Source organism: Nomascus leucogenys, chromosome 14, assembly GCF_006542625.1.
Source record: "Nomascus leucogenys isolate Asia chromosome 14, Asia_NLE_v1, whole genome shotgun sequence".
NCBI classification, from domain to species: domain Eukaryota; kingdom Metazoa; phylum Chordata; class Mammalia; order Primates; family Hylobatidae; genus Nomascus; species Nomascus leucogenys.
The window spans coordinates 79705662-79849840 of record NC_044394.1 but is presented as its reverse complement, the minus strand read 5'-3'; positions in this window follow the sequence as shown (position 1 = coordinate 79849840).

Genomic DNA, 144179 nt, shown 5'->3' with positions numbered 1-144179 from the left:
CTATTTGTAAAGAAAGTTTTGTGAAAGATACACGAGACACTTTACAACAAAAACAAAAAAACCTTCTTTCTTAGTAGCATAATTTGAATTATTGTTATAAGTAGTAAATAACAATTTAAGAAATCATAAAATCAGATTATGGAAACGACTTGTATGCAAGTCGCTAGGCAGCATGCAGGAAAAAAATATATAGATAAAGATCATTCAAAACAAGATGAACAAAATGGAAGACAAGGTACAAAGATTAACTTTCTGAAACAGAGGAGGCAATAAACAAAGTTTAAAAATACTAAGAGGCCAGGCATGGTGGCTCTCGCCTGTAATCCCAGGCCTTTGGGAGCCGAGGTGAGCCGATTGCTTGAGCTCACGAATTCGAGACCAGCCTGGGTAACATGGGAAACCCCGTCTCTACAAAAAATACAAAAATTAGCCAGGCGTGGTGCTGTGAACCTGTAGTCTCAGCTACACTCTAGCCTGGGTAGACGCAGCTTTGGTCTCAGAAAAAAAAAAAAAAAAAAAAAAAAACTAAGAAAGTACATAATTGAAAATCAAAATAATTTCAAATTTAACCATTCTACAAGCATTTACACTTTTAACTGTATACCAAAGAAAAGCTTTTCACGAAGTGAGGAAGGAGTTAAAGCAGTTAGGTTGTGATCTATTCATTCCTTTTACTGAAGAAATTTCCTACGGGTGAGGGAGTGAGGGCAGAGGGCAAGTGAACTGCTCTGATGTTGCCAGTTGGAATAATTACATTTGCTAGTACAAAAAGATCTTATACTGAGAATAACCATGGCAAGACATCCATAGCTAAAGAAAAACTATGGCAAATAAACTCAGAATCCATGGTTTTCTGAGGCAAGTTTCCCCACAAAATGTCACATTTCTTTAAAGCTAAAGTATGTCTCGTATACAGCGTATATGTGTACTTCAGTTTGTGTCCAGTTTTAACTCTGTCTCTTGATCAAAGCATTTATTTCACTTAAATTTAACGTTAAGTATTGATATGATTGGATTTACTTCTGGTTTGTTTTTGCTGTTTTCTATTAGTCTCATTAACGTTTTTGTTCTTCTGTTTATCTTTTACTGCCTTGTTTTGTGTTAGAGAGAGATTTCAATGCAATTTTAAATTACTTTTTAAACCATTTTTAAAATGTATTTTCTTAGTCGTATATGGGTACAGTTAGTGGCTCCCCAAAACAACTACAGACATACCTTGTTTGATTGTGTCTGGCTTTATTGCACCTCACAGATGTTACATTTCTTACATACTGGAGGTTTGTGGCAGCCCCTGCATCCAGCAAGCCTATCAGCGCCACTTGTTTCAATAGAATCTATTCACTTTGTGTCTCCGTGGCACCAGTCTTTAACAATAAAATGTTTTTAATTATTAAGGTATATACATTGTTTTTAAGACACAATACTGTTGCACACTTAGTAGACTATAGTTTAGTGCAAACATAACTTTTATATGAACTGAAAAACTAAAAAAGTTTACTTTGCTCTGGTGGTCTGGAACTAAATCTGCAATATCTCCCAGGTATGCCTGTATACACACACACACATATGTGCAATTTTATATTCATCCACATATTGCCACTTCTGATCATATTCATTTATTTCTTGTATATTTGAGTTAACATCTGACATCATTTTCTTTAAGGCAGCAGAACCTCCTTTAGTATTTTTCGTAGCGCAGGTTAGCTAGCAATAGATTTTCTCAACTTTTGTCTATCTAGGAATGCATTTAAATTCTTTTTCACTTTTTTATTGTTGCAAAACATACATTAAAATGTACCATTTTAACCATAAAGATGTACAGTTCAGGGGCACTAAATACATTCATGATGCTTGGCAACCATCACTAGTATTTCCAGAACTTTTTCATCATCCCAAACAGAAACTCTATAGCCATTAAATAACTCCCCTTTAAGTCTCTTCCACGCCCTTGGTAATCTCTATTCAATTACTTTCTATCTCAATGAATTTGCAAATTCTAGGTACTTTGGCTTTGAAGATAAGTCTAATTTAAGTCTATGCTTTAGTTGAGTTGTCTCTTACTGACAAGTTTTAAGAGTTCTTTATATATTCTGGATATTAATCCCTTATCATATGTATGATCAGCAAATATTTGCTCCCATTCTGTGGGTTGTATTTTTACTCACTTGACAATGTCCTTGAATACTCAAATATTTTAAACTCAATTAAATCCAGTTTATCTATCTGATCTCTTGTTGATCTTTTCTGCCTATGTTTTTGGTGTCATATCTAAAAATCATTGCCAAATTCAGTGTCATATTTTCTTTCCTATATTTCTTTCTAAAAGTTGTTGAGTTTTAAGTTTTATGTTTAGGTTTTGGATCCATTGTGAGTTAATCTTTGTACATGATGTAAGGTACAGGTCCAACTGCATTCTTTTGAATGTAGTTATCCAGTTTTCCCAGCATCACCTGCTGAAGAGACTGCCCTTTCCCACATTGAATGCTCTTGGCACTCTCGTCAAGTAGCAATTGAATTTGTATGTAAAGGTTGATTCTATTCTATTCTATTATTCTATTCTATTCTATTCTATTCTATTCTATTCTATTCTATTCTATTCTATTCTATTCGTCTGTATGTCTGTCCTTGTACCAGTATCACAAAGTATTGATTCCTGCAGCTTTATAATAAGTTTTGAAATTGGTACCTTGTGAATCCTCCAACTTCATTCCTTTTCAAGATCGTGTTGGCTATTTTGAGTCCCCAGAGTTTTCATCTGTATTTAGGATGGGTTTTTCTCTTTCCAAAGAAAACACAATTTTGATTTTTAAAGAGATTGCATTGAATCTGTAAATCTCTTTAATTAACACTGTCACCAAAAAATATTGTCTTCCTCTCCATGAATATGGAGTGTCTTTCCATTTCTTTACGTTCTCTTAATAACTATTAACAATGTTTTGTAGTTTCCATTGTGCAAGTATTTGCCTCCTTGATTAAATTTATTTCATATTATTATTTCTGATGCTATTGTAAATTGAATTGTTTTTTTAATTTTCTATTCAGGTTTTTCATTGTTAGTGCATAGAAAAGCAACTAACTTTTGTGAGTTGATTTTTTTGCTTCCTGTAATTAATCCTGCTGAATTCATTTAGTAGCATCAACTTGTGTGTGTGTGTGTGTGTGTGTGTCTGTGTGGTGTAATATTTAGGGTTTTCTATATATAAGATCATAGCATCTGAGAACAGAGATAATTTTACTTCTTTTCCAACCTGGGTGCCTTTTTCTTTTTTTTTTTTTTTTGCCTAATCTCTCTGAATAGATCTTTCAATACTATGTCAAATAAAAGTGTTAAAAGTGGGGATTCTTGTCTTTTCTTAATCTTAGTGGAAATACTTTCAGTTTGTCACTATGGAGTATAATACTGGCCATGAGACTTACATATGTGGTCTTTATCATGATGGAGAATTTTATTCTATCCCTGATTGTTGGATGTTTTATGATAAAAGGATGTTAAATTTTGTCAGATGCTTTTTCTACTTTGAGATAATCACGTGAGGTTTTCCCCTCTTTATTCTATTAATGTGGTGAATTACATTAATTGATTTTCATATTTCAAAATATCCTTGATAATTGATCATGGTGTGAAATTCTCTTAATGTTATTTTATTCACTAATGTTTTGTTGAGGATTTTTACATCAATATTCATAAGAATATTGGTTTGTAGTTTTCTTTTCTTGTATTTTCTATGTCTGACTTTAGTATCTGAGAATTTTGCCTCATAAAATGAGTTGTGAATGTCTCTCCTTAACTATTTTTTAATGTTTATGTAACATTGGTATTAATTTTTCCTCAAATATTCAATGTACTCCAACAGTGAGGCCAACTGTGCCTGCAATATTCTTTGTCAAAGGTTTTTGATGAGTAATTAGAATTATATAACCAGAAAAGTTGTATTAACAGGTTTCTCCGTCTTGGTACAATTGATGCTTGGGGCTGAATAATTCTTTCTTGTGTAGAGCTGTCCTATTTATTACAGGATCGAATGGTGTTTAGGAGCATCCTTGGCCTCTACTCACCAGATGCCAATAGCACCCTTTTCCCCTGAGTTGCGACACAAAAAGGCCTCTAGACATTGTCAGTGGATCCCAGAGAAAACTAACATATCTGATTGAGATTGACTGATGTATTAGGAATTTCTCCTATTCCCTGTGACAGATATGGAAATTTGTATCTTTCAAGAAATTCAAATACTGCATGTTCTCACTTATAAGTGGGAGTTAAATGATGAAAACACATGAACACTGGTGGGGAACAACACTCTCTGGGGCCTGTTGGAGGACAGGGGTGGGAGAAGGGACAGGATCAGGAATAATAGCCAATGTATGACGGGCTTCATACCTGAGTGATAAGATGGTCTGTGCAGCCAACCACTATGGCACATGTCTACCTGTCTAACAAACCTGCAGATCCTGCACATGTACCCCTGAACTTAAAAGTCAAAACTTTTTAAAAAAATTGTTAATTTCTTCAAACTGTCAAATGTATTTGCTTATAACATTCAGCTATCTGTTTTTATGGCTGTAGAGTCTATAATAATGTTAACTGATGATATTTATTGTGATTTTGCATGCACTCTCTCTCTAATTAATCTATGTAGTCTAACTGGAAATCTATCAATTTTATTAGTTGTTTCAAAAAATCAAATTTGTATTTTGGTGATTTTTCTCTACTGCTTGTCAATTTTCTACTTCAGTGATTTCTGCTCATATCTTTACTATTCTCTTTCTGTTAACTTTGGTTTTAATTTTCTTTTCCTTTTCTAAATTCTCAAAGTGGAATCTTATATTCTTAATTTTTTAATATAAGCATACATTTTCTTTCAATTACTGCTTTAGTTGCATCCCTCAAATTTTAATATATTATGTTTTCGTGGCTTCTCCATTAAAATATTTGCTATTTTCTCTTCTGATTTCTTTCTCTTGTGAGGTATTTAGAAGTGCTTAATTTTAAGTATTTTAGCATTCTTCAGGTATCTTTTTATTTCTTTATATTTTAATTACATTGTAGCCAGATAATATGTGTGTATAATATCAGTTCTTGGAATTTATTGGTACACATTATATGGCCCAGCATATGTTCTATCGTGATTTAATGGATCCAAGTACACTTGAATATAGTGTGTCATGTGCAATATTAGGTATATTGTTCCTTAAGGGCTAAATTAAGTGATTGGCAATAACATATAAATATTATATACCTTTATTACTATGAGAGTGAGTATTAACATCTCCATCTATAACTATGGATTTGTCTTGTTCTCACTTTAGAATTGTTTTTGTTTGATGTATCTTGAAACTTTGTATGTACATGGAATATTATATTGTCATTTGTTCTTAAAATATTTCCTCTCAATTTCTTTATCCTCTTAAACTGAGAGCCAATTGGACACAGGTTAGACCATGCTGAATGTACACTGATTTCCACATGTGCCTTGAAAACTTTGTGCTTCGGTATAATTTTTTATCATTGTATGTGTATTTCCAACTTTTTCCCTTTTGAAAGAAAACATTAAAAATAAATACTGTGGGCTAGAAGTGGTGGCTCACACCTGTAATCTCAGCACTTTGAGAGGCCAAGGCAGGTGGATTGCTTTAGCTCAAGAGTTTAAGACCGGCCTGGGCAACATGGTGAAACCTCGTCTCTACTAAAAATATGAAAAATAGCCAAGTGTGGTGGCACACGCCTGTAGTTCCAGCTACTCAGGAGGCTGAGGGAGGAGGATTGCTTGAGACCAGGAGGTGGAGGTTGCAGTGAGCCAAGATCATGACACTGTACTCCAGACTGGGTGACAGAATGAGACCCTGTATCAAAAATAAATAAATAAATGCTGTGTATTATTACATATATATATATATATATATATATATATATATATATGCTATTGATCTGACATGGGTACTCACTAGGTTTTGGTTAGTGGAAGAATACTTGCACTTACAGTTTTGCTAGTGGAATCTGTTTGCAGTTTTAAAAACTCTTCACCATGTTAAATTCCCAAAAAGTGTATATGAAGGTATCCATTGTCTCACACGAACAACAGTACTTGATAATATCAATCTAATTTGTTAGCTGTCGGGTGAAAAAACACAGGATCTCATCATTATTTAAATTTGTATTCCCTAGCTACAAACACTCTTGAAATTGTATTTATATTAACTCTCTAAATTGTATGCTTATATTTCTTGCCTATTTTTCAAGATTTTTTCTTTTAGATTTGAAGTTTCCCTATGCATATCATAATTATTTTTATTGTTTAACTTTTTATACCTTGCAAATACTGTTTCCAATACTGTTTCCAAGATTTATGGGATTATTCCCAATCCAATAATCTTGGATTATTATATCATTTCCTATATAGAAGTTGTTTTTGCTTTACTATTTACGTGGTCCACCTAGGGAGGTAGTGCAGATGAATGGCTAAGGAAAAGGCTCTAGAGTCAGATTATGTGTCTCCAAATCTCAATATCCTTATCTAAGTTGAGGAAACGTTAAGATAACATATCAGAGAAAATTCTGCTGTTAGTATGAGAGTAGGTATTCTTAAGCAAGACACAAAACCTAGATTCTATTAAAAAACAAAAAGTAGTGAAAAGAATAGAAATCATTTTACCGTAAAGACACATGCATGTGTATTTTCACTGCAGCCCTATTTACAATAGCATAGACATGGAATCAACCTCAATGCCCACCAACAGTAGACAGGATAAAGAAAGTGTGGCACATATACACCATGGAATACTACTCAGCCATAAAAAAAGAATGAAATTCTAAAAAGAATGAGATTCTATCTATTGTGGCAACATGGATGGAGCTGGAGGCCACTATCCTAAGCAAACTAAAACAGGAACAGAAAACCAAATATCACATGTTCTCATTCATAAGTGGGAGCTAAACACTGAGTACTTATGAACACAAAGAAGAGAACAGCAGACACCAGGACCTACTCGAGTGTGGAGGAAGGGAGAAGAGGGAGGATCAAAAAACTACCTATTGAGTACTATGTTTATTACCTGAGTGACAAAATAATCTGTATACCAGACCCCATAACATGCAATTTACCTACATAACAGATCAGCAAATGTACCCTGAGCCTAAAATAAAAGTTAAAAATTTTAAATTTAAAAAAAAGAATAGTGAAATCTTACTATATTTTGGATGCACTACAAGGCTCAAACCATTTAACCCTCCTAAAACCCTGAGGTATAGAATGATCTCTGTTTCACAGATCAATGTTTTTCTAATGCATTTTTACATTTTTACAAATTAATTTTATGTGGCTTGGTCTAAATTATTTTAATCCAAAAGATAGCCTATATTCCCAACAACATTTATTACAGTTCTTCCTTTTCCCCACTAATTTAAGTGACCCTTTGTCATACTTCGATCAATTTTAGTACTATCTACAATTTCTATTGACCTTTCTATTTATTCTTGTGCTAATATCTTACTCATTTAATTGCTCTAGCTTTAGAGTATATTTTTAATCTTTTGGAACATGTCCAAAGTTTTTATTTTTCCCTCTTTTTTAAAACAATTGTCATTTTTTTTTCCAAATGAAAGTTGGAATTTGTTCTGTTACATTAAAATATTTCTGTTGGAATTTCCATTGGGATTGGCTATATTTATAGAATATCTGTAGAATCAAAATTTATAATTTTTCTATTTTGTAAGAAGCATGTCTCCAAATTAATTTATTTAAATGATGCCCTTCAAAGTAATGCATGGATTTCATTATACCTCCTTTGAGCATTTCTTATCAAGTTTATTAACAGATATTTTGTAGCTTGTTTTGCTCTAGTTATTCAGATCCTTCCTACCCAAATTTTCTACTTAGTTAAGAAATCGACTTTTAAATTTTGAATTCTATTGGGACTCTTCACTGATATCTCTTATTCAATAGGTTTTTAGTAGTTTCTTTGAGGATTTCTAGGTAGCTTGTCATATGGTCCAAAATAATGACAGTGTGTCTTTTTTACTTTAATTTTTATATCATAGTTTTTCTTTTTCTTTTATCATACTACATTGGTCAGGATACCTACTACAATGTTGAATAGCATTAGTGACAATAATATCTTTATCTTTCACCTTTTTTATTTGAAGAATATCTTAAAATTTCACTTTACATATGATTCTGATGCAAATTTTTAATGGCAATTTTATTCAAGATGTTTAGTTCTATTTTCACCATGTTAAGAACATTCAACTTGGAGGCAAATTAAATTTATCAAATGGTGTTTATGTATCTGTTAATGTTGATTTATCTTTTAACTTGTACTTTAAAAATTCTGTAACTTGAATTGCTTTTGTATTTCTAGCATAAAATTGTAAATTCTTAATAAAAGCATACTTTTAATATTTGTAACTTTTTATTATATCACTTCTATTCAGTGTTCATGGTTAGAGAAAATAGTAGCCATATCCCAGAAACGCGCACACACACACACAGCCAAAATAATTTTTAAATTTATCTTTTTCATCAATTTACTCTTTGTTACTTTCTTCCTGTTTCTTATTTTATTTTTGCATAAATAGAAAACTAAGCAAATTTGCTGAGTTTTGTAACATAAACTTTTAAAGGCTATCTTCAGATACCTCTGGATACTATTTTTGGTTCTCTGGTGTTGCTATTTTTCACTACATGAAATAATTTTGTTTTTTGAAAGTGATATTTCAAGGCATTTCAGATTGTATTTAGGAATAAACAATTTTTACTGAAAAATGTATGGGTTTGTTTATTCCTTTTGTTATTTCCTCTCTTCCTTCTTCCTTTCCTTCCCCCTCATTTCTTCTTTTTTTCTCTGCTTCCCTCTATTATTTATTTTCCTACAGTAATGGTGAATTTGACTTGAACTGACCACATTGTATTCTCTAGTCCCTATTATAGCTAGTAGAATGCATTCTCATGATGGATAGACAGGAAAATGCCCAGTCTGTGACAATGGAAGATAGTACAACCAAGGGGCTCATGGGGATCAATGGAACAAAAGCAGTTTATAAGCATCTAAGCTAAGCAGCCAAGAAAAGGCATATTGTTCTGAACACGAGCTATATCTTCACTAAACAAAATGTAATGACATGCTACTATGCATCAGGCTCTACAAGACTCAGACCATGCGCCTCCTCAGAGAACTAACAGTTTTTTAGGAGGACACACATGAAATCAGAGATTTATTACAATGGAGAAAGCATTAGATGTATGTAGAAAATGACTGGTAGATAATGAAAGATGACACTAATGCAACCTATGGAGTTTAGGACACGGTCCACAGTGTGCTGGATATTTACACCAAGTCAGATATAATTCTGTTTACTACAGTTGTGTGAAAGCAATTATGTCTATTTCACATTTTATTCCTATTAAATTACTAAGTGCATTGCTTAGCCACTTAATTATTTAAGTTAGGACATTTGCACTTACATGCTCAGGTATTCATTTCTTTACTATTCATCTTCTGATAACTCACTCATTAAGGCAGGCCACTCACTCAATCAAAATATACTGCCCACCTACTATGTGTCATTATTGGACTCAATTAGAATCCAATCTGACTGAGTCCCTGACCTAGTGAAATTTACTCTCTGGTGGGACAGACAAAGATTAATCAAAATCTCTCAAATAAGTGTATAATCAAAGGACAGAAGGACAGATTTATGTGCAACCTAAACATTTAGTGATTAATTATACAGTGCTGGGTATAAGCACGGGAGCATTAAGGGCCCAAGGGAAGGAAGAAGCCCAGAAAGTGATAATTGAGTTGAGAACTCAGGAATATTTGGGTCAAGAGACAGAGGTAAAGGGCTCCAGACAGAGGGCTCGGTGTGAGTGCAGGCCCTGTGGGAGGGAGCATGGTGCTTCTGAGGCTAAGAAAAAGGTAGAGAGTTTAAGGGAGGCGTGTGCACAATTAATGAGAACTGTTGCTCTCTGGGTCTTGTAGGCCCTTTTAAGGATTTCCTTCCTTAGAAAAATGGGGAACTCTGAAGGGCATTAAATGTGGGAGAAAATAATTGATTTCCAGGTGGCTGTAATGTAGCAAATGGACTCAATGTTTTCAGCTCTTCCAACATCTCTATAGCAATTTCCCTATATTCCATTCCCTCCTTTAACCTTCATAGGATGAATACTGACTCTGACAGTACATACAGTATACAACATTTATTCAGTATTTTCTATCTGCCAGGCATTTTCTTAAGGGCTTTACATATATTATTTCATTTTTTCCAACAATCTTTTAAATTTGTATCTATTTATGTCCTCATAGCACAGACATGGGACCTCAGGTATAAAAAAATTAAGTAATTTGCCTAAGGTCACAGAACTGTAAGATCTGTATACCAATTTGGATTTCTGGCACTATTATCTTTGTTTCCAATATGTTGTTTTGATCTTTTTCTAATATTTCAATAGTTCTGCTGCTTGTTTTCTCAAATTCTATCATAAGTAAATGGAGTTAAAATATGAAATATGTAAACATTTCAAATTCAATGAGGTTGATATTTCAGACATTCTACGTTGTATGTGATTTCTGAATTTTCCTAATTGGTTTAGAATAAAATTATGATAGAAAGGCAATGATGTTGTGAGGAATACAATTTTATTTGCATATTTATTTAAATGAGATATTTGAATATTTTACATGCATTTAAGCTTAAAATAAAGCACCTTTGGTGAATCATTTTTCTCTCAGAAATAACTTGATAGGTTTCTGAATCTCAAAACGGTGAGATGTTCACATGTTTATTACTTTTAATTTCATATGTATTTAGAGTGTCAGTAGGTAAGATAGGTTTGTGTCAGATTCAGTGTTACCATAATAAGGGGATTCTATTTAAAATGTTGCATATGCATGCACAATATTACTGGCTATATATAACAGATATATGTGTAACAGTTACATGCTTGTAAATGTTATTTAAATGAAGACTTTGAATCTACACTATTTAAATAAAGTTTATTTCTATTAACCTTATATAGAGAAAAAAATTCAAAACACTAAACAATATGGTATTCAAAATATAGAACTACTAGTTAAATGCAGATTAATTTTTTAACAAGAATTCCTATGCAGTAGGCAGATAGTTCCCACATCCCATTGTGATTGACAAGCCTGACATATGGAATAGTTCACAAATTCCCAGGTGACTGACAGATGGAGAATAGAAAGGCGGATAAAGTTGCCTAGAGAGCTGAGGATGATTTCATATTCAGCGGTTTTGATCAAAAGGATTCCAGATCTCACACTAAATTTAGCACCGCTGGCAATTAGTGCATGATTTATTCAGTCCTTTCATTTGCTGGTTGACAAATGGAAAACAAGCACAAAATTAAAAATAAGTTTATTTCCAGCATTTCGGATATTTAAAATGTGTGTGTCTTTGTTTGCACATAAATTAACATGAGATGAATTTATAGTGAGATTAAATCTGAAATGGAGATGCAAGCAATAAATAAGAGCTTTTTTATGTATCGTATGGGCAGAACAGGTGTTTGAATTAGGAAATACTAATATGTTTAGCAGCATGGCTCCACCTTTAGCATTAGGGAGTTGATGCTTTCCTAAATTTAGAATAATCTTTTCGCAATTTAGAATTCTTTCGTAAGCTTCCAACATAGGTGACCATCTGTATGACAATATTAATGCTTTTCAGTCTAGTAATAGTATAAAAATAAAAACAACTCCCTGTCACCAGGCTTTTCTGCATTACAATGAGTCACAGAAAAGCTACAGGCTTCTTTCCCTGTTTCTGCCTCTTGGGTGTCCATGGTGAACAGGCAGCAGAAGCCCAAATCTGTCCCCTCTCATGCATTTATAAATGGGGTTACAAGTTTCAACCTTTTCTGTACTATCCTTCCAGCCACACCATGTGTAAAGCTCTGTTTCCAGTTTCTCTCCCTTTTTCATGGAACAACAATGAGAGGAGCAAGATATGCTGATGTCAACCTTCTGTCATGTTATTTAGAATCAGAACACAACAATATCACATCCACAATCGCAGGAAAGCATAACTGTAAATTGTCCCTCCTAGAGATCCAGAGAGGCAGGGACATTTTTAAGCACATTGACTGAAAGTGTAGAAAATGAATTGAGCAAAAGACCCATTCTTTCAGTGGTGGAAAAAAAAAACAATTATCATATCTGAAAGACCTTGCGATTTCTGAGTAGGTGTGTCTGTCTATCTCCTTTTAGAAATCTTCTTGGCACTGTCTAATGTAGCTGCTTAGAAAGATGAATGAATTTCTCGAAAGACGGTGGAAGCTGGAAGGATGTCTCAGAGTGTGAGGTGCCTTATCATTGTTAATGGAACAGAAGTGGCCCGTTGAGGTAGCTTGACATCAAAAGCAAACCAGGTCAACCATTTATGAAATGTTGGGCTGGCAGCAAAGCACCTGAGACTTAGGGATTGTGGGGGCAGATGTTTGGGATACTTACAGGTTTTCTTATTTGATTTGTATTCCAGGTCTGACATTCAACTTTATTTGTATTCATTATTCACAGTGGGAACTAGAAAGGTTTTTAAAATAGCATAAAATCCACTTAAATTATAATAGAAAGAATTGTGTGCAATGTGATGCTTTAATTACTGTTAGGCTAACCTTGGGATATGGGAAATGTCAAATTTCATTGGCCACATGAAGACTGAGCCCAGGTTTTAGCCCGCAGATACGTGCAGGCGGTAGGGGAGCAGCTCATGGGCACAGCCTGCCTGAGGAGTCCCCACAGTGCTTCAAATCCGCTTTGCCTCCATCCCACACACCCTGGGGCACCATCACCGTTTCATTAGTATTTTCTTCCTCTTCTGCAATACCCTCACTGGTTCTCAGCAGCAGCCCAAAGACATTTCCCAGGCAAATGGCTTCAGGTCGGTTATGTTACTTCTTTTTTTTTTAATAGACTCTCCCTGGGTGGGTATGTCCTGGGTTTTCCACCCATCAAGACTGGGAACAGGAAGCTGTGATGAGCTGGTACAGATCTTAAGACCCCTCTCTCTATCAATCTATTCTTCTATCACTACTTGAAACCAGTAGCCCAAATACCATGCTATCTCCCCTGTGTCTTCTGCTTGCATAAATTATTTCATCTGTAAACAAGCATTATCAATTTTGAGCTTCTGCTTCCCTAAGAGCATGAGAACACCTTCCAAAGTAAGAGGCCATCATTCTGATTACCCTACTCTACTGAAGAGTCCGTCTCTGTTCTTTCAAGACCTGCCGTGGTGGTTAGGTACATGGTATGAAATCAACTGGACCTGAAATTCTTCTCAATTAAAAGGAGATTTTTAATTTCAATTTACCCAACTATGTGCAAATGGTAAGCCATATATGAACTGAAACAGAGACTAAATTTTTTTCTTAAGTCATGTTCCTATGGAGTATACAGACTAAGCCTCTACATTATAGCCTGGAGGCAAGTTATGGCATATATACATGCACACACAGATAAACATATTTATATAGACACTTCCATTTTTATTTATTTTACCCAAAAATATACTCTCTGAAAATAATGTGTTTAATAATTTGGGGAATAACTACCTTCTAAAATACATGTCGCCTTTCCTTCAGTGTGCCATTTATTTTTCCTAATTAATCTGTTGAGCTGAATGAAACTGTTCATAGTTGATCATGTTTAAGCTATAAAATTTACAATGTCATATGGTTCAATTTAGTAAAATCACAGCATTAGATGGGAGAAAGGTGGCTACATCCCGATTCCACTATTGCAGAGAAAAGAAAGAAGGCAATACTTTCTAATACCTTATTAGTTATGCATAGAACTATAAAAAGAATCTATTTCAACTGACATACAAGATTTTTTCCTGTTGCATACTTTCTCATCATGCTAAAAACCTGTAACAAATATAAATGTCTTTATTTATTTATTTATTTATTTATCTGTCTATTTTTGAGACAGGGTCTCACTATGTCACCCAGGCTGGAGTGCAGTGGCAGGATTTCGGCTCACTGCAGCTTCCACCTCCCAGGTTCAAGTGATCCTCTTGCCTCAGCCCTCCAAGTAGCTGGGACCACAGGCCCACACCACCATGCCCAGCTAATTTTTCTGTATTTTTAGTAAAGACGGGGTTTCACCATGTTGCCCAGGCTGGTCTCAAACTCTTGAGCTCATGCAAGCCGTCTCAGCCTCCCAAAGAGCTAGGTTACAGGCGTAAGTCACCTCGCCTGGCCTAAATGTTTAATGTTTTAATTTGCTATATATTACCTGTATGCACTGTGATACTGTAACATCGTAAGAAGAAGGAAAGGGAAAAATGTAACACTCTCTGAATGACTCCTATGTGCCAGACACTCAGCTTGGGGTTTTACCAAAACGTTAACTATTCTTCTCAGTTTTCCATAGTTCTCTGAGTGAAATTTTTAACAAAATCTGAAGTATATGTTTAATCTCAGCGTTTGTCTAAATATGTCAACCCAACATGGTCATCTCTTGCCACATGTGTCTATTTATGTTTATACTTAAATTTATCAAACTCAAATAACTTAAAATGTTAGTTACTTCTGTAATAAAAGAAACATTTCAAGCACTCAACAGCCATATGTGGCTAGGGGTTACACCATCAGTCACAGCAGATATAGAAAGTTTTCCTAATCTCAGAGAGTTTTACTAGACAGTGGTGGTCTAAGTCAATCTTTCAAAGGGTATATTGGTCAACAAAGTTTTCATAACTTCATTAAACCTCTGGCAAGCTGGTGGCCTAGGTCTATTTTTAATTATTTATCATTTCTAGAGACCAAACACTAAAATGACACATTTCTTAAAACATTATTTACAAAAGAATAAGTGGTAATTTCCTTAAAAGTATGTAACATGAGATACTTAATAAACAAATAACACCCCCAAAACTCTCCCTGCTGTTGAACATGATATAGACAGAGTGCATACATGACAGTTTATGTGACACACTCTCTGCTCTTGCTCTTAAACAGTTCTTTCATTCGACTAGTTTCTAAATAACACATCTAGTGAAATCAAAAGTCATCTTTTCCGGGAGGAAAAGAAAAACAAATGTTTCCACAGTGATACAGAAATGCAGAAAACTGTTTGGAAGCAAACATTAAAACAGTATGTGATCTAACATAGGTGATAATTCAAAAATCAGAAAACCTTGGAAGATTTTAATAATAGCTTTATTCTTTCGAATGAATACTTTGCAAATGTCACTGGGTGCGGTGGCTCACACCTGTAATCCCAGCACTGAGGTCGGGAGTTCGAGACCAGCCTGATCAACATGGAGAAACCCCGTCTCTACTAAAAATACAAAAAAATTAGCCAGGCATAGTGGCACATGCCTGTAATCCCAGCTACTCGGGAGGCTGAGGCAGGAGAATGGCTTGAACCTGGGAGGCGGAGGTTGTGGTGAGCTGAGATCGTGCCATGGCACTCCAGCCTGGGCAACAAGAGCGAAACTCCGTCTCAAAAAAAAAAAAAAAAAGCTTTGCAAATGTCTCTTTGAAATGCAAAGGTTAATAATCTAATCTGAAACACATCAAAGAGATAGATAAGGGAAAGCATCTTTTTTATTTTAAGATGAAACTTTGTTTACCTGGTATATGTGCTGGGTAGTTCTGCTGACTAAGCACCTCATATAAAATTAGGGCACCAAAATTACTGTTGAATGAATGAAATGAGTATCAGGCTGAGGAGTTTTACAGAGTAGGTGTCTTACTGTTTGTTTCAGTTCATGAAGAGTTGAGAATTGTGACCAGTTTTCTGCACACTGAAAACCTTAACAAAAGTTATCTAATCACTATTTACCATTCATAAGCATACATTTGTTGCTACTAATCCTATTTTTACTCAGATATTTTAATGATATTCCCACAAAATTCTTTGCCTATTCGCCTTGCCATACTCTAAGCAAATATACATACCTCTGTTGCAACAGCCACCAAACATTAACCATATTCCTTGTTCTCTCTTTTCTGAGGAACTTCTTTCTGCCAGTCTGGGTTTTTTTTTTTTTTTTCATCTCAATCTACCATCCATCATCTGTCTTTCACCTCCCACTGTCTGAAATAAAGCTGAGAATAGACATACATAATGCTTCAACAATTACAGCTGGAAAAACCTTACCAGCATGGCTCTCAACAGAAGGGGTGACAAGCCCTGATTTCTCATTTGTCCCCATACGTTTTGATCCAGAAACTAAGAAAAACTTTTCAATCCCCAATCATATTGATCATGGAGGAAAGTCATCTGGTAAATCAATGGTAAATACTGCTAAATTAAATGAAAACATGACAGATATTTTTCCTCGCTTTTCCTCTTGTTTGAAGATTATTTTATTTCCTTTTGCAATAGATTAGCTTTGCTGGAAATCCCATGCCATGTTAGAACTCTTCATAAATCAGGAGAAAACATACCAAAAAATAAATAAAATAAATAAAATAAAAAATAAAAATAAAAAATAAAATAAAATAAAATAAGTTTATCATTCGGTTAGTACTGGCAAATCACATAGTTTCCTTTTAGTTTATTCTAAATATCACTGTTGCTATCCTTATCCCCTACTTTGGTGAAATTAACAAAAGACAATTCAAGTAAGTTATTATATGCCTGTCACAAACTGTATCAGAGTTTCATTTTGTGCTCTCCCTAAGCACAAACAAATATCATCATTAAGGAGCATTTATCAGTGATCTAATTTGTAGGGTAATGTGCTAGGAGATAAAGACAAAAAGTTGTGTTAAGGTCAGCCTTACAATGAAAACAGGCGAGCGAGTGAGAGAGAGAGAGAGAGAGCAAAAGTGCCAGGAAGAGATGGCCAGATATCAAAGTTTTAAACAATTAGTTCATTCAGAGGGCAAAACCTTTTTTAGAATTAAAAATTAAAGGGTTAAAATATGTAAGCAATACCATCAGGGTGGTTTATGTGAAAGCTACTCACTGTGTTCTTAGAGTAAGATATCTTCTAGCAACAGACTTGAATTTTCAGAGTTGTCTGAATTCTGGAGAAAGACCTTGGCAAAATGGAGAAAAGAAAAAGAGAATTTGGAGAAAGAGGAAGAGATTACACGTCTCTTGTTAGTTGAGATAAGGTTCAGACAGAAAAAAATGATTAATTACTATTATTAATCTCTAAGACCATCCTCTCCATCTCATTTTATTCCTATTTGGTACTTGTTATTCATACACATCTTTAGAAGGTATATGTCACAAGTCTATACAAAAGCCTCCTTTTTTTTTTATTATACTTTAGGTTTTAGGGTACATGAGTGCAATGTGCAGGTTTGTTACATATGTATCCATGTGCCATGTTGGTTTGCTGCACCCATTAACTAGACATTTAGCATTAGGTATATCTCCTAATGCTGTCCCTCCCCCCTCCCCCCACCCCACAACAGTCCCTGGAGTGTGATGTTCCCCTTCCTGTGTCCATGAGTTCTCAAAAGCCTCTACTAAATAAACAGATGAGTGGTCAGGGAAGAAATAATATTAGTTGGGGAAACAGACATCACAGCTTTCCCACCTTTTGAGACAACTCAAAGGACTAAAATCAAAAATAAAATCTGACAAGAGAAAATATACCCAGAGGGTAGAAGTTATAAAGGAAAGCATTAAGGAATATAAGCAAATAAAGGAAATATAAAATAATGTGGACATATGTACTATTTGGCATTTAAAAACTGAGTGTTTCTAGGATGTAGAAAATGAAACTAAAGCAATGACAAGATTAACTAAGCATTGTGTACTATAATATTTAAAATGAGTGAAAATAAAATATGTTTAGGTGATACCTGTATCCAAATATTTTCAAGGGAGCCAAGGTGAGAAATTCCAAAAATGTCATATATTATTATATTGGCCAACTTCCATTGTCCCATTAAATAAAAAATCAATGAAACACTTGATGTTATAAGAAATACATAATTGCTGCAGAACTGTAAATTAAGTCCAACAGAAATCTTTAAAAATAATTACTCTTGCAGAAACTTGGAGTGCATGTAGCTTTCACTATTCCTCCCACTAAGTGTGACTATAAACCTTGAATATCAAAAGGTGGAGAGAGGAAGGAAGAATGGCTAGGGACTCTGCTATCCGAGAACTGGCAAAGTGGAGAGTTACTTGGGCTTTCATTTTGCTTTGTATATCTCTAAATACATATTAGAGAAATCAGCAGCCAGGAAATGCCTAAGAATACAGACAACAAGAGCACCAAGAAAAGCTTGATCACTCTAACAAAAGGACACAGAGAGGGGCAGCCTAGCAAGACAAAAGAAAACTTTCATTAGACAATAACTGCTCTACTTTTCCAAAAATAAAGAAAAGGCTAGGACCCAGCCACCATGCCTGTGAGCCTGGTGGAGTATCTGAACTTCTACCTTGAGAGGTTGTAATAAGGTGACCCAACCACACTGTTTGAGTGGCATCTGAAAATGCTGAGTAGGGAGCTGAGACTTTCATTCTTGCAAGGTAGTAACAAATCTTCCAACACTCCCCTCACGCACCACTCTATGTCAATAGAAACCACATGGACAGTCTAGACTTTTATCTACACACTACTGAAATGTGGTAGGAGGCCTGGTGAAGAGTCAGGATGTCTAAAGCAGTAAAGTGGTAATGAGCCACCCCACACCCCTTAGAAAAACACTGCCATTGTATTAGTTGAGGCCACTACCATCAACACTAATGAGATGCCCCTCACCACAAATCAACAAGAGTTAGTACAGAACCTGGGCTTCCTCTGAACTTCCAACCCAACCTTTCAGTAAAGAGGCTATGGCCTTTCTCTGGCCCTTCATCCCCTGACATTGAGCAGTGTAACAAGAGAGTTGCTGAAACATGAGATTTAAACAAGGTTCCGAGTCTCTCAATGTAATACCTAACCTGAATAGGTTTCATCAAAAAATAATCCTCATATCAAAAACCAGGAAGATCTCAACTTTCAATAAGAAAAGAAAATTGACAGATGCCAACATCAAGATGACACAGGTGTTAAAATTATCTGATAAGGGCTTTACAAAGCCATCACAAAAATGAAATGAGTAATTACAAACACACTTAAATGAAAATAGAAAGTCTTGGAAATGAAACAGAAAGTCTAAGCAAATAAATAAAAGATATAAAGAATCAAATAAAAATGTTAGAACTGAAAAATATAATTAACAACAAATCCTCAATGGATAGGCTCAATAAGAGAATTGGGAGCAATCAGGCACTTATGAGACTATAAAAAAAGTTCTAACATTAATGTCAATGGAGTCCAAAAATGAGGAGCAAAGAGTGTAGAGCTGAAACGGTTTTTGAAGTATGACCGAAAATTTGCCAAAATTAATAAGTCTACAGATTCAAAAAGCAGAGTAAACCCCGAAGAAGTTAAACCCAAATAATTCCATGTCTAAGACACACCCTACTGAAACTTTTAAAATTAAATGGGAGGAGAATAAAGGGACACAAAAAGAGGTAAGATTTTTACACTTCACTTAAAGTGATAAAAAAATTGACACTAGTAGATCGGGGTAAAAATATAATATTAATAGCAATCACTAAAAGAGATATATAGAAATATACTTTAAAATTTATACTATATATAAATGAAAATGACATTCCAAAAATGCTCAACCTATAGGAAGAAACAAAAAAGAAAGCTAGGGGATTTAAAAAAAACAGAGAAGAAACAGAACAAAAAATATATAATGACCAGTTTACACTCTAATCCCTAATTATATTAAATGTGAATGATCTAAATACACCAATTAAAATACAAAGATTGGTAGCATGGATTTAAATAAACAACCCAATTATATACTGTCTACAAGAAGTTCATTTCCACAATTGTACTTGGATATTTCAACAAACTTCTCACAACAAGTAATAGACAACTGTCCAGATAATCAGCAAAAATACAGTACTCAAAATCACCATCCATCAACAGGATCATACTTATATCAAGTGCCCACAGAATATATCCCAATGAAGACCACATCCTGGGCCATAAAACAAACTTTAACAAATTCAAAGAAATTGAAATCATAAACAGTTTGGTTTTTGACTACAGCAGAATCAAACTAGAAATCAATAACAAAAAAACAAAAAAGAAAAAGTACCAAACAATTGGAACTGAAAAAACACACTGCTAAATATTCATGAGTGGAAGAAAAAATTTAAAGGAAAATCTAAAAGCACATCGAATGCAAGAAAATGAAAATACAACATATTAAAATTTGTAGATGACAGCTCAAGCAGTATTAAAAAAGGAAACTTACAGTACTAAACATTCATATTAGAAAAGAAGAAAAGCTGGGCATGGTGGCTCAGCCTGTCATCCCAGCACTTTGGGAGTCAGAGGCAGGCGGATCATCTGAGGTCAGGAGTTCCAGACCAGCCTGTCCAATGTGGCAAAATCCTGTCTCTACTAAAAATGCAAAAATTAGCTAGGCATGGTGGCACACGCCTGCAGTTCCAGCTACTCGGGAGGATGAGGCAAGAGAATTGCTTGAACCCAGGAGGAAGAGCTTACAGTGAACTGAGATGACACCACTGCACTCCAGCCTGGGCAACAGAGAGAGACTGTCCCCCCCCACCCCCCAAAAAAAGGAGAAGTTTTATATCGGTAATCTAAGCTCCCACTTCAAGAAAATAGAACAGAAAAACATATACCTAGCAGAATAAAAGATATAACAACAGAAATAAATGAAATTGAAAACAAAAAAGAGAAAAAACAATGAAAAAATGTCTTATTTTAACAAAAATCAACAAAGCTGACTAACCTTTAGCTAGCCTGACAAAGAAAAAAAAGAGAGAAGCCACAAATTACTAATATTAGGAATGAAACATAGGATATTATTACAGACTCCGCAGACTTCCAAAGGATAATATGAAAATGTTAGAAATAACGCTACAAACATAAATTTGACAGCTTAGATGAAATTGATCAATTTCCTGAAAATCAAAAATGATGCAAACTCACCCAATATAAAATATACAACTTTAATAGCTTTATTAGTGTTTGAAATTTTAATTCATAATTAAATTCCCCACCTTCCCCCACCTGGCAAAATCTTCATATCAAAATGTTTTCATTGGAGAATTCCGTCAAACATTTAAGTAAGAATCAGCATCAATTCTACACAATCTCTTCCAGTGAATGGAGTAAGAAAAGACACTTTCCAATACGCTATGTGAAGCCAGTAATATTCTTATATAAGAATCATGTGGACAATACCACAAAAGAAAATTACAAAACCCTCATAAATATAGAGGCAGAAATTTTCAACAACATATTAGCATATAGAACTCAACAATATATAAAAATAATTATACAATATGATTGAGAGAGATTTCTTCTACAGATACAAGGCTGGAACAACAGTCAAAAGTTAATTAACCCATATTAACAAGCTAAAGAAGATAAATAATAATATTTGATGCAAAAGAAAGCATTTGACAAAATTCAATATCCGGTCATGATAAAAAAATCTCAGAAAACTAGAACTAAAGGGGACTTTTTCAACTTAATTGAAAAAATTTACCAAAATATTATAGCTAACCACATACCTAATGGTGAAATATTGAACACTTTCTCTCTAATATCAGGAACAAAGTAAGGATGTTCTTTCTTACCAACTTATTCAATATAGTGCCTTAAATTTTAGCTGGCATGATAAAGCAAAAGAAAAAATGGCATATAGATGAGAAAAGAAGAAATAAAACTATCTCTATTTACAGATGACATGAAGGTTTCCATAGAAAATCTAAAGGAGTAAAAAAACCCTAGAACTAATAATTGAATTCAGCATAGTTGCAGGATAAATGATCAAGACACCGAATCAATTGCATTTTTATACTAGCAGTGAAAACATGGAAACAAATTAAAATTACAATACCATTTACAATTAACCAAAAAATTGAAATATGCAGGTGTAAATCTAATGTATAGGAGGTGAATGTTAAAAAGTGAAAAACACTAATTAAAGGGACCAAAGAAAAGTAAATAAATGGAAAAACTTAATGTTTTCATGGATTGGAAGACAGCATGGTAAAGTTGTCAATTCTTCTCAAACTGATGTACAGGCTTACGCAATTCTGATCAAAATCCCAGGAAGATATTTTTATAGATATAGAAAAGATCTAAACTCTCGTGGAAATACAAAATAGTTAGAATAGCTAAAGCAACTTTAAATAATAAATATAAAATAAAGGCATTATTGTACTTGTTGTCAAGACTTACTATATAATTACAGTCATCAAGATCGTGTTGTATTGGCAATCTACACGTAGATCTATGTAACAGAATAGAAAATCCAGAAATTGTCAAAAAATAATATTGTACTATTATAAATCATATTGATCATATTGTATTGGTCTAAGATACAAAAGCAATTCAATGCAAAGAAAATAGTTTATTCAACAAATAGTGCTAGAGCAGTTAGATACACATAAGCAAAAAAGAAAAAAGAAACAAGATTTTACATCTAAAACTCACACTTTATCCAAAGCTAACTCAAAATGGATCATATACTTAAATGTAAAACATGAAACTAAATAAGGGGATGGAAGAGATAGTGTGAAGTTGATTAATAGATGGAAAATTATAGCTAGATCGAAAGAGTAAGCTCTAATGTTCTATAGTACTATAGGGTGACTAAAATTAACAATAATTTATTGTATATTTTCAAACAGAAGAACATTTTGAATGTCCCAACACAAAGAAATGAGAAATGTGTGAGGTGATGGATATGTTAATTACTCTGATGTGATCATTATACATTGTATACATGTATGAAAATATCACACCGTGTCCCATAATACATAAAATTAGTATATGCCAATTAAAAATAGTAATAAAAAAATGTTTAGGAAAAAACAATAGGTAAAATCTTCAGGTTCTAAGTTTTGGTAAAGAGTTCTTAGATATGCCACCAAAAGCACAAAAGAACAATTGATAAATTAGAACTTCATTAAAATTAAAACCATTTGCTCTTTGGAAGACCTTGTCAAGAGAAATAGAAGAAGAGCTACAATCTTGGAGAAAATATTTGCAAACCACATTTCTGACAGAGAACTCATATCGAAAATATATAAAGAACTCTCAAAACTCAGTGGCTAAGAAACAACCAGTAAGAAAATGGGCAAAAGACATGAAGAAATGTTTCATGAAAGTGGAGCTATGAATGGCAAATAAGCACATGAAAAGATGTGTAAATCACTAGCTATAAGAGATAGGCAAATTAAGACCACAATTAGATATCACTACACATCTCTCAGAATAGCTAACATAAAAGTAGTGACAACACCAAATGCTAGACAAGATGCTGAGAAACTAAATCTCTCCAGCACTATTGATGGAAATTTCCAGTGACCCCTTGGGAAATTAGTTTGGAACTTGCTTTAACAAGTAAATATATGTTTACCATGCAATCTGGCTTTTGTACCCTTGGGCATCTGTCCCAGAGAAATGAAAATATATTTACACAAAAATCCTGCACATCATTGCTCATAACAACTTTGTTCATAATAGACGAAAAGTGGGCAAAACCAAATGTCTCTCAATGGGTGATCAATGATTAAACTAACTGGGACACCCACACTAGACAATACCACTCAATAATGAAAAGGAGTGAATTATTGACACACTCAACAAATAGTTGAACTCCCTTTTGCTGATAATTCCATTTATGTAACATTTTCAGATGACAAAACTACAAAGTTGAAAAACAGATTAGTGTTTGCCTTTGGTTTGGAATGGTGGGGGAGGTGTAAAGGGGTCAGTGCAACTATAAAAAGGGAACAGGAGAAAGATCTTTGAGATGAAGGAATGCTTCTCTGTTTTGATCAGGATGGTGACTACGCATGTGATTAAAATGACATAGAAGCAACACACGCTTTACTGCGGTGTGAACTTCTTGATTTTCATAATTGTGCTATAATTATCTAAGTTCTAACCGTGAGGGCAAACTGGGTGAAGAAGACACAGGAACTCTCTGTGCAATCTTTGCAACTTCCCATGAATCCATAATTATTTCAAAATAAAATGTTTAAGAAATAATAACTAGTCTTCAACCTTCAGTATCTTTCTAACAGAATTGCCTTTTTATTGATGAAAAGAAATGATGGGAACATTCTAGTCCAGTGATTATAAAGATGGTCCTAGGACCAGCATGAGCAGCATCAGCACCACCTGGCAACTCACGAAAAATGCAAATACTCAGCCTTACTTCAGACCCACTCATTCAGAAACTCTCAGAGTGGGCCTGGAAGTTTGTGTGTTTTTGTTTTGTTTTGTTTTTTTCCTGGTGAATCTGATGCATGTTGAAGTTTGAAAACCACTGGCCCAGGGGCAAGGAGTCCTAGTCTTGAGCAAGATCACGACTATAGCCTGAAGAAAAGCCATATTCCCTCTGGCGTGGCTGTATCCACACTCTCTCCATATCATGTGAAAATTAACAAAGTGCTGTACGTTGTACTCCACAGACTCCTCCATATGATCATATACTTGAAATCATTAAACATGAATACTGAGCATTTCAAAGTAAACATATTCAAAGTCATTACAATTAACTCAACTTTACACTGTTATGATTATACTCTTCATTCACTCTAGTCCCAGATTTATTTGAAACTCTAAAATGTTAAATTCAAGGTCATATCTAGACACAGGTGCCTTTCAATAATGTAAAATCATAATTATAATACTTTCCTGCTCACCTCACAGGAATTTTGTTTAATCATATGAGATAATTTATTTGAAGGATCTGTGAAATACTTCCACAACCTACACAGTTTTTATCACAATCAATTACAATATATATTTCAATACTTAATAATAAATATTTTGTCAATATTCTCAATATGCACTTATCACTTCTTAGCCAATTCTCACATGGCCAGTGGCTTACATATGCAATCTCTAGCCTTCATAGGAGATGTTCATTACAGATAATTGTATCTACATACGACTCTGAGAGGAAGGATAGATGCCCGTGGACTCATCATTGCTGGTCAAACTCAGATTTGAAGCAGACTAGCAGATTCCAAATATGGCACTGTTCTTTCTCACTACATCTCTGGCCTTCTCAGTCACAAAGACACTTTCCAGACACCAAAAAAAAAAAAAAAAAAAACATTAAGCAGTCAGCTGATTTTCTTACTTTTCGATCTAAAACATATTCAAGTTATCAACTGTGAATAACCATTGTCAATTGCCAATGAACGTAGTAAAAAGAAAAATGATTGTGTGTATGATCGCACACAAGTAACTATAGAGCTATCTCATGTTAGAAAGTGGGTTTGCATCTGGAGTTAAAACTGAAAAAAAAAGTTAACAGCACTTTTTGTGGAAGACTCCTTGACAAAAACTGAATTTTATGAGTTTTCTTTGTGAAGAATAGAAGGAAGTTTATTGTAACAGGAACAGTGGAAAGGAGTAAGGGGGAAGAAAAAAGATAAGCCAGTAAATAGTTAAGCTGACTTTCTAGGAAACACTCCCAAATGATGAGCAAATTCTTATTTATTTAAATAAAGTGATAAACCTATGGAAATAGGATGCAAGTATTTTGTATTATAATCACATTCTCGTGTCCATGGCTTTGAAAATTACTAATCTATTCATCTGACAAAAGGCTAATACCCAGAATCTACAAAGAGCTCAAACAAATTTACAAGAAAAAAACAAACAACCCCTTCGAAAAGTGGGCAAAGGATATGAGCAGACACTTCTCAAAAGAAGACACTTATGCAGCCAAAAGACACATGAAAAAATGCTCATCATCACTGGCCATCAGAGAAATGCAAATCAAAACCACAATGAGATACCATCTCACACCAGTTAGAATGGCCATCATTAAAATGTCAGGAAACAACAGGTGCTAGAGAGGATGTGGAGAAATAGGAGCACTCTTACACTATTGGTGGGACTGTAAACTAGTTCAACCATTGTGGAAGACAGTGTGGCGATTCCTCAGTGATCTAGAACTAGAAATACCATTTGACCCAGCCATCCCATTACTGGGTATATACCCTAAGGAATATAAATCATGCTGCTATAAAGACACATGCACACGTATGTTTATTGTGGCACTATTCACAATAACAATGACTTGGAACCAACCCAAATGCCCAACAATGTTAGACTGGATTAAGAAAATATGGCACCTATACACCATGGAATACTATGCAGCCATAAAAAATGATGAGTTCATGTCCTTTGTAGGGACATGGATGAAGCTGGAAACCATCATTCTCAGCAAACTGTCGCAAGGACAAAAAACCAAACACCGCATGTTCTCGCCCATAGGTGGGAGTTGAACAATGAGAACACTTGGACACAGGAAGGGGGACATCACACACCAGGGCCTGCTGTGGGGTGGGGGGAAGGGGGAGGGATAGCATTAGGAGATATACCTAATGTTAAATGATGAGTTAATGGGTGCAGCACACCAACATGGCACATGTATACATATGTAACAAACCTGCATGTTGTGCCCATGTACCCTAGAACTTAAAGTATTATATATATATATAATTACTAATAGTCCCCAAATGTACATAAGTTCAGGGACTCAAAGTAAATTTAGGGAAGATGGTCAAGTAATGCAGTAGCTGATGATGAGCAGGAAGCCACTGCCAGGAAAGAGAGAAGGCAGCAGGCTTCGTGTGGACTTGGTAATAGACCTGCTGTTTATTCACACAGGTCAAACTGAAAGCATGTTCTATTACCTAAGGGTGATGAAACTGCTCAACACATTTCCTCTATTGGCAGGTGAAACTAAATTTTTTTAAATGGCATAACCTAAATTTCTGTCTGAAGAGAATTCACTGAAAAAAGAAGGCACTCCATGCCAAGTTTAGTGCCCTCCACAGAGGCAGCTCACTGCAAAATAGTCACTCCAACGATAAAAATGATCCTGGTTTGGATCCAAATACTGAATAATAAAAATGCTAGATTTGGGGAGAGTACATTCTTTGCAAAAGTGTGATAAGAGATGGGAACAATCCAGGGGGGATAAAGTAACGGAATTCTACAAAGGCCAGCAAGGGGAAATGGAAAATATTTAATGACAAATTAATGTATGCCCAAGGGTTAGGAATGTCACATACCAATAAGTATAGCCGGAGTGAACAAAAGTCAATGTGGATAAATCAGGAGGTGCAGAAAGCACTCAAGGTATGAGAGAGAAATATGTGAAATACAAAACACTACATCCAGATGTAACAGAGGAGATTATAGAATGAATTCAAGTGTAAAAAATATATAAGAAAAGCAAAGATGAAAAATGAAAGGAAGATTGCAGGAAAGTTTAGATAAATATCAGAACATTTTTCAAAGCACTAAGGGTAAAAAGGTCAGCATAAGAGACAGTCAATGTTGAAAGACAGAGACAGGTAATTTATTGACCATATAGTGGAGTCTAAAGAATTAAATGTATCCTTTCATTTATTTTTCACAAAAAAATAAAGGAGTGAGTGCGTGGAGGCATGAGACAGATTCAGCGAGTGCTTGGTGAAATGATGTGGTGGCTGAAATGAGTGATCAAGGAATTAGGATATATGAGATTAAATAAGTTTCTCATTCTTTTTTCCTTTTACTCAAAAGACATTAGTAAATGTTAAACTTGGGTATCAGAGAAAACATCACAGAATAAATCTAAGCCTAAAAAGAAAACTAAATTCTCTATATCCTAACCATTACAGTATATCTTGTTTATATTCTGTTTAAACTGCTTGAGTTGAAAGTGTCCTGTTTTGAGAAAAAAATTCCCTCCTGTATGTGTATAAATGTGTGTGTGTGTTAAGCTGACTTTCTAGGAAACATTTCCAAATGACGAACAAATTCTTATTTATTTAAATAAAGTGATAAATCTATGGAAATAGGATGCAAGTATTTTATATTACAATCACATTCTCGTGTCAATGGCTTTGAAAATTACTAATAGCCCCAAATGTTCATAAGTTCAGGGACTCAAAGTAAGTTTAGGAAAGATGGTCAAGTAATGTAATAGCTGATCATAAGCAGGAAACCACTGCCAGGAAAGAGAGAAGACAGCAGGCTTTGGGTGGATTTGGTAATAGGTAATTTGATATACACACACACATTTATACACTTATATATGGTACATGGGAGGGAATTTTTTTCTCAAAACACATATATATATAATACACATATGCGTCCTTCTGTACATGGGTATATACATATTAATTTCTCATACACATACTAATTTCTGTCTATATACATACATATAAAACATATATCAATACACCTATATCTATATCTATATACTTACATACATATGCAGAGATACAAAATCTCTATTTGGAAATAAAAACGTACATGAATTCAACTGACTAGAAACTCCTCTTCTTGACCGCAACGTATTGTGACATTTGAACAGTTTAAATAACTTTAATAGTGTCTTTTGTTCTTTTCTCACTGAAATGCTCTGGATGGCTTATTTTGGGAACACATTTTATCCGAAAAATAATTAGTTGTAAAGATTATCCTTTGAGGCTTCCAAGAGAGTTATTTGCCTGATTTGTTTTTGGCCTCAGTACCTGACTGAGCATGTACATACTTGAATGTGAATTTTAAATGGCAGACCCCATGAAAACCCCATTTCTGAAACAATTCCCTAGTGACAAAATGCCCCCACTCTCCACTGTACCAGAAAGTCTTCCTCCCCATGCAACCCCTTGACTACCGCCAGCTGCATGTGGCCTTCTCCTCTCATTCTCTCTGGAGCCTGGAGGTTCATCCTTTGTACTCTCTCTGGAGGAAAGCCTGCCTATTGGCTGACTTCTCCATCCATCAGTCATATTCCCCTCTGACCTTCTCCCACACTTGTATCTTAAAATTTAAGTATATTTTTGCATTATTCAATTAGAATAGAAGTTAATTGATGACAGACTGTGTGCCTAGGTCATCTCTGCACCCACCATAGTTCCCAGCTTAACACTTTAAAAAACTATGTTTAACAAATTACAGAAAAAACGAATGGCCCTGTCTAGGCAGAACCTAAGTGATATAGTTTGGATATTTGTCCCCTCCCAAATCTCATGTTGAATAGTAATCCCCATTGGTGGAGGTGGGGTCTGGTGGGAGGTGTTTGAATCGTAGGGGCAAATCCTTCATGAATGGCTTGGGCCATCCCCTTGGTGATAAGTGAGCTCTTGCTCTGAGTTCACATGAGATCTGGTGGTTTAAAAGTGTGTGCCCCTCACACCCATGCTCTCTTTCTCTCTCTCTTGCTCCTGCTTTCACCATGTGGAATGCCTGCTCCTGCTTCACCTTCCACCATGAATAAAAGCTTCCTGAGGCCTCTCCGAAAGCAGATGCAATTATTTTTTGGATAAAATTTGTTCCCAAAATAAGCTATCCAAAGCATTTCAGTGAGAAAATAACAAAAGACACTATTAAAGTTTCTATCAACAGAAGCAGATGCTGTTGCCATGCTTCCTGTACAGCCTGCAGAACTATGAGCCATTAAACCTCTTTTCTTATAAATTACCCATTCTCACGTATTTCTTTATAGCAATGCAAGAACAGTCTAATACATATTTCACATTGCATGCCTGTATCAAAGCATCTCATGTAAGCCATAAAGATATACACTATGTACCCACAAGTTTTCTTAAAAGAATGGTCTAATACACTGAACATGCATGGCAGCTATGTATTATCTTCAGTCAGGAGCTAAAAGCCATCTGTCACAGTGTCTTCAAATACATGATGAATCTATAATGTGAACATACAGAGCCCTTGTTATCTGCATGGTTATATAGGTGTGATAGAGTATTAGTGTTTCAATATATAGGCATGATTTTAAAGTAAATAAAATTGAATTGTAGGTGTTTATTCTCTTCAGCATCATACGTTAGTCCTTAAGGAAAGCTCATGGAAACCAATCTTCAGTCCCCTCTGTCCATCTACAGCCCCCATATTCATACCAAGATGATGGGTGTGTCAAGACTCAAGGGCAAGGACATTATTGGATTATTGACTGGAAAATGCATCTTTTGTTGCACCTGATAAAAATGTTAGACTCTTGAGTCTGCAGGCTATAGCTTCTCTGGATTGCTTTAATCACATTTTACTGTCACAGTAAGAGAGATCTGGCGTGGCCTCCTGCCTGGAGGAACTTAAGGCCTCGGGTAGGTTGCTTCATAAAGGTTTTTTTTCTGAGAACCAAAACATTTCTTTAGATTCTAAAAGACTTAGTTACAGGAAAGTTTCTTAGAATTTCTTCACACCCACATAGCATGTATCTAATACACATTGTTAGACTTTTACATTTTGACTAATAGCTTGAAATTTTTAAAAAGTTAAACATTCATTAGCTCACGATAGCAAGATTATAGGGAAGAAAACATTTACTTATAACAATGAATATTATAAATTTGGGGATTTCTTTGGAGTTCATATTTACCTAATAGTTCATACAATTAGTTGGGTAAAGGAGTAACTAACTTTTCAATAGACTCATATCGAGTTCTATCACTGTGTATGGAAGAGAATTCAGGTCATGAAATGCTACTGTGTTCTTTGATAAATTCATTCCTTGAAAAAAACTTCTTATAAAGTCGTATGCAAGGAAATCTCTGAAGCTGCTGGCAGCCCACCATTTCTATCTATGGCAACAAAAGACCACAAACCTCTGGAGTTGGAGAGGGATTCGAGTAATCAGGAACAAAACGACAAGACATCTAGAAACTTACAAGTTAATTCAAGTGAGTCACCATGAGACACACACACGTACAAGATTTAGTTTAACACATTTGATGACTTGATTGAATATTTAAAGGAAATTATGAAACAAAATTACAAAGGGAATTTATGGACACAATTTCTTTCTCAATTTCTCTTGAATTGAGAAAGGCTTTTTATACATGGTGCTATATAAATGAAGACAAACCCAGAGGGTCAATAATTATACCATGAAGCATGATCCAGAATGATAGAAAAAGAGCAATGTTTTACAAATCAAAAGAAATAAGGAAAAAATAAAACATTATTCCAGTCTGTTCCATGCTCAAATATAATTTCATAGCTTCATCATAGGAAGTCAATAAAATGGCATCAGGGAAGGTTGATTCAGGTGTTTGAGATGATTATGAAATAGTCTTATTATTATTTAGAAACAAATAACTTTGTGTTCACAAGAAAATAGAAGGAAGATAGCTAGCTGCTTCCAGCTCCACTGTATTTTCAAGATTTCCTAAACATTGCTGGGTCCCCAGGAAATGGAATTGATTCTTGCAAACTGGGGTTACGTACTACCATTAAGCATCACACTATCTTGTATTGCACTGTCAAATCTCAGCCCCCACACATTGCCAGGACCAGCTTCACAAAAGTATGGTTTGATGGTGCTTCATCCCCAAATCGTGCTGTTCCCTGCCCTACCTCCCTGATGCTCAGGCTTAGCAGAATGCAGAGCTGGGGAGAGCCAGGAGGTTGGTACTCCTGGGGCCACCCTTGACTGACAGAAGACAAGGGCCAATGGATGAATTCTTCACCTGTCATCTGCCACAAGCTGATTCTAAGACACATTTTTCAAAACTCCCTGGAAGGTTAAACAATGAGTCACCCTTAGTGGTGGCCAATAACATCACGTTTCACATAAACTTCCTTCTCACAACACAAGCCAGTTGGATCAAGTTTTTCATGCAGGAGGACACAGATTAGATACATCACAGTTAGAATTTCTTTTGAAATTCTAACCCTCCAGCCACAAACTCTAAGAGAGAGAGGTTTCTTTTGTTCTTTAACAGTAGACATAGGTGGTACACTTGAGCCTTTCTACTTCTTCTCCTTAAGGCCACACTTTGACTTGGACAGACTCCTGAGTATGTTACATATACATGGAGCAATAGTGATGGACGAGGACTCTGCATATGTCCTGTTATCCAAAAGGGTTGCCATAAAATACAACCATCTCGGTGATATCTACGTATTTTTGTTCATTTCTGTCAGCCCTTTACTTTTGTTCCAGGAAGCTAAATGTTTAGTTATTATTCAGTAAAACTCAGAAGTCATATGTTTTCAGAATGGTTATACAAGTAGTTTTTGTTTTGTGTTGTATTGTTTTGTTTTTAGCATAGTTTTGATTCCTGGTACATTTGTATTTCTTACTGTTCTTCGCATTCAAAATGTTTCCATGATTCCTGCTACATTTTCAACTTCAGGATTAAAGGATTTATAAAAAGGAGCAAACGTATCAAAATGATGTTCTTATTGTGCACCATGCCAAATACTAGACATTTTATACGAATGTATAAAAATACACTGGCACTAGCTTACAGAGCTAGGAGCCTGCCCTTGAGTTTTGTTTTCTGAACCAATAATTAAAGAGTTTGGCGCCCCGTCTGGGAAGTGAGGAGCACCTCTGCCCGGCCGCCACCCCGTCTAGGAAGTGAGGAGCGTCCCTGCCTGGCCGCCCCGTCTAGGAAGTGAGGAGCGCCTCTGCCCGGCCACCCCATCTGGGAAGTGAGGAGCGCCTCTGCCTGGCCACCCCGTCTAGGAAGTGAGGAGCACCTCTGCCTGGCGCCCTGTCTGGGAAGTGAGGAGCGCCTCTGCCCGGCCGCCCATCATCTGGATTGTGAGGAGCGCCTCTGCCTGGCCGCCCCGTCTGGGACATGAGGAGCGCCTCTGCCTGGCCACTGTGCAACCTTCCAAGTGTGAATTGACAGCCTTCATTGAAAGAATGAATGAAGACACTGGCACTGATTATATAACACCTTCGCAGCTATCTCAAGTCGTTGATGGTGGAGGTATTGGAATTATAGAAGAAAGCAAACACACAAATTTGACTAAAGGCGATTTTGTGACTTCTTTCTATTGGCCCTGGCAAACCAAGGTTATTTTGGACGGAAATAGCCTTGAAAAGGTGATATATATATGAACGTATCTGATTTTTTTTCCCCGTATAATTCTTACTTTGTGCATTTGATATTCAGTTGTGTTTGTAATCACGGAAAAATAAAAGCATATAAAAAAAGAGTTTGGATGTTATTTCCATCCCTACAGTATGACAAAAAGGCTAACAAAATAAAAAGCGACTCCCCTTAGATCCACTGGTGAACTGAAATCATAGGACAAATTGCCATCTTGAATGTTGAAGAGACAGGTGGATCATAGCTTACTGGCAGAGAAATCAATAGCAGGGCCAGAAACTGGTAGGAACACTTGTAGAGGATTTGACTAACTGTTGGGAATGGTGTGCAGACTAGCTTGAGAGATAAAAATGCTGGGGGGTGGAGGGGGGTGTCACACGCTCAGCAAGGACCCCAAAACAGGATGAGTTTTACCTCAAGAAGTCCACCCAGGTTTTTACTGTGAAGAATAGAAAAAGATCCCCACTGACAGGGAGAGGGGAAAGGTAACCAGTTGACATGTACCTAGAGTGTTCTCTTCTCCTTAACAAAGGCCTTCCCTCAAGAAAATCTATTTCACCAGAGTCTAACCAACATGCAGTTACCCAATGTTGGTACTCAATACCAAATACCTGACTCTAGGCCACTCTAACCCATGATTTGAAGAAGGGAAGTGCCCAACTCCGGCTTCTTCTAGCCTTGGACATGGAGGAAGGGACATATCCAACTCAGAATAAAAGACTGAGAACCAATTAAAGGATTATAAAACACTTCCCCTCTCTTCCCACCTTCTGACCCTTCTACAGGCTCCTGTATAATGCCAAGGAGTTTCATTAAAAGAACTGTACATCTCAGACTTGATTTCATATGGAGTCTCTAATAAACCCAAAGATCAAAACAAGGACATTAGAAGAAATGTTAGTCTCTGACATTATAGGAATAGCAAACAGCCAACACAGACTAAATCCTAGCCAGACAAACATAAAACCTCACACTAAAGACCTGTTTACCCCAGTTCCTTATACCCAATACGTCCTGTTGGCTTTTAACAAAAGCATGACAAGTCATGGTAAAAAGCTGACAACATAGTCTGAAGACACAAAACAAGCACAAGAACCAGACTCAGATATAGCAGAGATTTTTGGAAGTATCAGACCCGGAATTTTAAATGATTAATTTGCTAAGGTTTCTAATGGAAAAAGTGGAAAACATGAAAGAACAGATGGATACTATAAGCAGAGAGATGGAAACTCTAAGAAAGCAAGTCATTTACAACATAACAATACTTTTCTGAGACTTAGCAAGAAGTAAAAGAATCATTGTTGCTGCCCGCATGGTAGCCACCAGTGACCTTTGCTGACCCAGTGGAGTTATGGAGTTGTGGGAACAGTGTTTTTATGGTAGGTGGACTCCCACCCACCCCACTCCAGCCACATGAGGGAATGTTCCAAGATATTTTCTTATCAAGAGTTGAGATACCTGACCAGGTGTGGTGGCTCATGCCTGTAATCCTAACACTTTGGGAGGCTGAGGTGGATCACTTGAGGCCAGGAGTTCAAGACTTGCCTGGGCAACATAGGAGCCCCATTTCCAAAAAAAAAGAAGAAGAAGAAAAGAAAAAAAATAATAATAATAAATTGCAAAAAGAAATACCTGCAAGAAAAAGAGATTAACTTCTTGTTTCCCATTTGGAGTTATTTTATGGACACTGCAGCTCGTGGGGTTGACCCATCACTGATGGTAGATAGGTGTCATGCCAGACCCCTATTAACTTCAGGAGGAATGGCACCAGGTTCAAGAGGCAGAAGAGACCCAGGGCCAGCAAAGGAGACGAAGGATTTTTTAAGCAAGAACCTTACATACAGGGATGGTCCAATGAAAGCGGGCTGGACAGGAGAACTATAAACTCTTGCAAAAAGAATGCAGTTTATATAGCATTTTCACTTAGAACTCTCTCCCTAAATCTTGCAACTGGAAACATTCATTTAACCTGAAGCAAAGGACCTCAATCTCCTGTATGGCCCATGTTCCATAAGACTGGCAGAAGGTTTAGATGTTCCTCACGGATAAGGAATGGATCTCTGGGTTGGCCATTCCCATATTCTTTAGCTTGGAATTCTGAACACATATTCAGGTGTGTCTGCCATACAGGATCATTGTCAAGGTATGCTTAAGTTATTGCTGCCAGGTGCCTCTGCCAAATGATAGGCATGAACCATCATTTTAGTACTCCACCTAAGAGACTTTGGGACATGCGGCCAGTAGCAGGAACAGGGAAGGGATAGGAGATGCCCGACAGAGCTTCGTCTCCCACATCAGGTACCTTGAAGTGCAATAGCTCCTCTGAAGAACTTACACATGAACCCTCCTTAAATGTCTGGCACAGAGGACATCAATAGTCTATCAGTGGGAATCAGAGACCACCACCAAAAAAAAAGTCAACTAATTATAGAGACTTGTTCTTTTCTCTCTTTTTTCATCCCTTCCCAACACACAGGAATAACTTGTCCTTGGAGAGGGGTTATAGGGAAGGAGAGGTCTTCCAGAGGGAGATCATACCATTCTCTGAACACTCAGGATTTCCTCTCAGCTTGATCTTGGCATTTTGGTTGAGAAACAAAATTAAGCCCTGTGAGCTGTAGGGTCCATGAAAATGTCTTGCTTTGTTGATCTGTGGAGTGCAATCTATTCCAGCATCCCAGCTCTCCAGTTCTCGTCTCTCCTCTCCATATTTGGCATAGGGGCACACAAACTCACTAGACATCCTGCCAGAATTCCAAATGGGAAATGAGAACTTAGTCTTTCCTTTTAGACTAATGTTTTAAGTCAAAAAGTGATTTGATACTCAAAGTAATCTGAAAGTTGAGAGACCCACCCCAAATTTCATTAAGAGACTAACAGCAGAGATCTAAGAGCAATGTTACAAATACTGATTGGAGAAAGGTCAACTCTCTTAACCTTGATGCTTCTCCAAGCAGAGATGGGACTATTCACCAGTTGTAAATATTATGGAATTTAATCCTTCTAACATCTTTGTGATGCCTGCATTCTTATCTTTACTTTTTAAAGAACATGTGACTGAAGTTTAGGTTAGTTTAAATCACATCCCCAAGGTCCCACAGCTAGAGCAGATGGAATGTGAAACTCAGGTACTTAGGTTTCAGACCCCCTATTCCTTCTACCATATTCCATTGCCTTCATAGAGAGTAGAATTTGGTAACCTTCTAAACTGCTAACATTCCAGTTGAAATTTAGCATGCTTTGTGTGAAGCCCTAAACAAAGAATACTACAATGCTTTATGAACTTACACCACAAATTGATAATTATATTATTTCCAAGGTTCACAAATCCCTTAGATTTTTTCGAGGAGAAATCAATTTTACTTTACACTATCTCTAATTGTATTTGTATAAATAATGTTATCAATTACAATCCATATTTTAACATTTTTTTTAAGGATCCATTCTAATTTGGGGTCATTTTAGCTACTGCCCCTTAATCTTTCTCACTGAAGAGCACTAAACCACAAAGTGGTAGTTTGGAGGATCCTGCTATTTCAGATCCCCTTTCCTTTAATTTGCATGATCTTGCACATAGAACATTGTAGCATCTATTGTTATTACTACTAAATATCAGTAATTTTGCTCTTTCTATTCTTCCTCAATGTTGTACCATTAATTTCCCACTTATTCTTAAGCTTTCGAATTGCATCTCACAAATGCTCACACACTCTTCCCAAATACCAGGAAGTCAGGCTGCCACTGCCTCCCCCATGCCTACATTTTCTACCACCACCAACCCCCCCACCCCCCGACCAGTATGTCTTTCTTTCATTGGAATTATTTCAGATGCTACTTTGTGGCCAGGAAATGTAATCCCAGAATGTCACGTAAGTGGGAAGAGGCTGAGGATTTTGCCTTTGAGAGGCTGAGTTAGCCCCTGAGGAACACATGAGCATAGTGTAATTCTTTATTTTTATTTTGCTCAGAGAAGGTTAGTGTGTCTCTTCCATCCAGCTAAAGTTCGTTTAACTGCATGTGAGGCTGTGGAAATGTTGGTAGTGACTGACCATTGTATCCATTCTTTGCCCTTGACTTCCTGACACACATCACTCAGGCTGCGGTTTTAAACATTCACATAAAACTGCTCTTGCTTTACAAAGCAGCAGCCTGTTTTCTTTTGTATTACCCTGTTTGTATAAGGATCATAATCTCAGCCCCCTGAAAAATACTGAATATTCCCCTTTTGATTTTACTGCCAGGGCAAGAATGATAGTACCTGATTTTGCAAATTTCCTAATTCATGCAACCATCCAGGATGGACTAGTCATTAGTCTGATGTTTTCAACGAACTGGTCTAAAGAGAAGGAGAAGCCTGTGTCTTGAATGAGGGGCCACGTGGGGAGAGAGAAGGAACTTTGAACCTGCATTGAGCACAAACAGATTTCCCAGAACCCTAATTTATTTGTATTTATTTATTTATTTATATTTGAGACGGGGTCTCACTCTATCTTCCAGGTTGGAGTGCAGTGGCACGATCTCAGCTCAAAACAACCTCCGACTTATGGGCTCAAGCAATCCTCCTGCCTCAGCACCCCCAGTAGCTGGAACTACAGGCGTGCACCACCACACCTGACTAATTTGTGTATGTGTGTGTATGCGTGTATTTTTTGTAAGGAAACTGGGTTTTGCCATGTTACCCAGGCTCCAGAACACAAATTTAATAAGCTTTGATCAAAACCAAAGTTTACATCTATACCAAAAGTCAAGGGAGGAACTAACTCGTCCTCTTTGCTGTTCTAAATTCAGGAAATCAGCTTATAAATTGTCAATATTAAGCCAATTAAAAAAATTCACCTTACTTATATCCCTTCTTACTTGCATTTTACTTGTCCATAGGGACAAGCCAAATTTTGTTAGCATATTCCAGTCTTTAAAGGAGCATCCTCAGGATACTGATGAATAGATTTTTTTTGGCCATATATTTGTCATGAAAATTGCTGAGACTGAACTGACACAAGATTGGTAAACACCTCCATAATAATGGGAAGGTGAAATGGGGAGAAAAACTATAGCTTTGCTATTACTTTGATGGAAAGCCAGCCTCCACCCCCACCCCCAAGATCAACTAATACAGGCAAATGAAAGTGCTTAGCATATGCTATGAAAAAAATGAGTATGGTTTTCAATTCCCACCGATGTCATTTCTGAAACACTTGGCATAAGACCTATGAGACTGGGAGGCTGTTATTTGGGTTTACCCATTCTGAAAATTACAGGGAGAAAATCATAGGCTGGTATCAGGTGTCCAAATCTTCATCTCAAAGGGTGAATCATAAAACTATTATAAAAAATGTATCCTGCTGCAGTGACAGCTGTCATCCCAAATCTACCCAGTGCAGAGAGCTGTGGTGACAGTCATTAATGCTTTAAATGTGAGATTAGGTCGCGGTGTTTAATGGTGTGGACAAGAAACTTTTTAAAAAAGTTATTGGAAGTAAAACATCACCCCGTTGATAATGGAAAAAACAGCCTAAGGATATGAGATCACTTATGTAATTATGCAAAGTATTGTATATTGATATTATTGTGTGGTTTTTGTGTGTCTTTCTTACTTGTGAGTAGGTGAAGTTTAAATTAAAGAGACGACTCATTTTGTTACTGTTGCTTTTGATGTTGGCAAATCTGTCCTTAACTACTATGTTAGAAAATGTGCAAAGTATCATTATGAAAAACACAAAGGATCATAGAATTTTGAAGAACCTGTTTCATACAAAAGGAAACTGAGGTTGGAGAGGAAGTAAATCTCAAGCTTACATTTCTATAATCAGTTAGCTGCAGAAGAAAGACTAGTACTTAAGTTTTCAATGTTTTGTTTGGTAATGAGTCAAATATTACTTTGATAACTGGAGCAAGGCCTAAAATATTTTTATACTCAGGCTTTGCTGTTGTAATTTCTACTATGTTAGGACTTTGCCTGCAAACATTTGGTGCCCCTTGAATTATGACAGAAAACTCAGAATGCTGATGGTATGCATTCTGATTCTTTAAGCCAAAAAGTTCAGAAACTGCAAAACTGAATCTCTAAGTCAACTCCCATAAAATGAATCACAAAGACAAATCAAACAGGAGTTAGGGGAAGCCTCTTCTATTGAAGTGAACCACATCAGAATGCCATGGAATTAAAAAAAGTCATATAGAATACCACGGAGTTAAATAAAACAGCACTGTACTTTCTCACTCCCATCCCCTCCTGAAAATGCTTTCTTACGTTCCCAGTGCTTAGAAAGATCATTCCAAACTTGACAGGTCATTGACTGCAGGGGTCTGAATGTTTGTATCTCCCCAAAATGTGTATGTTGAAATCCTAACCCCCAAGAAGATAGTACTAAAAGGTGAGGTCTTTGGGAGACAATTATGTCCTGGGGCCACAGCCTTCATGAATGGGATTCGTGTTTTTAGAAAAGAGGCTCCAGAAAGCTCCCCAACCCCTTCCACCATGTGAGGGCATCTATGAACCAGGAAATAGGCCCTCACTTGATGCTTAATTGGGTTGTGTCTTGATCTTGGACTTCCCAGCCTTTAGAACAGTGAGAAAGATTTGTTTTTGTTGTTTCTAAGTTGTTCATAAGGATTCTGTTACAGCAGTCCGAACCAACTAAGTCACTGACATTCTGAGATAATTTACCTTTCCTGAACACTCCTTTGCATCCTTCTTGGAAGCATTTCTGGAGCAGAGCACCTACTCTCACCTCTTTGGTCAGGCTGTTTATCCAGCAGCTTCTAGAAAGTAGAAGAGCTGTAATAAATCACAGACTTTTGATGATAAAAGAAAGAAAGAAAAAGAAGCACCTCGGAGCTGGATAGATTGAGTATTCCTACACAGAACCAGACGTTCTCATTATCTCATCTTTCCCACCTTCCAAAAACCTAGCACTCATTCCATCTCTAGTGGGTTTCCTGAGATCACATGCTGTCAATGCATTAAAACAAGACAAAACAAAACCCAAGAAACCATTTTTCTTATCTACACTGTGATCTTTGGATTAAACCATTTGAACATGAGTTATGTAAGGTCTGATTCCATAGGGTTTATTAAAGTAAATTGTCTTAGCAAATCTGTCTGTTCCATTTGATTCTGAATAATAATTGGTTAATGACAGAATGATTGCTTTGTTCAGACATGATTACTGAAAAAATCTTTTATCCATATGTTGCTGAATAATAGGAAATTCTCCAGTAAAGGGGGTACAATGATTAGAAGAAACAAGATAGCTCAAGAAAATATTCCCCAATGCGTTACTGCATTTTTTTTAAAACAGGACAACTCTAAGTAAGTATAGAGTTTCTTTGTACAAGCCTGGAAATGCCTAATAGGATTAAACTGTTTGCTGAAAAAGCACTAGGTGGTTTCTTTGTCTTTCAAATCAAAGAACTATGACTTTTAATACTTTATGTGACCATATTAGCTGTTTTCTATGCTAGTATCCTTTTTGTGATCTAATGTTATTGAGGTTGTGGTCTTAAAAGAGCTAAGCTGAACGTCGATACTTCTCCAAATATTCATCAATATGTTTAGTTAAGATTCCTGCACAGGAATTGACCACAGGACAACCTGATAGGTTAGACCTTTGAGCAGAGGATAAAGGACACTTGATATGCATCAGTTTTACTTAAATTTTAAATGGCCTGCAGTGGCAAAGTGACCACTTGCTATATTTCAAATTTCTCAAAAATCAGCTACAATCAAATGGGAAAACAGTTTGTTTCAATAGAGTTGTTTTGGTTATCTTAGTTATTAAATGCAAAGATACATTAAGACACTCTAAAGAATAAAGTTTGCCTTTTATCCTGAGGGTTCACTCATTCCTACTCCCCACCCAAATAAAACAAAAACAGAATTTCAGTTTTAGTTTCACATTACAAGTAAAAAAATGCCAAGCCAATTCATTGCCTTAAATTCATATATGGACTTTTCTGCAAATGACTAATACACTATTTTTTAGGGTAGAGCTATATTTTACTTCTTTAGTTATGCTGTACAAGTAAAAACTGACTTCGGCTAAGCACCTATGAATAGAGCTGAAGGTTGTAGTAAAATAAAAATTACAATTAAGATTATTTGTTTGAAGAACAATGCATTATGGACACCACTCAGAGCAATTCACTCTAACTGGGAATCAGGGAGTTTTCACAGAATACAAGCTATTTCAGCTATGTTTTGATGAATAAGTAGCAGTTCCTCCAAGTGAAAACGAGGCAAGTCCAGTGTTGATAATAGCCTGTGCAAAGGTGTAGAGTCATTCAAGGATGCAGCAGGTTCAAGAAGCAGAGTTTGATATAGCCACAGTGTAGCTCTGTGGAATTTTCATATTTAATATGATTATTTGAGGCACACAGGACAAATAGAAAAAGTGTTCTTGAGCTCAGCAACATGGGTGGAGTTTAAAACATAAACTGGGTGTAATCAGTGTGTAGATATTAATTGTTACCACAAGACTCAGTGAGAACATCTAGAGGCCAAGCACAGTGGCTTATGCCTGTAATCCCAGAACTTTGAGAGGCCAAAGCAGGAGGATCACTTGAGGCCAGGAGTTCAACACTAACATGGACAATACAGAAAGACTCTATTTCTATAAGATAAAAAAGAGCACATAGAAAGAAAAGAAGATGGAAGATCAAATCCAAAGAATCCCAATATTTAAGATTCACGCGCAAGAAAGAAAAAAATCAGTGAAATTGGTAAAGAGTAAAATGAATCAAGGATTAAACAGATAAAGAGAAATAAGTTTCATGGGTGTCAAAGGAGATGAGAAAGTTGTCTGAGAATATCAGAGAAGGGAAGAGCTGACACAGAAGAAATACTGAAAAGATGCCATCAAATCTGGTATGTTGGAGGTTAATGATGTTAGTACCAAAAGAATTTTAAAGAGAGGTTTTGAAACACTGCCCCAAAATTATTTGACAAGCCCCCCATCAAGTATGGTAGCATGAAAGCTCTGTTGGCCTAGGAAACTGACAGCTCCCACTTCCTGTCTCTTGAATGCTTGCTCTTGGCACCCAGTCATCATGCTCTAAGCCAGCCCAAGAAGCCCATGGAAAGCCAAGCCCCAACTCCCAGCCATGTATAATCCCTTGAATAAAAGATCAAACAGCTACCAGTCTAGTCGCCCTACTGAAGAGAAATGAGACATTCCTGTAGAGCCCTGCCCAAATGGCAAATTCATGATAAAAATAAATGATTGATATTGTTTTAAGACAATAGGTCATTAGCAGGTTTATTATGCAGCAACAGTAGCCAGAAGAGCTGATGACAATGTTACATGGGGATTTGTTTTCAAGTAGGTTGGTAATAAAGAAGAGTTGTCTAGGACAGGGGTTTGAAGAAAGGCAGAATAGATATGAAAGTTTGTAAGGATTTAGAAGCCTTGAGCTAGATTGCAGAGGATACCTAAGAGAGGAAAGATTGAGTATACAGAAGAAAGTTGCTGTTGTTCAATTGAAGGGAGGAGGAAACGCAAGGGGATGGGACGGAATCTAGAACACAGGTAGTTCCAGAGTTAGAACTAGTGGTCGGCTTTAGGAAGGTATAGACATTTAGAAGGACTAGGGATAAACTTCCTGCTAGAACAAAAGAGGTAAGAGTGATTGTAAGATTTTTAAACAAGAAACCCTAGTAGTAAAACAACTATTGCAAGAGTTCTTCAGTCAAAATTTTCTAAATAACTTTAAGCAATTACAAACAGAGCTTCTCTTTTAGATTGCAAGGGCATGGGGCATATATTATATTTTATTTATCTTTCTCTCCAACTTTTAACCCTTGCTCTCAAGCTGGGAGAGTAGGAACATTGGAATATTTGGAGTACAACAGCATAGAATAATATGGAGTAGCATAACGTTGGATGCATGCAGGTTGACAATAATTTATGGAAATAATTTTAAGAAAATAGATGCTACTCATTGGAAAAGCCAGGAAACAAAGATGCATTTTTTCCCCATTGCCATACAAGTGAGATTTTCTGGGGTGTAAAGAAATAAAAGCATTATAGCCCTTAAAAGGATTTTATAACTTTGACACCCAAAAAGGATATTAGCAAGAAATCTAGAGATGTAAATGCATCTTCAAAAAATTCCTACTCTATGCACCGAGTAAGAACTTCCTAGAAACTTTAAGTTAGAATAACTCTCAGTTCCTAGGTGGTCAAAGAAGGAGCTAGGGATGGTGCAATATGCCTAGAACAGAGGTTGGCAAATGATGTGCCCCAGATCAAATCTGGCCCAATACCAGTTTTTATATAACCCAATAGCTAATAATGTTTTTAAATTTTAAATGATTGAAAAAATAACAGAACAAGATTAATATTTCATGCCAGGTGAGAATTATATGAAATTCACATTTCAATGTCAATAAATAGTTTTAGTGGTACATAGACATACCTTGTACTACAACGGCACAGCTGAGTAGTCACATTAGAGATCATATAGGTTGCAAAGCTTAAAATATTTGCTACTTTCTGGTTTTTCATGGAACAATTTGTCAGCCTCTGAACCAGAGGATCCTTTATTTTTTATTATTCTTGCTTTGAAATAAATGTATTTCCCTTCGTATCTATTCCCATGGAGTAAAGTTTGATGATTAACATTAACTTATGCTAAAAATCAAGTTTGGGTTTTTTTTTTTTTTTTAGAAAGAGGAATGGAATTTTTTAGTGGTTATTGATTTCTCTGTTTCTGAAAACACTTGGAAAAGTCCCAGGTTCTTAGTTTGTGTCTACCACTGGGCTGATATCTCCTCAGCAGTTGCACAGACTGCAAGCATATGCTTTTAGTGGAAACTTTTTTTTTTAATCCATTTCAGAAGTATTTATTGAGCATTGTCCTAGACATTGGAAGTGTGGCAGAGAAAAGGACTGCCAAAGTCTCTGTCATCACAGAGGATATGTTCTTATAGTGGGAGGCAGCAATAAAAAGTAAACAGATGAACCAGATAAGTTGAGATTATTGTAAGTCATATATATAATGAATGGGGGTGGAGAGTGATTTGATGGGGATAGGGGGACTTATGGAAACAAGGAAGGGCTGTCCAAGGAAATTATCCTTGAGCTGAAGCCTGAATGAGAGAAGGAATCAGCCATGCACAAAACCCAGAGAAGAGTGTGCCAGGCAAAGCAAGTAGTAAATACAAGGTCTGCAGGCCAAGACCAACTTGTGGTCTCTGAGGAAGAGCAAATGCAAGACTAATTTAGTGAGGAGGTGAAAAAGGTGGTACGAAGGAAAACAGGGCAGGGGAAATAAGATTGATAAATAGGGAAAGACTTTTAAGTTATTGGCTTTTGGGTCATAGTCAGAAGTTTGAATTTTATTTTAAATACAACAGGAAGCAACTGGTAGACTTTTAAATGGGTGGAAGGTGTGACGTATGATTACATTTTCAAAAAAGCCATCTGGTTGCTATGTTTGGACCTTGATTTCATGATTGCAAGAGTGGAGGCAGAGACTATTGGGGCTACTGCAGAAGGGGGTGAGAAATGGCAGCTGTGGGGCCCAGACAGATGGTGAGAAGAGGAAAAACATGAGCTATGTTTTGGAGGTAAAGCTGAAGTCTTGAATGTAGACATGTAAGGTAAAATAAAAGGAGTAAAGTTAGAAAGAAGCAGTGTTTTGAAAATGATTTCAAGCCCATATATTTCAGATGTATTGAGATAAAAGTCAGGCTAAGGCTGGGAGGAATCCAGCCCTAGAAGTGCCTGAAATCACTAGGGTTGGAGAATGAAAGTGAAGTTTCTGTAGGTAGACTGGGAATAACCTCAGTATCTAAGAGAAAGGAAAGGGTCCTGGGGTAGATGCCCTGGAATAGATCCTGCAGCCAGAGGTGAAAAACAAAACAAAACAATCAAAGGCACTAGCACAGGATAGTGGCAATTCATAATGGAACATCTTGAGGTTTAAAAAAAGTAACACCAAACACTTTGGGGTCTAAAGAAACCCCAAACTAGAAAAGCAATCAGGTTTTTAGTTTTAGTTTTTTTGGGGGGAGTTTATTGTTTGTTTGTTCATTTGTTTTACAGGAGAGAGACTCGCAATCGACAGCACAGGTACCATCTTTTGCATTGACAGCCACTGATGGACACAGGCTTATGTTCAATTCACATGACATGGAAAGTTAGACAAAGTTTAAATACATTCACTGATAAAGTTTAAATACATTCACTGATAACAAAGTCCAATTTCCAAGGCTGGTAAGGACAACCAGGTAGTCTGGCAGAGGGATAATCCTATTTCAGAGGCTCTAGTCCTAATCCTGGCTCCCCCATGCTCAGATTCACACACATGAACATTCATTGCCTACATGACACTTGTGTAAGTCTTGCAAATTCTCTGAAGCTTAAGAGGAGTTGAAATTTGAAAATAAAGCCAGTAACTATATAACTTTGATTTATAACTATATAAATTTTAACTATATGTTAACTACATATATATGAGTTAATTATAAAATCATATGACTATAGGATTTTAAACTATATAAGTTTTCTTATATCACACTACATATAGTTTGTAAGTTTAAAAAATTTTAAAGAGAATTCATAGGTTTTACTTTTGTATAAGGGGCATGAATTTTGACAATTTCTGAAGCTCTACTCGAATCCAAATTCCTCTATGGACAGGTAAGCTAAGTAAGGCAAAGTGGGTTAGTGACTTGCCTAAGATCACAGAAACAGTGAGTAGCACATCTAGTACCCAAATCACAGGTTTTTTTCTTAAAAGTCAGATTTAATTGTATATTTAACAGCAGAAAGAGAAACTTCCACCCCAAGCTGACCTCTTGCAACAGACAGAGCAAAGTGCCACAGTGTATACACAATGCTAAGAAGAACCTGATTCCAGTAAGATCCTGGACTAACAAACACTTATCTTAGGTACATTTGACACTATAATCAACCTCCTTGAAGAAGAAAAAGAGTACTTAGAATTAAAATATTTAGTTAAAATAATTCTTGGATTTTTTTCCTAAATTTCTAAATTTCTTAAAATATTTCCCTCTAGATCCCCACAGCCATGACAGCTAACTTTTTCATTATGATTCCACATTTCCTGGTCTTCATCTGTTCTAGTTAAGGGCTGGCAAATGCAGCAAAGGTCTTCAAGTTTTTCAAGATGATTTGTTTAAAAGTTCTAGGTGGATAACTTATGTCCACCCTCAGTGTATTCACATCAATTTCCCCACCCCATCATCACAATATGACAGGCCAAACTCTTTTATTGCAACAGCCTTTTTTGGCATAGCGATAGGCTTACTGTTTTGTTTATAGCAAAAAAAAAAAAGAAAGAAGAAAAAAAGAAAAGGCTTAAAGTGCTACTTTTCTTCTCTTCTTTTAGAAGCAATCAGTCTCCCTCTTACTGAGCTCTTACTATAGGCAACAACTATCCAGAATTATACCACATCAGCTGTGTGGGAAAAAATGCACGCATTGTTTCTTTTTTCATGAGCAAAGTAGTATTTGCCAGTTAAATCCCCAGGTATTTAGCTTTCAAACAGTCAGATATAAAATTAGCAAACGAAACATCTGTTCCTCACTATTATTTTTATAATCACATTAATTGACAGATGTCTTTAGGTAACAGAGAAAAGCGTATCAGCCATTACTTGTATTTCCATGGGGTTATGCTTGTGGCCACTGGATATCACACATCTAAAAGACCATCTCAGCAAGAGATCAAGGTGACACTGGACTCCGGAGCTGGCTTTCTCCCTACTCAAAGCCTCCCGACAGTAGGGCCAACTGCCCACTGACAAGTGCAAACAGGATGGCCTGTTATATGTTGTGGTGGAGAACCTTACCCTCACTGCTGCCAGGTTTGGGTTTTCAATTATCATGTAGTTTGCACAAAAGCGCTGTGCCAATTCAATTACTGCCTGATTAATGGAGTGTTGCAGGTTTATTTCAGGGGTCTAGCTATCTATTAATTAGCATATTGGGGCCTATACTCTACTGTTCTGTCCTGATATGCTTTGAAAAGTCCCCAGTGCAATTAAAAACTCTAATATGCTTTAAATAGTTATTTGAGAAAACACATCCAGACTTTTTAAACTCCTCAGGGATTTTTAAGCACATCCAGATTTATTATAAGGCATCTAAAGTTGCTTTAAAAGCACATTCTTCTTTCCTCTACTAGGTTCTGGGGTGTATCTATAGCAGAGCTCCTCTTTCCCAGATATGCGAGAGGAGGAATCCTCAGAAAAGATCTTCTCGGAGCATTTCACTGCATGGTTTGCTTCCCTTCCTTAGTATCTACTGGAGTTTGCTTTGAATTGTAAACTTGATCAGGGGTTGAACCTAAACTGGAATCTTTCAAAGTCCCTAGATTGAGTTTTGTTGGTGTTCAGTTAAGACAAGCAACTATGGATGAATTGTGAACAATATTACATTTCCATGCCTCTCCTACCTTTCTTTTCTTTTGCTGGAGATTGTCATTAAGACAATGCTCCCCAGTGGGCAAATAAAGAGCCACTTTTTAGTAGCCACTGTGAGCCACTGTTAGGTGTGAGTACAGATGGGCTAGGAAAACATATAGGCTCTTTCATTAATCCTAGAAAATTCCAATGGGCAATTCAAGACGTTAGAGGTTGCAAGTCGATTCACTTGCTTGCGATAGAAGACTCACGGAGGATAAGACTGGAAAAGGAGATTGTGGCTGCCTGTTAAGATCCAGGCTAACCATGTGTGTTATATCTTTGTCATTGAAGAACATTGATTATGTTATGACACTATTAGTATGAACAATAAGTGTTATGCATAATATAGTAAGTGGTATATGCATATAAAGGATAAGTGATACATATAAACATGTAACATGACAAAATGTATGTAATATATTAATATATCAAATATAAACAATACATTGAGAATCTGGGTCTGTGGTCAATAGGTGAGATAACTGGGAATTAGATAGAGCAGGAAAGAACAGTGGACAGTGAGGAGGTCATTTCGAATTCAGCAATGGGCTGATGAAAAATAACACAGAAGCCAGGTGATAGATTTCCCAACACATTAAGATATAAGCCAACAGCTGTGTCATGTGTCACCCAGCATCTAACCTAAGTGTCTCCAACTACAAGATGGGGATAATGGCCTGAAGACTACAAAAAATAATGTAATATTTGCCAATATTTTCCTCCACGGTAGAAAGAATGTTACGTTACATACATCCAGTACAGCACAACTATTTCACAGTAATGATTCTATAAAATCTCCACACATAGCAGTTCTCCAATTATCTTTGAGAATGAATAAAGTATTTACCACCATAGGTCTAATGGATTTAAAGTCTAACTGTATCCAACACTAGGCTTAATACAAAACACTAGGCTTAATACAAAACACTAGGATTAATACAAAACAATTACATGGATACAGTTTCCCCCATACTGTTAGTCCATACAGGAACTGTTAAGGTTTTTGAAGTCAGCAGAACCAATAGGAAATATATACATAAATATATATATGAAAGGGGAGATTTATTATAGGAATTGACTCACAGGATTATGAAGCCAAGGATCTGCCATCTGCAAGCAGGAGAACCAGGGAAGCTGGTGATGTAATTCAGTCTAAGTTGAAAGGCCTGAGAACCAGAGGGAACGCTGATGTGAATTCTGGGGTCCAAAGACCTGAAAACAGGAGCTCTAATGTCTGAAGGCAGGAGGAGACACATATCTCAGCTTAAGGAAAGAAAGAGCAAATTCGATCTTTTTCCACCTTTTTATTCTACCGGACTCTAACTAGATCGAATGAGGCCCACCCACATGGATGAGGGTCATCTTCTTTAGTCAGTCTACTGATTTGAATGCCAATCTCTTCTGGAAACAGCCTCACAGTCACACCAAGAAACAATGTTTTACCAGCTATTGGAGCATCTCTTAAAGCAGTCAAGTTGACACATAAAATTAATGAACATGCTAACCTAGCTAACATGTGACAAGTATGCACACAAAAGCCAGCAATTAGGTAAACAGAATAACATCCACATGTTGAATTTTCCAGTCTCCCAGAATTATTGTACCTTAAAAACATTTGCAGGAGATTAATAGGTAAAGAGGTCACCTATCTCCAAAAACACAACACCTAATTGTGCACTTATTTATTCATTTCTACATTGATATCTTTAGCTATCATCAGTGGGTCCCTATACTAAGGACCATGTTAAGCATTGTACATGTTCTAAGTGCTGTTCTCAACTAGCAAGGCTTTATTACTCTTTCTTTTATCTCCATGGAAGGATATCTGCCATAAATTACTATTTCCTAAGAAATGGATCCAACCATTAGCTTTCAGAAATTTGTTTATCATATAAGGTATAGAAGGACAGTTAGAAAAAAATGAATAAGATTCATTTTCTATAATTCAGAGCTTATTACATTTGTTAAAGAAATCACTGCTTCCCCAAAATACCTACTCACTATAAGTAGAGGCATAAACATTCCAGAAACTATCTACTTTTCCTGCAGGTAACTTCAGGATATGAATATGCCAATTTTGGAGTCATCCGCATCTTGAAAGTGCTACCTTGAGGCAAGAAAAAGAAAATGTTTATGTCCTAAGAAAAGCAGTAGGATTGTTAAATGCATATTTTATAGATCAGGAAATAAAGTCTAGGTCTGTCATTTTGAATAAAAGCAAGTTTCTACCCTGTGTTACTATTGTTGGTTCTCTCTGGCTCAAACCATCACTAGCTTTTCCTCTTGAACGGTGAGAAACTCATCCGGATTCAGTCCACAGGGGATTATGACATGAAGCATTTGCTCCTGGGCAGTGAAGTGTAAGCAAGTCCAAATGTTTAGCATGGTGAAGGCTGAAGGATGTGGAGCCAACTACATCATATACACTGTAGGCTCCAGGGCAGTACAGCCCATGTGACTTCATAATACCCAGGAGTTTGCAATTGCACAAGCTGGGAAAAAAGAGAACAGAACTTTTGGGGATGAGCGCATAACTTAGCAATGCTGAGGCAGTAAGTCAAAAGTTAGTGTTTCCAACTTTGGAAAATGTAACGTTTATTTTATCCTCCATGCCCTGAGATTTTGCATGTATATTTACGTCATTGAAAATGAACATATTAGGATCACTAAATATCATGACTGATTTTTCCAATTCGCTGTGCAAACCTCCAAAGGATCTCAGCCATACATTGCTTAACCTGAACTTTTGAAGTTTGGTATTATAAGAGAAATTTATTCCATATGCTTCACAGTTAATTGTGAATAAACATGCCTCCCACATTCCACAAAATACACATTTTTCTCACTTCCAACATTTAAAAAATAATAAAGAAAGGGTCTTTTGAGAATGGTTGGAAAGTATTGAAAAATGAGTGAAAGATATTTTTTAGGTATTAAACAAACTATGTGATTTGAAAAACATATGCCCTGTATTTTACCCATTGTTCCTACGGGGAAATTCAATTTTCAAAACATGTTTTTCTAACAAATGAAAGTAGCATCTAGGCAAACAAACAAACAACCTGGTTAAAGTAACAATTGTTCAGAACCATTAAGAGAATACTAAGAACTTCAATAATGTACAGGAAATCATATAACCAATAAATACATTTGAGTTTTGAAGCTTTATTTTGTTTCAAGATTGCAAATCTTTTGAAAAATTTATTTCAAAGCAGAATGTTGAACCCTTTTTATTGCAAAATAGTGTCAACCTGCTCGATAAAATTGATTAACCCATTTCCTCCAAAACAATAATTTAAAATTTTTAATTGGGAATATTTACTTTAGCAGTGTTCATATTTATTTGCTTAAAATCATTAAAATGCTTAAAGTAACTTTGAGTCAGTTATGTTAAATGCTATGTTTAATTATTTCACCTAAATTAAGTAGCTTTCTTATGTTGTTTCTAGATTTAAAAAAAAAATTTAATTCAAAATGTCATTAGTGGACTTTTCTGTAGTCCAATGATCATAAAAATTTTTAAAACTATCATAATATTAAAAAACACACACTGCATTTTCCTAATGTAGTAAAATATGAAGGCAATGATATAAAACACACTACCTGATCATTTTTCTGCTTTGAATTATCATAGGTCAACTTTACAAATAATATTTTATTTTGTCAACTAAAAATATGATTTTAAAGATATAAGCATTTCTGTGAAATTTCTTTTTGTACAGGAGAAAAATGAGCGCATTTCTAGTTTTGCTCTGTATGCCAAGTTTCAGCCCAGAGAGAGTGTTTATGGTTCAGATATAAAACCTCAGAAATATAAATGTGAAGACAACCTTAACTACAGTGTTGCAAATGCAATGTTGTAATTTTGTATGTTAATCTATCAATACACAGCATGTGCAAACATATGTTTATAGACAGGGAGACAAGAATATACAAATAAGGAGATAAAATTCTTGTATCTCATTTGATGCTCTATAATTTCTATCAATGTATGAATGTTTTCTTTTTGTGTTATGATTTCATTTGAAGTTGACATAATGCGACTTGTGCTTATTTGCAAAGCCCTCATCACTAACATTCTCAAAGCTGATGCTGCCAGCCTGCTCAGAAGATGGGGAAGCAACTTTGCCTGCCGGGACCATTACAGCAGGCAACGCTAGGAAATCAGAATATTGTGCAATGGGAAACTTTGGAGTTTTTGTTTTTGTTTTGGTAGGCAGCACAGGTATGCATTCAATTTTATGAGCACATCTGGTTTATCTACATTTCTAAATTTGGCCCTTAGGGTTCACAGCAGAAAATTTGTGGCAAAAAAAAGATAAAACGGTGCTTCAGCAGTCTTCTGCCCCGCTGAAGCAGCCCAGCTCATTTGCTAACCATTATGAAACCAAAGCGAAATTCAGGGACAAACAAGATAATTTATTTTTTGAAGAAGCCCCCTGTGCCTCCGTTGATGACATGGTACCCACCACATGGTCCTCAGCCAAAGATTAAAGAAGGTCTGAAGCTGTGTTTGCTTCTTTTCTTGTGTTTACTCAAGTTACAGCAACATTTTGCAAAACATTTAGGTGAGGTATGTTACGGAATTAGCAGATGGCTTTAATTTTCATTTGGGATAGTAAGGCATATTCCAATTTTCCTTACTAATGTGATGGATGAGTTTTAGGAAGGTTTAAAGTACTAAATTCAACATTGATAGTTGCAGAAAGAATGCAAACTTTTATTATTAAAAGCTAGTATCAGAGTTTTTAGGAGCTTTTGGAAGAAAGGTTTAGGAAAGTATATGGTAGCAAGGTTTATTATTTTTTAAATTTTATTTACAGCAGACATAATCTTGAGGACAAAATTCTTAAAATACGTTTCGTTTTATTGAAAAATATGTCTAAAATAATTAAAGTTGATTTTGGGCTTATTTTTCCATAATAAACCTGGCTTTTTTCTGATGATAAAAGAAATAGATATGTATTGTAAATAATTTAGACCAATACAAAGCCTAAACAATAAGAATTAAATAATAATAGAATTCCATCCCCCAAACATGATCACCACACTAACGTGTTTTTTCTAACCTGTTTCTATGTACATATATACAACACACACATTTTATGAAAATGGTATCATTTACGTTTTGTAACCTCTTTTACATTTAACTATGTGAAAAAAAATTATACTTGGGGGCTTATGTTTATAAACATAAACATGCCTCCATGGCAACAAATATAAATTTATATTCTCAACTTTATTTTCTAAATAGAAACTTACTTTATAGAGATACAGTTATTTAAACATTCCTCTATCATTTGATCTATAAGTATTTCTCAATGTCTTGCTATCAGGATGTAGTGTTCTAGTATTTTTTCACCCAAAAATAATTTATTGTTGATCTCTGTTTTTCACTTACACTTTTCTTCCTTGTCCTTATTTCTAATAAATAATTTGTCTTCTTCTGATTCGTTTGTAAGAGTTTTAAAATATGATGATGATAAGACTTTATCATATACACCTGTCAGTTTTCTTAAATTTTAATTACAGTGTCACTTTTAGTCACATATAATTTTTTTAATGTACTGAAATATATCTGTGGCTTTTTATTATAATTATTGGGGGAAAAAAAAGCCTTTCCATTTACACTTGTAAAATTGAAGTATTTTGACAGTTATCAGAATAAAAGTTCACTCCATTTACATATTGCTATTCATGTTAAATATAGTTTTACTAGTTGGTTCATTAACTCCAATAACAGTTTTATGATTTATTGTTTAATCATGTTCTATGTCGTTTACAAGGATAGTGAAACTCACACCTAAAGTTAGCATTCATTTCCCAAATTATAAAATGAAAGATGTCTGTACAAAATAATTATTAAAAGAGATACTTAGGATCTCACAAATCCCTGTAGGGTCACCTCCAGACTTTAGTAGCGTGGATAGCAAAATTCTTTTACCTCTTGGCATATTCATTTAGCTATTTTTTTTAATTAACAAATATTTTCTGAGTGTCTAACAGGCACTGACCTAGGTATAAGCTACCTAGAAGCAAAGGAATGTGGACATGATACCTTTATCAATGAAGCTAAAATTATTGGTGATGGAAAGAGTACTAAAATTAGAGTTACAAAAACAAAATAGTTGTAATTGTTGACAAGGAGAGGCAGGTCCTGCTTGAGATTATAATTGGGGAACTAACCTTAGTCTGGAGTGATCAGAGAGGGCTTCCTTGAAGAGGTGATATTTCATTTCAGCTGAGACATGAGAGATGGTTTAGAATTGGCAAGGTGAAGAGGAAAGCGGAGTATGTTTCAGGCAGAAGCACAGGCAAGTGCAGAGCCAGTGACATGGAGAAGAGACTGGTACAAAAATGCTCTGAAAATAATAACTAAAAAAAAAAAAACTAGATAATTCAAAGGCATGACTAAAGGGCAGAGTTGTTGCGTGTGATGAAGTTGGAAAGGCAGTGAGTGGTGGAATATGTAAGGCTTTGCTGGAAGTGATGAAGATGTTGGCTTTAGGCTTGGAGCAACTGGCAGATGGTGTAGACATCTAAGGAAGGACACTCAAGGTAACTGTGTTCCACCAGGAGTTGGGCAAAAGAGATAGAGGCTAGGAATTCATATTTTTTGGCATGTAGATTTTGAGATGCCTACAACATTATACTATTTCAGAGGTGACCTTCATTAAATCTTAAATTGGTGACTGGATTTATGGATCTGAATCTCTGAGGGAAGGTCTAGAAGAGTTATTCTCAGCTGAGAGCAGTGCCCCCTCTCCCCAGCAGTACTTGACAATTCCTGGCGACATTTTTGGTTTTCCCAGCTGGGAGAGAGGAGGGTGTTTCTGGCATCTAGAATGTAGAGAGCAGGGATACTACTAAATACCCTACGAGGCATATCATAGGTACTCACAACAACGAATTATGTCTCCCAGAATATTGATAGTGATGAAATGGAGAAACCTGGATGTGAATCTGTAAGTCCTTAGTTGGTGTTTGAGGTTACATATGCAAATAAGATCACTGAAGACCAGAGTAAGAGGAGAAGAGGACCAAGGACAGAGTCGTAAGAAACTAATTGTTAAAAGTTGAGAAGAGGGGACATCTTCAAAACACTGAAGAAAAAAACAACCTGGGCCTGCGTGGTGGCTCACGCCTGTAATCCCAGCACTTTGGGAGGCCCAGGCGGGTGGATCATGATGAGGTCAGGAGATCGAGACCATCCTGGCTAACACAGTGAAACCCCGTCTCTACTAAAAATACAAAAACAAAATTAGCCGGGCATGGTGGCGGGCGCCTGTAGTCCTAACTGCTCAGGAGGCTGAGGCAGGAGAATGGCGTGAACCCGGGAGGTGGAGCCTGCAGTGAGCCGAGATTGTGCCACTGTGCTCCAGCCTGGGCAACAGAGCCAGATTCTGTCTCAAAAAAAAACAAAAAACAAAAAAACCCGGAGATGTGGCAGCAAAAATGGTGATCCTGCTATGATTTTTATTGAAATCAATTGCATTAGTTATCTATTGCTATATAGCAAATTACCCCAGAATTTAGCTTAGCATCTTGCAGCCATAAACATGGATTGCCTCACACAATTTCTGTAGGTCAAGAATCTAAGAGAGTCTTACGTGGGTTGCTGTGGCTCACAGTCTTTTACAAGGCTTCAGATGAGTTCTCTGCTAATGCTACAATCTTCTTAAAGTTCAGCAAGGGATGGGAAATCTGCTCCCACCTCACTACTGTGATTATTGGCAGGCCTCCACTCCTCACCAGAGGTTCCAGTACCAACCACACGGGCCCCACAATGGGTTGCTTAAAACATGACCACTTGATGTCATACATCATTGCTGCTATTCATTAGTTAAGAGTTGCTAAATCCAGCCCACACCCGAAGGGAGCAGAATTAATCTCATCTCTCTGAGATTCTGTGTTTCTTCTATGGAGTGCTTACTTGAGAGTACACAGTAGACATCTGGCCAACCAATAAGTTGACTCAGCCTGGATAAGGTGTTAACTCCAGTCACATCCGCTCTGATGAGCAAAGTTTTTTAGTCCAAACATATTGCAGTGCTTATCTCAGAAAAAAAGCAGTTTGCTCTGCTTTTGAGAGAAGCAGTTTTTAGGGAGAAGTGTGGCCTAGGGAGTAGTGGTTGTGTGTCAAAGGAAAAAAATCAGCTGGATCTGGGAGTCAGTTTCTTTAACCTACGTGCCCTTCACCCTCTGCAGTTCTATGTGCCCTTCACCCTCTGCAGTTAGCTATAACCAGATTTTCATGAAGATGTTGGCTTATATTCTATGTGATTTTTTCTGTGGAAAAAAGAATACTAATGTCTGACTTCTGCAGCAACAATTAGTTTACCAAGATCTGATAAAGCTCAACACATTAGTGCAAACTTGAATATTTTCTAAAATATTAACTGATTATTGACTTTATCTGCCAGTGAAAAAATTAGTGCCAAAAATACAGGTTTTATTTTTCTCAAGTGTTCTTAGTAAATGACATTATATGCCACTATTCACATTGGCCCCAGGCTAGGAATTTTAAAGCATTTCCTTTCACTGGACTTGAGTACTAGACACCAGCCTGAGTTCATGTTAAAGAAAAAATGAATTTGACCTATGCCTTCTTCACAGGCTATGACAATCTACTCAGGCACCATTACCATTAGTTGATTATGTATTGATTGCTTATCACACATACCTCTTTTCCCCTTTCTTCCTCTATCTTCACACAATATTGGAAATTGAACTTTTATTCCTAAGAAGAATTTAGAGAGTTGGCATCTGGTTATGTGTGGACATTTTTACACTCCAAGTTTTTATTGAGGAGGCTTTATAAAAATAGTTGTTTTAGAGAGAAGTGGATTCATTACTGTCATCCCCATCGTAATGGTAATGTCTACAGTGAGCCTTATCTTCCCACAGAAATGTACCTGGGCCACAAAAGCCACTGAGGAACTCAGAGGCAGACTCTGTGTGTTGGCAGAAACCCATAGCATCTCAAACATTCGCAACAGGCGCTCTTTAGAATCACAAATGCTGACCATTGGCAATTTATTTGTGAAAACAGCTAATGCTAACTCTGCGTTTGTCTCCCCTCGTCTCCGCAGGCTGTGCAGTCAGTATGGTGGACTGCTCAGCCTCCTCGGGGCTAGGTGACAATGCTAACAGAGTCCTTCATAAAGGACTTCACAAAGGCTATGTCTGCAGGCTGCTTTCACTCCAGGATTTTATTAATATCACTCATTTATATTAATATTAGAGCATTAAAATGTGAAAGAAGCCAAAGCAATTTTTAAAATTATATGCTAATAAACTAAAATCAAATTACACATTTTTTTCCACACTTAAACCAATGTTATCAGTATAACAAGGCACACACACACACACACACAAAAAATCCCTAGGCTAAAGTGAAATATTTACTGCAGTAATCACTGTTAAAAAAAATACAAGACTCTTATGAACTCCTGTCTTTCTGGAACATGAAGTAATTTCTTTGAAATAAGCAGTTCTCATACCATTATTTCATATGATCTTACAATCCAAGGACTTGAAAAAGAATCTCACCGAGATTAAAGACTAAAAATAATTTAACATACTGACATTGAAACTGACTCATTTTTTTGCTAACCTCAGTTATTAAATAAGTGAAATATATATCATCAAGCAAAAGCCTCATTATATTCAGAAATCTCATCCTAAAAGGAAATCGTCATTCTGACTAGCAACAAGTGACTAGATGAAAATGCACTGAATTGTAGTTACTGAACTTTGCAACTGGCTACCTTTACCTGATTTAGCCAAAATACACGTTTGTGCTTAATTGTACATCTCATGTTTAGATTCATTCAATATTCATTCATTTATGTTTGGTTGAAGTAAGATAGAATCTCTTAATGACAAGGTAACCAGTGAGGCTTGTTTTACTAAAAGTAATTTCAGCCTATACAAGGATAGACTTTAGCAAATCAAATTTTATTTTCTCAACAATTCTATGCTTATATCCCTTGTATGCCTTTATGCTTCCCTGGGGATCTTATCTAAATAAGATAGCCACAGAGGCATCTTGCATGGTCAGTAATTTTAATGGGAATCTGTTACTTCAAGAATCTCAAAACTTTACAGATTCTCCGTAGCACCACTGAGATGTTGGGAAGGTGTTCTTGTCACAACTGTAAATCTAGAAAAGCTGGGAACAGCAAGGGGAAAATAAGTCCTCAAGGTCATTCAAGGTTAGCAAGCAAAACTTGAAATCTAGTACTCCTGGCACCTACTCTGCAATTTTAACCAATATGCCATCTTGCTTATCTCTTTCTGATCTGCCTAATGAGCAGCTGTCGAGCATTAAGCAAAATCATCCCATCCCTGCTAAAAATACACTGTATACGCCAATTTTCAAAAAGGAAGCCAAGGAGACGACGTATAGTTTTCTGTGTCCAGGTGCTTTATTCAGTCCCTGGTCTTTATTTAGTTCTTGACGCATCCCAATATTCGTCCTGTTTGCTGACACTTTGTGACAGCCCCAGAAGTCACTGCTGCTGGAAGTGGTTGCAGATCATTCCACATTCACGATTTGAAGGAGAAAAATCATACACCAGGGACAGGAAGTATTTGTAGAGCTGGAACCTGAACATGATGATGTTCTAAATGACAGGAACATCCTTTATCAAACATCACCCTATTTCAGTTACAATATTCCTAGAAAATTCCAGAAAGGAGCAACATGGATAAGTATAATATTCGCTGTATAAAAGACTTCCCCTTTTTAAATTTACTTCAATCTTTTCTCTTTTATTTTATGTCAAAGTTAGCACCAAATTCACCTATTCAATACAATATAATCCTTAAAAATGGGTAAAAGTTTCATCCAAATATTTCAATAATGAACTCAAAATAATTGACTTGTCATTAAAATTATTCTCCATATTTTAGGAATGCATCTTTGGGTTTATATTCAAAGTACTTTACAAATATATTTTAATATATGCAGTATAGTAATAAGTAACCTAGAAAACACTGGTTTAGGCTGCATATACATCAAAGTATATTTAAGCAATTTTTTATACATATAATACATAAAATGAAATATCTTCTATTAAATTCATTATATATTAAAATTACAAAGTGCTCCTCAGCTTACTGTAAATTAATAATTTCTTTCATGCTATGTGTCATAAACTATGACATTTTACATTCGTGAGTTAGATTGTGTTTGGTAGTTTTAATGATATACAATAGAGAAATTAATTTAAATTGAGATACATAATGTAAATCATCACAATTGCAACCAGGAGAGGAGCTAAAGTTCGCTAAATAAACGTTGAGATAGAGTTTTGAACAGGCAGATGCTGAAGACTTGCTATTATTAGAAGAACCAAAAAAGGAGGGGCCTGAGGAGAGTGAGTGTCTGCGCGTGTGTGCTTTCTAAGAATAGGAGAGCCAAGATCTTTGGCCAGGAGAGGAGAAATGTAAGGAAAAAGCAGCTCAACTTGTGAGAGTGAAACAAAACAGAACAGTCATTTTATACAAGCTAGTGGTTAAAAATAAAACTGAAATATATTAGTAGAGTCTTTATTGTATTTTGCAGCAAGGCCAGAGGGAAACTGCAGAATTAATTTGTGAATGGCTTCACTCTGAAATTCATGAAAGTAACTTCCACATTTATCTCTTGGACCAGTCTGTAAAGTGGGATCAAGCAGGTATTTATAGCCAGCTGTATGTTGATTTGCATAAAGAGTCCAAGACTGTTTAAAGCCAACACTCACTAAGGAATACTGATTATTGCCAAAATTATGTGAAAACAATAAGGCTAATTGCCAAATGAATTAAAATTATGAGGTGTCTGTTTGATACATAAAACAATAAATCTTGAGTGTGTTCAGGTGAGAGTATATATCTGCAAGTTATACCATACAATACAGTATGGCTTGTAGTTTAATTTTATTAACAGCGTTTTCAATGATTAGGAGATTTTAATTTTGAGAAAACACAATTCATTGTTTTTTCTTTAATGAATTCTGCTTTTGCTGCCTGCCTTGGACTTTTTTTTTTTTTTTTTTTTGAGACAGAGTCTTGCTCTGTCGCCCAGGCTGGAGTGCAGTGGCACGATCTCGGCTCACTGCAAGCTCTGCTTCCCGGGTTCACGCCATTCTCCTGCCTCAGCCTCCCGAGTAGCTGGGACTACAGGTGCCGGCCACCATGCCCGGCTAATTTTTTGTATTTTTAGTAGAGATGGGGTTTCATCATGTTAGCCAGGATGGTCTCGATCTCCTGACCTCGTGATCTGTCCGCCTTGGCCTGCCTTGGACCATTTTAGCTACTATAACAAAACACCTTAGACTGGGTAATTTAGAAAGAACAGCTCTGGAAGCTGGGAAGTCTAAGATTAAGGTGTGAACAGATTCAGTGTCTGATGAGGTCCTACTTGCTGAGTCCTCATGTGGTAACAGCAAAAGGAGCTAGGAGCTTCAACATCTTTTACACGAGCACTAATCCCATTCAAGAGAATGCAGAGTTCGTGACTTCATTACTTCCTCAAAGGCCCCCCTTCTTAATACTATCACAATAGGTATTGGGTTCCAACATATGAATTTTGGAAGGACACATACATTAAAAACATAGCAGAGTCATATTTGAGAAATCTTTGCCTAGCTCAAAGGTTTTCTCCTACTTTCTCTTCTAAAGTAATTAAAGTTTTATATTTTTAGATCTATGAACAAATTTGAGTTCATGTTTATATGTAGCATGAAGTAGATATTGAGTTTCTTTTTATGGTCGCATGGAAATCCAAATATTTGTTGCAAAGGCTACTTTTCTCTATTGAATTTAAAATATATTTATTTGTTATTTATGGAATCATTTTATAACTTTTTCATGACTACATTTTTGGAAAATAAGTGAAATACGTTGAGAAATTTTTTTAAATAATAGTCTTTTTGTTGGTATTCTTTATTTTAGATATCATTGATTTAAAATATGTTGGTGTCTTATGACTCTTTCAAACATCTTTTTCAGGCATAATTGACATATAAATTTCATATATGTAGGTAGTGTGATTTGATAAGTTTTGACATATGCATATGCCAATGAAACTACCAACACGTTCAAAACGATGAACATATCAATCACCCTTTTGTAATCCCTCCCTCCTCAATCTCCCCACCCTATCTCCAGTTAATCACTTATCTATTTTCTGTCATATAGATAATTTTACATTTTCTAAATTTTATGCAAATGGGATGGCAGCATATGTACTCTCTTTTGTCTGGGTTCATTCATTCAAAATAATGAGTTTGAGATTCATTCATATTGGTAAGTACATAAAAAATTCATTTCTTTTTCTGCCAATTAGTGTTTCATTGTATAGAGATACTAAAACTTATCAAGCCATTAACCTATTGATACACATGCAGGTCATTTCTATTTTTTGGCAATTACAAATACCGTTGCTACAAACATTTAAGTACAAGTTTGTGTAGACACATCTTTTATTTATCTTGGAAAATTACTTGGAAATAATTGGCTAGGAATAATAGCTGAATCACATTAATATAATAGATGCCTACCTAACATTTCAAGAAATTGCCAGACTATTTTGTAAGGTAGTTATATAATTTTACATTCCCACCAGGAATGTATGAGAGTTTTGTTTCTCCACATTCTTGGTAACACTTAATGCAATCAATATTTTAGGTTTTAGCTATTCCAGTATATGAACAGTGGTACATCATCATGGCTTTAATTTGCATTTCCCTAATGATTAATGATATTGAGCATCTTTTCATGTCATTATTTGCCATCTTTATATGCTCTTTAGTAAAGAGTCTAGTTTATTAAACTGTTTTTCTATTGTTACATTTTGTGTCTTCAAATAGTTATTCTAGCAAGAAGTCCTTTGTTGGATGTGTAATTTGCAGATATTTTTAACAGTTCTGATGCTAAGTTTTTTGGTCTCTTAACAGTGTCTTTAACAAAGCATTTTTTAAAATTTGGTCGAGTTCAGTTTATCAAATTCATATGTTTTATATTATGCATTTTGGATCATGTGTGAGTACTTTCTGCCTTACAACAGGTTACAGAGATTTTCTTCTGTATTTCCTCTAGAAGTTTTATGGTCCTATATTTTAAATTTAGATGTAAATTTTTACTTTATGTGTGAGGGTTAGGTCAGCATTCCATTTTAAAAATATGGATTTACAATTGTTCCAATGGCATTTATTGAAAACAATATCCTTCTGTATTGAATTGTTTTGCACCATTGTCAAAATGGGAAGAGGAGGATAGGATGTAATAAACAGGTTTCCTATTACTCTAACTGAGTACAGCTAAAAACTCTGGACATTAAATTTGAAACAAGCAAAGGATAACTCTGAAAAATAGCAGAATACAAACAGCTTAAATCTTAAGACCGAAGGAATGAAAAGAACTGTGAGTTTATTGGGTTTTCTTTTTGCCTCACGTATCCCAGAATAGGTGCTGGAGAAGCTGGCAACCTACAGATGCCAACAGTCAAAGAAGAAAATTATTCCCAAGTATATCTTCCTTTCTTTAGCCAAAGGAAAGGATAGCTTTGCTTTACATCACAGGAAATTTGCAAACGGTAACCACTCTACTACTGCCAAGTACCAACATAAACACTGTGACTACACCGTCCACCTCTGACAGGAAAGGCTGAGTGGAGACCCCAGACTTCCACTCTCAGGGGGCTACAACAAGGCCTCCAGCCCTGTCTCTGAGGCCAAGAGGGGACCTGCGACTTCATCCCTGTGAGATCACAATTAACCTAAACTTCCACCCTACCTGTCAGTACAAGGAGGCACTTTTCCCCGAAACCTCTTCACCCACCAGAGCATGTCTTACAAGGTCTGATAAGAAATAAGATTTATATAAGATGCAGAATCTTATACAACTCAAAAATGTCCAGGTCTCAATTGAAAATAACTCATTATACTAAGAACCAGTAATATCTCAAGCAGAATGACGAAAGACAGTCAACAAAAACCAACAAGAGGTGACACAGATGTTAGACTTTTCTGACAAAAATGTTAAGCATGTCGTAAAAATATAGTAAGTATTCACAAAACATTGTCAACAGGTTCTTGGAAACTTTGACTTTAGCACTACAAAACAACTTATAACAAAGCCAATTTTACCATAAGTTAATTGATATAAATGAGACTTGTTTCTATAGTATATTTCTGGTCACAAAAATACCACCAAACTTCTAAATAAAGAACAAAAGTCTCCAAATATTAAACATTGAAATAAATGTCAGTGATACATACACTGAAGACAGATTAATAAAAAAAAGTAAGATCATTATTTACACAATTATTTCAGTTCAAGGTCACGGGTGACCAGAGCCCACCCACACAGCCCATAGTGCAGTGCAGGAACCAACCCTGAACAGGACGCCATGCCATTTCACGGTTCACTCACACACACCTACACTTGCTCAGACAAACGCCACTGAGACACACCAATGAACCTAACCTGCACTTATTTGGGATGTGAGAAAACCCAGAATACCCAGAGAACACACACACAGACAGGGGAAGAACATGTAGACTCTGCATAGACAGTGGTCCTGGCCTGGAATCAAATTTTTTTTTCCTCATTGCGATGGTTAATATTAAGTGTCAACTTGACTAGATTGAAGGATGCAAAGTATTGTTCCTGGGTGTGTCTGTAAGGGTGTTGCCAAAGGAGATTAACATTTGAGTCAGTGGACTGGGAGAGGCAGACCCACCCTCAATGTGGGTGGACACCATCTAGTCAACTGCCAGAATAAAGCAGGCAGGTGAGAGATGCAGACTTGCTGAGTCTTCCAGCCTTCATCTTTCACCAGTGCTGGGTGCTTCCTGCCCTTGAACATCAGACTCCAAGTTCTTCAGCTTTGGAACTTTTGGACTTAAACTGGTGGTTTGCCAGGGCATCTGGGGCCTTCGGCTGCAGACTGAAGGCTGCCCTGCTAGCTTCCCTATTTTTGAGGTTGGGGACTCAGATTGACTTCCGGGCTCCTCAGCTTGCAGATGGCCTATTGTGGGACTTCACCTTGTGATCATGTGAGTCAATACTCCTTAATAAACTCCCCTTCATATGTACATTTATCCTATTAGTTCTGTCCCTCTAGAGAACCCTGACTAATATACTCATCAATGTTATAATGAAATAACGTTGAACAAAACAATGTTAACAAGGGCCTGCTATTCTTTAAAGAGAAAATACATATGTAATTCAAAGAAGTGAGAAATAGACTGTCTGAGCAAATAAATAGAAATGGAAAGAAGGAGCAAATGGAAATTTTAGAATTCAAATACCATAACAGAATTAAAAAAAATAAAAAAAACAACTCATTGGATGGGCTGAAGAGCAGAATAGAGAGAGGAGAGGAAAGAATCAGTGAACCAGACCATAGAACAATATAAGCCAGTCTGAACACCAGAGAGAAAATAAAATGAAAAAGAAAAATGAGCAGAGCTTCAGGAACTTGTGGGATTACAACAAAGATAGAATGTTTGTATCCTCAGAACTTCAGAAAAGGAGCAGCAGAGTAGGACTAAAAAAGAATTAGAGGAAACATGGTTTTATTTCACAGAAATAATGGCTTTTCCAAACTTAACAACAATAAAAAAAGGTTAACCTATGAATTCAAGACTGTAAAAAAAAAAAAAATGAAGCAGGGTAAGCCCAAGGAAATCCACACCAAGACACATCATAATTAAACTTTTGAAAACTAATGGCAAAAATAAAATCTTGAAACAACCAGAGGAAAAAATGTCACGTAAGTTTTTTTTTTTCAGGTGCAATGGCGTGATCTCGGCTCACCACAACCTCCACCTTCTGGGTTCAAGCAATTCTCCTGCCTCAGCCTCCTGAGTAGCTGAGATTACAGGCATGCACCACCACACTGGGCTAATTTTGTATTTTTAGTGGAGACAGGGTTTCTCCACGTTGATCAGGCTGGTCTCAAACTCCTGAAAATGTCACATAACTTTTTATAAGGAAACACTAATTCAAATGGCAGTGGATTTCTCATCTGAATCATTGGAGTCAAGAGGAGACTGGCTTAGTTTATTTTAAATGCTGGAAAAAACCCTGTAAACCACAAATTCTAAACTGGTAAACATGAATGAAGACATTGTCGGATGAAGAAAAACTAAGGTAATTTATTGCTGACAAACTTGCTCTTAAAAAATAGTTAAGCTCTTTAGAGAGAAAGAACATGATAACAAAAGAAGTCTTAAAATTTCAGAAAGGAAAGAATTACATTAAAATGTGGTGTAAAAATAGGAGTATAAATATAGTATCTTTCTTCTTGTAGGTTACTTAAATCATATTCAATAGTAGAAACAAAAATTATGAAAACATCTGATATTTATCATTGAATTATATTCAATGTATGCAGAAGAAATGCTTAATACAATTGTATTTTTTATATGGAGAAGGTAATGTTTCTAAACTTTACTCAAAGTGAAAAATATTGATACAGGTAGACTGTGGCAAATTACATATGTACATTTTAATACATACAGCAACTTGTCTTCTGGCTAATTTAATTTGTCAACTTCACTAGGCTATGCTACTGAGATATTTGCTCAAACTCTTCTGGATAATACTGCAACGGTATGTTTTCAGATGAGGCTAACATTTAAATCAACAAACTTTGAGTGAAACAGATTTCCCTCCATAATGTGAGTGGGCCTCATTCAGTAAGTTGAAGACCTTAAGAAAAAGACTGATGTCCCCCCAAAAAAGAGGGAATCCATCAAGAAGACTGTCTTCAGACTCCAGCTGAAGCACCAACTCTCTCTCTCTCTCTCTCTATATATATATATATACATATGTATAAATTTTATACATATATTCATACACATATATATGTATGAATTTAAAAAGAAACTCACTGGATGGGCTGAAGAGCAGAATAGAGAGGAGAGAGGAAAGAATCAGTGAACCAGACCATAGAACAATATAAATTAGCCAGTCTGAACACCAGAGAGAAAATAAAATGAAAAAAATTAATGAGCAGGGCTTCAGGAACCTGTGGGATTACAACAAAAGATAGATACAATAGCACATATACACAGAAAATAAAAGAACTGATTACATGAACAGTAATTAAAAATGAAAAAGTGACATATTAATGTCAGAATAAAGTAAATTCTAAACAAAGAATATCCCTATAGAAAAAAAGAGAGATTATGTAACAGTAAAATAAAAAATAGAAATAAATTATTAAAAATGTGTGCATACATACAAGCAAACAACAGAGCCTCCAAATACACTAAACAAAAACTAAGAGTTGAAAGGACAAATAAATAAACAAATCCACAAACATGTTTAAGGACTTCAACATCTCATCTCTGTCTCCTCTCTCTTTATATATAGATATATATATATATATATATGTATATATGTATGTGTATATATGTATATATATACACATACATATATATCAATTTCTCAATATATGTATCAAATATATACATCAATTTCTCTCTATATAAATATAGATAATATATATAAATAGAGAGAAAGAGAGAGGAGAGAGACTGCTAGAGACTAAGATTTATGTTATGAAATTATGTTAAAGAATTGGCTCACCTGATTGTGAGACTGGCAGGTCCAAAACTATATATAAATAGATAGATATAGATATCTATATATAAATATAAATATAGATATCTATATATAAATATAGATATAGATAGAGAGGAGAGAGACTGCTAGAGACTAAGATTTATGTTATGAAATTATGTTAAAGAATTGACTCACCTGATTGTGGAGACTGGCAGGTCCAAAACTTGCAGGGTAGTCCAGAAGCAGTCTAGAGACCTAGGAAAGAGTTAATGTTTCAGCTGGAGTGTAAAGGCAGTCAGCTCGATGAATTCCCTCTTTTTATGGGAGGGGCAGTCTTTTTCTTATGGCCTTCAGCAAAATGAATGAGGCCCACTCACATGATGGGGGAAACTGTTTCACTCAAAGTTTATTGATTTAAACATTAACCTCATCTAAAAACATACCTTTTCAGTATTATCCAGAAGACTTTGACCAAATATCTCAGTAATGTGGCCTAACTATGTTGACAAATATTAATAAAATTAGGCAGAATGCTAGGTATTGGTATGTTGCTGTAGGTATTAAAATGTACATATGTAATTTATCATAGTCTACTGGTATCTGCATTTTACCACTTTTAGTGAAATTTAGAAATATTAGCTTACGTTCTCCTTACACAAAGTATAATTATGTTAAGTATTTCTTCTATAGTACCATTTCATATGGTTTTATAATTTTTGCTTCTACCATTTTTATACAGACACAGACACACACACACACACACACACACACACACACACACACACACATGCTGTTTCTCTGAAGAACCCTGACTCCTACAATTAGTAAGAAAACAATATAAAGAATCAAAACATTACAAATTAAAATGCAATTATAACAAATATCCATGCAACCCACAGGTAGTTAAGTAGGTAGAAAGAGAGACAAAAAATAAAAAAAGGAAATAAATAAAAAGTAAATGCTAATAAGACTGATTTAGCTTTAACATATAATACCTATCATACGGCAGAAATTGATAGAATGAATAAAAGAAACTGAAACATATTCAAGTGTCCCTACAGAAAGCTCACTTTAGATACAACAGCGCATATACACTGAAAATAAAAGAACTGATCATATAAACAATAATTAAAAATGAAAAAGTGACATATTAATGTCAGAATAAAGTAAACTCCAAACAAAGAATATCTCTACAGAAAAAAGATTATATGACAGTAAAAGGAAAATTATAAATAAATTATTAAAAATGTGTGTATACACACACGCACACAACAGAGCCTCAAAATACACTAAATAAAAACTAAGAGTTGAAAGGATAAATAGACAAATAGACAAATCCACCAACATGTTTAAGGACTTCAACATCTAATTCTCAACAATTGAAGACACTAAACAAAAATTAGCAGGAATATAGAAGAACTAAACAACAGAATCAAGCAACAGGATGATACATCTTTTTTTTTTTCAGTGACACTGGAATGTTCAACAAGATGAATCAAATCCTGGATTATAAAACAACCCCCAACAAATTTAAAATAATTGAAATCATGCAGCATATTTTCTCTGATCATAAAGCGGTCTGCTAGAAATCAATAACAGAAAGACAAATGAAAAATCTCCAAACATTTGGAAATTAAATTACAGACTTCTAAATATATCATTGATAAAAGACAAATTCTCAGAAGCAATAAATAGAAAATACATAGAGTTAAATGAAAATGAAAATACAAAATATCAAAATATGCAGAATGCACCCAAAGCCATGTTGAAAGGAGAATAACAGCACTAAATGCTGCCACTATGAAAGAGGCAAAGTTTCCAAATCACTAATCTAAGTTCCCATCTCAAGAAACTAGAAAAAGAAGAACAACTTAAAACCAAAGGAGACAGAAGAAAGGAAATAACAGAAATTAATGACGTTGAAAACAGAAAGACAATGGAGAGAATAATGAATAAAACTCTAATGCTTAAAAAATCAATAAAATTGATAAACCTATTGCAATATAAGGAAAAAATAGAAGACAAAAATAAACATGGTAAGGAATATAATATTGGATAGTTCTGCAATCATTTAAAGGATAGTAGAAAAATATGAAGAATTTTATGCTCATAAGTTTGACAACTTAAAAGAAATGTATCAAGTTCTCAAAACCCATAAACTACCAAAACTCAACTGAGATGGAATAGACAACCTGAACCATCTTGTAATCATTAAAGAAAATTAACATGGACATATAATTTTTAAACCGCAGGAAAAGAAATCTTCAAGTCCAGAATAATTTACTGCAGAATTCAAACAGTAAATAATAATTAACAAAAAGTTTACACAATATCTTTAAGAAAATAGAAGAGTGAATATTTCCCAACTCATTTTATGAGGATTATATTACCTTGATTCAAAACCAGACAAAGACAGTTCAAATAAGAAAAACTATGGGCAAATATAGCTCATAAATTTAGACACAAAAGTCCTTAATACAGTATCAGTAAATCAATTCCAGCAATGTAGTTTTAAAAGTATACATCATGACCACATGGAATTTATTACAGATAAATTCTTCAACATTAAAAAACATTAGCAATGTAATTTACCCTATCAACAAGCTAAAGCAATTTGATTTTTAAATAAAATTATTAAGCAAAAGTACTTGAAAAATTTAACACTCAAGTATGGTAAAATCTCATTAAGTTAGGAATAGAGAAAAACTACTTCAGTTCATGAGGAATATTGGCCTGTAATTTATTTTTTCTTTCAGTGTCCTTGTCTGGCTTTGATAGCAAGGTAATAAGGATCTCATTAATTTGAAAATTGTCCTTCTTCAATTATTTTAGTAGAGTTTGAAAAGGATTGGCATTAACTCTTCCTAAAATGTCTGGTAGTATTCACTAGAGAAGCCAGTAGTTCCTGAACTTTATTTACTTTGTTGAGAGTTGTTTGTTTACTGATTCAATGTCCTTACTCTTTATTGCTCTGTTCAAATTTTCTATTTCTTCATAATTCAGTCTTGGTAGGTTGTATGTGTCCAGAAATATATCCATTTTTCTAGGTTATACAGTTAATTGGTGTAAAATAGTTTATAGCTGTCTCATATGATTTGTATTTCAGGTATCAGTTGTAATGCCTTCTCTTTCATTTCTGATTTAATGTACTAATTCTCTTTTTTTCTTAATCCAGCTAAAAGTTTGTTGATTTTGTTTATCCATTAAAAATAAACTCAGTTTATTTCATCTTTTAAATTTTTCTAGTCTCTGTTTTGCTTATTTCTGCTCTTATACTTCATATATTCTCCCTACTGCTAACTTTGAGCTTAATTTGTTTTTGTTTTTCTAGTTTCTTGAGAAGTACTGTTAGGTTATTTACTTGATGTATTTCTTCTTTTTTTGATGCAGGAATTTACTGCTATAACCTCCTGTCTTAGAACTACTCTTGCTGCATCGTATACATTTTGGTGTGTTGTGTGCCTCTTTTTATTTATCTCAAGATACATTTTTTAAATTTACTTTTTAATTTCTTCTTGAATCATTGGCTGGTCAAGAGTATGTTGTTTAATTTTCATGTGTTTCTGAATTTTCCAAAATTCCTCTTGTTATTGATCTCTAGTTTCATATAAGAGTCGTCAGAAAAGATATTTTATATTATTTCAATCTTAAATTTGTTAAGTTTTGTTTTGTTGCCTAAAATATGCTATATACTAGAGAATTTTGTTTTTGTTTTTTTGCACTGGAGAAAAATGAGTATTCTCTTTTGCTGTTGAATTAAATGTTCTTATATGTCTGCTAAGTCCATTTGATCTAAAGTGTATAAATCTAGTGTTTCCTTATTGATTTTCTGACTGGATGATATGTTGATTATCGAAAGTAGAATATTGAAGTTCTGTACTATTGTATTACAGTCTCTCTCTTCAGATCAATTAATATTTGCTCATGTATTTAGGTGCTCTGATGTATAGCACATGTGTACATATAACTGTTATGTCATCTTGATGAAGTTATTCCTTTACCAATATATAATAATATTTTTGTCTCTTTTTATAGGTTTGAATTAAAGTCTGTTTTATCTGATGTAAGTGTAGCTATTCCTGCTGTCTTTTGGTTTTCATTTACATAGAATATCTTTATTTATACCTTCTCCTTCAATCTATATATGTCAGTAAACGGGACCCAAACATATGTTGCCTATAACACACTTATTTCAGTCTGTTATATTTGGGTCCTGGGTCCTGTTTTTGTTTTTGTTTTTTTTTTAATGTATTCAACCACTCTATGTCTTTTAATTGGATAATTTAGTACATTTATATTCAAGGTAATTATTGATAGATAAGTACTTACAATTGCCATTTTGTTTATTTTCTGATTATTTTGCTGATCCTTTGTTCCTTTCTTCCACTCCTGCTGTCTTTCTTTGTGGTTTGATGATTTTCTGTAGTTGTATGCTTTGATTCCTTCCTCTTTATATTTTTTTTAGATCTCCTATACATTTTTGCTTTCTGCTTACCTTAAAGCTTTCATAAAACTTATTATAGTTATGACACGTTATTTAAGCTGATAAATTCAATCACATACAAAACTATACTTTTACTACTTTTACCCGCATTTTATCTTTTTGATGTCACAATTAACATTATTATGTATTGTGTATCCCTTAAAAATTATTGTAGATACACTTATATTAATAGTTTTGTTCTCTAACCTTTCTATTAGAGATATGTTATTTACATGACACTCAAAGTTTTACAGTATTCTGAACTTGATAATGTACTTACTTTTACCAGTGATTATTATATTATTATGAATTTTCTTATTACTAATGAGATTGCTTTTGTTTCAGCTTGAGGAACTTTCTTCAGTATTTCTGCTAAGATAGGTCTAGTGATATGAACTTCCTGAGCTTTCATTTGTTTGTGAAAGTCTTTATCAATTTTTCATTCTTTAAGGACATCTTTTCTCAGTGAACTATTCCTGGTTGGCAATTTTTTGTTGTTGTTGCACTTGGAGTATATCAACCCAGTCTCTCCTGGCCTGCAAAGTCTCTGCTGAGAAATCAGCTGCCAGCCTTATGTGTGATCACTTGTATGTGAGAATTTTATTCTCTTGCTGCTTTCATGAGTCTCTCCTTGTCTTTCACTTTTGACAATTTGATTATAATATTTCTTGGCACAGTTTACTTTGGATTGCATTTCATTGGAGTTCTTAGAGCCTCCTGTACCAGGATACTTATATCTTTCCTCAGATTTGGCATATTTCTTTAAATAATCTTGTGTCCCTTTCTTTTTCTTTTCTCCTTTTTAGACTCCTATAATGAGAAAGTTAGTGTCTAGATGCTGTCATACAATACATGTAAGCTCTTTTTATTCTGTTTATTCTTTTTTCTCTATTGATAGCATGTCTTTTTGTTTTCAGATTATTTTGTCTATTCGATAAGTTCTCATGTTGTTCTCTATTGCATTTTTTATTTCATTCATTGTGTTCTTCAGCTCCAGATTTCTTTTTTTTTTTTAATTGCAACTTCTCTATTAAAAAGGCTCTTTTGTTTCACTTACTGCTTTTCTGATTTTGTTAAATGGTATTGTTCTGTTTTCTTGAAGTTCACTGAGCTTTCTTAAAATAATTATTTTAAATTATTTGCCAGACAATTTGTAGATCTCCATTTTCGATGGGCCAATTACTGGGAAATTATTGTATTCCTTTGGTAATGATATATTTCCTCAGTTTTTCATATTTCTTGCTGCCTTGTGTTTATGTTTGTTAATTTATTGAAGCAATTACTTTTCTAGACTTCACAGACTCTTTTCAGTTGGGAAAGACCTTCCCTTATAGGTGGGTGCAAAGACACAAGCTGAGAAGGTTGTGATTGTTCTGGCTCCCGTAAGGACACAGCAGCATAGTCTCAGTACAACCCTGTCAGGTAAAATCAATGTTGGCAAATATTTCAGGGAGCCCCAACAGCCAACTCTGTGGATATCCTCATCGGCGGTGAAGGATGTTGGAATTTTCAATGGCAAAGGATGGTGAAAGATGTTGAAATTTTCAATGGCAAAGGCTTCTGGGGTCCCGCTGATCTATATTTTTCTTCCAACAGGAAAGTCATGGCCAAAGGAATCCCTCTTGGCACTGGTTGTGGCTTTAGAGCATGCTTGCACCAGAGTCTAATGCACAACCCCTGTGGAGTGGCCATGGATCTGAGTTCTGAAGGATAGGCATGCATGAAAGGATCACGATTTGGGGGTCTAGGGCAGTAGTGGCACCAGTGCCTGAAGTGCTGGCACCCCAACTGCTGCATTGGTGTGTGCAGGGTGCAGACTAGCCCATAGGAGCAGTGTCTCCAAGCCTGATGTGTGAGCATATGCAGTGTAGCCACAGAGTTTGGGTCTGAAACACTGGCAAGCACAGAGCATCTGCAGAGCTGAGACCTGGAGTGTGGACACAGGTGGAGCAGCTGCAGCTCTGGAGTCAACGGTGTGCATTTAGGTTGGGAGGGGTAGCTCTGGCTTTGAATTGGCACAAGATTGGCTGCTTCTTGAGAAGAGGGACAGGAGGAATAGACTCATCTCCCTCCTCAAAGGATCCATGTCTGGGATGGCTGTTGGTTACCTAGTGGCAAAAAAAAATGCTGTTGTCCTTTACAGAGCAGGCCCCTGGAGACCACAGTGGCGCTCCCCACATGGCTGATACTGATATTCCCCCTTTCTTTCTTCCTAGACATCTCCAAATGTTTCAGGTATGCTGCTCTGCTCAGTGATCTTTTCTGTGTGTCCTTCTTTTTCTTTTCCTCTCCCACATGTTGCTGAAGGTTTTAATTGGGCCAAGGAGCCAGCAGAGCCAATGGTGCTTGCAGTGGCTGTGGCAGATAAGAATGTTATTTGTAGTCTTTGGCATGTGCCTACAGGTAAATCATGGCATAGATCCTTAGGTTTTTGAAGCAAAACTCTGCTATTCTCTACAGATAAATACTCTCATTTTAAAAACAACTTTTGGCCTGCTACTGTGCCTTAATAGAGACTAAACTTTCAACCATGCCCCACCAAGGTACCACATGGCCTGAGCTGCCCATCATAAACTATGTGTTATATGGCCCACCAAGCCTTCAGTTGGGCATGTACAGCAACACCAACACTTCACTATCAAATGGAAGTGGTATATATAACATAGGGCCCAAAGAGACCCTGAAAGCACAAGTTACTTGAAGAATTGACCTAAATGTCTATTGTTCTCAATTCTTCTAAACTGTCTTCTGTCTCCCAGCCTGTACCTATGGCCTCATGGGGAAGTTCCCTAAGATAAACAGAGAGTGAAAGAGAATACTTAGGTCTGGTTTACCAATGGTTCTGCATGATATGCAGACTCCACCAGAAAGTGGACAGCTGCAACATTATACCCCTTTTGAGGACAAACCTGAAGGACAGTGATGAAGGGAAATCCTCTAAGTAGGCAGATCTTTGAGTAGTGCTCTTGGTTGTTAACTTTGCTTGGAAAAAGAAATGGTCAGATGTGCAATATAATTATATGCCAATTTATGGGCTGTGGTCAATGGTTTAGCTGGATAATTAGGAACTTGAAAGAAATATGATTGGAAAATTGGTAACAAGGAGATTTTGGGAAGAGTTATGCAGATAGACCTCTTTGAATGGGCAAAAAACATTAAGATTTTTGTGTTCCATGTGAATGTTCACCAAAGGAGGGTCAAGTGGGTAGGATGGCCTGTTTTCTGGATACTAATTATTCCCTTTTTTCAGCCATCCCTGTCACTGCATAATGAGCTCACAAAAAAAAAGTGGCTATGATATCAGGGATGGAGGTTATGCATAGGCTCAGCAACATGAAGTTTTATTAACCAATGCCAACATGTCTATGGCAACTGCTGAGTACCCAATCTGCTACCAGCAGAAAGCAACCCTGAATCCCAGATATGACAGCATTCTCCTGAATGATTTACCAGCTTCCTGGTGACAGCTTCCATCACTGCACTGGACCACTTCCATCATGAAAGAGGAAGCACTTTGCTCTCAATGGAATAGACACTCTGGATACAGGTTTGTCCTCCATATAGATAATGCTTCTGCCAAAACTACCATCCGTAGATTTGCAGAATGTCTTATTCATGTTATTTCACACAATGCTGCTTCTGATCAAGGAGCTCACCTCACAGGAAAAGAAGTGTAGCAATGGGCCCATGCTCATTGAATTCACTGGCTTACCATGTTGCCCACCTTCCTGAAGCAGCCCATTTGATAGAATATTAGAATGGGTTTTGGAGAACAATTTTCAGTGCCAGCTAGGAGAAAAATCTTAAAGGGCCAGGGAAATATTCTGCAGAAGGCTGTATATGTTCTGAATCAGCATTCAATATATGATACTGTTTCTCCCACAGCCAGATTTCATGGGTCTAAGAATCAAGGGGTGAAATTTGGGGTGGTACCACTCACCACTATCCCTATTGACCCACCAATAAAACTTTTGCTTCCTATTCCCATGACATTATATGCTCTGCTGGCCTAGAGATCTTAATTTTAGAAGGAGGAATGATTCCACCAGAAGACACAACAATAAGTCAGTGGAACTGGAAGTTAAGACTGCCCCCTGGCCAACCTGACAATTCTTCTGCTTCTGAGTCAACCAGATAAGAAGGGAGTTATGATGTTGACCTGAGTGATTGATCTAAACAACCAAGGGGAAACTGGACTTCTATTCCACAATGGAGGTAAAGAAGAGCATGTCTGGAATACAGCAGATTCCTGGGGTATCTCTTAGTATTACCATGCCCTGTGATTAAGGTCAATGGGAAACTACAACATCCCTATGTAGGCAGAATTACTAAATGCCAAAAACCTTCAGTAATAAATGTTTGGGTCACCCTAATATCTGAGTAACACCTTGTATTAGTCAGGGTTCTCTTGAGGGACAGAACTAATAGGATATATGTATATATGCATGGGAGTTTATTAAGGAGAATTGACTCATACGATCACAAGGTGAAGTCTCACGATAGGCTGTCTGCATGTTGAGAAGCAATAAAATCAGTAGTGGCTCAGTCCGAATCCCCAACCCTGAAAAGTAGGGAAGCTGACAGTGCAGCCTTCAGTCTGTGACTGAAGGACTGAGAGCCCCTGACAAACCACTGGTGTAAGTCCAAGAGTCCAAAAACTGAAGAACATGGGGTCTAATGTTCAAGGGCAGGAAAATTCAGCACAGGAAAAAGATGAAGTCCAGAAGATTCAGCAAGTCAGCTCCTTCCACCTTCTTCTGCCTCCTTTTTCTAGCCATGCTGGCAGCCAATTGGATGGTACCCACCCACTGGGTGGGTCTTTCTGAGGGTGGGTCTTCCTCTCCCAGTCCACTGACTCAAATGTTAATCTCTTCAGGCAACACCCAGAAACACCCAGAAACAATACTTTACTTCCTTCAATCCAATCAAGTTGACACAATATTAACCATCATGCACCTGTACCTGTAACATGAGATACAGAACAACAACAAACTGAGGTGTTTGCTGAAAGCAAAGGAAATACAAAATGGGTAGGTTTTTCTAAACACACACATACACACAAAATGTTTTCCCCTATCTGTCCTATTCTCTTTTCATGTGACATGAGATTTATTGCCTTTATAACATGGTACTGAATGTTGTTAATTTTATGCCATAGCATATAAGTTATGGAGAACCCTGAATAACACATTCATTTTAACAGTCTCTGTCTTTTATTTTCAGTGTTTAAGATGTTTATAATTAATGGGTTATTGTTATGTTTTGATTTATGTCCAAGATTTTTAATTGTTTTCTGCCTATTCTAATTTTTATTCTTCTGTTTCCTTTTTCTGACTTCTTTTGGACTACGTGAACCATTTTAAAATTCTTTTTCAATTTATGTACATCATTTTAAACTATTTATTTTTGTATAGCTTTTTTTAGTGATTGCTCTAAGTATTATGCATATGTAGCCATTTTGCATTCACTTAGATTCAATACTTTATTACTACACTTTGAATGTAGACATCTCACCATCCTTCAAATAGTTTCATTTGCCCTTAACTCTCTATGGTACAGTTTTCTTTCACATTATATCTACTACACTAAAATTTTCATCAAGAATCATTATTTTTTTCAATAATTAAACATTTTAAGGAGCTAAGAGAAAATTACCTTGGCATATTTACTTTTTAAATTTTTTCTTGTTCTTCCTTTATTTCTGATGTACCAAATTTCCTTCTAGTGTATTTTTTTCTTCTTGTTGAAGAACTTCATTTAGCAATTGTTTTAGAGCAGCCCTTATGTCAATAAACTCTTTCATCTCAGAATTTTCTTTCATCTGAGAACATCTTTATTTTATCTTCATTTTGAGGGATATTTTCACTGAATATAGAATTTTGGATTGAGAGTGAGATTTTTTTCAGCACTTGACAACTTCCATAGTTTCTGGTGCAAAATTCACTGTCATTTAATAGATAATGCAGGTTTCTCTGACTTCTTTTAAGTTTTCTTTATCTTTAAATTTCAGCAGTGATTGTGATGTACAGGTGTCTAGGCATGGGTTTCTTTGAGTCTGTCTATTTTGTGGGATTCCAAAATTCTTGAATTTGCAAGTTTATGTCCTTCACCAAATTTGGGCACTTTTAAGCCACTTCATTATTTTTCAGTATCACATGCTTCCTCTTTTCTGAAAACTCTAATGACACAAATGTTGGACCTTCCATTACTATTCCATAGACTACTGGGATCTGCTTAATTTTTAAAATTTTTTTTTCTCAGTTGCTCAGATTGGATGATTTTCATGTAAACTGACTCATTCCTCTGTAATTTTCATTGTACTATTTCGGCCATCCAGTGTTTTTTTTTTAAATTTTGCATTTAAAACATGTTTAACTTAAATGTTTAAAAAAATTAAATTTAATTCTAACATTGCTTTTTTATGTTTTCTATTTTAATGCTGAGGATTTCTATTTTTTCCATTTGTTTCAAGAATTCTCAGACTTGATTGCTATACCATTTTTACATTAGCTGTTTTAACATTTTGCCAAATAATTTCAACATATCCAATTTCAGCATTGGCCCTTTCTCACGTGAATTGACATTTTCTTGGTTCTTTATGTGCCACGTGATATTGGATTATATCTGGACATCTTGGATATCATGTTATGAGATTCTGAGTCTTGTTTAAATCCTTTGGTGAATATTGACATTTCTGTTTTAGCAAGTAATCAACCTGGTAAAGTTCAGGCTTTATATTTTAACTCACCTTTTCTGGACTGTGGTCCCAATATTAGTTCAGTTTTCAAAGACTTGGCAGTGTTACATAAATCTGTCCATGTGCTTGCCACCCAGTGGCCATTCTGGGACCTAGGTGGTGGTGTAGTGTTAGTGCTTCAAGTCTTTGTTGTACTGGTTAGGATTCGATCCATGTATATACAATTCAGAGATGAGTTTGGGAAAGCAACTCCGTGCAGTTGTTTATGTACTCCTGGAGTCATTCTTGAGCTGTGACATATTCATATGTGTAACACTAGCAGATGAAGGTCAAAGGCAGCAAAAGGTCCTATGGTAGGATCTACCAAAGTTCTAACACAGTTGTTTCATATATTCTGTCTCTGTTTTTATCTGTATTCAATAGGTGAGACAGGGTGGAGTGTGCTTACTAAATCTTACTCATAAAATAAATCTTCCAACTAATGTATTTCTAATCTCAGACAGTATTTTTTATCTTTAAAAGTTTGATATCAATCTTTTAAAAATTCTCTCATTTCCCTACTTAAGATGTTCAATTTCTGCTCTAAATTATTGAATCTAATAATAGTTATAGTAAGTTCTAATCTACTTTCCTACTAATTATGTCATCTGTATTATTGCTAGGTCTATTTCTATGGATTTTTTAACTTGTCATTTGAGTCATAACCCTTTCAGTTCTTTGCATCTTGGTAATTTTATATCAGATGCTCAATATTGGGAAAATTACCTTGTTGGATGCTAGAAATTTTAGTATACCTGTAGCAGTGCTTGATCTTTGTCCTGGGTTGCAGTAAATTATTTAATTATACTTTGATGTCTTGAGGTTTGCTTTAAAGCTTTGATTGGCGGATACAGAGAAACCTTTCATTTATGGCTAACTATGCCCCACTATTGAGGCAGTGTCCTTCTAAGTACTCTAACCAAGACTCCTTGAATTATGAAATTTTCTGTTCTTATGAATGGTGTTACAAACATTCCCAGCCACCTAAGCTCCGCAGTCATTTCCTCTGTTTCTTTCAGGTGGTACTTTCCCAATCCTCAGATAATTTCCTCACATGCGTGTGTTACCTAGTAATCAGCTGAAAACTTGGCAGAGACTTTCTGAATATTTCTGTAGTGCTCTTGTATTCTTTCTTTCTCTCTCTGTGTCTTCTTCTTTCTATCATCTTCTTTCTCTCTCTCTCTCTGTCTCTCTATCTCTGCTCGCCCCCACCCCACTCTTGGAAGCTCTTTCCTTTATAATAAGGTGCACTGTGAACTCTAGCTGTCTTAGCCTTCCTGTACTCCACGCTCTGTCTTATCAATTCTGATAGTCTACCAGGCTCTGATGAGGTACTCTCCCTGTGCTGCGTCCTGGAAAAAAGTTTTCCAGACAGTAGGCAGGAATTGCATCAATCATAGAGCTCTGCTCACCTCATCTCCATCACTTCTCTCAGGAACTACCATCCTGTGTTGCCTGATATCTGATTTCTGAAAAGTATTGTTATATATATTTAGTCCTACTTTTCAGTTGGTTCAAGGGACAGCTAAATCTCTGTTACTCCATCTTGGTTGAAAGCAGAAGCCCCAAATAATGGGCTTTTAAAGAATAAAATACCCTATTTTTTATATATTTTAAATTTTTTGGTTATATGTATCTATTTACTGAGTTTAACCTGTAATCTAAATATATAATTGTCTCTTACGAAAAAAATTTAATCTTAATTATCTCCCAACTAGTTTAACAATAAGCTTTCATTTTCATTTTGCTTTCTGATTTTCTTGACCAATGTAGGAATGTGAACAACATTTCCAGTGGTTTCCAATCACATAAAATATTTTATGTTTAAAAACAACCACAGCTATATATGCAGTAATGATGATGATAATAATAATAATAGTTACTTAAGGAATTATTTTTTGCTAATTTTGGATCAGATCCTGAGTTGGGTGCTTTAATCTTGTTTAGCTTATTGAATGTGCATAGCAAACCAAAGTTTCTATTAATAACGTAACTTTACGTATCAGGGACCTGACTCTTTCATAGATCAAGTACCATTTCAAAGTCATGCAGCTGATAATGCCACTGCCCAGAAAGGAACCCAGGTCTAATTGTACCTAGAGCTCATCCTCCTGTTTAACTGTCTCTTGTTAACCGATTGGTGGAGACAGTAGAGATGTCTCAACTTTCAATTCCTAAACACTTTTATTACTATCAAATTTATAGTATTTAAATTGGCATTGTAAACAAAAACTAATTCAAAAAACCGATGTTGTGATCCAATGAGGCAGCTCCTCATTTGCATGAGAATGCATCACATCCTTATATTTGATACAGCACACCTCATGTAGCATCATCATTATTTGTTTACTTTGCATCCTGCCCAGAAGGCTGTGAGCTGCTTGTGGGCAATAGCTATATTTTATTCTTATCTGTATTCCAAGTGTTTCAAACACACCCAAACTCAGATCCTTGTACTCCTCTACCCCGACATAACTACATACCCAACACCTCCACACCCACACTACATGGTTGCAAAGATTGGCTAGTAGAGATTTTTAACTGGGCACCCATTAAAAGCTTCACACTTAGTGAGTAAATTTCAAAAAGACTATGTATTTCTTGGAATTGTTTATAAAATGTTATATATGTGTGCATTTTTCTTGGTGGAAGATGAATAGTTTTAAAACTATTTTCAAAGGGATATGTAGTTCCAAAGTACTAAAGATTCAATTAGTTATCTCTTAAGCTATATCTCTTTCTCTCTTTGCACTAACAATAGGAAAAAATGAAAGCTCTGAATGAAGCATGGAAGGAAGGAAGCAAGTAACCAAGAAAGAGAGAAAGGAAAGAAGGAAAAAGTTTGGAGAGATGTTACAGCAAACTACAGTATTTTCTCCATTTCTCAGAGTCTCTTCCTTCATGAGCCCACTCCTGCCGCAACCATCCAACCAAAATATCTCTGCCGAAGGTCTATGCCAAAATAAATCTGCCAAAGGTAACCTCTCTTCCCAAGTGCAAAGGATTTGTTCCAACCCCTAAATTATTGGATGTTCTGGTATATTTAATATTGTCTCTTTGCAACTCACACTCCAAGCTTCTTTCCCCTGCTTTCCCCTCCTTTCTTCAGTCTGATGTTTTATAGAATTTGACCTTCAACCCTCTTCTTATAATATATTCACTGTAGTTGAACTCATCAAGGGCCACAGTTTTTACCGTCATTTCCTATGTTAGGAAAGTATTCATCTGGCTCTCTAGACACACCTTGCCTATTCAGAGTTAAACAGACAGGTGCCAGTTGGACATTGTCCCATGGATGTTCCAGAGGTTCTTTATCAAATTCCTTGCCTTATAGCATACTTAGGCACGTTCTTTCTGGGTTCCTTTTTTGACACACATCGAGCCCCTATGCTCCCACCACACCAAACTGATTTTTTTCCTCACAAACATTGTGTTTCTTTCACTTCAGTGACTGAGTCCTGCATGTTTTCATGAAGCTTCTTGCAGATGGCAGTTCTCTTGGAAGGCTTTCTCTTGCTTCTAGGGAACTCTGTTTAACTCTATCTTAGCACTCATCACAAAGGATTGTTTGCTAGTTTCCTGACTACTAGGCTTTTAGCAACCAGGCAGCAAGAACTCTGTCTCTCACCTCTGTACCAACCATGCAGCAGCATCAGTCAAAGGCTGGTCGTACTGAGCAGTTCCCCAACAAAAGTTTGTTGGATGGTGGGAGGACAAGTCACTAGGGTAGAATGAAATAGCAAAGAGGACACCAGCAGGGGAGGGCTGCTCTGTCTTACCTAACATTCTCACCTTGCATCTGTTCAACCATCTTTGAGTATTTGCCTCATTTCCCTCATTCAATCAAAAATACCATAGTTTCATTTCAAGATGGCATGTATTTGCACATAAAATAACTTTTAGAAATATGAATGGCTATTAAAATGAAAACACCACTTATGTAGAAACAGACTTAGTCAACTTTATGTTCATGTTACATTGATCCAAATCACATTTTGAAAGAACTTTATTTCTCTAGGTATTAACTTCTTAAATTTACTAAAGCATGGACTCCTCTATGACAAAAAGTAAATTATAATGAAATTTGATATTAACATATTGAGATATACTATGAAAATCCTTTATGGGCTCCTTGAAACACTTATTAAATTCAATGAAAATGAATGAACGTAAAACCAAATGGACTTGTGCCTGTTCTTTTACAGCTCTTTAACCTGGTAAACCCACCTCTGGTTATGAAACCACTATGACATAAAAATGTGCAGTTGAATTTCCCACAGGGTTCTGCTCAGCCTCTGTTACATACTACTTTTTAATTTTTTTAAATATACTTTAGTTCTTATACATACTTCTATCACCACCCCTGATATTTAGAGGAGTCGACGTATCAGAAAATAATAATTCCAATGGTGGTTCTTCTCCATTTCTCAGGCTGCCAATGAATGAATTCATGTGAATAGTGATAGTGTTAGCAGTAAAAAGTAATAATTTAAAAATAGAGTAAAACTAGTGCAAAATTATCCTTAAACAAATTTGTGATATAAAAAAGAAAAGATTGCATTAAGTATAAAATTTGAGTAAGTTTTCTTTAAAAAACATATTTCAATTTTAATTTAACAAACAAAATGAACTACTGATCCTAAATCACATAATGTGATGGTTTTGGGGGGGTTAGGGGGACATCGTTCTCTGGGGCAGATTTCTCTCCCTTGGGATTAGAACAGCACACAAGATACAGTCATTTTTGGATAGGAAGCTTCACCCAATGCCTTCATTGGTGCTCTATCTTTATCAGCACATATGCAATATTCTGTCAGGTTTGCCCTCCTAAAACTACATAGCTTTATTCAGATATTCTTTTGCTGCCCAAAACACGTAACATAAAGTCAAACAGATTTATGAAGTCATTATGTAATTATTATTTTTTGACCTATAAGAAGAGGAGAAAAGCACAAAGGCAAAGAGCAATAAATGTTTAATGCCTTACTTTCTATCTCTTCTCTTGAAGAGAAATAGGGTACTTTACTGTTGCCCGGTTTTATTTATTATATACCACATAATTGCAGAAATCCCTGGCTCATGTTTGTCAATAATAACTGCTATTAAACTTTGAATGCAAGTGAATTTTCCTGTTACGAGAAAAACTAGAAGTATTTAGCCATCATTAAAAAGAGAACTGTAACAATTTTTAACAAGTTGACATCATTTTTTTGTTATATGAAAAAGATGTGAGATAGTCTTACATATTAATACTTAGTAATAAAATGTAGTGCCTGTATGCTTAGGAATTCTCCCATTATCACATATATCCCATAACTTAAAAACATCAAGTGTTAACTAAATCAAAATGACTAACGATGGAGGATTCGTATTATAAATTTAAAATTTCAAAACAAACATAGCCATATAGAAATCAAATAGTAAAACCTGCAGAGGGGTATGCCTTTCCAGATTCATTATACCTTTGTTACTACAGTTTATCTGATTTGCACTTTAAAGAACTGAGGACTGTATTAGTACCTTCCTCATCTGTATGTGAGCACATCACATACATGCATTTAAAACAAAGGGAGGTGGGACTTCCAGAATCACAGAATGAGGACCTATGTAAATCAATCTATCCATAAAAGTAACAAAAATACTAGCAAAAATTGTAAAGGTCAACGTTTTTTATAGCAGTCAAAATTAACCAAAGTCTTGTAACAATCTGATAAGTATTTATTTAAAAAAAATAGAACTGCTGAATCTTTATGAGAACAACACAGTCTTTAGTATTGTAACTTGACCTACTCCCATTCCCTTCTCTTCAGTTTTACAGTAGTCTGACAACCAGCGGCCTCAAAACAATGATAGCTGTGAAAACTACCAGCCCTGTTGTCATGGAAGGGGAAGATTGGGTTTACAGTTCCACAAACAGTCCCAGTCTCAAAGCATCATCACTATTGACCTATCTCCCAGCTCTATCACAAGCCCTGTTTGCAGAGTGTGTCATTATTTGACAAATCTCCATGCTTACTCCATGGGAAAAGCCCTGTTTCCCAGGTGTTCATCATAAACAATCAACAACAATTGTTTAATATCACAACTTCATGAGGCTGCAATATCAGTGGGGAAAACAAGAACCTGGACAAAATCTTAAAAAAAAACACATCAGAATTTAGAGACTATCATATGGGGCATGGGATGTCAATGGGACTTTTGAAAGTGTTGACATGGATTTAGAAAACCATACACATCTGCAGAACCATTTGTACGCATGCCCAGGAGAGACCTGAGAGAGCCACAGTTTCTCATTTTGTTCATGTTGAGGCCCTGAACATGCAGGAAGTGAGTGGTAAGGCACAGCTGTAAACTGCCTACATGGTGAACACTTGTCTAGCACACACTTATTGGAAAAAGGGGGAAGATAATTCACTGAAAAATAGCAAAAACAATACAGCAACAGTAATAAATGCCGGAGAAGGGAGTAGGCAGACAGGAATCTCTTTTATAAAATTTGTACATGATATTTTTTTAAATGTCCAATTTTCAACCAAAATGTATATGATACACAAACTAACAGGAAAGTGAGGCCCCTATATAAGAGGAAAGCATAAATCTGCTACATAAGCAGTTGATGTAACAATTCTTAAGAGAGACAGATGTTGGCGTTACTGAAAAAAGAGCTTAAATCAACTATTATCAACATATTGGAAGAACTAAAGAGAAACATGTCTAGATAAATGAATGGACAGTATGATAATGAAGTCTTACCATATTAAAAAATATCAATAAAGAGATGGAAATTATACTAATGAACTAAATATAAATCCTGGGGTTAAAAAGTGTAATAAATGAAAATTCACTAGTGAGGTATAGTAGCAGAGTATAGTAGCAGAAGAAAAAAATCAGTGAACTCAAAAATAAATAATAGAGAATATTCTGCCTAAGGAACAGAAAGAAAAAAATAAAGAAATAATTGTGGAAAACTTCCCAAATTTGATGAAAAACATTAATCTAAAAATCTAAAAACCTCTACAGACTTCAAGTAGGATAAACTCGAGGAAGTACACACCTAATCACTTTGTAGTCAAAGGTAAAGAGAGAAACTGGTAAGTGAAAAAAACATGACTTATCACATAAAAGGGCTCCTCAATGTGAGTCACGGCTGAATCAGAAATCATGCAGTCTGGAAGGTAATAAAATGAGACATTCAGGGTGTTAAAAGAGAAAAATGTTAATCATGAATCTTATATTCCTCCAAATTAAAAACAGAATTCCTTGCTAGCATACTGCTCCAAAAGAAACACTAAGGATATTGTTCAGGCTCAAATAAGAGGAAATTAGATAATAGATTCAACCACAGGAAGAAATAAAAAGCACCAGTAAAGGTAACTAATTTGGTAAATATAAGAAATAGTGTAAATGTATTTTGGTAATATTTTCTTCTCTTATATAATTTGAAAGACAACTACATAGCAATTATTTTAAAAATGTGTTGATGGGCATATAATGTCTAAAGATATCATTAGCATAACAATAATAGCACAAAGAAAGGGTAAATGGAGCAATGTTAGAACAAATCTTCTGTATATTATCTAAATTACATTAGTATTAATCTAAGCTGGATTATTTTCAACTAGAATGCTAAATATAACCTGAAGGCAACCATCAAGGCAAAAAATATATATATACACAAATATAAAATAAACAATAGGGAAATTTAAATGGTACACTAGCCAGGTGCAGTGGCATGTGCATGTAGTCCCAGCTATTCAAGAAGCTGAGTAAGGAGTATTGCTTGATCCCAGGAGTTTGAATCCAGCCTAGGCAACATAGCAAGACCCACTATCAAAATAAATGAATTTAAATATATATATATATAAAGTTGTATATATATATATACAATATATAATTAAAATAATATACTAGAATATATGTATTTAGCATAAAAGAGCAGTGACAGAGAAGTAACAAAGGTGAGACATATAGAAATAGCACCAAAATGACAGAGATAAATCCTACTTTATCACTAATTACATTAAATATAAATGGATAAAACCCTACAATCAAAGATAAAAATTGGAAGAATGGATAAATGTATGACATGGCTATGTGCTGTCTACAAGTAAGACACTTTTGATCCAAAGATACAAATAGAATGAAAGTAAAAAGATGGCAAGAGATACATCATGCATACAGAAACTTAAAGGGATCTGGGATCTATAATATTAGACAAAAAGATTTCAAAACAAGTGTAATAAATATTAGATTAGAAATAAATACAGGATAGAGAAACAATGGACTTTATCTTAAAGTCTATCAGGAATTATAATATATACTTCTTCAATGAAAGGAATAAATTCCTATAAACATAAAAACAACTGAGAATTACTCAAAAAATACAAAATCTGAACATACATATAATAAGTAAAGAGATTAAATTAGGACTCTTAAAATTTCCCACAAAGAAAAGCTGAGGGCAAGATGCCTTCACTGATAAAATCTACCAAACATTTAAGAATAGTTAATATCAATCATTTGAAAACTCATCCAAAAAAGTAGAATGCAAAATCTTGCAAGATTCAATAACAATGTACAAAAATCAGTTGTACTTCTCGCCATTCATTATAAACAATTCTGAATCTAAAAGAAGCCAATTTGATTTACAGTACAATCCAAAATAGTAAAATACATACAGAATTTAACAATAAAGGACGGTATGACTTGAACACTGAAAACTAAAATACGTTATTGAAAGAAATGAAATGAATAGATTTCTTCTTAGAGTAATAAATATGTTCTAAAATTGGAATGTAGTTGATGTGTGCACAACTGTGAATACACTAAGAAACATTAGATTGCATATTTCAAGTGCGTAAATTTTATGGTATGTAAATTAGATCTCCATAAAGCTGTTTAAAATTTTTAAAAGCTGCCAAGATTGTATTATATTTGTGTTTTTAAATTTGCATCTTATCCATAACACTGTATATTGCCCAGTGATGTGAATTCTGTCCCACAGTTAGTTGAATCCCCAGTTAATACCCAGTTTTTGGTTTATTGATACAGACAACTAAACATTTACTCAATACATAAAAATGTCATGTTTTCAAATTATAAATATGAATTAGGGCAAAAGATTGTCTTTTTAACTTTTTAACTCCTGTAGAATCATTACCTGGAATAATACTGCTCCATCATGACCACTCAATATGTAATTATTGGATAAACCATTAATATACAGACAGACAAACAGATAACCTACTCAACATTTTGCTGGGCAATACGCTATGATGGTAATTTTGAAGGCTCCAGAATAGGACTAAACTTTTTCTGTCTCTGGAACTACCTGATGCTGTGCTTTAGTAATTTGAGATTTACAATTTGTATCTGACATACGGCTTCATTTCATGTTTTAAATTTGTTTGTCAAAGAATTCTCTAATAAATCTAAAACTTTTATACAAAATTCTCTTCTGTATAGTTCACAGTATAAATTATGCATAAGATGATAAATTTTTTCAAGACAGTCTTATCCAGTTCTACCACTATTATCTACTACAAGGTCATCTCTCAAAATATATCAATCAAAAAATTCATATTTGGGATGCTTACCAAATTCCTTCCCCAAATAAAATTCTTCTGTTTCCTCCCCAAAATAAAGTCTCATTGCTGTGAGAGAAAATAAGGAAACATAATTCCTAGATATTTTAGAAACCTTAGAATGGACATTCTCATTCTGCCTTTATTCAGTCTCTGTTTTAATTCCTGAATAACATATGCTTATTGCTTAGTATGGCACATCCGCTTAACAGTATATTTTCTTAATATTCCATCAGGTACAGTTGTTTTTTCAGAAGGAGACCCTTCTCAAGTGGGTCTTGTTGGCATTTTCCTGTTCTTATGAATCCCTGCATGGCTATTGATCTGTTCTCAAGAAAATCTATAACAACCACACACACACACACACAAAAGATAAGTTGTTAAAAAAATATATACACATGTTAAGATTATATTACAAATGAGTAAGGGAACAGCTAACAAAATTCCTGCTCTAAGGAGGATTTATCCTATTGCAGGGGCTAGGACTTCTTCAACCTGTACACATCCCCATTAGCAAAGCAGCGTTTCATTTTTCTCTGATAACATCTTCAGGTGCCTGTGTGCATGTTCTGGGGGTGTGTTCCAGTGGCCTGCCTGCTGCTAGTCACAGGGATCCTGAGGCTTTGGCTGCTCTTTTGGTTCCCCACTATCAGCTTGAATTTTTTGAGAGCAGGGTTCTAGGAGCTGCAGAAAAGGCCAAGAAGGGCTGACCTAGATGAAACATCATCAGTCATAATAAATACCAGATAGAAACAATTTTCATGTTGTTAGATCATCAAAAGTGAGACAGAGAAAGCTGAGGGCTCACCTGTAACCTTTAACTGTAAATAACAAAATTACTATATTCTATCAAAATGTGTGTTCTTGTTCCACTGTCTGGACTGACTCTGTCTGCCCAAGTACATCCTTAGTCCAAGTAATGGCTCTATCATGAATTGTGCCTTTCATATATCTAACATAGAAAAGCTCATTTGGCTTCAAGCACTGTAATACAAATGTTCTAATTTAATGCGTGAGTGGTTTTGATTTGGCCAGTTATTATTCATATTGTTGATTATGGCTATGGCCTCAATGAGTCTTTTGAATCAGTACCTTAGTTATAATACCACAGGTTTTGATTTCAGTTTGTATAGCTAGTCTTTTCATTCTATTTCCAATAAATATATCTTAACCTTAGTATCTCTTAATTCTGAATGATTCGTATTTTGTCATTTGAGGTCATCATCATTAAAACAGTATCAGGTATCCACCTGACTCTCCAACTTGCAGCAATGGTACCTTTCCTTCTTGCACTTAGTTCTCCTGCCAAGAGAGACTACCCCTGGTGCCCATTAATGAAGCATTTGCTTGTCTCTGGACTTTAATTCACCTGTTACGTTGAGTGATCAGGTCTCTCCTGATTGCATGAGTCTGATAATCTTTTCAAATTTAGCTCTAAATTTAACTTTAACACAGACCTTCCATTCTTTATTTCATCAGTTGCAAGCAAACTCTTGTTTCTGAATCTGTATCCCTGGCGTTATGTTTTGGACTCTCTGGCATGGCAGGTCCTATGTTTCTTTCCCCACTACAGTGTTGTTTATGTGCTTGGTTTATACCTGCTCCTGTCCTTGAAGGTAACAGCCTTGTCGACTCTTTTATCTCACAGGATGACAGTTGAGACTTGTTGAATATAGTAAGTGCTTCACTAATTTGTGACATATGAATAAATGGATCAAAGAATTAAAATGAATATGATATAATGGCAAGAAACATATGACTAGTCCTTAACTTGGGTGACTTGGGACAAATTATGAATATTTCCATTAAATAGTAATTCCTCCTCTTATAAAATAAGGGGGATGGATAGTATTACTTCTTCACTCCACCTCTAATGCTGTGTAATCTGTCCAGTGGGGAGTGGAGGAGAAGTAGTACAGGGAAAATAAGCTTGTTCGGTCAAATGCTTTGCCTTTCAAAAGAGCATGTGCCTTGGTAATATCATTCTGATGGAGTGAGTCAGGAGAACCAGCTTTGCCCTCAAACTGCAGGAGCTAGTACTCTGGGTTTCCAGTCTTCTCCCAGCATGGTATAGTAAAATGTATAACCTAGAGAATGTAATCGTTTTTTTCTATGCCATTTTCAACCTGTTTCATCGTGAAAAAGTTACTTAATCTCTCTGTACCTCATTTCATAAATGGTGAAAGTAGGATAATAATAATACCAATAAATAGATTTTTTAAAAGGATAGCTAAATTCATGAGCATGAGAGTGTTATAGTGTTTACAAACAACAAGGCATCTGGAGCCACACTCCCTGCATGAAGATCAAATTCCTGTGTGACCCTGGGAAAGTTATTTAACCTCTCTGAGTCTGAGTTTGTTTCTGTCAACAACGGGGATCATCACACTTTTGTGATAAAATGTTTCCAAGGACTAAAAGGCTTAATAATTAAAGGACTCAAACACATTACTTTCAGTAAGTGTTAAGTATGTTCATTAAGTGCTCAATAATTACTTTATTTCACTTATCAATGTCAAACGGGTGGTAGTTTTGCCCCTCTATTCATTCAAGGATTATAGAAGATGAATCAAGAAAACCCAAATGTTCTTGTACTTCATTGCTATCCTCTACAACATCTTGTTTATTGTACATTAAAATGTCTTCTGGTTCCCTGGTTGTGGTCCTCTTTCTCCTGACAACCCAGACTCCTTTGCTGTCTCTGATCCATTTAATAGTTTGATTTCACATTGTCTGTCCTAGACAATTCTGTTCGCTTCTCCTGTCATACACTAAGTTTTCTTTCTTGACCTTCAAGATTTTCTTGAAGCCAACAGTAAATTCTAGTTCATTTTCCAAATCTTACCATGTTTGTCCTGTCTTATTTACCTATATTTTCTTTTGTTGAATTATAGACCCAGCAACCAGGATTTCATGTCCTTTAAGCTGCAAAAGACATGTGGAAAAATTGCCACGAATTATGAAATTTATATTTGAAAAATACTTAAGACCTGAAGGCAGCACAAATGCTGTCATAATTATTCAAATCCTGCCTAGCATATATGCAATCACGAGGCTAAACGATGGGGAAAATGCGTGGTATTAAAACAAAGGCAGAAGTAGAGCAACCTTTATATGGTGAATATGAGAATCAAACCGAAATTCAAAAATGTAACTAATACTGACTTCTGTAGTATCAAATGTGTACCTGAAGAAATGGAAATCATATTTGAACCCCAATCTTTCTTAAAATTTTTTATTGATAGATACCTCACATCTGTACATATTTAGGGGATATGTGTGATACACTGATGCTTGTATACAATGTGTAAGGATGAAATCAGAGTAACTGAGAGGTGAACCCAAACTTGGAAGTGAGTATCGCATATGACAGGTGACCACACATTTCACAGTCACAGCACTGAGAGCTATAGCTGATTGTTGAGCTGCTATGCCACACTTGTGCTTTCTGTATGTTGTTTTAGACTTCGTCAATGTAGTTACTAATATTGCCATTATAGAGAGTAATTTAAATGAAGTGAGGCACCCTCATTTCATTCAGCTGGGTCTCATCAACTAAGCATGCCCAGCATGGCCTTCCATGTCTACTCTATCTCTAATAGCATCTGCTGTCACTGTCTCCATTTCTTCTCCATCATCTTTCTTCATTCCACTTGTTACTGCTTGGCACTGCAATATATCCACAAATGTGTATTTACTGTCAATGTCCCCTCTAATACTTAAGTATCATGAGGGTAAGCGCTTTGTCTGTTTGGCTTATCATTGGAATGCCAAACCACAGAACAGTGCCTACCATGGAGTAGAGGTCCCAAAAATATGTGTGTAATAAAAAAATAAAAAATATGAAATCAAATACTTTACGTTACCCAAGACTATACAACTAATAAGAAGAAAAAGCAGGACTTAGACCAATCTCTGCATTATGTAAAGGGCATTTCCCTCCCCTGTGCCCATGTCACTGCTTGTATTTCCAACAGTGTTTTCCATCAATAACGTTGATCTCAGAGTGGCCTCACATTTTATTTTATACAGCCCTCCAGGCCCCCTCCAATTCAAAAACAAAAAACAAGAGTAGGGTCTAATCTATCTCCATGGCCAAGGGTATTATCTAAGACACTGTAAAGAGGATGCAGCAGGAGAGGCACTTTTTAACAGAAAATGTGATTGATTTATCCCTAACTTACTAATTGCATTTTATAGAGAGAGTTTACACACACCACTTTTCACAGAGCTCTGAGGAAAAAGAGAAGAGAAGGAAAGAACATTAAAAAGAAGAGTATGCCATTCATATTGACTAATGAAGGCATCTCTATCTTCTGTGACCACCTTTTCATGTGTTCCTTTTTAAACTGCAATCAATGAAAAGGGCAGACATTCTCTGTATTAATGGACATTTGATTAAGCAGAAGTATGCCTTCCCCATGCTAATGATCAGTAATGTTCCTCTGTATGTGAATTTCATTGCCCTGAGAAAAATACGTCTTTCATTTGCATGATTTAAAAACCCCTCCCAATCATCTAACATTAATTCAGCTAAATATTTTTAACTCAAAAGACAGTTCAATATAATAGTGCATATCTTTTCCCAAAATTGCTTTGAATTTTCAATTGTGATACCTTGAAAATTGGGATCTCTATAAACTTTGATGATGACATTGACTTTAACAGCAAAAGAATTTCTACCCCCATCTCATTGCTTTCTATTCTGAGCCTATTCTCAAGATTGCTCACACCTAAGCCCAGTTGGAACCCAGGTGCCGTTTCTGTTACTTAACTAGCAGCTGTGTCTTTTAAATCATTGCCCCTCCATTGAAGATGGGACATTTTAAATACGTTTTTCAATAAAAAGGATATGTCTAGCAGCTGTATAGGAGCTGATCTCATCCCTTCTCTTTTATCTCATATAACACTCACCACAGACTAACATAATGGTCCTCATCCATGAGAATTTGTAATTCATGCTAAGCAAAGAACAGGAAAATTCAATGAAAGAAACAATCCTTTAAAATGTTATTTCTTTCCCTTCTTTCACATATGAAACACTGAAATTCCATGGCTAGTTGTTATAAAATAAGGTATAGGAAATGAAGTAAAACAATTCTTAAATTTGAAAAGAATACGTTGTCCCACAAAACAAAATAGGTAAGGATATAAACTATTAGTAATCTTCTGTTTATTCTTCACAGTGAAATTTTAGAGAAAAATAGAATCTTGCACATATTGCAGATTGGTACTCTTTTTTTCTGAATTAACTTCAAATACTTTAATATGTTCAGGTTCAAACTCAAAGAAGGGAATGTAGTCCTTCTGTTAGAAACTGATTCTGTGTTTTCAATAAGTGATAAATTCTTGCTTCTTTAATAATCACTCTCTGGAAAGCTAAGATCAGAAAAACTGAATATTTGCTGTATTTTTATGTTTACTATGCAAGGTTATCATTTTCTTTTTGAAGTTTGCATCTTATCCCTTGAATTTGCTGTGTCTGTGAGTTCATTGTAAGAGATAGATCTATAAATGTGTACGTGTATTAATGTATTCAGTATGTTCTTTTGTCCTATGCTGGATAATGTTGAACACAGAAGGGTGAGTAGTTTACAATCGTACAGGGAATGATTACATAAATAATACAAATAACACAAGACATCATGGTGCTTGGATCAAGTAGAAGTCCAGATTTACTGCTATGAAATTCCAAGGATAAACTGACTAATTATCTCTTGGAGATGCTGAAAAGATTTCCAGGAGGAAAGAAGTGTTGGCTGAGCCTTCCTTTGCTGGGCTGAAGCAGGCCTTGGAGAGGAGGCTGGGCATTATAGAAGACTTGTGCCAGGCTCTGAATTGGAGAAGTGTGGAGAACATTGATAGAGGAATACACACTAGTACTCCTTGTAGCTGTGGAATGGAATGATCATCAGAGATTAGTGGCAGAGAGTTTATAATGGGAATCTGGGATTGGATCATGGAGAACCATGTAATCTAGGGCAGCCTCTCTAAATTATAAATATGTGAAGAACTTAGATCGCATGACACACAAAAATTATTTTGAGAGCAAATGCTAATATGATTATTTTATTTTTATCTTAAAACCACCATTTATTTGGTACTACGTAACAATGCTATCTAACACGGAGCACTTATCATGTACAAAGAATTCCATATATATGATTCTATTTAATTCTTACAATGACCTTGTGTGATAGATAGTGTCATTGCTATTTTAAAGAGAAGAAATTAAGACCCAGGGAATAAAAGTTCTTCCCTAAGATCAAAAGTCTTATGGTGGCAAAGCCAGTATAAGACCTGGGCTGGCTAACATAACGCTTACCTCTAACTGTGCTAGGACCCATAGTAGAAAGGCCTGTCAGTCAGGTATTTTCAACAAAAAAAGTTGCACCTTTAGGAATAGTTCATTTAAATGAGATAAACAAGGAAGGTGGGACAAAGAGAAAATGTTTAATTATTACATGCATCTTACTACTAACTTTAGAGACTTCTTTCCCCAAGACCTTTGCATCAAAGGGATGTCATTGAATGACTTCCCAGAGGTTCAGAAGAGACAAAATCAACAACAAAGAACCAATGGGAATACTACACAGTCATCATTTTATGGATTATCTAAATGATACCTACACAAAGAAAAAAAGTGTTTTCATAGAAGGATTGTTTTTTCACTTCCACAAATATTTTTACACATAGCAGCTATTTTTATACATATCAAGCAAACAGAGGATAAAATCCTTCTTTTGGGATAAAAAGCATTAAATGCTTTGCTCAGGACTCACTGGTAAATAATCATCTTGGAATGATTCTGGGAAAAGTTACATTTCATGGAAGCTGCAATTATGAATTCAACAAGGTTATGTGGGGTGGAGGTGGAAACATACCTCCTCTTACATTCAGGGCTCCACTTTACCTGCTCTGAGTCTAATGCTCCCCTTGGCTCTGCTCTCGTTTCTTTCTTTTTTTTTTTTAACTTTTACTTTGTAAATATTGCGTCTTTTAAAATGCTAGGAATCCAAAAACTAACACAGCATTCAAAGTGAAATTAAATCAGTGGTTTATATAGCATAATGTCATAATATTTTCCATACTATTTTCCCTAGCCTTATTAATATAACCATCAGTCTATTAGCTTTAACTGCTCTGAAGACTGAGCAGATGTCTTCAATGAATACTCCATCCATAATTACCCCTTATTTTTTCCCTGAGAAGTTCAGCTAATTCAGATCTTACCAATGTATATGAAAAGTTTAAATGATTTCTCCCCAAATGCATTACCTTTTTCTTATCTACATTAAATTCCATCTGTCATTATGTTGCACAGTCTCACACTTTGATTAGATCCTTCTGGAGTTTTTAACAATCCTTGCTAGCTTTTTACTAACCTAAATAATCTCATGGCATTTTATAGAGGAACTTTTTAACAGTTATGACTTTTTGCCAGCCTTGCCTTTGTAGGGATTTGCTATTAGTATTGTGTATGCATAGAAACGTGTTAAGTGTGATGGTTCAGCAATGAAAAAACATAGACACTTAAAAACAAAAACATACAATAGAAACAAAATCAAGTCTGGAAGCCTTTTACTGCCTTTTTGTGCAGTGTTAACATATATGTGTTTCTGAAATGATACTGATTAATTGCTACTAGAAGAAATAGGAGAACTCATTGACAGTTGTATTTTCCACCAAATATTCTATCTAAACATCCTATTATCTATGATTTCCCAATCAATAGAAATAATTTTAATTGAAAAAAAGTTCTCTTGACTTTCATTCTTCAAAGATGTTTTAAATAAAATTATATGTCATTATATTATTTTCCACCAAATGGAATCATCTGTCTGATTTTCAAAGCACAAATTTGTTCTGAGACTATTAAGAACTCCTAAGTAAGCTTTTCCAGGAACAAGGGTAATTGTTTGCTTACAGTTTCTTTTAGCCAAAGGTAGAAGTAGAAAGTTATCTACCTGATTTAGTTTCAACTTAAGGATTACTTTTCCTCTTCCCCAACAAGGATCATCAAATCCAAACCAAGTTCTTGAATTAGGGAAGGACTACAGGTCATTGTTTTAACCTTCAACTCAATGGAGGCATCTCTTCTATTCATTCATTTACTCAAGAAATAGTAAATGAATACCAAATCTCTGTTAGGACTGGGAATATTACCATGAACAAAACAGACATGGTCAGTGACCTTTGGAATCATTCTAGACTAGTGACCATATCAGTGAGCTGGAATCCTCCCACTCCTAGGTAATAGTTAAATATAATGTATATGGGGATAATTATCTCAGACATTATGTTAAGTAATTTGCCTATATTACCTAGTTTATCATTTATTAATTTTCTACACAGGTACTCACTCTCCTTTTAAGGATGAATAAATTGAAATTTAGAAAGACTAATGGTCATGCCCAATGTAATGCAGTCAGCAAATGAATGAACTAAAACTGAAATTCAGGCATATCTCATTCCAAACCCCTTACTTGCAGTCATCTGTTCCCTGTGGATCCTAATAATTGCTAGAATTCTACCTTACATTAATCTCCAATCACATTCTTGGAAAATTTGATCTATAGCTTATGGCTCTATCATAATGAAATTTAAAAAAAACGTTTCATATAGAAATGTCTTAAACCATTGAAGACGGTTTTCAAGTTCATTGTATTTTTCTCCCTCAAAACTTAACTTCCCCACAAAGCAGTAGTTACAGATCTCTTAGAATTCTGACTATTTTGTGGATTTAGATTTTTTTTTTTTTAACTATTCTTTTTCTTTTTTTTTGGAGACAGAGTCTCATTCTGATGCCCAGGCTGGTGTGCAATAGCACGATCTCACCTCACTGCAACCTCCCACTCCCAGGTTCAAGTGATTCTCCTGCCTCAGTCTCAGCAAGTATCTGGGATTACAGTCATGTGCCACCACACCTGGCTAATTTTTGTATTTTTAGTAGAGATGAGGTTTCTCCATGTAGGCCAGGCTGGTCTCAAACTCCTTACCTCAGGTGATCCACCTGCCTTGGCATCCCAAAGTGCTGGGATTACAGGCATGAGCCACCATGCCCAGCATTTTTGCTATTCTTTGTACAATGAAACCTAGAGATATGTATACACTTAGTAGTTTATTATCTCATTTGAGGTGCACAAAACCATGGAGTCACGTATTAATCTTTCATTGAAGAAACCAGGCCTTGGTGAAATGCAGCTTAGTCAGGCAACACAGCAAGTAAGGGGCAGACAAGGATGGCAAACCAGTTCTTCTGGAGTCTGCCAGATCAACTGTAAAATTAATCATTTCTTATAGATTTAAATAACCATTGTTTATTGATCGGTATTTAAACATTAAACAAAATTAAAATTATTTACAATAAAAATGAGTATTTACTTTATTTGAAAACATGCAATTCACCTGTAGTTTTGTTTATAGGCATTCTATCTTCCTTTGAGAATACTCCTCAGTTGCCTAACGTCTTAAATCCAAAGGAGTACAAGAATATTCTGTTTTCACATAAAGCCAAGATCAACTGCAAGCTTGGCACACCTTTGAGAGCAATATACTCAAAGTTGCCTCACGGGGAGAGAAGACGAGAGGGAAGTACAAAGTACAGAGAATACAGCCTTGGGATAAAACAAGAAGAGGGAGAGGTGATGTCAATGGCATCACAAGGTTTGAGAGCTTTACATACACACACAAAGGAGATACTGTTAGGAACACAGCCCTACTGACACCCAGGGTGTGTGTGCCTGTGCAGGAGAGTGTATATGTGCTCCTACAAGACTTGAGTACGTTTTGTTAATTTTCAGGCACTGCTCTGTGCTGTGTGGAAGGAGGATACAACTAACATAAGGCCCTTTTCTTTAAAAAATTCACATCTCCATTAGGCTCACATATATAATAATGTATGTGTACATGTACATTAATATGCATAAATACATATATTCACAACTATTTAATTATTTATGTTTGGGTAAGTAAGGTCATCCCTGGAACAATTCTTTCTTCTCATGTTCTAGGAAACGACTTTACCCACCCTGTAGCACCTGGCGTCTCCAGAGCACCCATCATAATAATGACCATGATTCGTTGCATCGCAGAAATGCTTCAAATCACAGACGTACGTTCGGAAGGAGTTAGTACAAGAGTGTGCTTTTATGAGATTTTTTTTTCAGGGTCTTCTCATAGCGAGCACTTCAGACAAGCAAATTATTTTGATTGATATTCCTTGTTGCTATTATAACGTGCAGGTTATTATAACCTTTAAGAAATCTACATGGGAGCTCAAGTAGACCAAACAATAAATAAAGCCTTTTGTTCAATGCTAGGATTAGCATCTACCCTAGCCAGGCTTCAAGTGAGAAATAAGGAAAACCCACTGAGAAAAGAGATCTCCTTGCACCTTGACATTTTACCATGGCTCCAGTAATGAGCTGGAGAATGAACTTTCAATATTTGTGCCACCATTAACCCTTCTCAAGATCAGAAGAGGAAGTCTACGGTCTAACAGCACTGTTGTCATCAACTGGTGCATGTAACTTCTGCATATCTTAATAAAAATACATCTAAAATTTAAATTGCATTATGGTTAATGAAATTTTAAAAAGCAGTTGGTTGGTTACCGAGGGATGTGTTCGCTTTTGTTTTCTGAAAGTGCTAGCTTTTCTGGAAGGTTTTCTTAAGTATCTGTGGTATTTGCATGTTTGTGAACCTTGGTGGGGTCAGTGACTTCTCTTGCATGCTTCTCCTTGGTAGCTTTTCATTTTTATCTAGGCCTGGTCACAACTCTGTTACTGAAAAAAATCACTTAGATACTTTGCTAAGATGAGTATAACACATTCCCCAAAGTGTTTCTCAAGACATGCTTAAACGAGCCCCTGCCTACCTACTGTATCTTGCTGCAGAATATGACAGAGATTGTTTACAATACCTTCCTAGAAGCCAACTCATAACATTTTAATTTAATGGGATACATGCTCATGTTTCAATTAAAAGCAAAATTATTACGTTCCTTAGTTTATGTGATTTTTTTGATAGAATAGTACATTTATATGGTAATTTTCCAAAGATCAACTTTATTTATCGGTAAGAAGCTATTCCAAGATTGTTGTATATTTTCTTTGCTTCTGAAATGTTATCACACTTAATTGCCTGATCTTATTTGGGTTGCAATCATAGTCATTAATTAGTAGGAAGGTGAGGGACAGCATCATATCTAACTATCTGTTATGGCTGCTTTAATGAGGAAAATACCTGCCATCATTTTAAAGGCATCTTGTATACTTTACAAATACAGCTTGCTGTAGCATTCTCATTTAGGCTGTGAACATCAAAGGAAATTGATGTCAGGTGTGAACAGAAGCTGTTGAATATATCTGCAGAGGAAACTGAGTCGTGTGTCTGGATAGGAGAGATGAAGGGCAGCTTATAACATTAACAAAACTACAGGTAATTAGTGTAAACTTTCGATGGCTGGTATGACTCAAGAATAAAAAACATTATTTATATCTCTATCCTGTAACACTGCAAAGTTTAACATATGCTTGTCGTTTTCATTTCTACCTCTATAAGAAGGCAGAAAATAAAATTGAATAATGAAAATTCATTATTTTCATCATATATCTTTATATATTATAGAGAAAACATGATTTAGAATCAAAAGAAAACTGTTTTATAATTATAATCAAAATAGCAATTTAGAAGTTTTAGGTACCTTCCTTGCTTCCTGGTATATTATTGAATTCAAAGAAACAAATGGAAAAATGAATGATTGACTGCTAAAATAAATGGCTTTGATAAGTGTTTCTTTTAGCACAAAAAATAAATATTTTTAATTTGTAATATTTTTTGAATGGATTTTTTTATAAACTAAGCTTAGATATAGTGCATGTGTAATGCAATGTGCTAAAATAATATTTACATTCCAAAAAGGGTGTTACAATACATTATACCACAAAAAGCTTCCTTAAGTAATGTCAAACTATAGAGGTACCTGGTAGACTGTAGCAGTTCCCAATAATTGTATGTGATACTTCCTACCCCCATTAGTAAAATCATCATTTCTGTATTGATCATTGACAACAACATAATTGATAATAGCAAGGTGCTTTCCTTGGCTTTGAAAGGGTAGATTTCAATTCCTAACCCATCTCTTTAATGTTCTGTTTTCCTTATCCCTCACCTTGCGTCCACAAAAGGCACTGCTGAGGAGAGCAGATGTTCTCCAGAAATCAGCTTCTGCTTAATATTCAGCCAAAAGGGGGGTTCCTCTGTGCTTGATACTACAATTTTTTTCTACTGTGAATAAATGATTTTAGTCATCATGCTTATGATATATGACTACTGTTTACTTACACATACTGGTCACTTATTTGTAGATTTGGTTGATTAGATCCAGTTTTCTCAGTGATGATTGATTGCATTCAGAACAGTTTCTGTTTCCCTATGAACAGATCAATAGAACTGACAAGCCTCAGTTTCACTTAAGATTATTGCAATTCCATGTACTAAACCCTTCAACACTTACTTATGGGATTATCCAACTTACCTATTTCACTATCCTTTTATGGAATAACATTTTTGGTGCCCATCTTCCTAATATCTCTATATTTTATAATTGTGTAAGATAATTTTCACAACTTCATATGATCCAAAGTAGTCTAAGTCTGCACTGCTTGATATAGTAAATAGCCTCTACACACATGTAGCTACTTAAATTAGTTAAAATTAAATTTAAGAATCAGTTCATCAGTTGCACAAGCCACATTTCAAATGCGTAGTGGAAGTACATTTTACAGAACATTCCCATCATTTCAGGAAGCTCTTTTGGACAGTTTAGTCATGGTTTATGTGTTACAGTCCTACATCATCTTGCTAAGACAGCTACTTCAATCACAAATAACTTGCTAAGACATCAAACTTGCCAAAGTAGGAGATTCAGCTCACTTACCTACATAATGCTCTGGTGACTTTGAAGTATAACACTTTGAAAGAAGCAGCCGTTTCTATTTTTTTCCTTTTCATTTTTATAAAATGAGATAAGATCTTTCAAATGAGAAATGCCTCATCTAGCCTGAAGTAATAATTAAGTATAGGTATATATTTTCAGTTAGCAGGACATTTAATACAAGACCTGGTCTATGCCAACTTCAGAAGAAGACCAAATTCTCCAATTAGATTTGTTTCCGTCAGCCTGAGTTCTTTGTAGCTCTCTGGCAACTGCCTACTCGGTTTCCAATTGTGGCTTTACCACGTCCTATTTGTGTAATGGGATAATTATTTAATTTCTTTATCCTAGTTGTAAAGTGGGAATAAACATATATGTAGCTCTTAGGGTTGTTGTGAGGGTTTAATTGATAAATATATATAAAGAAGTTTAGGGCAGTGGATATAGTATTGTATTATTTTATATTCATTATTATTTGTATTGAATAGTTTGATGATCTGCTTCTAGGCCTAATTACCTGATCACACCATATTTCAAACAAATATTAAGTAATGATTATAAGTTAATTCATCATTATAGTGCACATGGAGCAATCGATATACTTTGTGTGGGAGCCTTCATACATCTGTCCTTAGCCCAGTGTACCTGCAGCTATGACACTATCCTGGTGCCAACGTTCTATGGAAAGGGTGGCCAGATGCATAGTGGTCATGTTCCATGGACTGAGATAGCCTGGCTAAATTGAAGCTCTCTTATTTAATGGCTTTTTATTATAAGATAAATATTTACTCTAAGGCTCAGATACTTTTTCTATTAAGAAGATCAAATTCATGCTTATCTCAATGGATTCTGATTGTGGAAATTCGATATGTATTTAACACAATACTGTGGCATATTGTAATTGCTCAATTTGCTTTATTATATTTTTAAATCTCAGGTCAGACTCTAAGAGAGTTGAGATTGGAGATCCTTTATCCATTCATATATTTATTTAATGCATATTTATTGATATCCCTAACTTCAATGCTCATATATCACAAGGAAGAAACTCGATATTGGAGATTCAGCAAAGAACAAGAGAGTCAAGCTTCTCTTCTTAGCTCCTATTTCACATCAAGGGGAGGGAAGAATAGATTTTGAAAAACCAGATAATGGTAGTTGCTATGCAGAAAATTTAAACAAAATAATATGATAGCGATGTCTAAGAATCTACCTTAAATTGGAAAGTAATGCCTTCTCTGAGGCGGGGACACTAAAGTTAAAATGTGAATGACAAAAGGCCACATAAAGTTACTTTTGTATTCTCACAGCCACCGATTTATTTCATTGGTAGGGCTTCCATTCTCTATTTGCATGTTGTTTAAACATAGCAAGGAGTTTGAAAAATATAATCTCTATTTAGAATGGAGGCCTGAGTAATCTCCTTAAACTAACATAATCATTTTGATTGTAACTTTGATATTCCAAGGACAATACAAAGGCCAGCTTTAAAAGAAAAAATAGGAAAACTCCCTGAATCTTACTCATTTATAAGACCCAATTAATAGGCCAACTTCTTGCCCTATCACTCTAGTATTACTAGAGACCCAAAGAAGTTCCTAGTTGCCAAGCCCAATTTTCGAGCCCTAGTCCTATGCAGCATTCCTTCTGCATTTTACACTGTCAATCCTTCTTTGCTTAAAGTTCTCCATCATCTTGATTTCTGTCACACCTAATGTCTCAGTCTGTTTTGCATTGCTATAAAGGAATACCTGAGGCTGGGTAATTTATCAAGGAAAGAGGCTTATTTGGCTCACAGTTCTGCAGGCTGTACAAGAAGCATGGCACCAGCATCTGCATCTGGTAAGAAACTCAGGAAGATTCCAATTATGGCAGAAGGTGAAGGGAAAGCAGGTGTGTCACGTGGTGGAAGAAGGAGGAAGAGAGAGGAGAGGGAGGTGCTAGGCTCTTTTTAACAATCTGTTCTTTTGTGAACTAATCGAGCGAGGCCTAACTCATTATAGCAAGGCCATTCACAAAAGATCATTCTCTGTAACTTAGACATGATTGTATATCTAGAAAACCCCATTGTCTCAGCCCAAAATCTCCTTAAGCTGATTAGCAACTTCAGCAAAGTCTCAGGATACAAAATCAATGTACAAAAATCACAAGCATTCTTGTACACCAATCACAGACAAACAGAGAGCCAAATCATGAGTGAACTCCCATTCACAATTGCTTCAAAGAGAATAAAATACCTAGGAATCCAACTTACAAGGGATGTGAAGGACCTCTTCAAGGAGAACTACAAACCACTGCTCAATGAAATCAAAGAGGATACAAACAAATGGAAGAACATTCCATGCTCGTGGGTTGGAAGAATCAATATCGTGAAAATGGCCATACTGCCCAAAGTAATTTATAGATTCAATGCCATCCCCATCAAGCTACCAATGACTTTCTTCACAGAATTGGAAAAAACTACTTTAAAGTTCATATGGAACCAAAAAAGAGCCCGCATCGCCAAGTCAATCCTAAGCCAAAAGAACAAAGCTGGAGGCATCATGCTACCTGACTTCAAACTATACTACAAGGCTACAGTAACCAAAACAGCATGGTACTGGTACCACAACAGAGATATAGATCAATGGAACAGAACAGAGCCCTCAGAAATGATGCCGCATATCTACAACTATCTGATCTTTGACAAACCTGACAAAAACAAGAAATGGGGAAAGGATTCCCTATTTAATAAATGGTGCTGGGAAAACTGGCTAGCCATATGTAGAAAGCTGAAACTGGATCCCTTCCTTACACCTTATACAAAAATTAATTCAAGATGGATTAAAGACTTAAATGTTAGACCTAAAACCATTAAAATCCTACAAGAAAACCTAGGCAATACCATTCAGGACATAGGCGTGGGCAAGGACTTCATGTCTAAAACACCAAAAGCAATGGCAACGAAAGCCAAAATTGACAAATGGGATCTAATTAAACTAAAGAGCTTCTGCACAGCAAAAGAAACTACCATCAGAGTGAACAGGCAACCTACAGAATGGGAGAAAATTTTTGCAACCTACTCATCTGACAAAGGGCTAATATCCAGAATCTGCAATGAACTCAAACAAATTTACAAGAAAAAAACAAACAACCCCATCAAAAAGTGGGCAAAGGACATGAACAGACACTTCTCAAAAGAAGACATTTATGCAGCCAAAAAACACATGAAGAAATGCTCATCATCACTGGCCATCAGAGAAAATGCAAATCAAAACCACAGTGAGATATCATCTCACACCAGTTAGAATGGCCATCATTAAAAAAGCAGGAAACAACAGGTGCTGGAGAGGATGTGGAGAAATAGGAACACTTTTACACTGTTGGTGGGACTGTAAACTAGTTCAACCACTGTGGAAGTCAGTGTGGCGATTCCTCAGGGATCTAGAACTAGAAATACCATTTGATCCAGCCATCCCATTACTGGGTATATACCCAAAGGACTATAAATCATGCTGCTATAAAGACACATGCACACGTATGTTTATTACAGCACTATTCACAATAGCAAAGAGTTGGAACCAACCCAAATGTCCAACAACGATAGGCTGGATTAAGAAAATGTGGCACGTATACACCATGGAATACTATGCAGCCATAAAAAATGATGAGTTCATGTCCTTTGTAGGGACATGGATGAAACTGGAAAACATCATTCTCAGTAAACTATCGCAAGGACAAAAAAACAAACACTGCATGTTCTCACTCATAGGTGGGAATTGAACAATGAGAACTCATGGACACAGGAAGGGGAACATCACACTCCAGGGACTGTTGTGGGGTTGGGGGAGGGGGGAGGGAGAGCATTAGGAGATATACCTAATGCTAAATGATGAGTTAATGGGTGCAGGAAATCAACATGGCACATGGATACATATGTAACAAACCTGCACATTGTGCACATGTACCCTAAAACCTAAAGTATAATAAAAAAATATAAGTATAATAAAAAAAATCATCTTCCAGGAGGCCCCACCTCCAACATTGGAGATCAAATTTCAAAATGAGATTTGGAGTAGACAAATATCCAAACTATATCACCTCTCTCTGTTTTCCTACCCTTCTCAATGCCTCTTTCTCTTCCTAAGTGATCTCATCAATCTTCACAGTTCTAACCATTGTCAGTAGGCTGATAACTCCCAAATCCATAATCTCGGCCCCAGATACCTCCCTGAGTTTCAGAATCCTCTCCTCTGGATTCTCCATAGTTCCACCTGAATATCCCACAAGCACAGCTGCTTCTCTTCACCTCCTATTCTCCAGCATGCTCACCTTCCACAGTCCTCTCTCAGAGAGTGGCAGTGTCATGCCCCCAGTCTCACAAATTAGATTGTTCCTCTTTCTGGTGCCGCATGTGCAATGTAAACCCAAATAAACTAAATTAAGTAGACCTGGTGAGTAATAGCATTGTTACACAGTATTCAAATGTTATAGGTAAATGTGTTTCAGAGGTATGTCTGAATGTGTTTACCATCGCAGATGTACAGAGTACATTAGAGGACCAGTCCAGGGCAGAAAGGTCAACACTGACTTTTTTCATTAAATATGCTGCTTCTTTTGCATTTAATTTGACAGTAGAAAACTTCATAACAATTCTTGGTAAGCTCTGATAGTTTATAGTTATTACTCTACCTGCAGTTTTTTCTCATAGAAAACCTGTAGAATTCGGGAGGGAAACATAATTTATTTAAGCCTATGAAAAAAGAAAAAAATGTGAGTACAAATATGGAAAATATAAAAGATGAAATGTGTTGGGACAATGTGTCCTGGAGAACAGATGGCTGCTGGGGGGAGGGAGGTGGTTAAATAACTGTCCTCAAAGAAAAGGAGAGTCTATAACAGGAAGTTTCTATATAAATCTTCCCAGAATGCTAAGGAAGAGAAATTTAAACTAGATGTTGAACTGGATTTATTTGTTTCTCTTCCATTTTCAGAACTCAGTGCTTTTGGATAACTGGACATTTCCTATATTGCAATTTCTTAGGTTCATTCATCTGGGAATAAAATCAAACATTGATAATATGCTTCTAAACAGCTTACCTCTGTTAAGATAAATAATCCCAATGTTTGTAAAACTTATTTTCCCTATACTTCACCCATTTCACAATTCCCCATTGTCTTTACATTTTTTCTTCTCAATTAAGAAATGAGATTGTATAATCCTCATTTTGATCTTCACCAATAAAATATCTCCTTATGTTGTCCGTATATAATCCAGAGTTGAATGATAATTGTATCAAGCCCACCACTACAGAAATATTCCAAAGGACCCAAATGTTCAACCCTGTTAATTACAATGAAAATCTAAATCCCACCTTGGAAAGTCAGCCAGATTGACAGAAAATAATTCATTAACTATCAACCAAACACATTTTAAATGTTTCAAAATGAATTTTAAATGTTCATCATTCTGGACATGGAGGGGGGTTTTAAAGAAATCTGGAGTAGGACCCCTTAGCAGTGTGTAACATTTTCGCTATGAAGTTAAACAATAGAAGAGACCTCCCAATGTCTTTTCATGTGTGCATTGCTGCCACTTGCGTGAATGTGCAGTAATTAAGCAACCTAAACCACTGACTGACCCAGAGAGAAAGCTATTGCATTCTAGGGATGTCCTTGAAATGTCTTCATCATTATCCAGCCAGTTTTCTTTATCTCCACAAGAGCTAATGTCAGCACAACTCTGCATCATCTCTTTATTCAGAATAGTCTCCGCAAACAGAAAAGGTGTATCTGAAATGTATATGCACAAATAACCCATGCAAAAACACAGTGGCATCCTAGTGTCCTGGGGTAAATGCTTTTCGGCCAAAAATGAGGGAGCCAGAGTAGAAGAAATGAGGTGGTCAACATGAGTCTGGGTGAGAGTGAAGGAAAGGGAAAATTAGAAGAGAGATGATTCTTTTTTAAGGTCAAAAATATAATTGACGTGAAGACGCTCTACCAAGGAGATCACACTGACCAAATTTGTGTAATTTAATGTCAATAGCCATCACAGCTGTGATAAGATTAAGAGTGCCTCTGTGATTGGTAACTTGCGTCTCTGGAATTCCAGCACTAGAATTGCCAGGTTCCATTGCAGGAAACAGTCCTGAAATCACTTCTTGAGAAAGCCCCTTTTGAAAGATGTACTTAGGGACTTTAATTAGTTTCTGAAATTTGTGACAACCTTTTGAAAAATAAAAACAGATGACTTAACTACGAATTCAGGGAGGTGATGTGGGATAGAGTGCTGCCGATCTTGCTAGCAGCCACAAGACCCTCTTCGCTAAACAGTCAAATGTAACTGAATCTCAAAAAAGGCAGTGCCTGAAATCAGGGTGGGGAGAATGGCATTCCCCCACAGCATGGTGCGCAGAGAGCAGGTTTTCTTCTTAGAAAGGGAAATGCTTTACATTGACTATCGTCGTGTCTCCTCATGTCTTTTTCTACAGATAGGAACACACACACACCATACACACACACACACTCACATACACAAACATGCGATTTATTTTAATAACCTAGGAAGGCATTTCTTTCTGAAGGAAGGTGAAATGACCAAAGGAGTTCTGGGATTGTAGCCATTTTACATGTATTGATTTATTGATCCTTATTGTCTCATTAAATTATAAATCCAATTTAGAAGAATTATGTGAAAACAGAAGTTGCTCTGCTGCATATGTTGGGTGATAAAGGTCTTTATCCTTTAGAACAGGACATAAGCAATGATAATCAGAAGAACCTGAACCATAATTGAAGTTGAAAAACTATAAGGAAAAAGAAATGCAAATCTGTTTCCAATAAGGTAAAATATAGAGCAGATTCACTTTCCATAAATATGAGTAAGATTTGTTTTTACCAAAAATGAGAACTAGAGAGAAAAATTGTGCTTCAAAGCTTATCATACGTTTGTCATTAAGTCCTAGTCTTATTGTTTTCAAGCTTTTTGCCTACATTTTAGACTAACCGTACTTATTCCTGTGAATCAAGTAGCAATTTCCTGCAGCATGGAAGAAAAAATAAGGGATGGGTAATGTAAAAACCTGGATCAGTATACTAGTTCTTGGCAATTATCCTGCAAATTCTGCCAGGTAATAAAAGTGAGTAGGGTGCCCATGACCCAGAGGTTTCTTTGTTTAGGAAAATAAAATGAAGGAATTTCATAGACCGCCAAATGGGAATTCTGTATCTTGACAAGTAAAATTTTAGATGGAAATTATCTACTGCACCACACTTAAGGAAATTACTATACTCACTCTATTATCTGCAATAGGGTTGTACAAGGTAGCACCTTCTAACTGAAATATTAAACAGAGACTTTCCATCGCTGTCATATTTTCCTTAATTATTATCCTTATAGCAGAGCTAATAGTTACAACAAAAAGAAAGCATGAAAGTTTTACTATCACTGCATCTGCTAGGACTTTTTATTGGGTTTAGTGAAGCAGTTTTAAATGAAACATGCTGCTTTTGGATTAACACCTCTAATAAAGTAAAAGAAAATCTACAGTTACTTAAAAATCAAATCAAAATTATTGACAAGCTCAGAGAAAATGCCAGATTCAGCCCTGAGTAGCTACAATCCCTCTTTAATAAATTCCAGTCTTCTTTATGGAATTGGTTAACCCCTTTATTAAGCCCTCTCTTGCTTATATGTCTTTCATTGCTATTTGGACCCTGTATACACAATACTATAACTCGAATTGTTTCTTCTCACCTAGAAGAAATCAAACTCCAAATGGTGCTGTCAACTGAACCATACATGGACACGCCATTCTTCTGAGGACCCTTAGATTGACCCTAGGAGGAGTCCTAGCTGCTGTTCCCCATTTGATGCCCCCTTTCAGCAGGAAGTAGCCAGAAGGAGTCGTCCCTAAAACCCCTAACAGCAGTTACTGTGGCATCTCTACAGGGGGACTGTTGTAGGAGTTATTAAGAAATTATTTTAGGTAGATAGAGAGGAAAAAGGGGTCCTTGGGAAGTTTTCTTTTTTTAAAGCATCTCTGGAAAAGTTTCTTGTAAAGACCCGGCTCTTAGAGCCAGGCCAGCAACCTTTGATATGCAAATACCAAAATGCCTGCCATTAGAAACTGGGTCTACCCAAACATGACGATTCCCCCATGTATCCCCACGTGTGTAGAACATCATGGTGCCCTGAATTTGTATATTAAAAGGCTAGGATTGGGGGACCAGCTTTTTCGAGGGCTATGTGAATGACATGCCTAGTCAAACCAATCCTCTGAGCCCTATGCAAATCAGACACTGCCTCCTCCAACCTTTGTATGTTTACTTAGTTGGTATCTGTGGCAGGTGGGGTTTGTTCTCTTGGCTTTGGAGCCCCCCTCTCTCTGTCTCTGTACAGGGGAGCTTCTTCCTTTTCCCTTCCTTCTTGCCCCTTCTGGCCTATTAAACTCTCCATTCCTTAAACCACGCCCCCCGAAAAACTAGTAAGATTTAATTTGCATACAATTTATTCAATCAGCCATTCACTCTACAGATAGTTTTTAAGGACATGCTTCTATTTGAGGTGGTGATGCTGGAAATCTGCAAAGGAGACAGTGATGCATTGAGTGTTCCCTGCAGCCTCAATGCCACACATATTATTTCATTTGATCCTCACAGTTTATTCATGTTGTGTTATCCCTGCTCTGTAGAAAATTGAAGAGAAACTGAACTTACTCAAAGGTTAGGGAGCTGGGAAGTGGTCACAGCAGAATTTGAAACTGGGTCTGTCTGATATCCAAGCAGCACAATTTCTCCTTATAATTTACTGACTCATCTCCACCCAAGCTGAAAGAGGGGTCCAAAGTCCAGTGAATCAGACAGAAAGTATCAAAAGTTATGAATGCCGTTATTCTTAGAGGAAAGTCAAGCAGCTGCATGAACATTTTAAATCTATCAATTTAACTATAGCTGGTTCCCTTAGACTCTATTAGTCTCCATATGTGAAAAGTATTTTTCCTTCTCCTGAACATTTTGCTTTGCTTTATTTACTTATTTATTTATTTAACCACTTACTTTTTAACTTAACTGCCTTATTTCCAAAGAAATTTGACACAACAATTGTAATGTTCATGCATGTATTTATATGCATATTTGTAAATATGTATGTTTATATTCATATGTATACATCCTTTGACAATCTTATAATATTCAGTAAATGTCGAATAATTAATTGATTCCATAAAAAATACACATAACATATCTAAACTTCTGAGATTATAAGACAAAATGAAAGTATAACCATTATCTGTCTAGCCTTTGAGACTTTGGTAGAACCTAGGTCATTATCATAATATTTCTGTTACCAATTTCTGAGAAAATCAGTCTGTTATCAAGATGATCATTTTCTTTCTTAAAAGTATTCACTTTCCTATCAAAATCCCCAAGAAAAGAAAAAATTCAGTTGTCCTTGGAGAACACAAGCAAAATGCTTGCCACGGAAGCACAGAGGCCACGAGGTTAGAGAGTAGAGCTAATGACACAAAAGTAAAAATGTAATGTCCATACAAGGCTGTTGCTTCTCTAAGAAAAACAGATAACCCACTTACTGGTCTCAAACTGGACATATGTCTAAATTCCTGGCTTGTCTTTTATAGGTAAGAGTCATTTGCTTACAGTGAGATCAAGAAGGTTTGCTGAATGCACAAGCCTCTGGGCACTACAACAAAAATATTTCAAAGCGTATAGGCAACTGAAAACAGGTCAATACATTGGTTTTAAAGCATTTTTAAATATTCTTTGACACTCCTCCCATTAAAAGATGGAGTTCAATACTCATCCTCTTGATTATGGCCAACTTCAGTGCCTCTTTTTTTTTTTTTTTTTTTTCTGGGGCAGAGTCTCCCTCTGTTACCCAGGCTGGAGTGTAGGGCCACCATCTTGGCTCACTACAACCTCCGCCTCCCAGATTCAAGTGATTCTCATGCCTCAGTCTCCTGAGTATCTGGGACTACAGGTGAGTGCCACTACATCCAGCTCATTTTTTATATTTTTAGTGGAGATGGGATTTCATCATGTTGGCCAGGCAGGTCTTGAACTCCTGACTTTAAGTGATCTGCCCACCTCAGCCTCCCAAAATACTGAGATTACAGGCATGAGCCACTGTGCCTGGCCCTCAGTGACTCATTTTTAATTAATGGAACTCAGCAGAAGTGACATGGCATGACTTCAGAGGTTAGGTTAGAAAAGGCAGCATCGCTTCTACCAGCTCTCCCTCTTGGGACCTGTGTCCCTGGAAACCAGCCACTATATTGTGCAGAAGCCCAGCAGACGTGTGAGAAGGCCATTTGTAGCTATTCCAGCCACATCCATAGCCAAGGGGCCAGCTGAGAGCCAGTGGCTACAGCCTGTAGCGACAGCCAGCCACAGGAGTGAACAAGCCTCCAGTGGTGCCAGCTAGCTGCCTTTGAGCTTCCTAGCTGAATCCAACAGGAGCAGAGATAAGCTGTTGCCACCAGCCAAGCCCAGATTTTACATTTGTCAAATAAAATAACTGATATTTGTGTTGTTTTAAGCCACTGAGTGTTGGGATGACTTGACACTTAGAAATAGATAAAGGAAACAGACGGTAGCACTAATTCCTAACACACAAAATAAATATTTGTCCATAAGAATAATCTCTTACTTGACTATAATAATATACTTTCCATTAATAATGATGCCTCTAGGGCCTCCCATTCTGGAAGAGCAAAATTAATTCCTGTGTAGGCCTCACATGATAAAAACCCAATGGAAAGAATATATTGAGTTCGCCTCTCTCCCATTGTCTATTCCCTTTAGTACAGTCGTGGGCTTTCTTCAGGAACAAGGATGACCCTCTGACCTGCTACCTTAATTGGTGGATATGTGGTACACATATTCACAAAGGTGTGAGAGGCCTGTGATCATTACACTCACATCGGCAGGACGCTTACTGAATTCCTGACTGTGCGGTACTCTTCACATTAGATGTGTGGCCACATTTTCTAAACTAATAATGAGCACATGTGGTCTGATAGAGAAACCACATGAGATATACATTAAACTATAATTAGTTATACATTTAACAGATATATTTAGTAAACAGAACAAAATAACATAAGTTCAGGAGTGGCAAAATTACTGTATTCATTTCTTTGGACTGCCATAACAAAGTACTGCAACCCAGGTGATTTAAACAACAGAAATTTAGTTTGTCACAGTCCTGGAGGCTATAACTTGGAAATCAAGGTACCAGTAGGGCCAGATTCTTCTGAGGCCTCTCTCCTTGGCTTATAGAAGGCCATCTTCTCCCTGTGTCTTCATATGATCTTCCTTCTGTCTCACTGTGTCTTAATCTCCTCTCCTTCTGACATCAGTCATATAAGTTAGGGTCCACCCCCAATGTCTTCATTTGACCTTAACTACATCTTTAAAGACCCTTTCTCCCAAACAGTCACATTCTGAGACACTGGGGGTTGAAATTCAACATATTAATCTGAGGGGAACACATTCAGTCCCTAACAGCTATGAAGAAGAAAACGCATTGGCTGACTTCCTTCTTCCTCTTCGGTTCACCATACCTCCACATTTGTAGCACATACTATTTGCCAGGCCTGTGATGAGTATTTTACAGGTTATCTCATTCATACTTTGTGGAGTGGCTAGTTTTATGTCCATTTTATGGATAAGGAACCTCAGGTTTACAGAGCTGGTTTAATTTTCCCAAAATAAGGCAGGTTGTAAATGGCCAAACCCAAGTCTGCGTGACTCCAAAGCCCGTGATATCTTCATCAAGCAGGTGTGCTGCACAGTGAGCTCATTCCACTCAGCAGCTCTTAGGAGCATCTCTCCTATTCACACAAGAGCATGTTTGGCTGGGTATGGCAGCTCATGCCTGTAATCTCAGCACTTTGGGAGGCTGAGATGGAAGTAAAGCTTGAGCCCATGAATTCGAGGCTGCAGTGAGCTATGATTGAGCCACTGAACTATAACTTGGGCAATAGAACAAGACCCTGTCTCAAAAAAAGCATGTTTATTTTACTTTTACTCAAAATAGATATTTTTAATAATGACATATTATATACAATAAGAAATCAACAGATGGTATTTTTAAGTGGGTGATGAAGTAGAAGTAAATTAATTTTGCCATTACTCATAAGATATTGTCTAGAGAAGAAAATATATATTATAAAGTTAAAACATGAATATATATACAAACATCTATATGTATTTAAAGGTAACTACAAAGCAGCCGTGGTAGTATTTATACAAGAGAAATTGGCAAATGCTATACACATTTTTCTGAAGAGCAGGTTGTTAAACATTTACCCCCTTACCACCGCTATAAAACATTAAAATGCAAAACTTTCATTTTCTCAAAAAGAAACCCTATGCTCACACAATGGACTACATAAAGAAAATTATTAAAAATAAAAACCAGAAAACATTGAATAAAATATGCTTATAAAACTAAGAAATACCTTCCATATAAATAAAAATAAAATGGGTTAAACTAGTCTGTGAAACGTAAAAAGACTCATTGGGTTTCAAAGCAAAACCCAATTATAATGTATATACGAGATGCTCCCAAACCACCCACTGCCCAAAAAAATGACATAGAATGCTCAAAAATGTAAAGATGAGAAAAAGAATGCCTGGCAAGTGTAAAACAAAATGAAAGTCGTGATTGTAATCTTAAAACTGGGCGAAGCATTACCAGAAACTGGTAACACTGGCTCTCCCTAGAAAGGGACAGTAGTGGGATAAATTACCAATGATTAATGATTCTGCATTTCATTTGGAACAATTTTAATATTTCAGTATCACATGTGTTTATCACTTATTTCAAATAAAAAGAATAACCTATTCTTTAGAAAGCAACATGCCTCGTAAGCCAATGGGTCTCAGACGTTTCCATGCATCAGATATGGCTGGAGAGCCTGTTAAAATGCAGATCACCGGGCTCCATTCATAACCAGTACTTATTCAGTAGGCCTGGGATTGAGCCCAAGGATCTGCATTTCTTATACAATCCACAGATGATTCTCAGTCCAACTTGAGAACCCATGACATAGGCATACTCATGGACAAGAGGGATTCCCAGGCAGCTGAATCCATGGAGTACCTTCCCAATTTGAAAGTGGAGGGCTAAGGGCTAAGAGGCAATTAGCAACTGTGATGTATCCAAGGAAGAGTAGCGTGTCCTCAATCACATGCAAGGGAGTTCCCTTTTATCCGGAGATATCCACAGGCCTGTGTAAATCAGGATATGAACGTTCAGATAACGGCATGCTCACACCGTCGCCTCTGAATTTCCTTCACCTTCCTTCCTGTACTGGTAACTACTCCTTGGGGTTTTTCTCCACAGCTTTTCAGAGCCCCAGGCTTCAAACTTTCTACCACTGCTCCCCGAAGTCTGACTGATTGATATTCCATTGTCCAATCCTTGCCTTAGTGAATATGACCAACTAATAAATAGCAACAACAATGACTTACACTTCCAAAACTCTTTACTGTTTATAAAGTTTTCTCTCATATCTTGTTTCACTTGAGAGTTCCTTCAAATGGAATGTCACATAAGTTTTTGGATTGAAAGTCACTTAATTAGAAATGGCTGATGCAATCATAAATGCCTAATGACAAACAATGATCAACGTTGAAATTTTAAAGCATGACACAATTTTGCAAGGAAAGATGCTGGGATAAAAGGAACTTTTCCAGCACCCCTCAGTTCCACACATGGCTGCTTAAATGACCCATGGGTGCTAGATTTTCAGCAATTAGATACTTTGTAGGTATCTTGGGTTAAAATGCAGTCAAATAATCTGTATTTATTGAAAAAAAATTGTTCTAATTTGTATTTTTGTCAAATGCCTTCCTGCTATGTGAATATCCACTTCAAATCTTCCAGTTCCTGGGGTGGCTAAGGAAGCCTGCAATGCTGACCTAAGGTGGGTAGTAATAGACAATACCTGCAATACATTCTACACATGGACTATTTGAAGGGATTGTCAGCTCTTTAAGCAGAGCACTAGTGGCTTCTTGCCCAGCACTTGGAACGGGGCCTGAAACACAGTAAATGCTAAGGTCCTGGTTAGCAGCACTGGATGCACATTGAAGTCACCTGGGGAGTCTGTAAAAACAGGAATGCCAGAGTCCCTTCAGAGATTCTGATTAATCAGTCTAGGATGTGGCCTGGCATAAGGATTCTTAAAAGCACATCTGATGCTTCTATTGTATCGTGAACTTTGAGAACTACTCTGCTGAAGCACAACCTAAGAGCACCAAGTGCTCCTACGTCTGAAATTCAGAAAAATGAATAGTGGTGAAGATTTGAAGCTATATTTTAGCAAAGGAGAACTAAAGAAAGAAGAGAGGAGAGATGCTCCTAAGAGCTGCTGAGTGGAAATATAGTTATACTGCATTTAGTTGATCAAGTTCTCTCTTTTGGATTTGTTTTCCAGCTTCCCGATTAGGACTAGCTGATCCGAGAATTAAAGACTAATTTTTAAAAAGGAAGAATGACATAAAGATAAATTTTCAGCTCAACTCGATGCAAACACCCCTTCTATCATTCATGTATTGTAAAAACCTTGTGTGAACATTCTAAGCGCTAAGATTGGGGATAAACAAAGAATAAGACAAATTTGGCTTCTTCTCTTTGATGCTTCCTTAACTAGCAGTCCTCTCAGTTCATCTTGAGTTCTTTGCCCCCTAGGGAACTCACTTATTCAATTGTAATATAAATGTCAGACACTGTCCTAAGTGATTTGCATATACTATCTAATCCACAAACAATACAGAGGTTACTCTTACAGTACATGAGGTACACATGTGTAGAGATGTTCCAGGATCTGTCCAAATTTATGCAGCCAGCAAGAGCTAGAAACAGGATCTAAATCTAGAGCCACCTCACTTCAAAACCCATGCTTTTATCATCTCATTCTCTTTTTTTGGATGAATGTAATTGCTCAGAATTCTGAAATTTTACTCTGACCTTCTATCAAGTGCCTAGGACATTTGGACTACTGCACCATCGATGGGATTCTCCACCATGAGAAATTTTCAGATATTGGAAAATAGCATCTATATTCACTTATTTTTATTCACTCCAGATGTCGATCATCTTGGCTATTTGTCCCTGGTTTTATACTCAGTGACCAATGCCCATCTTGAGTTCTATCACTGAGTACTGGACATATCAGGAACAGTGGTTTACTAAGTGCTTTCTAATACTGTACTATTTGATACTCATAACACATCTGTAGAAGGTGTCGTTTTCCCAACAGTGGGTATCAGGTTTCTGCCTTCAAGTCCAGCATGCTGAAAGAGATGGTCGGGTACAACCACTGGATTTCATTTAACCAAATGGACCATGGATTGATTTTTTTCTCACGTTCCAGCAAACGGAGTCATATCATTTCATGCACCAATATGTAAATAAAACGCAACACTATTAAGAAAAACAAGGAGATCATTATAAAATCAAGGACATCTTATACCTTTGGAAAGGAGAACGGGAAGGGAATGATGGGAGATTCTGAGAGGCTGGAAATACTCAATGTGGTGGTGGCTTACATGGGTGTTTGTTTTACCACCACTCTTACACAATTTTGCACTTTTCTGGTTGTATGTTCAGTTATACAGGAAAAAAGAACTTGTTCTAATGCTTTGTAAAAAAAAAGGAACTATAATTTGTGGCACATTTTAGAATAAATGGTACCTTACTTTTTCTTTCTTTAGGTCATATTCATAACTTTTAATTGACCACAAATAAGTTAAATATAATTCATCAACATAAGCTCTAATATGCTCAAGATAATGCTGTGATATAAATGCTCAAAAGGAAAAAGATTTCTCTTCTTTCACTTTGTTTATGCCATGAAAAGGTATTTTTTTAACTCCAAATCACATCAATAATAATGATGGTCCTAATGACAGCTCCCAAACCTATAAACCAATATGCCAACATTCTCATTTGATTCTTAGTCAAGCATCCTGGCTCACAGAGACTTCTTTCAAGGAGTAGCTTAATGAAGTCCTAACGCTGGCCTGAAGAGGAAAGCAAAGAGAAAGCTCAGGCCCGCTGTCATTTCCTAAACCTACTTTTAAAATCGGGCTATCAATTAAACTAAGCAAAAGCTTCAGAAATTCAGAGAGAATGTTCTGAATAAATAGTTATTTTGCAGTGACTAAAATGGCAGTAGTCACTTCAGTTAATCAGTAACATATACTCAAGAACAGGATCAGAAAAAAATAAAATAGAAGGGCCTTATTTTAAAAATCATGTGGATAATATTATTCTATTATCTCTCAAGGAATAAAAATAGCATTTTTATTAGCTTTAAAAAGCATAAGCAAAAGTAATCCATTACTTTTCCAAGTCAATTGCAGACTGTTTCTCTTAATTGACTTTTTCAAGTCAATTGCAGACTGTTTCCTACTCTATCTGCATCCCCACAACCTTTTCTCAATTCTGCCTGCAATTATAGCCTTTCACATCAACAGCCTGGCCTGTGGATCCAAAACACCAAAGCAGGGCTCTGAATTTGTATATATATATAACATCTAGGTATGTGCCAATTTGCACAGATAATTTAGTAGTTAAAATTGTGTGATTCCAAATGTTTTAGGTTTTAATTCATATTTAGAATCCAAGAAGGTAGTTACACACACACAAACACACACACGAGACACACCCACATTATTACTATATATCTTCAGCCAGAGAACCGCACATTCAAGTTATAGATCAGCAGTCCCTAGTAACTTCAGTAATAGCAAACCTACAGGAAGAGTTTGTGTGATAAGACATCTATGGACAATTTGTACTTCTTATTGGATAGCTTAGATAGGCTTCAAATAGTACATGTTCTAAATCCAGTGTTAAACCAAAGCATAACATTTTAATACTATTTAGCATAATCACTTAGTTGTATGTATGGAATAGACATTGTAGTTTGTGCAAAAAAAATATGCATTGTGTAAAGAAACAAAAAAACTATTATACTAACGTCTTAATTTTTTTAAACATATAACTAAACGGTAAGACATTACAAGGTGCAAACTGCAATTATACTTCACTGACAACATACAATATAATAAATAGATGCATCTATAGCTGTCCTCAGTGCCATTTATTAATCATTAAATAACATCAGTATTAAATAACATCAGTGCCTGTAACCTCTGAACATTCATTTCTCCACCTTACCCATATGGAGAGTTTTATTTATTTATTTTTTTGTAGAGATGGCTTTCATGAAACATATTTCATCTTCCTTTATAAGCTCAGAATGTTGCCTTTTCAGATCTTGAAGCAATTTGCAAATGCACATTGCAACATGCCTGCAATGGATGCTGCTATTGGAATACTGAAGAATAGAATGAAAAACAATACTTCCAGTAAGAACCCTCAAGGAAGAAGGGTTCCATGAGTTAGTTTTGAGCTTTTCAGCTACATTTCAAAAGAATTTTGTGTTTTCTGCCCAAATTGCCAGAGCGTGTTTGATTTGGGGTATACCAAAGCACCGCTACCTCGGCTTTCTTGGTTGTCTGCTTTTAGCATTAAAAACAACTTAGTTAACCTTCTGCATTTTAGGAGCAGCAAAACACAATATATGCTTTCACGTTTAACAGAGGCTCAGAAATAATAATAGTATCAATGAGTCAGGCTGGCTTTCTACTGATTGATGGCCTTACTTACAGAAGAAAATGAGTGGATGTGGTGCAAAGCACTTTATTAATCATTTTTAAACTCCAAGTTTCTGAATGGCGCTCTTTCATTATCCTCCTAAATGAAATCAACCGGAGTACCTTATTTGCCTATATATCTTAAAATTAAGAAAAAAGTTAATACCTTACATTCATATCAGATGATTCTTCGGCAGTTAAAAGAAAAAGAAAGTGGTGTGCTGGATTTACTTCTGTTAACGAGCCCAGCCATTAACAAACCACAGAAGCAAGGTCTCCTCTCATTTCTTCTCATTGTTGGTGACTTACTGCCAGATGATAATCAACAAGTGTCTCTTTCTACAGCCAATCAATCAGTCAATCAGAGCTTTTATTAAATAATTATAATGGCTTTAACATGACATTAAATTCTAAAAAAAATACCGTGGAATGTCAGAGCTATAGTCATTGAAGATATTCACAAAACAAAGGTAAACATGGCTTCGGAATGCTCCAATGCTGTTTGGATTTCGGGGTCTTCCATAATAAAAACATTAATAAAGAGCTGTGTTGTTATTCCTTAGGACTCATCAGCCTACTTTCATGAAAAAGTACAGAGGACATGATGATCCTCACAGTCTTACAGAGACACAGGCATCAACCAACAAGGAAAACAATTTTTAGTTCTAAGTTTAGTGACTTTACTAAACTAGGCTGTTTATAGTTTCCAAGCTTGGCTATAGAATGATATTTAGCCTCTGGATAGTGGATGGTCCTACGTGCCTGATGCGTATTAGACATTCATATGACTTATACAGGAAGAAAATAATAAAATGCAGAATATAGAGAAAATAAATTTGAAGAAAACAAATAATCTTACACTGAATACTCCCACCTATATTCTCTTCACTAGTGAAAAAGAAAAAAAAAAAAAACTCCAAGAAAGTGAAGGTAAAAATTACAGAAAGGAAAAATTAAAGTGGAAACAAAAAATGTTTGCCAAAGGGAAACACACTTCAGATAAAAATAAACAAAATTCTCTTTGCATTTTTGTACTCATAATTTTTCCACTGGGTACATTTGCACAGTTGGAATTAGAAAAAAAAAAAAAAACAGCAAATTTCCCACTAGCACATTTGTTAGAAGTGGAAAAAAGGAAAAAAGCCCCATAGGTCAAGTCTCACAGAGAGAATGCCAAATGTCTTTGTGTCCAGTTATTTATGGTTTCAGATAATTGTATAGAAAATATCAAATTTGCATAGTGTGATTATTGCTGATTATTTATCTAGCAGTCAAAATGTTTCAGTGGTTCCTAGGATGACAGATTGACAAGTCCTTAAAACTCATTCATTTTATGAAATTTGCATGTAATTAGGCAATAATGAAGGGATGTTTGTGGACAGAGGATTATACTACAATATACTGGAAGCAATTCAAATGCTTGACAAAGTGTTAACATTATCTTCAGATTCAACTAAGCCTTAAATGCTTGGCTAAAAATCACTAAATGCATGAATTGAGTAAAGAAGATTTAGAAAATTATCAATGGAGTAAAATGTGTGTTTTTTTTCCACTCTTTAAAGCACATTCACTCACTAGACTTAACTATACTGGGGGGTATTGTTGAATTCAAATGAGTCAGTAATGGTCTAAGATTTGAAGAGTAAAGGCAGGGAGAAAAGCCAAGACGGTGATGTGAAAAGAGCCATCTCAGGTGTCCACCAATCCTGTCTACGAATTGAGCTCAGCCCCTCTCAAGGTGGTGACCTTGGACAGATTATGCCTGAAACTCAGTGCTTCTACACATCATGTTGTGTAGATTTGAGACAGTAGTCTATTTCCTCAAGTCTGAAAAACAGTTTTTCCCCCACTTCTAATGGCTTTTAAAGCCTGGACGTTTCCTGCAATTGAGGTTTTCATGTAAAGTAATAACGTTTCTTTTCGCCCCCAGAAAAAAAAGTTACATATTTCAATTCATAGCATCTTAAAATTAAAGAATTATAGTGACAAGCACAATGCCAGATGATATAAAGACAGTCACAAAAAAAATGATACCTATTATTATGTGGTCTTCCAGCTGAAATCCTACACCATTGCTTTTCCAGGGTTGAGATGGACATTATAAAATCTGCATTTGAAAGTTATAGATTGTCTCTGATCTGCACACAGAAACGTCTTTTCAAGTAATTGATGTATATTATGTAAAACGCTTCCTTTCAAAACCAAACTACCTGAAGTATTGGATTATTATAGTAATTTAAATCAATGAAAATCTTAACAAAGGTTTATGGAGAGTTATAAGAGGAATAAAAGTTATTTCTTTTGACTGCTGGATCCATAATTTATACCTTGATTTGAGAAGATAGGTGCTCATTACTTTGTGATTTTACTAAGGATTTTTAATAGTGTTTTGGGGGTACTGAGTGTGGGAGAAGACAACCACATTTTAAAACAAAATATCCAACTAATTTTCTGTGCATAGACTGTAGAAAGCCTTGAATTTCATTCCAAAATGTGTAAACCTAGTCGGTAGACAATGAGGAAGCCAACAGGCATTTTCCATCAGGAAATTCACCCAATCAACCACACAGACAAAGAGCTTTTAAAATCTAAGAACTCCTCAAAAACCATCCATTTATATATTTCTGCATCTCATGCTGTAACTCATTAGTCAAAGTAGGTAAATTTTAGACATTACACTTCAATATTGAAGTCATACCAAAATGCTAAAAAGAGTAAAGACATCTCAATCTTTGGTAGACTCTCATAGGGTTCTTTCACTGAAATGGTTAAATTGAAAGTTGGTGAGTCATGGTAAGCTAATAGCTATAAACAACATCCCCACCCCCCAATATCATATGATTAGTGTCATAAAGCTCAAAGTGGGTTGGTAGCAGAGCTCTGTTCTATGCAGATACTCATGAAGTCAAGTGCCTTCAAACAAATGGTCCCACAATTTTCAGGGCCTCTGAGTCCTGCACCAGACCCATTGGAACAAGTCGGAAGTCAAGAAAGACAAAGAGCTGGAGGGTGGGGTGGAAAGTATTTTTGAAGTTCAGGCTGGGCAATGATGACCCAGGTCCACTCCATGCACTGAATCTAGTCATAGTGATGCTGAAAAGGTGACCTAGCTGTGTGCTAAGAAGAAAAAGGACATAGAATTTTGCATACGCACAGCTTTGTGTCTGTCACATATTGCCTGGTTATTGCTAATAGCAGACCATTGGTTGATTATTCCGTTAATCAGCTACTATCTCTTTGAAGCAAAGTTTCTCCAAAGACTCCTTTATAGTGATATCTTTAACCTTTCTCTTCTTATTTTCTCTTAAATTTAACTCTAATTCATTGTTTGCCCCATACCAACAAAGCTGTTTTCATCAAGGTCATCAGTGACCTCCACCTTCAAAAACATGATAGTTATTCCTCAGTTCTCATCGTACTGGACCTGCCAGCAGGCTGTGCCTGAGAATATTATCCTTACTTGGCTTCCAGGACATGATTCTCTCCTTGTTTTATTTCCCCTATCTCACTGTTTGCTTCTTCTCAATTATTCTTTGCTGGTTCCTTATTCTTTCTTCAATCTCTAAAAGTTGGACTGTTGTTATTCTTCCTACATTTGTGCCCACATTATATATTTAGCTCAGATGTCTCTCTGAAACTCCAGATCCATATATCCAATCAGCTAGTTGGCTTTTCCACTTGAGTTTCTAATAGACCTGTTAAACTTAACATGCTTTAAACTGAGTTCTAATTTACTGCACCCAAACTCCTTGTCCTCCATCAGTGGCAAGACCATTTTTCTCTGCATATATATTGAAAACAAACAATCAAAAACCCTTGATTCCTCTTGCTTTTAGCTCCACAACGATCTTGGTGGTGGATCCTTTAGGCTCTGCTTTTAGATTCTTTCTGGAATCTGACCACCCCCACTCATCTAAGCCATCGGCACCTCTGTCCAGGATGACTGCGACAGCCCCCAGCTGTTCTTCAGTACCCATCCTTCCTCCAAGTGGCCATAGTGATCACCTAAAAATTCAAGTCAGATATTTCACTCATTTACTTAACACCTCTATATCCTATCTTCCTCTGATGTGAGACCAAAGCCCTTCCCATCACTTAAACCCCTTCATCATCTGGCCTCTATTCCCTGTCTGGCCTCCCCTTCTTCTGCTTCCCCCACTAGTTCTTCTGCTTCAGCCATACAGGCCTCCAAATACTCCCTCAAACATTTTAAGGCTGCCCCCCGCAACTCCTCAACATTTAGCACTTTTTGTATCCTCGGCCTAGGATCATCGTCCCAAAATTTCCTTATGGTTCATTCTTTTACTTCCTGAGGTCTTCTCAGTGAGGGCTTCTTTGACAATCTATGTTATATTGCAAATGACACTACCTACCCTCCACCTCGGCACTCTCAATCTCCTTCCCTCACTCTTCTCTTTGTCCTATCACTCTCAAATATCCCATATATTTTATTGGTTTATGTTGGTTATAATCTCTTTCTTCCAAATGTTGTTTTGGTTAGTGTGAATCCCTAGTGCCTAGAAGTATGCCTGACATGATAGGCACTTCATAAATATTTAATGAAAAAGTGAATGAATGAATTTCCCCAGCTGGTGTCAGGACCAACTTAAAAAAGAAATGAAGAACAGACTATCTCTACATCAAAGCATTTCTAGAGAAAAAGAATTCAGTGAAAGGGCTGAAAGCACTAATGGAGCCTGTCAGCAAAGAAAATGCCAGAGTGGGAGATACTGATCGTATGTGGTACATGTACAATCCAAGAATTGAATCTGTATCCTTAAAGTCATTAACTCCATAATTGACTCAACTTCCCTACCAGAATAAGAGAGAAGACCCTTGCATGGGATTCCAGGAGCATGGATTTGGTGTGAGCATAGATGGACCTGGCCTCTGAGGTTGGGGCATGGAGAACAGGATATATAGAAAAAATACAGTTTCCTGGGCCACACCCAGTAAATCAGGACAGACTGTCAAATCCGGGTCAGGAAAGGTAGAATAAGAGAGAATCCACAGGAAGAACAAGATGTGAATTCAAAAGTCATCCTTTGAAGCAATAGTTATAGCAAATGATGGGAGCAATTTATAGGGCATCTGTGGTATCACCTACAAGTGCACAAGGAGCTTTAGGCAGCTGCTTTGTTTAGACAATAAGTATATTCATATGCAAATCAAAGCAAAAATCAATGTCCATTGTTGGGGAAGAGGTACTGGTGAAACTCATATCCGTAGACTGTTGGTGGAACAACAGGGGCAGTATTTTTTTTTTTTTTTGAGACGGAGCCTCGCTCTGTCACCCAAGTTGGAGTGCGGTGGCGCAATCTCGGCTCACTGCAAGCTCTGCCTCCTGGGTTCACACCATTCTCCTGCCTCAGCCTCCCGAGTAGCTGGGACTACAGGCGCCTGCCACCACGCCCAGCTACTTTTTTGTATTTTTAGTAGAGACGGGGTTTCACTGTGTTAGCCAGGATGGTCTCGATCTCCTGACCTTGTGATCCACCCACCTCAGCCTCCCAAAGTGCTGGGATTACAGGTGTGAGCCACTGCTCCCGGCCAGGGCAGTATTTTTACAAGGAAAAATAGTAACGTAGAAAGTTATAAAAGTCGTATCTTTCATGTGGGTCATACCATAACTTGGAATTTATTCTATGAAAAAATAATTAAACAAAAGAAAATACATGCTCTAAAACACATTGTTGCAGTGTCTGTCAAAACCAGAAATTTGATACACCTACAAGTTCATCAACAGATACTATGCTGCCATTAAAATGATAAGTTGCAAAGACTATGTAAAAGAGTAGATAGCGGATCTTTTCTGTAAAGGGCTGGAGAAAAAATATTTTAGGCTTTGAAGGCCATAAGGGAGTCATAGATGATATATAAACAAATGGGCATGGTTGTTGTATCAGCCTGGTAGGGCTGACTTAATAGATAACATAAGCTGAGTGGCTTACACAACAGAAATTTATTTTCTCACAATTCTAGAAGCTGGAAATCCAACATCAAGGTATTGACCAATCTAGTGTCTTCTGAGGCCTCTCTTCCTGGCTTGAAGATGGCTGCCTTCTTGCCATGTCTTCACATGCCCTCCCTCTGTGTGCACACCCCTGGCAGCTCGCTCTCTTCTTACAAGGACATCAATTCTATTGGATCAGGGCCCCATCCCTGTGGCTTCATTCAGCTTGAATAATCTCTTTAAAGGCCCTGTGTCTAAATACAGTCACACTGTGGGTTAGGGTGTTCACACACGAATTTTAAGGAGGCATAATTCTGTCCATAATAGCTGTGTTCTAATAAAACCTTAATTTCAAAAATAGGCAAAGGGTTGTATTTGATCCATGGGCCATCATTTGCTGACCCCTGATTCGGAAGCATGGTACATATACCTAATATATGAATCGCAATATTAAATTATTTTGAAAGCACAACATGTAACTGTACATGCCAAGATTACAGTTATAAAAATATCAATATGTCCATAGGCATCAGGTCTGGTAATGTTTCCTTTTGTTCATTGTGTTTATTATTAATACTGCTCCATTGGTAACAGGGAAAAGGTGGAGAGGATGAGGAAAAATGAAGAGAAAGAAGAAAGTACTGGGAGTAAAAGCAAACATTTAGTGTGCTTTTCCCTAAGTCAGGCCCTCTGCTGAACACTTTCTAGCCACTCGTGCATTAACTTCTCACAACAGAGTCAAGTCTTGTTTCCAAACCACTTCACAGATACGAAAACTGAGGCTGAGTAAGTTAAGTGAATCACCCAGGGTCTAACAGCTCATCTGAGACCCAGGTTTGTCTAACTCCAGAATCTAAAGTCTTAACCACGGTTGCTCTCAACTTCTTTGATTATCCACAGTTTTTATAGTAAGAAAATATGATTAAAGAATTATATTCATTTGCAAATAGTATACTTTGACTACAAATTAGACAAGCACCTTATGTAGCTACAAACACAGTAGGATAGCATTGTTTTGAAAGGTAATAGATGAACCATACGAAATTAACTTTATTATAAGTACAAAACGTTCAAATATGGAAAATTTCATATGATTCAACTTAATTTTCAACTCAAAATCAAGGTAGATCTTGGCTCTGGCCTTGGATGCCACTCAGGTGGGCCCACCTCGTGAAAGCTTTTCCAAGGTAAACATTAAGGCCTGCCACAGCCTGGAGAGTCAAATCAGCCAAACAAGGTACAAAGATTTCCATTTACTGGGCTACAGCAGAGGAGGGTCTTCAAAAGTATTTACACATTCTTTGCTAGCGATGTGCTTCATGTTTGGGTGCAAAATATAAATAGGCTGAAAAATATTTGTTTATTATTTTAGGAAATTTAGAAGTTGTGAAAAATGTCAAATTTAACAACCCCTGAGACTGAAACTCTTTATCCATTTGCCTGACCGCATATGGAGTTTGGGAGATTGCACTGCTAACTTCTACCCTAGGCTTGCCTCTCCAATGAGTTTGAACTCTGAGCAGAAAGGACTGCTTCTCACTACAAGGGAATTCACTGGTCTTAGGATGTTTTTTGTTCTTGGCCTCTGAGCCCAGAAATAGGATTAATGCCAAGTCTATTGGTCAGTGGTCAGAAATCGCCACATGTCAATCACTGAAGAGTTGATAGACCATCCTCTCACAATTGCCTAAGTGTTAAGTGGTTCAGAAGCTACTAACCAGTTGAAAAACTATTAATCAGATAAACTATTAAACAGGGGTCACAGACGACACTAGCAGAGGAAAGGCTGCATGGTCATCTGAGAGCTAAGGACCTGGGCCTACCTATTGATTGTGGTCCATTGGTGTGCTGGGGCCCATAATCATTAAAGACACCCTCCCACAGAAGCACTTCCTGGGGCCTGAATGGATACAGCCTCAGTCTGACAGTGAGGAGTTGCAAATAGGCAAAGATTCATGTATTGCTCTAGCATATAAAACCTCTTGTGGAGTTGGAAATACCTGCTAACCAAAATCGACCATGGGAGAGTTAAAGACATTTCAGAAAATTCTCAGAGATACCAGTAGTATCTCTGAGTATGTGTGATCTCTGTTTGTGGTTCAGGATCAGTGGAGCTTCCAAAAAATCTTTTCCACAGTAAACTTCTCTTCTGGCCTCCTGGTGGGAAAACACAATGTGTGATATACATGCCAAGGCACACCATGTATGATTAATCGGATTCCATCAGATTCTCCATGTATTACATCTCATGAAAAACAAGAAGTTGAGCAGCATCGCCGATGAGTCAGATATTGAAACTCAGGATGCCCCATTCCAGCTCCTTTGCAGAAATTAGATACTTAGTGTAGCCCATGCCCAGCAGAAAGCCAGCATTCACCTGATGTTTGGTTTCATTCTTTAACTGGCTCCAGGCATGCAAAATTAAGCCAAGGCACTCCCCATTTTACCAGGCAAAGGAGGTAATGATCTTCTCTATACTCATCTCTCTTCTTCTTAAAGTTTTGCAGCTAATATTCTCTATTACATGTACCCTGGACACTCATTAGAGCCTGAAGCTGCTATTCCAACATGTGTGGGTGGATGCATAAGAGGTGTAGGTGATTTTATTGGATCCCACCCTCCCTATGACTTGATTACCTCATCACTCAAAATTACTTAGCCTATTAAATTCAGTGCCCGTCATTTCTCCACCTCCTGCCTCACTTCTCTCTCCCTGACCTTCCTTTTCCACTAAAGCTACTTATTGTTTGTCTTGCTACAATAAATAAAACCCACTGAGCTTCCAGGATCTCCATGTACAGACCACATTCTTCATCAAATTACATGCTTACCATCTTCATTAAGTTGGAGGTGTGGGAGGGAAATGGAAGGTCAACTGCATGCTGTGATTTATTCTTCAATCAAAACCCTTAGAAAGAGCACTCTTATTCACTCTGTAAACCAATTCTTTAGGGGGGTTTCCATGCCTCTGCCAATCATGGAATAATTCCCAAATATGCACATTGCAGGAGGCCCCCTCATACTTTATTAGCAAACTAACCAGGCAGGGCATGGTGGCTTATGCCTGTAATCCCAGCACTTTGGGAGGCTGAGACCGGCAGATCATGAGGCCAAGAGATTGAGGCCATCCTGGCCAACATGGTGAAACTCTGTTTCTACTGAAAATACAAAAACTAGCTGGACATGGTGGCATGCACCTGTAGTGCCAGCTGCTTGGGAGGCTGGGGCAGGAGAATTGCTTGAACCCAGGAGGTGGAGGTTGCAGTGAGCCATCGCCCCACTGCACTCCAGCCTGGCAACGGAGTGAGACTCCGTCTCAAAAGAAAAAAAAAGAAAAGAAAACTAACCAACTGGTTCATTGATAGTTTCTATATTCTAACTGTATCTCATTTAAGTGTGAATGCTATTTCTGAACAATCCCTGTGTAATGTGGCACATCTGTGACCAAATCCCTAGAACCTATAAATACCATCATTTTTGGAAAAAGGAGTCTTCGGATTAAGTTAAGGATCTTGAGATGAGATCATCATAGATGACTCAGGTGGGCCATAAATCCAATGATATGTCCTTATAAGAAACAGAATAGATGAAGACACACAAAGAAGAAGGTGCTATAAAGACAGAGGCAGAGACTAGAGTGATGCAGCCACAAGCTAAGGAGGCCAAGAGGCCAAGGATTGCTGATAACCACCAGAAACTGGAAGGGGCAAGGAAGGATTCTCTCCCAGAACCTTCAGTGGGAGCATGGACCTGCTGAAATCTTGATGTTTGACTCTTGGCCTCCAGAACTGTGAAATAATGAATTTTTGCTATTTTAAGCCACCCAGTTTATGATAATTTTTATGGCAAACCTAGGACTCTAATGTACCCACTCTTTCAAATACTTTTTGGAAATGAACCGTCTTCAATAATTCCTTCCCAAATAAGAGAAAATCTAGTGTGATTTATAATGTGAAATGGAGCATGCTTCCTGTAAAGAGGAATCATGTCTGACTAATTCATTCAACAAATATTTAGCCATTCAACAAATATTTATTGAATGTGAGCTCACTGCCAGGCCCTGTAATAAATGCTGGAGATGAATTCTTTCCCTCGGGGATCTTATGTTCTAATCTTACCAGAGCTCTTTGATGAGGGCAGGAGGTGTTTATAAATAAGCAATTAAACAAGGGACAGCTGGTGGCCCTAATGCAGTTAGATTTAAAATGTCTTGCGAAAATTCTGTGCAAAATAAATATTCAAAATGGAGGTAGTCTGGCGTCAGAGCAATGCTTGGTTATAGACAAGTAACCAGCTCAGAAAAAAAGAATCAAGAAATAGAAATGAACAAGCTCTTTTCACTATAGAAAATTGAGCTCTGTGACCAAAAACTTAATTTGAAACTATTTGGAATGAGGAGTATATAGTGAAATCTCCAAGTTGCTGTGGCTAATAAGCTGCTCCAAGTAGTGAGATGTCAAACTGTTACCAGTGAAACCCCACGAATGAGTAGAAAAATGGCCAATGAACTTCAGTATAAGCAAGGACGGACAAGGTAAAACTGTGGTGGCAGGGGCATCAGCCAAGGCCTTCTTCCAGTGATTAGCTCTTAGCGTCTTTCCTTTTGATCATCCAGAAGTGATTCTAGTCTCTTATCCAAACTGTGCGCCAGTCCAGTCCATCTTCATCCCCCAAAATTACTTCTAAAATTTAGGACATAATTAATAAAGTTATTGGAAATGAAAACAGAAAACAGAATCAAACATTAAACAATTCTTGTACTTGCAGTGACACAGAAGGGTTTGCCTCTTCATGGCCAAGAAAAGATTCATTGAGTAAGGAACCCAGAGGCATAGAGGTCTGCCATATAAAAACAGAGTGAATAAAACAGTATTATTATGTGCAGAAATGGAAAGTACACCACGTGGGTTAGTAAAGGTTATGCACACTTAAAGGATATGAGTGATTCATCACTGATTATTACATGAAACTCTAGATAGACTTGAAAGGCTCCCTTTGAAGTTTATTTAGTGGTGTGTGTGCATGCGCGCGTGTGCACGCATGTGTGTGCGTTGTGTATACATATATACAGCAGATGTTTGATATATATTTATTGGTTGATTATTAATTGAAAAAATACCACAGAGCAAACAAAGGCAAGCTATTTCATCAAGCGAGGAGTACATTTAAGGAACTTGTTAATCATGAAGGTTATATGGACTGACCACAGAAATAGACTCCAAAGGTGGGGGAGGAGGTGCACTGAAGTAATCTGTATAAATTATTGCAGGAAAAAGTTTGCAGGGGTGGGAGAAATAAGAAGCTTTCACAGGATTGGGATGAGGAAAAGATGATGACACTGTAATAATATTTGGTAATTGATGTTTTGAAAATTTCACTCTAAAATATTTTGAAACCAAACAAAGGAAACACTAGGTAAAAGAGATCCATGGTTTGAGCTATATACAATCTCTTTTTATTGTTTTTATAAATCATTATTTTAAACTTTCAAAATACATATGCACACACACTCCCTTTTATTCTTTTTTGGGGGGTGGGGAGTAGCATATTCTGTACATCACCCCATATATTGCTATTTTCACTTGAACAACCCTCTGTATTTGTATATAAAGAATATTTTCATTTTTTAAAAAAGTTGTATAATATTTTGTTATATACACACAGCATAACTTATTCAACAGGACCCTAGTGATTAACAGTAAGTTCTTCTGAACTTTTCTGTTTTTACAAACATTGTTTCATTGAATAATTGCGCCTGTGTGGGCATATCTATAGCATAAATTTTTTTTTAACAAAGCGAAACAGGTTTATTGATGATATAGAGGCATAAAAATTTCTAAAAGTGAAATTACTGAATCAAAAAGTCTGCACGTTTTTAATTTTAATAAATGGCACCAAATTGTCTTCCATAATGTTATATCAATGTATGCCAATGTAATGTCATATAAAATTTCTTATGTTTCTAAACAAATATTTTACTGCCCTGTCTAGCACTAAATCCTGATATATTCCTGTCTAGGCTCACTTCACTATATTTAGGCAAACTGATTAGATGCAAGATACTATACATTGTATTTCTGGATATTCGTCCACATCATTAGCATCTACTGTGTGCTCCTGAAGGAAGGTGTCATTTCCCCTGACCTTGCTTGATAAGATTCCCAGAAGAGATCCAGGCATGTGTAGTGCTTGAGAAATGCTATTTGATATTGATGATAATGACAAATGACATTTTAATTTACTAAAAGAGCAATTCAAGCTTCAGAAATCTTAGAGTCTCACTTAAAATAATACACAAAAACAGTCTACCCTTGCTATCCTTTTCATGGTCAGGTAATAAAAATACTTTAAATATAACAATTCTGTTTGAATAGTATTAACTTGATGTTAGTTTTGTATTTTTATAACCTTCAATTTGTGCTGATTCCTTAGGAAAAACAGATTTACATTTGACAAAATATTTCATCCTCTATTTCCTTTGCTGTTTCTGAAATACAAAGTACATTCACAAAACCCAAAGTGTCTGTTAAAAGTAAGAATGAATGGAGTCCCCAAAAGTGATTTATCTCTATCACTTCAGGGGCTAATACATCATATGCAGTTATAATGGCAGCCACAGATATCAGGATAACATTGTGTGAGTTGAGTTTGACATATAAAGTACTCCATGGGAGGCTTTAAGTGAAATTTTATATCAGGTCCTAACGATTTATGTAATTATGAAAACATTTTATCTAAGTTCTTGTGCCTCAAATCTGGGCTGCAGAGAAGGCTGATTATGCATTTGGAGCTCTCCTCTCCGGAAGATTGCCTTGTTGTCAAAGGCAATGCAGGTCATGTACTCACACACATCATAAACACATATAACTGTGTATTGAATAAACTGGTGAAAATGGAGAGGAATCTAAAATTACATTACATAGGTATACGGAAATAAATGGTAGATATTCACCTTAAGCAACCTCTGGTAGAAGCAAAGTCAGAATAAGTGATTTTAGTTTTGAAGAACATGTGGCTTTTTAATCTTCCCTCAGCCCACAGTACATACAGTAAGATCCATGGTATAGCAGGGTGGTCTGTAGAGATTTTTTTATGTAACTTCTTCAAAGAGTCTCAACTGAACAAAAGAGATAAGCTAAATTTAAGTGAGAATATCTCTGACAGAAGCAAAGAAGGAGAGGTTGGAAAACAGACAAACAAGAGAAGCTATGATGAGGAAAAGCAAAGAGATAGCAAATGTGGAGCTCAGGGGAAAGAGAAAAGAATAGATGTTAAGGAAATACTATACGCTGCACAGCAGAAACTATAGCTTATGAATATTAAAAGTTAAGGTTTTACATTTTAAAAGAGGGACAGTCTAAATGCTGTGCACATAAATGAAATCCTAAATCCCACAGAATTACATGAACAATTAAGTCAAAATTAAGATGGGATGATTCAGGAGATTGGAAGGAGAGAATTGAAGCCTTGTAGAACCATCAGTTTAAAAAAATTACTCTCATATCTGTTCTTTTTTCTTAATTAAATGAAACTGAGGGAGGGACTTGTGAGAAGTATATTATTTAATATAGCTCTTCTGATAATGAAGCTCAGATGACTTGAAACAAATTAACTGTAAGGAGCAAAAATGTGGGTGGTTGATAGTTTTCAACTATCTTGTCATGAGCCAAAAAGTGTGATCAACATGGGCCATCAGTCAGAGTGCCAGAATAAGATGGATCACACAGACAAAGGAAACTGGGGAAAATTGAATAAATAACTACTTACAAAAGTGTGAGAGGATTAAGGTAAGGAAACAAAGGAGAGTGGACACTCTGTGGCTGGCCACAGCAGGAGGACAATCCCACAGCTGGGCATCAGGGGCAGGGTGAGTGCATATTTTCCTGAATCCAGCAAAAGGAACTATGACTTCCACAGAAGAAAACAATGATCAAATTTAGCCTCACAGAAGGGAAGAAGAGGACTCATGACCTGAAGTCACTGTCTTCCTTCCCACCAATTGCCTGGCATTTTTTCCTACTGGACAGAAAAAAAAGCAGAGTCAAGGGGCAAGGGAGCCATGGATACAAGCCCATAAATGTCACATCCTCAGGGCAAAGAGCAGAGTATAGGAAATCTAGAAGAACTGAATGGGTACATGGAAAACAACTAGCAAAATGAGCAAATTTTACAAAAATTTATTGTTTATCAAAATTATTTGTCCTGGAATTGGTTGCATCATTTATGAAGTCAAACTCTTAAAGAGCAAAGTAGACCTCTGATAATGCTGCATTAACTCTTTCTTGCTCAAGACTCCATATGAAGAACTATAGCTTCTTTGATCCCATTGGTTACAGTCAGTCAGTAAGGAAGACAGCACCACCACTCTTACCTGTGTAACTGTCATGGAGCACTTAGCTTTATTCTTCTTCATGACATCAAATTAAACCTTCAGAAGCTATGTAAATTTTAGCAATATTTCCCTTTAGGAAATTGAAAAGAAAGAATCTAGATAAATAGATATACATCTATTGCTATTGTGCTTCCGGGAAAATGTCAACTTGAAGTTTAAGTCTCATTAATGTGACTTAGTAGAATCAACTTACTTATTGAAAATAATTTGTAAATCACAACCTATGAAACTGAAAAATGTTGATAATTTTCCAAAATTGCATGATTAATTACTAAGATTGGCATGTGTATTTATGAAATGTGATTGAAAATTCAGAAAATAGACTAGGTCAAGCAGAAGAAAGAATTTCTGAACCTGAAGACAGGTCTTTTGAAACAATCCAGTCTGACAAAGAGAAAAAGAAGAGGAATAACAAGAGGTGGAGGAGGAGGAAGAAGAAGAAGAAGAAGACAGAGGAGGAGGATGAGGAGGAGGGAGAAGGAGGGAGGAGGAAGAGGAGGAAGAGGGAGGAGGAGGAGGGAGGAGGAGGAGAAGGAGGAGGAGGAGGAAGAAAAAGAAGAAGAAGAAGAAGGAAGAAAAAGAAGGAGGAGGAGGAGGAAGAGGAGAAAGAGGAAGAAGAGGAGGAGGAGGGGGAGGATAAGATAGAAAATATAATGAAGAAAGCCTATGGAACGTGTGGTAAACCATCAAATAAACAAATTTTCACATGGGAATTCCAGAAGATAAATAGATGGGAAAAGACACAGAAAACCTATTTAGACCAGTTTCAGTGCCTCACACCTGTAATTCTAGTGCACTGGGAGGCCAACAGGGAAATATCACTTAAGGAGTTCAAGACCAGCTTGGGCAACATAGCAAGCTGCTGACTCTCCAAAAAGCTAAGTGTGGTGATGCATGCCAGTAGTCCCAGCTATTCAGGAGGCTGAGGTGAGAGAATTCCTTGAGCCCAGGAGTTTGAGGTTTCACTGAGCTATGATGGCACAACTGCACTCCAGCCTGAGTGACAGAGCAAGACCCTATCTCAAAAAAAAATAATAACAAAAAGAAAATTTAAAAAGATTCTTATTTAATGAAGTAATAGCTAACAGCTTCCCAAGTCTTGGGAGAGATGTGGACATCCAGATACAGGAAGCTCAGAGATTCCCCAGAGAGATTCAATCCAAAATGTCTTCTCAGAGGCACATAATAGTCAGAAGTCAAAGAACAAGGGTGAATTTTTAAAAGAAGAAGAAAAAAATGTCAAGTCACATGTATGGAAATCCCAATTGTTACAACAACAGCTTACTCAGCAGAAACTGTATAGGCCAGAGAAAATGAGGTGTTATATCTAAAGTGTTGAGAGAAAAAGAAACTGTCAGCCAAGAATACTATACTCAGTAAACTATCCTTCAGAAATAAAGGGGAAGTCTTCCCAAGCGAGCAAAAACTGAGGGAATTCAAAACCACTAGACCATCCCTAAGAGAAATGCTTAAGAGAATACTACATCTGGCAGTGAAAGGACAATATTTATCATCATGAAAACACATGAAAGTATAAAACTCACTAGTAAAGCAGATACATAAATGAAAAAGAAAGAAATCAAATGTTATCACTACAGAAAACCACCAAACCATAAAGATAGACAACAAGAGAGGAAGAAAGGAAAAAAAGTATACAAGACTACCAGAAAACAACAAAATGACAGGAGTGAGACCTTACCTGCCAATACTAATTTTGAATGTAAATGGTTTAAATTCCCCAGTTAAAAGATATAGACTGGCTAACAGGATAAAAATAACATCCAACTATACGTTATATGCTGCCTACAAGAAACTCACTTCATCTGTAAAGAGAAACATAGACCGAAAGTGAAAGGAAGAAAAAAGATACTCCATTTGAGCAGAAACCAAAAGCAAACAGGAGTAGCTACAATTATATAAGATAAAGTAGGCTTTCATTTAAAAGAAGATTAAAAATAAATAAAGTCAATATATAATGACAATCAATTCAGCAGAAAGATACAACAATTTTAAATATATAGGCACCCACTACAGGCACATCCAGTTATATAAAGCAAATAGTATTAGAGCTAAAGAGAGAGAGAGAGCCCAATATAATAACAGTTGGAGGCTTCAACACCCTACTCTCAGCATTGAACAGATCGTCTAAGCAAAAAGCCAACAAAGAAACATCAGATTTAAACTGTACTATAGACTGAAAGGAGCTAACAGACATTTAGAGAACATTTAAAAAACTCCAGAATATATATTCTTCTTATCAGCAGATGGAATCTTTTTCGGAGTAGACCACATGTTAGGCCACAAAACAAGTCTCAACCAATTTTTAAACACTGAAATTATATCAGACAATAATAAAATAAAACTAGGAATCAATGACAAAAAGAAGCTTTGGAAATTGCATGAATAAATAAAAATTAAACAACTTGCTTCTGAATGATCAATGGGTCAATAAAAAAATTAAGAAGAAAATCAACAAATTTCTTGAAGCAAATGAAAATAAAATACAACTTACAAAAACCCATGGGATACAGCAAAAGCAGTACTAAGAAATAAGTTTATAGAAATAAACACTACATCAAAAAAGTAGAAAGCTTTCAAATAAACAATTTAATGATGTACCTCGATGATCTAGAAAAGCAAGAACAAACAAAACCTCAAATTAGTAGAAGGAAAGAAGTAACAAATATAGGAGCAAAAATAAATAAAATTGAGGCTAAAAAAATGTTTTAAAAAGATAAAGAAAATTGACAAACCATTAGCTTGGATAACTAAGACAAAATGAGAGAAGCGTCAAATGAATAAAATGAGAAACAAACCAAAAAAAAAAAAAACATTACAACGGATAGCACAGGAATACAAAGACTCACTAGATACTATTACCAACAGCTGTGTCCAACAAATGAGAAAACCTAGAATAAATGTATAAATTTCTAGACACATGTAAACTATCAAGATTGAACTAAGAAGAAACAGAAAACCTGAATAGACCAGTAATGAGTAACAAGATTAAATCAGTAATAAAGTCTCCAAGAAAAAAAAAAGCACAATACCAGATGGCTTCACTGATGAATTACATCAAACTTTTAAAGAAAAACTAACATTAATCATTCTTGATGTATTCAGAAAAAAACTGAAGAAGAGGGAATTTTTCCCTCTAACACATTCTATGAAGCCAGTTTTATTTACCCTAACACCAAAACCAGATAGGGATACAAAAACAAAAATACTACAGGCCAATATCTCTGATGACCATGTATGCAACAATCCTCAACAAACTACAAGCAAACCAAATCCAACAGAACGTCAAAAAGATTATACACCATGATCAAATGGGATTTATCCTAGGGATGCAAGGATGGTTCAACACATGCAAATCAATAAATGATACATCACATCAACCAAATAAAGGACAAAAACCATATGATCTCAATAGATGCATAAAAAACTTTTGATAAAATTCAACCGCTTCATAATTGAAAACTCAATAAATTATGCAGAGAAGGAATATACCTACCTTAGTGTAATAGAAGCAAATCTATAGCTAATATCATGCTGGAAAAAAAATGAAAGTGCCCAATTCAACACTTTTGTTCAGTATAGTACTGGGTATCTTAGCCAGGAGCAATTAGGCAAGAGAAAGAAATTAAGGGCATCCAATTTAAAAGGAGAAAGTCAAATCGTCCCTTTTTTCAGATTACATAATATTTTATGTAAAAAAAAAATCTTAACAATTCTACCAAAAACCTCTTAGACCTCTTAGACCTCATAAACAAATTTACTAAAGTTTTAAGATACAAAATCAACACACAAGTCAGAAAAATTTATATAAAAATAATAAACTATCTGAAAAAGAAATCAGGAAAGCAATCTCATTTATGATAGCTATAAAGTAAAATAAAATACCTAGGAATAAATTAAACCAAAGTGGTGAAAGATGTCTGAAATGAAAATTACAAAATACTGATGAAAGAAATGGATGAGTACACTTAAAAATAAAAAGACAAACCATTGTTATGGATTAGAAGAATTCAAATTGTTTAAATATTAATACTACTCAAAGTGATCTATAGATTCAACACAATTCCCATCAAAATATTAATGACAATATTCACAGAAATAGAGAAAATTTATACAGAACCTTAAAAGACTCCAAAGAGCCTAAGAAATCCTAAGCAAAAAGAACAAAGTGGTAGACATCACACTATCTGATTTTAAACCATACTACAAAGCTATTGTTACCAAAACAGCATGGTACTGATATAAAAACAGACACATAGGCCAATTAAACAGAATAAAGAACCCAGAAATGAATATATTTATTTACAGTCAACTGATTTTTGACAAGGCACCCAGAACATACATTAAGGAAAGAACAACCTCTTCAATTAATGATGCTGAGTAACCTGGATATCCATATGCAGAGGAATAAAACTAGTGTCTCATTTCTCAACATATAAAAAACTCAACTCTATACCTAATGCTAAATGACGAGTTAATGGGTGCAGCGCACCAACATGGCACATGTATACATATGTAACAAACCTGCACATTGTGCACATGTACCCTAAAACTTAAAGTTTAATAATAATAAAATAAAACAAAAACAAAAAACTCAACTCAAATAAATTAAACACAAATATGAGACCCTAAACTATAAAACTAATTTAAAAAATAGGAGAAATGCTTGAGTACATTGGTCTAGACAGAAATTTTATGGATAAGACTCCAAAAACACAGGTGAGAAAAGCAAAAACAGGCAAATGGAATAATATAAAACCAAAAACCTCCTGCAGAGCAAAAAGAAGCAATGAAAAGAGTGTAGAGATAACTGACAGAATGGGAGAAAATATTTGCAAACTATTCATCTGACAATGGATTAATATCCAGAATACACAAGGAACTCAAACAACTCAATAGCAAAAATGATTAATAATAATAATAATGGTCCAGTTAAAAAATTGACAAAGGGTTTGAATAGACATTATTGTCAAGAATTCATGCAAAGGGTCAACAGGCACGTGAAAAAATGCTCAACATCACTAATTGTCAATGAAATGCAAATCAAAACCACAGTGAGTTATCATCTCACCCCACTTAGTCTCTTACTAAAAGACAAAAAAAATAGCAAATTCTGGTAAGGATTTGGAGGAAAGGCAAATTCTTATACATTGTTGTGAAAAATATAAATTTGTACATCCATTATGGAAAACAACATGGGCCAGGCAATGTGGCTCACACCTCTAATCCCAGCATTTTGGAAGGCCAATGTGGGTGGATCACCTGAGGTCAGGAGTTTGAGACCAGCCTGACCAACATGGTGAAATCCCATCTCTACCAAAAACACAAAAATTAGCTGGGCATGGTGGCCAGGCACCTGTGATCCCAGCTACTTGGGAAGCTGAGGCAGGAGAATTGCTTGAACCCAGGAAGCAGAGATTACAGTGAGCCAAGATAAAGCCACTGCACTCCAGCCTGGGCAACAGAGTGAGACTCCATCTTAAACATAACAAATCAAAACAAAACAAAACCATGGAGGCTTCTCAAACAAACTAAAAGTAGATATACCATATTATCCAGTAAACCCATTGCTAGGTATTTATTCAAAGGAAAGGAAATCAGTATATTGAAGAGATATCTACACCTCCATATTTATTGCAGCAATATTCACAATAGCCAAGATATGGAATTGATTTATGTGTCCAACAATAGATGAATGGATAAAGAAAATGTGAGCTATACACACAATGGAATACTATTCAGCCATAATAATGAAATCTCATCATTCGCAGCAACATGGATGAGCCTTTAAGACATTATGTTAGGTGAAATGTCAGGCACAGAAAGATAAATACCACATGTTCTCACTCATATGCTGGAGCTAAAAAATTTGAGCTCATAGAAATAGAGAGTAGAATTGTGGTTATTGGAGGTTGCGAAGGACAGGGGAAGGATAGGAAGAGGTGGGTTAGCTAATACAAAATTATAGCCAGATAGGAGAAATAAGTTCTAGTGTTCTGTAGCACAATACAGTGACTATAGTTAACATTAATTTACTATATATTTTCAAATACCCAGAAGAGAGGATTTTGAATGTGTCCAAAATGAAGGAATGATAAATGTTTGAGGTGACAGATATGCTAATTATAATGCGACCGTTGCATATTGCATATATGTGTATCAAAATATCACTCTCTACCCCATAAATATGTACACTTATTATGTACCCACCAAAAATAAAATTTAAAAAAAATTAAAAAGGGAAAAAATAAACTTTAACCAATAAATCTATCAAACATAAATTTTATTTATATTTGGATGCGTCATTCCAGACATTTTTATATAAAAATGAGAGTGTACATATAGCTTAGGAAAATCAGATATGCATTTCAAAAATAAGATTAATATTTTACTTACTATAAAATTATTTTATATGTATTCTAAAGCCCTCATTTATTAAAGATATGTAATACAAATGTAGAGTTACATTTATGTAAACATTTATTTTAAAAATATTACATATTAGATATATAAAATCAGTTTAATGTTTATAATTCATTTTATATAGTGGCTGTTTTTCAAAACAATAAATATATTTTCATAACATGACTGTCAATGCTTTCTGAATATAACTTGCTTACATTCAATTCTGTAACTTTTCCTTCTTTCTGAAATTTAAGATTTGAATTTTCTTCCTTCTGATGATTATAATGGAATCATTAAAATTTTATTATTATAAATTATTTAATTTAGAATTTTTATAAGTAATGATAGCACCTATCTCATTATCTTTTTAGGATTGATTTACAGGAAAATTTGGGATCATACAACATACACATAAAGCATAAAAGTGAATATTTTTTATCTTAAGATTTCTCCATGGTTCAAACATTATTTTAATCACCATTTTAATGGCTATATATCTGTAAAATTTATCTGTCACCATTTTTTGAAAAGTTTAATTGTTGAATATATGGGTCCATTCATATTTTTAAATCTTTATAATTTTTAGTAAACATGGTATCATTTTGAAAACAAAAAAAAGAATAATGAATAGCCAAAGAGGCTGATATTCAAGAATTAAGGGATAAGGAGAGGCGCAGATTGTAAGTGCAAAAGAAGGTGAGAGAAGGGACCAACTCAATGGGATCTGTGATGCTGGGCCGGGCTCCATGATGAAGGTACAACTTGGGTTAAGTGTGAAAAATCACGCAGAACTTGACGACAATAAAAAGAAGTGACAACAGCAATTCAAATGGATACTGAATATATATATATGTGTATGTGTGTGTGTATGTGTGTGTGTGTGTCAAACAGAATAGAATATAGAAATATAGAGAATAGACTGGATAATAGAAATAGAATATGGAATATAAATAGAATGCAGAATAGAAAGTATATTGGTTCTAGATATCATCATAACCTTATAGTAAGCTAATGAGTTAGAAAAATTCTTCAAGTCCCTGAACAGTTCCACGAGGGTTATTTTATCATCTCCTCACTTTATCTATTCCAGAACCTAGCATAGTGCTTGACATGCAGGAGGTTTTCAATGAAGATCTGCTAAATTAATTCCTCCCTGTTTCTTCGCTGTGACACTTATGTAAATCATGTATTGTTTCATCACGAAATTAATTACTTAGTGGTGGTGTATTAACCAGTGTAAGAGCTGAAAATATAAACAATATTTTTTAAAAAAACAAAACAGGAATGACTTGATTAGGCTAGAATTTTTTAAATAGAGATTTATATTGCATTGTAAGTTCTGATTTGATTAAATGGTGTTTTTGTTTTTTAGCTGTGGCAGATTTTCTCTCCAGATCTCCAGTCTCCTGAATCCTAGTTTTCAACGCCCATCAGTCCACAGGTATATCTACGCCACAATTACAGGATCTGCAGGATGAGCAAAGGGAAAGAGGGGCTGGGGAAGGGATGGGGAGCTGAACACATAAAAAGATGGGTAGGGTCTCTGCCTTTGGCCTTCATCATCCCAATATGGGACAAGCCTAAGTCATACTGTACACAAGCAGAAGGATTCCAGACATTCAATCTACTAGTGCCAAGCAGGAGGAGGCGAGCTATCTGTCCTAAAGGAATTTAGATAACAAAGAAGTAAATAAAGAGTTTCAGAGAAACTGGGGAAGATTTTGTGGAGAAAGTGTGACCTAATTTTAGTAGGGGGATTATGAAGGATTTGGATAATTAGAAAGCATGTTGAAGATTTCTCATCTTCAAGGCAAAACACACTCAAAGGCAGAGGGTCTGGAGTGAGAATAGCTTGTGAAGGACAATGATGCTGCTTCCTACATGGAGTGGAGGCTACGACAGGGAGCAGTGCAATTCCACAGTGACTATAGAGTCAAATAATTTTCTTAATGAACCCATGCCACTTAATTTGTCCAGCTAAATGATGGTAGAATTCTACTGGGAAAAACATCTTTGTCTTCATTTCCCTACATGTCCATTGAATAAATAAAAGAATAAATAAATGATTACTGTCCTCCTAGGTTAGTTACCAAAGGAGTCTAACGTGTGTGTGCGTGTGCACATGGGCATGTGTGTGTGTATTCTAAATATGCTACTATTGTTCAAAACATTCTGAAACCTTTTTCTCAGTGACCACATTCTTTCCAGTATTCTCAACAATGGTGTCATGTCTTTTAGTTTTTAAGGATGGACTTGATATTGGTAAAATGTTTTACATTACATAGTCAAATGTAAGAAAGGGCAAATAAGCTTGATAATGTATGTTTGAATCATCTCGAAGCAACAGTAACCAAATGAGGTGCATCTTCTTGTGTGGTTTGGAAGTGGCTTAGAAATGTGTGGCAATAAAGATACACCTCAGGGAAAGACCAAGAAAGATAATGAGGAATTTCTCAGACTCAGTTACCAAATCCTTACCACATTAATAGCCTCTCCCTACTGACAGTCTCTTAAACGTAGATACTCCCTTATTTAGACAACTTTGTATTTGAATTCACTTCATCAGAAGAACAAATACAAAATTTGAACTAGAAAGTTAATTTCCTGGGTCCTAATTAGAAAATACGATGTGGGGAAACTTATTTAAGTTCCTGTATTTTGAATTGCACGCCTATCTGCAAGTTAAATAGTTCTGTTATTCACCTACATATTAGATTCTTTCAGCTAAAAGAAATTCCTAATATAAAGTTTTCCATCTTCGACTCTGAGTTTGCACTATTTTAAGGTTTGTGGTAATTCATTCTTGTGTGGTTAAATGTCATTCTCATTGGAAGGTGTCTATGTTTTTAATTTCACTTCTTTCCTGGACTTGGGACTAGGGTATAAAAACAATGGAAACTTTGTTGAAGCTTTTTAAAAAACATATTCCAACTATTTAAGAAATAGAATATTTATGTTAGCATACGTTTAATACAGGTAGTGGTTACGTATAATGTTATTTTATGTGTTTACGTATACTTGGGATATTTGACAATTATAAATAAAATTATTGGATATAGTGCATTAAAAATACATTTGAAATCCTTAAGAAAAGGAGCACAGACCACAAATTTTGCAAAAATAGAAATTAATGACTCTTTGCACCATCATTAATACTTTATAAAATCAATTATAAAAAGACTTGTCAATAGAAAGAGATAACTATACAAGCTATCTGCTATGTCACAAAATTCTACCTGGTCACAAAATTCTCAACAATTTATTTGTAGGTGAAAATTAAATTAGCTGGTCCCCTGAATTATAATCAGAAGGGTCCTAACTCAAGTTGCTGGAGTCCTCTGCTCCCCCTTAAGGGATCCATCTATGCAAATTCATGCTGCTTAAAAAATAATATCCAAATTCACTAAAGAATACAAGCAAGTTCTCTTAGATATTAAGAAGCTGCATTCAGATGGCTGTTGAACCTGTTTGGATCCTTTCACTAGGAAACCGATTTCCTTATTTACCAATGCCAATATTTTTTCTAGTCATTTGTCATTTACATAACACTAAGCAACCAGTCCTGGGAATGTCCTAAACAACAAAAAAGCCTCTATAACAATTTTTGACACAGGGGATTTCATGGAGAAGTCCGTATATTCATCAGCGGCAGATTCATTGCACTTTCTGTTTAGCTAGCCATTTCCTAGTGGAACAGTGATGTTTTATTTGGCGAGCAATAGCTACTGGAACAGGAGAGCAGTTGTATTCATGAAGCCAACTATTGGAAAGAATTTCCTTGCTTATTTTTTTCGTGTGTGTGTGTGTGTTTGTGCTTGTACATGTGTGTGTTTTTCTTCAAGAACTTGGGTGCAAAATCTACCTTATTTGTTTGTGAGAAATTCGAAAATGTGTCTGTACATAGTTTACATTTATGATTCTTCTACAGTCACTTTTGTTAATTTAATTACCAGATATATTTTAAACAATTTGATTGGCAGTTTTTACTGCATCAAATTTGTGTTATTATTGCTATTTGTAACCTAACCTGAGCCCATCCTCTCCCATAACATCCTTACCAAAGAACAATAAAAAAGATTATCTCCTTTTCCTTTTTGTTTTTGTTTTTTGAGACGGAGCCTTGCTCTGTCACCAGGCTGGAGGGCAGTGGCACAATCTCAGCTCACTGCAACCCCACCTCCTGGGTTCAAGCCATTCTCCTGCCTCAGCCTCCTGTGTAGCTGGGACTACAGACACGCACCACCACGCCCTGCTAATTTTTGTATTTTTAGTAGAGATGAGGTTTCACCATGTTGGTCAGGATGGTCTCGATCTCTTGACCTCATGATCCACTCGCCTCAGCCTCCCAAAGTGCTGAGATTACAGGCATAAGCCACCATGCTCGTATTATCTTTTTTGAAAAGACAAAAAGAGAAGGTTGGGAAGGAGAACTTAGTTAAAATAACAACACAACTGTTCCAATAAAATGTTATTTACTAAGATACATGAGGTGATAGTCTAAGTTCTAACACACTATGTTTTCACATTTCATATCTCTTTTAGATAATTTCGTCAGTCATAATAATATAAAATACAAGTTAGCACTTTATTGATGGTGTGCCTTTAACAGTGAATCTTGCAAGCAAACATTAACTTCTGGCCTTTGAGATCACCTTCTCTTTCTCTGACTCACACTCTTGTCTCTTAAGCTATATTTAATTATCTCCACAGAAGAGAAAATGATTGTAATAAAAGGGAACAGTTCCCTCTTTTGATATTTGATTCATTTTTCTCCTCTTGTTCAGGAAAGATGAAATATTTGGAATAATCTGGTATAGACTATGATCTCTCATAATTTTGCACTCTTTTTAACTGCATGTGGTGATTAACATGCTTTGATTTATTTTGACAAGGGATGGTAAAGTTGTTTTTAAGAACAATAGTCTGCCAGAAATATTTTAAGAGCCTTTTGCTATGCTAGGAGGATAAACCATGTCAGGTGTTTCATGGGATTGAAAGATGATCTCCAATCCCTTTTTACTCTTATTTATCCCAATGTTTTTGAATAATCCTTAAGATAATCAAGAAGTTATTAACTCTGCTATTAAATACAGTGCACGAGAGTGACATTCAAATATAAAAGCTACTTTAAAAGAATCACAAAGCAGAAAGTGACCTTGGTTGCCATTTAATCCAAGTCAGAGAGCATTTAAACTCTGCCGGAATAGTTTAACCTCATTCTTAAGATCTCTAGGAAAAAAAAATATTCATTTCCACAAAGAAACCTATTCAAATGTGTCATATCTTCCCTCAGGGAGGCAAGATGTCCAAATTACACTTTAATACAAAAATGGAATGTTTTTCAGTGACAGTCTTATTAGTAATATTTTGACATCAGTATAGCTATCTGGGAAACTGAGGCTGTAGATTAGGGATGCTGGTTTTCAGTTCTCTGAGCCATGTGTCTCTTTCTTCACTGAGGTCAAAGTAACACATTTGCAGTCCTGATATACTTACAGGAATAAGACACTAGTAGGGAAATGGGCAGAAAGGTCACTCACAAGCTATTCAAGTGAATTACCAACTTATAAAGGGTGTCATTTATATTAAAATCCCTTTAGTATTTTGAGAGGCAGTCATCATATTATCATGGTCAGTTATTTGCAGCTCTTGGATTTTTTCATACAAAAGCATACACTGAAGGCTCAGTCTGGTGACATAAAACAGAGTCTGATATTTTCAAAATCTGTACTGTGCATGTCAGATTAACTTGACATAGTTGCTAAATACAAGTATTTTTTTACAGAAAGTGACTAAGAAGCTTTACTCAAAAAGTCACAGTGATTCTTCAGAACCATTCAGGTCTGCTAATGATCTCCCTCAAAAATTATTAGTAGTAGTCTTGATAATCATTAAAACTCTGTTGCAAATAAGTTTGAAAAGATACTCAATATCGTATGTCACTAGGGGATTGTAAATTCAAACATCAATGAGATAGACACTACTAAATACCTGACAGAATGATTAAAATCTAAAACACTGACAACACCAAATGCTGACAAGGATGTGGAGCAGTAGGAACTGTCATTTATTGCTAGTGAAAATACAAAATAGTACAACCACATAGGA